This window comes from Schistosoma haematobium, chromosome 4 (genome assembly GCF_000699445.3).
Source record: "Schistosoma haematobium chromosome 4, whole genome shotgun sequence".
Classification (NCBI taxonomy): Eukaryota; Metazoa; Platyhelminthes; class Trematoda; order Strigeidida; family Schistosomatidae; genus Schistosoma; species Schistosoma haematobium.
Window position 1 is genome coordinate 13,007,653 of NC_067199.1, and position 144,179 is coordinate 13,151,831.

At 35.6% G+C, this 144,179-nt stretch overlaps 5 protein-coding genes across 10 annotated transcripts in view; 2 read left to right on the plus strand and 3 right to left on the minus strand.

Annotated features, from left to right (window-relative positions):
- Nucleotides 1–2,346, minus strand: part of CSRP1_1 (Cysteine and glycine-rich protein 1) — a 14,122-nt gene extending 11,776 nt beyond the window's left edge. The window contains exon 1 of the mRNA XM_051215706.1: nt 1,139–2,346. Within this exon, the coding sequence (XP_051066237.1) occupies nt 1,139–1,238 (100 nt within the window). The 5' untranslated portion in view covers nt 1,239–2,346. The remainder of the gene's footprint in view (nt 1–1,138) is intronic.
- Nucleotides 2,347–17,835: 15,489 nt separating this feature from the next.
- On the minus strand, nt 17,836–26,203 carry XPO6 (Exportin-6). Its single transcript, XM_051215707.1, has 3 exons — nt 26,086–26,203; nt 20,260–24,271; nt 17,836–19,384 (listed from the first exon to the last, which is right to left on the minus strand). Exon 2 carries the CDS (start codon nt 24,237–24,239, stop codon nt 20,280–20,282), a length of 3,960 nt encoding a protein of 1,319 aa, XP_051066238.1. The 5' UTR covers nt 24,240–24,271; nt 26,086–26,203; the 3' UTR covers nt 17,836–19,384; nt 20,260–20,279.
- A 12,908-nt stretch (nt 26,204–39,111) lies between these two features.
- MS3_00007434 (uncharacterized protein) lies at nt 39,112–54,781 on the plus strand. 4 transcript variants are annotated; one of them, XM_051215709.1, is made up of 11 exons: nt 39,112–39,483; nt 39,521–39,558; nt 39,604–40,101; nt 40,141–41,325; nt 41,365–41,411; nt 42,371–42,489; nt 42,524–42,591; nt 44,716–44,775; nt 44,825–45,187; nt 46,018–46,095; nt 46,137–46,435. In XM_051215709.1, exons 4-9 carry the CDS (start codon nt 41,246–41,248, stop codon nt 44,949–44,951), a joined length of 501 nt encoding a protein of 166 aa, XP_051066239.1. In that variant the 5' UTR covers nt 39,112–39,483; nt 39,521–39,558; nt 39,604–40,101; nt 40,141–41,245; the 3' UTR covers nt 44,952–45,187; nt 46,018–46,095; nt 46,137–46,435. The 4 variants fall into 4 exon arrangements, with proteins under 4 accessions (XP_051066239.1, XP_051066240.1, XP_051066241.1 ...); XM_051215708.1 differs by lacking the exons at nt 39,521–39,558; nt 39,604–40,101; nt 46,018–46,095 and adding exons at nt 48,948–49,056; nt 52,131–54,781 and having other exon boundaries at nt 39,112–39,432; nt 41,221–41,325; nt 46,153–46,435; XM_051215710.1 differs by lacking the exons at nt 39,521–39,558; nt 39,604–40,101; nt 46,018–46,095 and adding an exon at nt 47,344–47,613 and having other exon boundaries at nt 39,371–39,432; nt 41,221–41,325; nt 46,153–46,435.
- Nucleotides 54,782–54,847: 66 nt separating this feature from the next.
- DGCR8_1 (Microprocessor complex subunit dgcr8) lies at nt 54,848–81,300 on the minus strand. Of its 2 annotated transcripts, XM_051215712.1 has the most exons (13): nt 81,170–81,300; nt 77,596–77,731; nt 77,407–77,554; nt 70,403–70,635; nt 67,764–68,232; nt 65,832–66,076; nt 65,257–65,366; nt 63,171–63,246; nt 60,578–60,650; nt 58,787–58,987; nt 58,121–58,419; nt 56,464–56,703; nt 54,848–55,214 (listed from the first exon to the last, which is right to left on the minus strand). In XM_051215712.1, exons 2-13 carry the CDS (start codon nt 77,632–77,634, stop codon nt 55,053–55,055), a joined length of 2,295 nt encoding a protein of 764 aa, XP_051066243.1. In that variant the 5' UTR covers nt 77,635–77,731; nt 81,170–81,300; the 3' UTR covers nt 54,848–55,052. The 2 variants fall into 2 exon arrangements, with proteins under 2 accessions (XP_051066243.1, XP_051066244.1); XM_051215713.1 differs by having other exon boundaries at nt 54,848–58,419; nt 81,152–81,300.
- Nucleotides 81,301–95,337: 14,037 nt separating this feature from the next.
- ZDHHC2_2 (Palmitoyltransferase zdhhc2) lies at nt 95,338–121,187 on the plus strand. 2 transcript variants are annotated; one of them, XM_035730047.2, is made up of 10 exons: nt 95,338–95,382; nt 95,420–95,548; nt 95,587–95,613; nt 95,644–95,738; nt 98,371–98,570; nt 101,649–101,681; nt 104,433–104,553; nt 109,523–109,655; nt 112,824–112,953; nt 120,405–121,187. In XM_035730047.2, exons 2-10 carry the CDS (start codon nt 95,422–95,424, stop codon nt 120,535–120,537), a joined length of 999 nt encoding a protein of 332 aa, XP_035589214.1. In that variant the 5' UTR covers nt 95,338–95,382; nt 95,420–95,421; the 3' UTR covers nt 120,538–121,187. The 2 variants fall into 2 exon arrangements, with proteins under 2 accessions (XP_035589214.1, XP_051066245.1); XM_051215714.1 differs by having other exon boundaries at nt 95,354–95,382; nt 95,420–95,738.
- The last annotated feature ends 22,992 nt before the right edge of the window (nt 121,188–144,179 follow it).

Genomic DNA, 144,179 nt, shown 5'->3' on the forward strand with positions numbered 1-144,179 from the left:
TTTAGCTAATAGTATTAATTCAATACTTCAGAAAGATGATTTCGATGGGCGGAAAATTGATTCTAGTTTCATAGATTCATATTTGTTATCGAAAAGTTCATAATGATTAGATACTCAGCTATATCTCAAGTAGATTCATTCGAAATATAATAACACTACTCTGAAGACTACTATGATATATTTCTTTAAAACAAAGTTGTTATTTCTAATTAACTATCTTTTCATAAAACCCCAAAGTACCTTTACGTGAAAAGGTAAATGTATTAATGAGTACATCACATGACGTTGACCTTTAGTTACTGAAAAAGTCAGTTAGTTTAAATCAAAAGTGTTTAATTCTTTTCAACACAACTTGAAATTCTAAACTCTTTCTTAAATTGATCAATTTACTGTTTAGAATGATCAACTCTACAGAATAGTCAAAAATGTAGAATATTTGAGAGAACAATTGTTTTCAATAACTTCATCATCAGGCTCTACAGTTATAAGTCCATAATTATAAAAATTTACATAGGCCAAAATTAAGGCATGTATTAATGAATTTGACAATGTTATATGTTGAAAATGGTGGACATTTGCATCTGTTGCGATATATATATACTTCAAAATTATATTATTTGCAAATTAGGAAGGTCATTCAATAAAGGTCAGGATGATTTAAAGTGTTCAGTCACAATAAGTATTATAGCAAAAATGAAAATGCAAAAACTTGTGTGAATAAAATGCATAATAGGGGAATTTCACCTTGTCAATTGAGATAATAATAATAAGATTGTTGTGTGAATATAATATGTCATAAAGAGGGTGGTATCAAGGTAATTACGATAAACGAATTGGGAATGCCTTATTTTTGGCCTTTGTAAAATATCACAATCATTATGAACTAATAACTGTAAAGCCTGATGATTAAGTTATTGAAAACAATTGTTCGCTCAGTTATTCTTCATTTTTTGAATATTCTATGAGGATGTTTAAACTGTTGAAATCTACAGAATAGTTCAAAACTTTAAACAAAACAAAAAACTCAAAAACACTAGTTATCCTACTATTTAATAAGTTAGTAGTTTAACGAAATGATATAAATTATAAAGTATCAATATCTATTTGAATGTTATTAAAAAAAGAAAAAATAACTTACCACATTTTAAACACATACTATGCCATGCTTTACCACCGGCTATTTTTCTTTCTGCAGCATAAACAGCTTTTTGACATTTTGGACAAATTTCAGAAGGCATAATGAATCAATAAGAATCTATATTGAGTAATATATATAATTGTAAGATTTAATGGATAATTGTTATATTCAAATAGTAACAAACAGTTTATAATAATTAAAACAAAAGAAATGGATTAATTAACTTCAAATCACTATTCACAATGTTCTTGTAGTTTATATAGTTAGTTAATTAATAATAATGTGTAAATCTATTTTTCTCTATGGTAACAAAATTATATAATGATTATACTTTATGTATTCTATATAATTCTTATTATGATTTTTAAAATGTTTGTTAACAATTGTGCATATCTATTTCAATATATTGAAAAGAGGGAACATAGGTAAGGCATAGTGACTATATAGGGGGTATGGTGTGTGTTTGTGTATGGAGAGACTGAACAGTTAGATTTCTTTCTATTTTATTCTCTTTTTTTTACTTTTACAATATTTGGATAGTTTAAGAAATGTTTTTGATTGGTATACAATGAATCAATAATACAACAAAGATTCCATAAAGATTATTTTATCGTGTAATAAAGGTTTAATTTGGAAACATTTGTGTCCCATCTGTCTGTCTAACTAAATCAATAAAAATTGTGGAATTTTTTCCGTTAAAAATTGGAATTACATAAAGAAATTTTATGGTAAATTTGTCCAACATTTGGGGAAATTGCTACTAAAGTCTGAATGTTTTTGTATCTTTGTTAGATTTCCTTATTATCATTACGTGATTGTAGAGATTGTTGAGTTTAGATTGACACCATCACTGGATCAATACTGGACCATCATGGAAAATCTGGAGGCACTAGAAGACCGTTTCACCTCAGTATGAGATTCCTCGACAGTTGGCATCGACGATCCCGCACGTGGGACTCGAACCTATGACCTTTGGCTTCGCATGTGAACACTTAACCTCTAGACCACTGGGCCGGTTCAGTGATCAAGATTTCATTTTTCCAATGCATTTTGCATGGCTGTTGTATATAGTTTTGAGGTTCGAAATTATGCTGTAGTTACAAATAGAATGTTATTTAAACGAACAGGCACATTCTATTTGCTTTCAAACCGAATATGTTACATTAAGAATAAACATTTCAATACTATATGTCAAAAATAATAATATATATCAAATGGTGTTGTTATTGCATTTTCTTAGCTAATTACTAAAATGGATTTTAAGTTAAATGGATACGAGAATGAAAGAAAATGATAGATAGATTTTTTCAGAAAGAATTTAATAAGATTTTCATCTTTCTTGGCATTCCACCAAACAAGATCACAAGTACCCAAACAGTCTTGTTAGAATCATGCTAAATTTTTCTCTAATTAGCCTTAGGATAATTTCATCACGTATTATTAATTTGAAACAAGATAGTTTGTCGACGTAGGTGGTAAGTGGATATGTTCATCGTATATAAATAGAAGCTTTCTGTTCTGAACATTCCTCGTAATTTCACTCAGAACAATAAATCTAGGCTTAACATAGTTCATACTGTAATTCCTTAACTGATGTATGTTGAATTTAAAGGAACTGTACAGATTAGTTTTGTTACCTAACCTTAGTAAATTTCACTGATACTTCATTATGTTGGTCTAATCAAAAAATCTCGTTATTTTATATGGTAGCCAAATCTTAGATTTAATATTTTAAGAGAACAAGTTCTATTTGGCTGCTGTTTTAACGTAAAAATAAAAAAATAATATTTTTAATAAGTTTGTGACATATGCTACTTATGTCGATAAATATTAGTAGTACGCAGCACCAGTAGGAGTGGAATGTCTTGTATTAGAAGATTGGGAAGATCGGATTGAAGAGAGCAGAGATGTGACTCAACTTATGTTGGGCAATCTATACTCAGTTAGTCTGTTTATATTTGGTACTGATCCAACCAAAGAAAAGTGACTAGTGACCTAAGCCAAATGAACAATCTAATTACAACAATCGCCTGCGTCGATTATACTTTTCATCTATTAGTGTCCTTGAGAAATTTAATCTATCTGAATTTCAAAACATGTAACAAAGGAAGAATTATCTTATATATAAACTTTTCAATGTCTGTAAATAGAAATGAGTTATTAGGATTTCGCCACAAATAACTAACAGCTTACTTAAAACTAAATAAATAGAAGTGAATTATTCACGATTAAATCACCGAGCTCACATAACTTTGTCGAATTGCAGAGATGACTTAATTTATGCGAGGAAAAACAAAGAGGGAAAATTTGTCATCATTGAAAATATTCATTAGGTTTCATTAAACTAATATTTAGTAGCTCTTTTAGAAACACTAACGATCCCAACCCTGAGTAAAAGAGGAGTGTTAAGCACGGAGTCGGCAACACCGTCCGATAGAAAAAATTCTTGCTAAAATACGCCAACCAGACTGAACAAATCACACCATTTATACTCTGCCCCCGAGTTCAAAGAAGAATTATGACGCCTCAGGATGGAAGTCGAGATTCTTCACAAATCACAACGTCGATGCCAATTCTAACAACCAGAGCAACAACTTTAGTAGGCACATGGAATGTTCGGACAATGTGGGGGCCTGGGAGGACCAGTCAAATAGTAACGAAAGTGAAGAGACAAAACTTGGCAGTACTCGAAATCAATGAAACGCATTAGGCACAAGCTGGATGGCAAAGGCTAGATAAGGGAGGAATGCAGTTGTACTCCGGTAACGAAGAGGAAAATGCTCCACACACCCGGGGGAATCGCTCTAATGATGTACAAAGTAGCACGAAATGCACTTGTAGGATGGGAATCTCACGGATCTAGAATCATCAAAGCATCATTCAAAACAAGGAAGGAGCGGATCACAATGAATATTATCCAATGTTATGCACCCACCAAGGATAGCAATGACAACGATAAAGTTCAATTTTACGAGACACTGCAATCGTTCAGGGAGAAGTTCTCAGGAAAGGTCCTGACCATCCTGATGGAAGATGTAAACGCCAAAGTCGGAATGGATAACACTGGGTGTGAAGATATCACGAGAAGACATGGACTGACGGAGAGAAAAGAATGAAAATGTGGGGAGATCTTCAAATTTATATGCATTCAACAAAATGGTTATAGGTGACACAATATTCCCCGAAAAACGCATACACAAAGCTATGTGGGTCTCACCGGATCACATTACGGATAATCAGACCGATCATATTTGCATCAGTAAAATATTCACAAGGCCAATGTGTGACGTGAGAACCAGGAGACAAGCTGACAGAGCTTTAGATCATCACCTGTTGGTTGCCAAGATGAAAATGAAGCTAAAGAAGCATTAGACTACTGGACAAACAGCATTGCAATGTTTCAATACAGCCTCCCTTCGAGCTACTGACGAACTCAACGAATTCAATGTAACTCTCAACAAGAGTTTAAAGCTTTACAGGATCTACTCTCAGAAGTAGAAACTGCTATGGAGGACAATTGAAAGGGGAATAAACAAGCACTAATTTCAACGTGTCAGGAGGTTCTAGATCTCGAGAAGCATCATCATAGGGAACGGATCTCTATGGAAACCCTGGAGAAGATTCAAGAAAGGAAGAACATTGAGACAGTAATTAACAACAACCGAACAAGCGCAAAGAAAATCAAGGCACAGGCCGAATACACCGAATCAAACAATCAAGTCAAGTGGAGCATTAGAAACGACAATCAGAAATACGTGAAGTGCCAACAACGCCAGTGGAAAAAGCTGCAAGAGAAGGAATTATGAAACAACTATATGACACAACGAAGAAACTGGCAAGCAAATATAGTAAACCACAAAGACTGGTCAAGGACAAGGAAGGCAAGACAATCACCGAGATTCAAGAACAGAGGAACAGATGGATAGGATACTTTGAGGAACTCTTGAATAGATCAGCTCTACTGAATCCACCAGACATCGTAGCAGCGCCTACAGACTTTTCAATAGATGTCACCCCCACCAACGATCGAAGAAATCAGGATGACCATCAGATATATATATATATATATCCACTTAGTGTGGGATATTTCTCTCTATATATACATATTATGCTAGAAATTGGAAATACAGTGGTAGTGTGTTAAGTAGTTCTACTCACAAGCGTCAAATATCAACGAGCATTTTGATAAAGTTAAGAGTCACTTACTTGAACTCTTTAGCGCACTAAGGAAACTTTATTTCGTCTGACTACTAAACCTTAGGCAGAGTACTATAATATTTCTATCACGTAAAAATTGTTTTGTATGTACCCAACTGTTTAATTATAATTTTAATACAATGAAACCATTTGTATATACAATCTTATTTCTTACTTGTGTTATTACGATTGTAACTAAAAGAGTATGTATTATAAATAAAAATAATATATTTGTAATATTCCAATGAGTAGAAAATTGGATTTTCTGACGTTTCGTGACTTAGTGTAAGTCACTTCTTCAGAGGATAAATAATCCAATTTTCTACTCATTGGGATATTACAAATATATTATTTTTATTTATAACAGTCAACCCAATGCTCAATTTATTCGAAATGATCAAATCAAACCTTGGTAATGACACCTACAGAGTATGTATTAGTTAACCCTAGAAATTAATAGTTCATATATTACATGCAATAATGCTACTAATTTGAAATATCCTTATTACATTTACATAGATATGGGTCAAGTAGGGTGAGAGAGAAATAATAGTGCAATTACAATTCGATCAAATAAGTAAGACGTAATACCCTATTTGACCCATATTTATTCCGATCATGGATCTTAAATCTCACTTAACATATACGCAGATTCAAGTCAACATTCTATATGAGTCATATCAACATTAACAATCTTTGATTGAGATCATGAACTGATTGATGTTAGTCTGGACGGCCGTCTAGTGCTTCCAGCTTTTCAACGGTGGTCTAACATCAATTGGTTCATGATCTCAATCAAAAACTTAACAATCTCCACAACTCCTAAACTGATAATTAACAATTTTATTGTATTTTGTTTATCACAATCCTAAATTCACATGCTTTAAACGATTTACTTTGCCTTTAACCTGACCATTTTTCGGATTATTAATTTGGATATATGAATTGTAGAATCTGAAGAGAATTTATCGAAAAGGATGTTCTTCGTCCAAATACTAGTCTTTTAATATGATGGGGATCTTTAAACGATTATATAAAATTTATTATATAACTGTCATTGAATTATACTACTCCATATTGAGAAGAAAGTTCTTTCAATGATTTGAAAGTTATCAATATCTATCATAACATTAATCAGTATTGTTATCAATAAACCAACAATAAAAACGTTCAAATAAGTTCCTGTTTGGGTTTCGAATGAAGATAACTTACAAAATCTTCTCATTTAATCATGTGATAATAAACGTTAGCTATTTATAAAGATTAATTGTTCATCAGCTATAGTAAAAGTGTTAATGTCACATAGAATAAAATTTGTTTTTTTTTTGAAACTTAATATTTACTACTTTCATCTTTCACTTTCACCATGTGGTCAAGTTTGTTGTTATTTATTCTTAATCTTAATAAAACAGGAACTTCAAATTAAATAACACTTCAATTCATATTGTACAAAATTATTTTGTTTATACATGAAATGTACTTTCATTCTATGAACTTCCTTGTACAGTGTTTTTTGTTAAAAATTTATTTTCCATCATTATAGTACACAATTAATGGTGAAATGATAGTGCCTAATGGTGACCTTGAGGATGGTCAATTAGAAAAGTATTAGATAAATTTATATTTACTATAACATTTATTATTAATTGAACTATAAACAGTTACAGATAATTTTAAAGTTAACCCATATAGTATATGATGAATTTGAAAGCAGTGACCATAAGATAGTAGTTTGCGCTCTCCCTATCTATCTCTCTTATAACCCACCCATTCAAAAAACCTGTCAATATAGAGACTATAAGCATGCTGACTGGGACCTCCTGCATTCATTGATTAAACTTTCAGACTGGGACAACTTTTTTTCATGTAATAGTCTCATGGATGCTATCGACGAATTCTGTCTGATCATTAACTCTTGTTTAGATTCCAGTGTACCTCTTAAAACGTACAGGTTTAGTAAACCTTACGAATTATATATACCAGCTAAATATCGTAATAAACTAAAACGCCTAAAGAATCGTTATTTTAAGTCAAACGACTTCACAGCAGTTACACAAATAACAATAATTTTTAATCAAATTAAAGAGGAACATAGGTTAAAAGCCATTAATGAGGAGCTGTTAGCCCTTAATACTAACTCGAAAGTACAAAACTTAACTCTCCTTTTCAATAAACGCACTAAAGCAACTCGAAATGTTGATATACCGTGCATCCAGCATAATAGCACTTTTATATACGACTCTAAAACCATGGCCGACCTTTTCAGTAGTATATTCGCGAATGGTGTAGAAAACATAAGTGGCTATGCTTCAAGAGTTATGTGCGTGACTAGCAACTCAATAAAATCTATCTCCTTCACATGCATGAAAATTAATAAGGCTATAAATACACTTAAGCTTTCGAAAGGTCATGGAGTAGACGGGATTTCATCATTTCTCTACAAATATGGTGGTCCAGATATTCCACTTCTTCTTCTAAAGCTGTTTACTCTCTCTATGGAAACCGGTTCTTACCCTTACTGCTGGAAAACCGCGTACATCATACCTCGTTACAAATCTGGAGATAAGACTGACATGAACAATTACCGGCCAATAAATATTACTCCAGTTATTTCTAGGATTATGGAAAAAATTATAAGTGATGAACTTTCCAACTATTTACTTGCTGGAAAATTTATCAATGACACTCAACATGGATTTCTTAAAAATCGTTCTTGCATGACATGTCATTTTGACTTCTTTAATTTAGTCTATTCTCCACGTATCCAGGGATATCTAGTCTTAGTGCTATATCTGGACATTTCTAAAGCCTTTGACATGGTTAGCCACCAACTTCTTATAGGTAAGCTCGCATCTTATGGGGTTCAAAATCCTTTGCTTGCTTGGCTTGATTCCTTTCTCAGCAATCGACATCAAATAGTTAAAATTAACTCTTCATTGTCTAACGCTGTCCCTGTTAGAAGTGGTGTAATACAAGGTAGTGTCTTAGGTTCTTTGCTCCTTTTAGTGTTTATCAATGATATTTGTGAAAGTTTTTGTGTCGGTAAGCCCCTTCTATATGCAGATGATCTTAAAGTAGTATATTCATTTTCTCCACATGACCTGAAAAATATGCAAAATTGCATTAGCATGGAGCTTAACAAGGTAGCACAGTGGTGCTTAAAATGGCAACTGGAGCTTAATACGGCTAAATGTGGATGGATATGCTTCGGCAATACATCACTCAACCTAGACATTACCATAAATGGAGAAGTGTTACCTAGGTTACATACAGTAGTAGACTTAGGACTTAGATATTCCCAAGACCTGTCGTTTACAGAACATATATTAAAACAGACCTCTAAGTCTCAACGTCTAATAGGTTACATAACTCGAAATCTTTACAACACTGAGTCACGTATTCTAATGTACAAAGTTTGTGCTCGACCTCTTCTGGAATACTGCACGTTTATTCTTAGCAGTGCGCTCATAAAGGATAAATTAAGGCTGGAATCAGTACAGAGACGATTTACACTTCGTATTCTTGGAGCAGATTGTACCTTAACTTATAATTCTAGATGCAATAAACTTGGGCTAGACCCTTTATGGAGGAGGAGACTCAAACTAAATCTTATCTTTTTCTTCAAACTACTTCATAAACTATCGTTTACATCCGATCACGCGATTCAATATGCAGAAACCTCTCATTATTACATCCGTAATTCCTTGGCACTAGTGAAACAAACTCATTCTAAATCATCTCTTTATATGAATTACTTCACCTGTAAATTTTCTAGACTCTGGAATAACCTACCACAATCTATGCGCACGATAAAATCACTCCCATTATTTGTTCGCTGCATCGATGCATACTGCTCCTCTGAAAATGCATTGAATGGTTTAGCGCCTTTAAGTGTATCTCACTCCACAAGTGATATTTTAGGAACCTTACATGTTTAGCCATCTTTATTAGTGAATTCCCTTAGTAAAACCACCCACTTGCTGTCAATATGTTAACACCGCCCCTAGCAACTTTAACTAATTTGAATAGCATAACCAGTATATCACTATGTCACATGACACACGCATTTAGGTAGACCGGATTGATATATTTTGGTAATTACTTTTTTGTTGTTCCGCGCTCTCTGTTTTCGTTTTAATTTCTCTAGTTGTAGGGAATCATCATTATTTCGATCTGGCACACGAATTGACCTTAATTACACTGTTCATAAATCAACAGGCTGTCCATTTAAGAAATATTAAAAATTCCCGGCTGATGCATTGGATCGCTGTAATATATGTACTACTTAAACAACTACTGAACTAGTATACTTAAAACTTTCTTTTATCACATGTTTGTTCTCCACGTCTAATGTTATTATTTATATCAAATTGATCATGCCTGTAAACTGGCGTGAATTCTGTAATTATTATTTTTTTTTCAGAATATAAATTATTATTATTATTATATAAATACAACAAAACGATGTATTTCCATTGTAAAAACTCGTGGATTGGTTAAAGTTAAACATTAACACCGTTGGATGCCTGCTAATTGGTATAATGGGTTCGAATCTCTCCAGGCGGGGTCGTGGATACTCACTGCTGAGGAGTCCCATACTAGGACGAAATGGCCGTCCAGTGCTTCTAGGTTTTCCATGATGGTCTAGTTTCAATTGACTCATGATTTCAACCATTGAAATCACTAAAATTTCCACAAAACCCCTTCTGGTAAAAACTAAATTAACAAATTTGATGAAACAAACTGTTAACACAATTTGAATGTAATTTCAGTCTCTTAAATTGAATCATTTATGAATTTAAATGTCTATAATTGTCACTGACTAAAAATTCTTGATAACTGACAAATTTAATAAGGATCAACTATAGTTAAGTTATGAATTAAAATCTTGATCATTGCATTTACTTTATTGATAAATACCTGAACATAGATTATAATTTTATTTATTATATCTTTCGATAATACAATAAGAAGATGAAGTGCATCAGAATTATGTAATATAATTGTGTAATACATTTCGAACAATCTGTTCACAAATAATCTACTTGTTGAGATATCTTTTTTATATAAAACATTAAAAGGTCAACTAGACAGGTTAAAGGTAAGCCATAACAAAAGATAAATAAATAAATAAAGTACACGGATACATTATGATAAGCATTCTGAATAATAAATCAGTATTACCAGGGTAGGTTAAGGGTAAGAACAAAGTGTATATAACTATATTACATAATTCTGATAAACTTCGCCCTCGCAATACATTATTGAAATCTATCAAGGGGACTAATTGTTCTGAATTGTATTTATTATAGTTATATTTACAGTTAAAAGAAAAAAATACACAATTCATTAAAATCTTTATTCTCCGATTTAATGAATTCATAATATTGAAGTTCTGATTAATGATTACAAAATAACATTATTCTGCAATTAATTCTCAATATTAATTTTTTTCAGAAGGGGTTTTGTGGAGATTTTTTAGAAATTTCAGTAGTTGGAATCATGAATCAATTAAAGAAAGACCACCATGGAAAACCTGGAAGCATTGGACGGCCGTTTCGTCCTAGTATGGGATTCCTCAGCAGTGCGCATCCGCGATCCTACCCCTCACCGGATTCGAACCCAGGATCTATCAGTATTGCGCGCTGAGGAATCTCATACTAGGACGAAATGGCAGTCCAATGCTCCCAGGTTTTCTATGGTGGTCTAGCTTCAATTGACTCGCGATTTCAACTATTGAAATTATTTTTTTTGTTTACTTGATAATACTCAATGGAATAAATATTTGACGAATATTTAATTTCAATAGTTGAAGTCATGAGTCAATTGAAGCTAGACTACCATAGAAAACCTAGAAGCACTGGATGGCCGTTTCGTTGTAGTATGGGACTGCTCAGCAGTGTGCATTCATGATCCCGTTTAACTTCTATTGACTCATGATCTCAACTAATGAAATTACTGTAATCTCCACAAAACTCCCTTCTGATATGAATATTTAATTAAACTACCAAATTGTGAAATCATTCATGAAAGATCTGAAAACACAAATCATGTAACTGTTGAAAGTTAATCTAGAATTGAATAGGTGATCTATGACTCTTTATTCTTTTAGAAAGAATAATTTTGTTAACATGATACAAAAAATATGAGTCATTTTTGAATGTGACGATTTTACTCTACATCAAATCACTGGCTCAGAATTTAATTCTGATAAAGTTATATGTAAATAATTTTGGTGCAAATCATTCAAAAGTGTAGTATTAGACGTAAAACTAAGAATTGGAATCAGTGAAGAATTGTTCATTATTGATTAAGATATAGAATTTGAATAATAAAGCTGAAAAGACTATGATGGAATGCACTTAAATAAATTTTACTTTTACATTTCATTATCAAACATGGATATTCTGTTAGTTTTTAAAATTACAGTATAGAAAAGGTGAGTTAAAGTACATGATCCACGTACAGTGATGATAACTATAAATAGTTTATTTAGCACTCTGTACTAATTAAAATTTACACATAAAATAATCAGAATTTGTCGTTAGATCAATGACTTCACAATATGTTACAAGTTATTTTTCAATAAATAAACGCCATTTAAATGGCTGAGTGAGTTGAAATTTCATACAAGTTTGTACTTCACTGATAAATTCATGTAACCTTAAACTTTATTTCATCTTCATTCACCACTATTTTAGGGTTCCATTATATATTACTTTTATGACGATTGGTTTTCCACGTTTACACATATGGGACGTTAATTTACCTTAAACGAAATATCTACATTAGATTCCCTCCCACTGTCTATTCTACAGGACTTCAACACAACTCAGATCACGAACACGTGATTAGCCTGACTACAAAGTAAGTATATTTCTACACCAAAAACCCAGCAACAATGAACAATCAACAATAATAATTATAAGGATAGGGGAATATATAACTCATCTGGCAACTGTCAGATTATCTACATGTCCAACTAAGCAGACAATCAATCATTATCATTCTCGCCCACATATTAATTATTTTCTACTAATTTGCAGTAGATCTTATGATTTCAATCGCTCAAATAGCTTTCAAACTGTGATGAGTAATGGAGATTCTTTTTTATGGACCCAATTGAATAAATGTCTATTTGTCAAATTTGCCATATTCTTTTTATCTTTTACGCTTATGTTTCTATTTATTCTTTCTTCTCGATTTTTTTGTCTTCTTCCAGTCACTTGTTTATTTTAGTTAATTTGTTTGTTATTATAAAGGTACATAATCAGTCACTGCCCCCTACCACATTCAATGAAGATATGTGGAAATTTTTCTGATAACTTTGTTCTTATCCGTTTACTTAAAGACATTTCGATCCTACATTCATGTGATTAATGCTGGAATACATCAAGTTTTGGAGTTAGTAAATATGAAATCTAATTTCATCTGTTTATTAAAACCACGCTTTAACAGTAATCCTACCTCCGAAATTCTTATGTACAACTTGATGATTGAATTAGATTTTTACATAAAATCTATAAACAGTTTGTAGGCAATTGTAGTGAAATTCAGTAATTTATTTAATCAATCATTAGTATTCAAGTAATAGGGAATGTTCAAAGTAGATGTTACTATTTTGAAGATAATTGGGTAGGACTTATTTATTGGATAAGCAAAATCTTAAAATATCCGTTTACAGATGAACGATGCACAAAATATAGGTAAGATATGTATGATGTATGTATTGATAGCTTCACTACTATCCATACAGCTTTATTATTAGACAAGCTGGAAAACTGTACAAACCCTTAACTGTTTTTTTGGAAGGTTACAGATTACGTATACAGCCATCAAAATAAGACGGGTGTATTGAAAGAAACAACTTTAAAGGACAAGTGACTCCTCTCTATTCGGTCATTGACACTAAAGTACATTCATTATGACTTGTGGAGAATTTAGACCTAAAATTTCCCCTTTTCTTTCTAACTGGTCAAATGATACACAATAAGAACCCAAGAAGCAATTGTTGGGGTTGTTGTTATGCAATATTGATTTCCTCATCAATAAATCAGCTGTTTAAAACTTACTACCGAAGGAGCAATTTCCACCAGATTGACCAATCTATCCAAGGAAAGGGTTGAAATGTATTGGAATAAATATTTTTAGTTTTAAAATTTAACTACTGTAAGTAGTGTGAGTTTCCTGTATAATTTTTTGTAAAGAACTAATAGGCGTCGGTGAAGTATTTGAACACAACCTTCATGTTGAAATCCCTGGGAACCAATATTATTTAGTCTAACAAATACGTATAAGTTTAGAAAGAACATTTTGGTCCATTTTTGAATTATGTTCATGAATATGACGTATAGCTATTTGTTTTCAGTTTTACTTATTGAAAACCGTTCATTTTAATCGGATGTAAACACAGAAAAGTCCCCCTCTAACTAATGAAAACAAAAAGGGAGTTATATCTTGTTTGTAGCATATCATCACACTGTTCTACTGATAAACAATTCGAGGCCTATATATTAACATCAATGCAACCAATTTATCACTTACAGGTTTACTTGGGCGCTTTTAAGTCAAACGGTCATCTGAAACGTAAAGATGTAGTTATTGGACCAGGTTTAAGACCTGTAATTGAGAAACAAGTGATTTAGCCGACAATTACATAATTTTTACGTGATAAGCTGGATATTCCAGTTATTTTTTATTCACCTTTTTGGTCGAGTTTTCGTATATTCTTGAATATTATTCATTCGGGAATAATGAAACAGAATTCGTTTCATTATGAGTCCATTACTTACTTACGCCTGTTATTCGCCGTGAAGGAGCATAGGCCGCTCACCAGCATTCTCCATCCAACCCTATCCTGGGCAATCCTTTCTAGCTCCTTCCAGTTGTTATTCATCCTTTCCATATCTGCCTTTATTTCCCGACGTAATGTGTTCTTTGGTCTTCCTCTTCTCCGCTTCCCTTCAGGATTCCAAGTTAGAGCTTGTCTCGTGATGCAGTTTGACGATTTGCGTAATGTATGTCCTATCCATTTCCATCGTCTTTTCCTAATTTCTTCTTCAGCCGGAAGTTGGTTTGTTCTCTCCCACAGAAGGCTATTGCTGATGGTGTCCGGTCAATGGATGTTGAGTATCTTGTGTTGACAGCTATTTATAAATACTTGTACTTTCTTGATTGTGGTTGTTGTAGTTCTCCAAGTTTCAGCTCCATACAGTAGAACTGCCTTGACGTTCGTATTGAAGATTCTCGCTTTGATATTGGTTGGAAGTTGTTTTGAGTTCCATATGTTCTTCAATTGAAGGAATGCGGCCCTTGCTTTGCCAATCCTCACCTTTACGTCTGCATCTGAATCTCCTTGTCCATCGACGATGCTTCCTAGGTATGTGAAGGACTCTACGTCTTCCAGAGTTTCGCCATCAAGAGTGATTGGATTGCTGTTTTCCGCTTTGAATTTGAGGACCTTTGTTTTCCCTTTGTGTATGCTGAGGCCTACTGATGCAGAGACTGCTGCTACACTGGCTGTCTTCATCTGCATCTGTTTGTGTGTACGTGATAGGAGGGCTAGGTCATCTGCGAAGTCCAAATCGTCTAATTGATTCTGAGCTGTCTATTGTATTGTCCAGTTCTTCTTTAGCTTCAGTTTTAAATTGGCCACAACTAGGTGGTGATCTGAAGCTATGTCAGCTCCTCTCCTGGTTCTTACATCTTCCATTGTTCTTCGGAACTTTTTATTAATGCAAATATGATCTATCTGGTTCTCTTTAGTGTGGTCCGGTGAGATTCATGTAGCCTTGTGTATACGTTTGTGTGGAAATATTGTGCCTCCTATGACCGATTTGCTGAATGCACACAGATTTGCAAATCTTTCCCCATTTTCGTTTCTCTCTCCCAGTCAATCCATGTCGTCCCATGGTATCTTCATATCCGGTGTTGTCTATTCCAACTTTGGCGTTTAGATCTCCCATCAGAATGGTGAAGTCCTTTCTTGGGCACTTCTCTATGATTGACTGTAGCCGCTCGTAGAATTGATCTTTAATGTCGTCGTTGCTATCATTGGTGGGTGCATAACACTGGATAATATTCATTAAGATCCCCTCCTTCTTTGTTTTGAATGATGCTTTGATGATTCCGGATCCATGAGATTCCCATCCTACTAGTGCATTTCGTGCTACTCTGGACAGCATTAGAGCAACTCCCTGAGTGTGTGGAGCATTTCCCTCTTCATGACCGCAGTATAGTAGCATCTCTCCCGTATTAAGCCCTCGCTGCCCAGCTTGGGTCCAATGGGTTTCGCTGATTCCCAGTACTGCCAAGTTGTATCTCCTCATTTCCTTTGCTATTTGACTGGTCTTCCTGGTCTCCCACATTGATCGGACGTTCCATGTACCTATAAAAAGTTTTGCTCTGGTTGTTAGAAGGGTCATCGGTCTCGTGGATTCCGAAGGAACTCGGCTTTCACCATGAAGCGTCATAATTCTTCTAAATGAAGACCTTCTAACTCCCAGGGCAGAGTTTAAATGGTTTGAATTATTTTTTTCTGGTCAGCGTTCTTTTTTAGCGAGTTTGTTTTCTACAGAATGGGGTCGCTGACCCCATGCCCAACCCTTCTCCTTTACGCGGGCTCGGGACCGGCAGTAACTCTAGAAGAGCTACAGGAGGAGTTAGGTAGGTAGCAGCTGTGCAAAAATATCCCTGCCTAAAAAATTAGCTTAGACAACAACTTATGAGTATTTATTAAAAGTAAATTTGAAGGTTCAAGTTTCGACTGTTAACTTTTGATCCCCTAAACTATCAAAACTGTAACTTATTGTTTCACAAAAACTCTAAATCTAGATGGATTTTCCTTTATTTAGTGTTTATGTTATTAAATAACTTAAATCTCAACAAGAACTAATTATTTGGTGGTCACATGTTACTATTTGTAGAACTTCTTGAAAAGATGAAATTGTCTCATGGTTTATTTCCATTTTTGGTTGGTTCACGTGAAGAAATGGCTATCTAAAAACTAAAATCTGCGTAATGCAATTTACCTTCTTTTAGAAATACAGGAAATAAAAATCATATACATACATATATGACAGAATTAATTGTGAAAAAAAGGTTATGAAGGGGATTAACTAGGATTACTCAAACAAAGACTTTTTTTCAACACAAAACACCAAGATGTTTCTGTGACTGGATAATTACTAATATTTCATATGGTTAGTAAATCGTCATTATGAATTGCCGTATTCAGTAAATGATTCATGGGCATTATCAGGATTTACGACGAAACATTAGTGATTAGCTGAGTACTAATGTATTTAGCTGTAATATTGTTGGCTGGAATTTAAACGAGATCGTGTGATATTTTGAAGTTCAACATACTCCTCAAGTTTGTAACTGATTAACAGAATATAAAGCTGAATGAATTTATTCTTTTGTGATATTCTCAACTGTTCAACACAAAATATATTGTACTATTAATTCATATCACTTGACAGAACTCTGTTAACAATAATAATCAAGTCGCTACTTTGGCAGTCCATGGTATACTACTTTGCGTACAAAGTCTTTCATTACTGAAAAGTTAAAATCGAATTAAATTTTAGTTTCATATACACGATACCCTTTATTGTCTTGAAACGAAAATGAAACAAAGATATGAGCGGAATATAATGAGTTTATTTTATTTCGCTAGGTTTCTGTAGCTGCTCACAGCCTGTAATATAGTTTAAAACCCATCGAAGTAGATACAATCTATCAATCGAAAAAGGTCAATGAATAAAATTAAACCTACTAAGACAACCAATTATAAAAATGGGAAGTACAGCGAACTGATATAACATTTATGGGACAACTGAAAAGCTCACATCTGCATGAAGTGGGCACTGATGATGTAGTCAAGTACGATAATGAAAGTTTCTCAACTGAATCATCTAGTTCAAAAAATACAAAACCACAATGTTTCCGGTCTCTGTGCTGAAGTAGTGGCTCAGCGGTGCAAACAATTAAATTACAACTATTAGATTACTGAGTATGATTATAGTATTGTTTTAGTTTGTATGACAAAATGGATAACTATATTTGACTGATTTACTTGACTAATTATGTTATAATGAGGTTTCATGAATTTTAAATGTTTAATGACAGCCGAAAAATTCGATTTTAGAATTTCTCCTATATATCACAATGAGAGTGTTTTACAGACAATAGACTGTCTACAATACTGTCAACTCTTACATTTGCTTAGGCTGTGGCATTCTATTGGTAAGATTCAGATGTATCTTTTCTGTTGTTTTTCTTCTCAAATCTAATTTAAACAATTGTGAGGAAAGATAAGTTCTTACCTTTATAGCATATAGAAAGGAACAAACTGAGTACGGGAAAATTAGGATTACTCAACGCAAAATTAAGTGAACTACGTTTTAGTTACATTAAACAGATAGTTTTTAGAAAAATACACAGATAGTATGTAAGTGAACTTGCAATATATTTTTATTTTATTGTAGTTTTGAATACGGCGGTTGAACGATTCATTGATGAATTGTACACTTCGGATCGTTATTTATATTTAGACAGTTTAAGTATGTTTATCTATTATCTGATATTAAGTGGTTGAGAATAGTAAGGAGGAAATCCAACTATACTTAGATATCATGCTAGCTGATTTCTATCACAGTAAGCGATTCCTAAAATCTTAAGGGGATTAATGATGCCTATGAGATTCGAACCTGTATCATTTAAGGCAAGAGAAACATGACACTGGTTATTGTTCAATAGATCTATCAACTTATTTGTTATGTATGATGTGTCCCCCAAATGCCCTGATATGACCGAGGGTGGGAAGAGTCAACTCTCTCTCTCCAAATATTCTCACATGGTCAGTGACTGACTGACTTGTACAGCAACTGCCAGAGAAGTCCTACTCAATACCTCCTCAAAATCAAAAGGACGAAAAGCGAATGTCCGGCGCTTTAACCGGGTTGGTAGACACGGAGGGTCCACCTAGGGGAGTTGGAAAACCCTGACTCCAAACCAATGGTGCACATGGGTCCCAGCATCCGGAAGGAACAAATGGCGTATGAACCAACCGTTGACCACCAGATACCATGGGACCGCATCTCCTGACGTCGCTCCACTGCCTTGTGTATCAGACCTTTAGGTCGAAGACTCCGAGTGTGATCCCATGAGAAAACCACATGCTTCGTTCTGGACACTGAGTAGTATCACAGCCCACACAAAAATCAAGTGACTTGTATAGCGCATATGTATTCGGTGGCCTTTTGTACCAATATTTATGTGTTCAAATAAATAAATAATGTATGGTGAGAACTCATCTAATCACTCAGTCAATCGTATCAATATTACTACGTTCAATAAACTATCAAAGCAACAAAATGTACATGGAATGCTAGATAATCGTTAAACAATAACAACAATAGTGAAACTAAACAATGTTTCATGAAAAATTATTTTATATAATGAAAAAAAATAATCAAACAAACAAACAAATAATAAAATACAGAATTAAGGAGAAAGAATGTATAAACGCAATTATTGTTTCTGTTATGGTCTTCCTCACTGAGTACATAAGCAAACAACTTGACTAATTGTCTAACAATGTTACAAGACTCAGGTCACAAGAAAACACAAACAACCAAATTGGTCGATAATAATAATAATAATGGTAACAATAATGATAACAATAATAATTAAATAAAGATTAAATAGAAAGAAAAATATGATCAGAGTAAAACAAAATCAAAGGCAAAATTTTTTCGTTTTTGTCAAAAACAAAACGTGTAAATAACTAACAGTAGAAAAATACAATTAGAAGTGTGTGTGTGTGTGTGTGTGTGTAGGTGTATCGAGGAAATGCATTAAAATGTGAAGATTATAAACTGAACTTTTCAATAATAAAGAAATTAATAAGATAACTCATAAACACTGAACAATATTGTACTCACAGAACAAATAACAAGTGATTAGTGATCAACAGCACATGAATAATAGAGAAATTCGATAGTATACTCACTGACAGGGCTAAGTGAATGTAATTCTCCATGACTGAAGAATACCAGAGATTGTGTGTTACGAAGAAAAACACAAAACAGAGATGAGGATTAGATGGTATAGTAAAATAACTTATGACAATTTATAATAGTGATCTATTCCAATAAATAAATGGATTACAAATGTTTTGTAGATCGTAAATATTGTTTCACCAATTTTTAAATACCAATTAAAGTTAGTGACCATATGCAGCTTCATGAAGTAATGTAGATTAGCACAATCGGCATATATATAACCGACCATCCATTTCTATCTTGCGGTGTGTTCTGCCTACGCTGTGCTTTTGATGTACTGAAACTATTTACGCCGTCTGATGATTGTGACATATTCAAGGCCGCGTTCCGCTACACACTACTTAGAAGGAATCTTGTGAAGAGCGTCCACCACAATAGTAGTTACACTTTTCACAAGAGGTATTTGTACTACGTACTTGGCCAAACCTTAATAGGACGAATACAACTAGGAATCATGCGAAACAGAGGTAGTTCAGTCTTATCGAGTTATTCGCTTTGTGTTTATGTTAAAAAGCTGTGATTCAATGGTTTGTAACTCAAATCTCATCTTATAGGGTCATATATTTTAGTTATCTTCACCCAACTCACAAACGAAAAGTGGTTAGCATCATTTGGCTTTGTTAAAAAGAGATGGTTCATATGTTAGTGAACGGGCCTGTACTTCACTCCTAATAAGGATATATATATATATATATATATATATATATATATATATCGCTGAGGTAACTTTCTAATACCTGGTATACACGTACGACTTCAAAAAACAATAATGTCACAAGCAACTAAAAAAATGTGAGAGCTTTATCATACCAATAATCATACACAAACCAAATACTTCGAAATAATAAAACTTACTGGGATATACAATGGAAAATCTACGTATGAGAGTTTGCCAGTGAAACTGTTGTCATCGCCAAATTAATGGTACGATAATATCGTATATTGTAAACGAGTAATTCTATGCAATGATTAAATACTGTAATATCTTTAGTGTAGAATTCCCTTTGATTTGTATCATAGAAACAGGATAAAATTGAGTCACGTTGACTATTGTCTAAATTTCCTACGGTATTCAAATATGATGGAAGAAAATGTTGCACAAAGTGAAATAAACCATTAGATTGATGTTCGTTATTATTATTATTATTATTATTGATAGTACAATGATCATTAGAACTATTGTTATTTCTATTAGGATCGTTACTATTTTGAGGACAAGATAAGTGTGTAAACGAAACAGCAAAATAATATACACTTTCAGTTAGTGTATCTTTACATGAATTATGTTTATTATCAATTAATAGATTGAATATAGATGTAGTAAATACAGATAACCATGATTTATTAAAATCATATAAATCAAACAGTTTATGTGATGCATTCAAATGAACTAGTTTTTCAATAATAAATTTAACCAAGCTAGAATTTACTTGTTCTGGATGTAATACAACAGAAAAGATATACATAACTCGATGAAATATATCCGGATTATTTAAAGAATAACGTGACATAACTGATCTATTCATTACTGAAGATGAAATAGTTGGGCTAATATTTATGTCAGAATTATTACGAGTAAAAAAGAAAGAAAAATTATTTGATAAAATGGTAAATATTAATCCAAATAATTGTTGTATTAATTGACTATTATTTGCACAAGCATTCATTATTAATTGATGTATAATTTGTACATCATCAGTATAGACTGCATTTGGAATCGTTGACAAGATAGGCAGAAAAACACAAATACATAACTCAAATGTATCTTTTAAAATTGGTAAAAATATTTTCTGATGTGTTATCAATAGTAATATATCAATTATTGGACCAATGACATGAACTGAAAAAGAATTTGATATAGTCATTAATGATGAAGTTGTACATAATGAATGAATAATTTGACCAATTAATTGTGGTATTGATGATAAAGAATTACTAGAAATTGATAAAATACGAACAAATGTAGCTAAAAATATTAAATAAGCTGTACAAAGTTTTATTTTTAAATCTGAATTCATATTTGTTGAGTAAGAGTTATTTGTTAAAATTTTATTCAATAAACAATTGACTAGATTATCCATTAGACCTGAGTTTATAAGTATTGTATAAACAAGTTGACGAGTGGAATTCTTAGCATTTTCAAGAGATAATATAGAATGATTAAGTAGACTTAAATATGTAATATGTTGTTTTTGAGCAATTTCAAAATTGTTCTGATTTAAATTAGGCAAAAATAATTGTACAATTAATCGATTAAGCAATGAATCCCGTATGGTGATCCATTTGTTTTGTTTATCATTAGTATTATTATAGTTAGATAAATGAGATGTTGGTTCATTTTCAGAAGTTAAATAAAATAGAAATGAAGATACCAAGGAGTTCAATATATTATAATTGATGGATGTTTGACACTTTTGTTCACAGACAGAGTCAAATATACTGTTAAATATGGCAAAAATCCTAGAATTTACATTGAATATAATTGAGCTCGGTGGACGTATATCACGAAATGATGACGTAAATAAACAGTTGAAAAATTGAGTACAACTATATATAATTCTTGAAGATATTAGAGTGGAGGAGGAGGACAAGGTGGTATCTTTAAGTGGTTTGAAGAAAGATTGAAAGATATCCATAAGTTCTGAGTAGAAATGTTCACATTCAGTAGATGAGAGATAAATTTTATTATGTGACAAATTAATACAGTCTGTAATAAATCCAATAGAACCGGATACGATTAAAGCACGCCACACAAGAAATACCTGAACAATAACTTCAACAAAACTCAGTCGTATAAGACGCTCGTTAATATTGTGAAGAGCGGGAAAAATCACACTATTTAAACGTAAACAATACATAAGAGCACGTAGAATTTGTTGACCACATTCTTGATATTTTTCACAGCAAAACTTTTCAGACATAAAACCAATCACCTGTACAATTGAAGCAAAATCTCTTAAGATCCAATGGACACGATAGACTGGTTGACCCTTGGGGTAATTAAATACACCTGACAATAGACCAGTTGAATTCACCAGTGAAGTATATTCATTTAAAATGCATTGAAATCGTTGAAAAAGTAGTACAGTAAAATCGTGAGGTAATAAACACACTAAATGATGAAATGTTGATAAACTTTCACGAATAAATACTACATATTCACACGGTTCATTGTTTTGGCAATTATTTGTATGGAATTCCTCTGGGAAAACAATGGACAACAAACTATTCTCATTGTTAGCGGGATAAGACACACATAACATTTCATTTTCGAATATATCATAATCCAATGTATCTAAATAAGCCGAAGATTCACTATAAAAAAGCCTAGAAAATAAAGCATTCCCGAATTCACTGAGTATTCTATGTACATTTGAATTAGATAGTAAGCAATCAGATGACTGATACGTAGAAAACTGAAGAGATTCGAATACGCTAGACCAAATATTAATGCAAGATAAATATGTTTCGAAATTTGACGTGAAAAAGGTGAATTCACGAAACGCTTGTAAAAATGTGATTAAACCATCCATTGAAAATTTGCTATCTAAATTATTATTTGTATAAACAAATTTAAGACAACTTGGTAGTATACAACGAATAATCTCGACTAACTTCATCTCATAATCGTCGCATTTAGCCTGTTTTTGTCTATCCATTGCAAGAGCACTAGAAATATCATGATTATTATTGTTGAACTTGTTTCCACCATTCTGTGTGGAAATCTTGTTGAGTACAATACGACCACTAGCTAGGTTAAGATGACAAGTGATAAGCTGAAAGACAAAGCTAGATTGATGTGTCATCAAACTGTCTACGTTTCGTTTTTCAACCAACTCATGTAAACAAGTCAAAGCAGTCAAACCAATAAACCTGAGGAGATCACAGTCGTGAGATGATAATGCAAGAGCTACCTCTGCTTCAACACATGCTGATAAACATTGAGGAGATCCTATCAATGAGAAAAGAAATATCAATATCAAAATTTCTACCAAGAGATCAGGTTGACCAGGCCATAATTTTAACACTTCATGTAAGCACTCAAAACATTCAGTCAATGTGTAACATTTAGTCCCAGAATTTGTTAGACAATCACTGGCTAAAGACTCTAAAAAGATGAGAAGTGGTTGCCAAAGAGAATGCTGACTATTTTGATTCAACTGGGAATTTTGTCTCAATAAATAAGACTGCGATAGATTTATTAAGTTTCCGCACTCAACATCGCCACATAAATGTGAAATAAACGAACACAATAATCCACAGAATGTAGTAGTTTCTTTACGTAAAAAATTTTGAAGCTCATTCCTCTTTGAATAACTTATCATTTCTGGTGGATTTAAAAATGATTCATACATAGACTTGAGACAATACCAACCCATCAACGATGTCCTGAGATTGGTTGAATTGTTAGATGAATCAATGAAGATATGAGACTTGAGGAACTCCATATAATCAGTATACTGATCAGGCCAATCAAAGCAAGCAGTCAGTGATAGTAATTTTGAGGCCTTTTTTAATAGGAAGTTAGGTTGATCCATTACGTTTTCATGAAGATAATCTTTTAAAAATGAACGCATTTTTAACTTATCATCTTTTGAAAGAAGTAACCATTGACGAATAATAGTTGTCTCAATAACGCCTAGACAATAGAGAACAACATACTGGTTTCTCGACATGGATAAATAACATATTGCATGATACCAGGCATTAGGAGAACTTTCAAAATTTACTAATAAAATCTGTATTTCCTGACGTCGAGTTGGACTGGTTGAAGGACCATGGAATTCCGCCAACAATTTTGTTAAATCCTCAATCGAAGCTTCATTTGAGGCCATAAATTAGATCAGAAAATCGTGAATGGATGCCACTAAGGAAAATCCAACGAAAGATAGAAAATAAAGATACTAAACGCTTATTGTAAGGCAGGAGAATTCAATGAGCAAATCTAAACCCTGATGACTTAAGTAATTGGCTACCGAAGGGTGTACTAAAAATGATGAAACTTTATACAGTGAGGACAAAACTGTGTAAAGATGGACTCCATTACGTTAAATAAAAAGCTAGTAAGATTTTTCTTTCGTTTTTGAAAATTCTTTTGAGCAGTTTTCGGAGAGTGCAGTCATATATATGAAGTTAAGTACTTTTGCCGAAACCTGACAATATTTCGCGAGCTTCTACATACTACATTTGTCCTCTTGTCAATACTACGAAACATGTTTATAGATAAAATGAACTAAAAAACTATATGCAACTTTTTATTTGAACACATAAATATTGGTACAAAAGGCCACCGAATACATATGCGCTATACAAGTCACTTGATTTTTGTGTGGGCTGTGATACTACTCAGTGTCCAGAACGAAGCATGTGGTTTTCTCATGGGATCACACTCGGAGTCTTCGACCTAAAGGTCTGATACACAAGGCAGTGGAGCGACGTCAGGAGATGCGGTCCCATGGTATCTGGCGGTCAACGGTTGGTTCATACGCCATTTGTTCCTTCCGGATGCTGGGACCCATGTGCACCATTGGTTTGGAGTCAGGGTTTTCCAACTCCCCTAGGTGGACCCTCCGTGTCTACCAACCCGGTTAAAGCGCCGGACATTCGCTTTTCGTCCTTTTGATTTTGAGGAGGTATTGAGTAGGACTTCTCTGGCAGTTGCTGTACAAGTCAGTCAGTCACTGACCATGTGAGAATATTTGGAGAGAGAGAGTTGACTCTTCCCACCCTCGGCCGTACCAGGGCATTCGGAGCTGTAAGCTAAATATATATCCTGTCAAGAAATTTACTGTTTTCTTGCTTAAAACATGATGAGTACAAGGGACACTAAACTATCACCTTAAATGTTTAGAAAACTAGGTAACCCTAGTATGATTACTCACTGAAAATACTGGGGACAATTTCCTGGCTTTGTATGTTGAGGGTTTCAATCCTTAACAGTTCGGGAATTCCTTAAAATGTAAACGAGGTCAATATTTTTACAATTCTAGTGTAGAGCGTATTTATTGCCGCAGAGCTTACACTAAGTTTTCTAGATTGTCCCACACAATACTATGATGGCCGTGGAATAGAGCGTCTTTTTTCTAGCTGTTTCCCAGTCTCTCTATTTGTTCTAAGTTTTGATAAACTAAATTCAGTGACTTCGAACTCCAATAAGCGCGCAGCTGTATGGTAAAAACTTTATTGTTTTCTAAATTATAAGGGTAGTTAATTCTTTAAGCAAATAACCAGGAATGAAGTCTCGGTCTCCAACATGTCTTTCGTTCGGAATACATACCATACTATTACTTATAGGTGCGTTTACCTGAATCTAACTGGAAAACGTGGGAAATCACTGGCATTTCTCTACAAGACTGTTAAGCCAAGTGGAAAGGATTCGGACAATATCCTAAGATTCTTAAAATACTTTGACCTTCATTGATTGAGATACACCATATATATATATATATATATATATATATATATATATATATATATATAATAGGCATTGTCTTTTGTACGGTATATGCATCTTATATTCTTGTTTAATAACACAAATCTTCTCCAAATGCATGTGTAACCAATCTTAAAAATAAGACTGTGTAAGACTCCATAAGTAAAAGCAGTAATTCAATTCTAGTGAGATCCAATGGAAAGCTAGCTCAGCAGTAGCTGATCCCAAACCGACCTTGAACCACTCACCAAAATCAGAAGTACCGCACTAAACATAAGATGCTCCTTACGCAGTAGTACAGTAGGGTAGATGACCAACGCTCTTAAGTAGGGACTTGTCCAAGATTTTTATGTAATATTGTCTGATCCGAAAATTGTAAATTGTAATCTTTTCAGATAGAGTTTCGGGCTGAACACTAGTAATAGGGGTTTGACAGTATAATTGGGCTCATTATGAAACATAGATCGATGCACCCAATAGGGACCAGACAAAGTAGCCTCTATACTGGGTTATATTTCTGTTAGCGGTGCATTGAATGTTTCCAACTTAATTGTTTTGAATCTTCCTGTATAAGGCGCTCATGCCTCCAAATCACTTTGTCTTTCTATAGCTGAAAGCGTATCAGCGAACAATTTACCGACACAATTAATACTGTAAGCCTTCCACATTGAAAGTGACCTCACTAGTTTTACCAGACGCACCCTAGCTGGAGGCGTTCAGTCGCGTACTCACACCAGATCATGAGTAGGTGCACTGTGCTATGTACACCATGCGACTCCTAGCAAGACTGAAGCAAACGCTTCTTGACATACCGGTAACCTTCCAGATATGTCGCCGAACTCATTCAGTCACTTATATATTTTATCCTCATAATGACGGAACAGACACTCAATCTGTTCAAGAAAAGTCTGTTACACCCCCGCCTTTCAATTTATGGCATTCAGAGCCGATGATATCGAAGCTTGGTTCCGCTGACCAGAAACTTTCACGGGCACGGCGTTATAGACCCACGCAAACAATTCCCCTCAGTAGTGATTGGACTGTTTCGCGACATTAACGGGCAAGTTGCACCTAATATGCTTACTAGTGATGTTTTCAAATCTTAAAATACTTCGAAAATGGCTATGCTTGAACGGGAAGATCGAACCGATCGCCAAAAGTCAGACCAGCTCTTCTACAAAATAAAATTGCAACGTGGCTTAGCAACGAAAATGTTGCTAAGTGTGCTGGAGGTCATTGGTCAACGGCCTTTCGATAAAGGCCTTTTACACAACACTTCTTATCTAAGATCCCCCAACAGGTTCAATTGGTTCTCGGTTCATTCCAAAATAACGCTTTAGGCAAACTCGTTAAATCTGCCGATTCGATTCTGAAGATCTCCAAGACCTCCAATACCGAGGCTTGTTCTGCAGAAGGAAAGCTTCATATGGCCTGAAATTACATCACAGATCTCTGTCATACTCTCACTCGTTATCTTGATATTCATCATAATCGCAGACGCACCAAAACATCACAAAGAAGCCCGTCACTGAGAATATCTATCTTCAGACTACGAGACAGATAACCCCGATTTGCATTGCATCACAAATAGTATAGAAGTCTCAGGACATCCTACAATTTTTCAAACCCTAAACGTTTTGCCGCAACGAAAGTTTCGGGAAACTTGCTCGCCGGCATGCTTTAGTGGCAGCGGGACAACATAGCCGTCTATTATATAACACTAATACGATAACGAACGTTCGCCATCTAATAGACACCGGCACAAATTTAGACGTTTTCTCCATGAATAATATTGACCGTCTACAATAACCGGTCTCCAACTTACTGGTACCGAATAAAAAACCGATCACTGCTCATGAGGAGAAAGATGTTCATCCTAACACAGGTTTACGGAAACCCATTCACTGGACTTTCGTTGTTACAGAAGATTTTGTGGCAAACATTAGTGTGGCTTCCACACATTTCCATAATCTGCTTATCGACACAGGTAAACCGAAATTAGGAGACGTAAATACTTGATTGCCTGCTTGTAGAACTGGATTTTCAGGTCATAGGTTATGCCTAGTCACTTTTAAGCCAATAGCCGATCCATTCCTCTAACAGGAACTCAACAGGTACCCTGAACTTAACAAAACACCAACTAGCTCTTGAAAAGCTAGGCTTGGCCGAAAATGAATTTGAACGTGTGATAGAACTGAGAATTATCCGACAATCAAATATTTCAAGGGGATGTTTTTTTGCACGTAGCCTCTAAGAAGGACAGTGACGATCGGCGTGCAGCTAGTGACTATCGGCAACTAAATACAAAAACTACGCCTGATCATTATCCTTTGTTACACATTCAAGACCTCACAGCTACTACTAAGCGGTACAATTTTTTATTGAAAATCGATCTAATAAACGTGTATAACCAAATTCTTTTGACTGAAAACCACACTTCTAAAACGGCTATCACCACTCCATTCGGTTTACAAATTCTTGATATGCTTTCTGGTTTGAGAAAGGCTGCACAAAGTTTTCAAAGATTCATCGATGACGCGTTCTAAGGTCTCAATTTTATGCACCCATAAGTTGATGAATGCTTGATTGGAAAGTCAAACAGAGAATTCTAGCTGGAGTAACCGAATATTGTATTCTAATGACTCGAAAGCATGGAACTGCTGTAAGTGTATATAAAGTCCAACCGGTGCCGTCCACCTCGGACACTGTAAAATGTGATCGATAGACGAACTCAATGATAATAAAGTGGAACACCCACCACCACATTAACTCCTTTTGACCTTGTGCGACTGTATCTCTTTATCAACCAATCGCAGTTTGGTGTTCATTGTAAAGCAATATTTGCTTTGTTGACACATTTTTCCTATTCTCTGGCTACTGTTCGGTATGTTATTTGTCTCTGTTTTTCCCTGTGTTAATAGACCGTACTGTTTGTTTGTACACTAACGATGTTAATTTATGTTTTAGAAACAGATAAAGTTTATCTAGTCAAATAGCTTGCTTGTTCTGACTTTGGCCAAACCAAGACTCTGTATTCGACGGTCTAGGGAATAGCTCAGAATTAAACCTGTAGGAAATCGCTTCCTACAGGCACACTATCGATTTTAAGGTGTTCGCTTTCTACAAAACAATGTTTTAGCAAACCCGGTCTGTCGAGATTCGACCACAGTCAAGCCGTTACGCAAGTTTGACGTGCTGATAAGTTTTTATCGATGGTTCACACTAGAGTTTGTGTCCCCCACCAGACCCACAACAGACAACTCTGGATGACACCACAAAAATGCACCCCCACACGATACTTATCTGAAAGGCAACTATGCTCGCACTCTATGGCATCAGGGCAACCAATAGTAACGCGTTAAACACATCCAACTCGACAGTCGTAGGTGTTCCTTAATAGTGGGTAAACAACATCTGGCAACCTTTAGCATTCTTTACGGGATGGATGCAAGATGCTGAATCAAGGCATAACACTTTCAGCAAGGAACTCCAAGCCGCATTTTGTGCTTTGCGGCACTTTTAACACTGTGAAAGGCCAACAATGCACCCCATTTACCGACAGTTAGCTTCATACTTTCACTCTAAGCTTGTTTTCAGACAACTATTTTCTTCAAGAATCTCGACAACTGGACTACATTTCGAAGTTTACTTCTGAAATGCAGTACATTTCTGGAGTAAACAATGTAGTTGCAGACGCTCGCTCTCGCTTAACTTCTTTGAACATTTTACATGGAATCGGCCTACCTAAACTCGCCCCGCTTCAAAAAGAATACACTGATATTCAACACGAGTTATCTTTCCCAACCCTGGAACAATGTATTAAACAGAGAGGACAGGTAGTGAAACTTTGCAATATGGCACACTCATTGGTAGGGACCCTTTAAATTTGCCGAAACCCTATCGATGCAACATCCCCAATACATTGCACAAACTATCTCATTCAGGTGTCCGTGCAACCATCAGTCTCGTATCTTGCCTGTTATGAATAAAGAAGTGGGGGAGTGGGCGCGATTTTGTGTAAGGTGCCGGAAATCTAAGGTGATTAAACACACAAATCGTCCCCCGGGCTCAAGCAAAACTCCCGAAGCTCTTCCACAGGAGGCTGTTGCTGATGGTATCCGACCAAAAGACATTGGGTATCTTGCGTAGGCAACTGTTTATAAATATTTGTACTTTTTGATTATGGTTGTGCTAGTTCTCCAAGTTTCAGCTCCTTACAGTAGAACTGTCTTGACGTTCGTATTGAAGATTGTTACTTTGATATTGGTTGACAGTTGTTTTGAGTCCCTTATATTCTTCAATTGTGGGAATGCAGCTGTTGCACATAGTGACAAAGAAGATTGCATAATATCCTCTTATCCACACTGTCAAACGCCTTCTTATAGTCAATGAATTTGATGTATAGTGACGAATTCCACTCAGCTGATTGTTCAACGATGATCCGTAGTATCGCGATGTTCCCTGTGCACGACCGATCACTACGGAATCCGTTCTGCTGAGCGTCTACTGCGTCTTTCATCCGGTTCAGCAGCACTCTGTTGAAAACTTTTTCTGGTGCTGACAGTAGTGTGATTTCTCTGTAGTTCTCACATTCTCTCAGATCTCCTTACTTTGGAATCTTGATGAGGTGTCCTTCTTTCGAGTGTGTTGGTGGCACTTGTTCTTCCACCCGAATTTTCCTGAATAAAACATGAAGCATACTTGCAGTTTCTTCTATGCCTGACTTCAGAGCTTCAACTGGTTTATTGTCAGGTCCCTTTGTTTTCCCACTCTTGATTTACCTGATAACCATCCTGATTTCTTGCGTCGTTGGTGGGGGTGACATCTGTTGAAAGGTCTTTAGGTGCTGCTCCGATGTCTGGTGGATTCAGTGGATCTAATCTATTCAGGAGTTCCTCAAGATATCCCATCCGTCTGTTCCTCTGCTCCTGAATCTCGGTGATTGTCTTGCCTTTCTTGTCCTTGACCAGTCCTTGTGGTTTACTATATTTGCTTGTCAGTTTCTTCGTTGCGTCATATAGCTTCCTTCTCTTGCAGCTTTTTCCACTGGCGTTGTTGGCACTTCCACGTATTTCTGATTGTCCTTTCTAATGCTCCACTTGACTTGATTGTTTGATTCGGTGTATTCGGCTTGTGCCTAGATTTCTTTTGCTCTTGTTCGGTTGTTGCTAATTACTGTCTCAATGTTCTTCCTTTCTTGAATCTTCTCCAGGGTTTCCATAGAGATCTGTTCCCTATGATGATGCTTCTTGTGACCTAGAACCTTCTGACACGTTGAAATTAGTGCTTCTTTAATCCTCTTTCAATTATCCTCCATAGCAGTTTCTTCTGAGAATTGATCCTATAAAGCTTTAAACTCTTGTTGAGAGTTATCTTGAATTCGTTGAGTTCGTCAGTAGCTCGAAGGGAGGCTGTATTGAAACATTGCAATGTTGTTTGTCCAGTAGTCTAATGCTTCTTTAGCTTCATTTTCATCTTGGCAACCAACAGGTGATGATCTAAAGCTCTGTCAGCTTGTCTCCTGGTTCTCACGTCACACATTGGCCTTGTGAATATTTTACTGATGCAAATATGATCGGTCTGATTATCCGTAATGTGATCCGGTGAGACCCACATAGCTTTGTGTATGCGTTTTTCGGGGAATATTGTGTCACCTATAACCATTTTGTTGAATGCATATAAATTTGAAGATCTCCCCACATTTTCATTCTTTTCTCTCCGTCAGTCCATGTCTTCTCGTGATATCTTCACACCCAGTGTTATCCATTCCGACTTTGGCGTTTACATCTTCCATCAGGATGGTCAGGACCTTTCCTGAGAACTTCTCCCTGAACGATTGCAGTGTCTCGTAAAATTGAACTTTATCGTTGTCATTGCTATCCTTGGTGGGTGCATAACATTGGATAATATTCATTGTGATCCGCTCCTTCCTTGTTTTGAATGATGCTTTGATGATTCTAGATCCGTGAGATTCCCATCCTACAAGTGCATTTCGTGCTACTTTGTACATCATTAGAGCGATTCCCCCGGGTGTGTGGAGCATTTTCCTCTTCGTGACCGGAGTACAACTGCATTCCTCCCTTATCTAGCCTTTGCCATCCAGCTTGTGCCTAATGCGTTTCATTGATTTCGAGTACTGCCAAGTTTTGTCTCTTCACTTTTGTTACTATTTGACTGGTCCTCCCAGGCCCCCACATTGTCCGAACATTCCATGTGCCTACTAAAGTTGTTGCTCTGGTTGTTAGAATTGGCATCGACGTTGTGACGTGTGAAGAATTTCAACTTTCATCCTGAGGCGTCATAATTCTTCTTTGAACTCGGGGGCAGAGTATAAATGGTGTGATTTGTTCAGTCTGGTTGGCGTATTTTAGCAAGAATTTTTTCTATCGGACGGTGTTGCCGACTCCGTGCTTAACACTCCTCTTTTACTCAGGGTTGAGATCGTTAGTGTTTCTAGAAGAGGTACTAAATATTAGTTTAATGAAACCTAATGAATATTTTCAGCGTATACAGATCTCCCCATACATACACTGGATAGCGTGACCATTAAAGAACTCGATGTCTTTGACCTGCTAAATAAGCTTGACATAGGTAAATCTTCGGGGCCCGATGAATTACATCCTAGGCTACTGAAGGAATTATCTAACTTCGTTGCAAGCCCTTTATTATTATTTATTATTATTATTAATGGCTTTATTCAATATTATCTTTTTGGTACAATACAGAATTCTCAGCTGGGTCGTTTACCGAAAGACTGGAAAAACGCCATAGTAAGTCCTGTCTTCAAAACAGATACAAAACACGAACCTGAGAACTACCACCCCTTTAGCCTAACTAGTGTGGTCGTTAAAATCTTAGAAAAGATTATTCGGAAGGAGCTGTTTAAGTATCTCGATAAAAACCGGATCCTCTCGGAGAAGCAGCACGGCTTCAGAATAGGTTATTCTTGTCTCACTAACTTATTAGTGGCTCGTGAAGGCTGCTGCGCTTTTAAGGACCAAAAGCTACCTGTAGACGTCGCCTTCATTGATTTCAGTAAAGCTTTTGACAAAGTTCCGCACAACCGGCTGTAATATAAGTTAAGAAAAGTCGGGATTGGAGGCAATTTATTGATGTGGATAAAAGACTTCTTAGTTGGGCGTCAACAAAGAGTAAGGGTGAACTCAAAGTTATCTAGCTGGGAAACTGTGCTTAGTGGAGTGCCCTAGGATACAGTTTTGGGGCCAGTGCTATTCCTCTTGTATGTAAATGACCTTCCTTGTCTCCTATCATCATCGGTCTTGCTATATGCTGACGATGTCAAGATATAGAGAACGATACGATGTAAGAGTGATAGCTTAGAACTTCAAAATGACCTGAAGAAGTTATCTGAATGATCTCAAACATGGCGGTTGCCGATAAATACTCCAAGTGTGTTGTGATGCATATCGGTCATCAAGGCACAGATACATACACGATGAATAACACTGAGCTACCTGTCGTCCAGACATATAATGACTTAGGGGTTATCGTTAGTCAAGACTTAAAGACGACTGCACACTGCCGTGCAATAGCCGCCAAAGGTTTTAGAACCTTATGGTCAATACGTAGAGCTTTTAGTCATGTAGACGCTAAAACGTTTTTGACTTTGTATACAGTGTTCGTTCGTCCTAAACTTGAGTACTGCATACAAGCGGCTAGCCCCTGCTTAAAAAAAGACAGTGAGCTTATGGAAAAGGTTCAGAGAACGGCAACTAAGCTGGTTCTCGGAATAGCGAAGCTTCCGTATGAATCTCGACTGGCCAAGCTGAACCTTTTCCCGTTGTCATATCGCAGAACTAGAGGCGACTTGATTACAGTTGTAGCGGTAAATAAATCCCCAAAATAAATAGCCCTGTAAGTTTTCGACATTGGATGCTGACCATATATTTTAGTGGACTCATCTAGCTGAAGGCACTCGGTCATGCATCCGCACCAGATCACGTGTGGTAACGCCGTGCTCAACATCAACCGCAATCGCTAGCCAGATTAGATCAGAGAATTCCGATATATTGGTCATCGCCAAATATACTCTTTCGATCTCCTCGACTCTGTCTTTTGATTTCTCTTGGTGGAAACGAAATATGTTAGAAGATGTTACTGGTAGAAGCGTTGTCAAACACTGAATACCTGTGACATCATCATTGGTGAGACCGACGTGATCTGGTACACCTAATTGCAACTGTGAGTCTGTTCCTTTTTGGGATTTTCATATATCATTGCCTTATTTTTTATTTTTTTTTAAAACATTGTGATTTTTTTCGTGTTTTTTCTTGGATATATATATATTTTCCCCTCGTTCATTATCGTACTTCATACTTCATCATGACTGAACAGACACCTAAAGTACTCAAGCTTAAGACTTTGTCCCCACCTTCGTTTCAACTGATGCCTTTCTGGCCCGACAACATCGAAGCCTGGTTTTGCTGCGCAGAAGCCGACTTCTCCGAGCACGGCGTGATCGATACACGTGCACAATTCCTCGCAGTAGTCAAGGCACTACCGCGCGAATTCAACAGGTACGTAACACCTAGTATGTTTACTAGTGATGTTTCCGATCCTTACGAAATCTTAAAACGCTCGATTCTTAAACGAGGAGATCTAACCGATCGACAAAGGTTAGATCAACCCTTCAATAACATCGACCTGCAACACGGTTCTGCGACAGACATGTTGCAACGGATGAGAGAGGTTATAGGCCCAAGAACTTTCGACGAAGGTCTATTCAAACAACTCTTCTTGTCAAAACTTCCCCAACAGGTGCAAGCAGTTCTGGTCTCGTTTCAGAACAACGCCTTAGACGAGCTGGCTGCATCTGCCGACCGTATTCTAGAAATTACGAAACCTACTACCGAGGTATTTTCAGTCAAAGAAAAGCCTCACACGACTCAGAATGATATAACCGACTTATGTCACACACACACGCGTTATCTTAGTCTTCGTACCGACCGTAAGAGATCGCTCACACCACGTAGAAGCATTTCACGTAAGCGATCTGTCTCTAGACCACGAGAGACAGATAACCCCGACTGGTGTTGGTATCATAACCAGTATGGAAAGTTTTCCAGAAACTGCAGAAAACCCTGCAATTTTCCCAACACGAAACCGACTGATTCGAAAAACAACTCGGGTAACTACCAAGCCGGCACGCGTTAACGGCAACCGTAGCCGGCGAACAAAGCCGTCTGTTATTCGTCACAGATGTGACAACGAGAGTTCGCTACCTCGTCGACACTGGCGCAGAAGTTAGCGTTCTCCCAGCAAATCCTAACGACCGACTACACGAATCGACCCTAAACTTACAGGCGGCAAACGGAGAACCGATCGCCACGTATGGCAAAACGTACGTTTACCTTAACGTGGGTTTACGCAAACCCATACACTGGATCTTCGTTGTTGCTGATGTTTCTATGCCAATCATTGGTATGGATCTTCTACAACACCATAATCTGATCATCGACACGCGCAAACGGAGGCTAGTAGACGGAAACACTAATTTATCCGTTTGCGTAACTTCTTTTACTGGTTGCAAATTATCCCCAGTCACAGTTAAACATATGATAGACCCACTCTATCAACCACTACTCGATAAGTACCCTGGGATACAACAAACTCAACCGAAACTACCGTGTGTAACCAGCAATGTTACACATCACATCACGACTACAGGACCACCTGTATTTTCTAAAGCACGACGACTAGCTCCCGAAAAGCTAAGGTTAGCGAAAAACGAATTCGATCACATGATAGACTTAGGGATCATACGACCGTCAAGCAGCGCATATGCATCTCCGTTGCACATGGTCTCTAAAAAGGACAGCAACGATTGGCGTCCAACTGGTGACTATCGGCGATTGAATGCAAAAACCATTCCCGATCGTTACTCGTTGCCTCACATTCACGATTTGACAGCTACCTTGAAAGATACAACTGTCTTTTCGAAAATCAACTTGGTTAAAGCGTATAACCAAATCCCTATGGCTACTGACGACATACCGAAAACAGCTATCATAACTCCTTTCGGACTCTATGAATTTTTGCGAATGCCTTTCGGTCTAAGGAATGCTGCTCAAACATTCCAAAGATTCATAGACGACGTTTTTCAAGGTCTCAACTTCGTACACGCGTATGTTGATGACTGTCTAATCGCAAGTCCGGACAGAGAAACACATCTCAAGCATCTGGATCTTGTTTTCGAACGATTACAAAAACATGGCATTACTGTAAACGTTCAGAAATGCCAATTCGGAACCGACTCGTCAGACTTTCTGGGACACACTATCGATGCTCAAGGCATTCGACCTCTTAGGACCAAAGTGGCGGCCATTCTGGATCACCCAGAACCGACCACCGTCAAGCGATTACGCACGTTTAACGGCCTCGTAAGTTTCTATAGACGTTTCATACCCAAATGTGCACTACTGATGAAACCTCTGACCGACCAACTTCGTGGAAATGCGAAATCCATTAATTTGGACGACACCGCACGAAAAGCATTCTCCACAGTTAAGGAACTGATCGCTAAAGCGACAATGCTCGGACATCAGGACACCGAAGCACCCATTAGTATCGCAGTAGACGCATCGGACTCGGCAATCGGAGGCGTCTTACAACAATGGGTTAACAACTCTTGGCAACCCTTGTCATTTTTCTCTAGAAGGTTGCTAGACACCGAATCGAGGTACAGCACATTCGGTAGGGAACTCCTAGCTATGTATTGTGCTGTACGGCATTTCCAACACTATATCGAAGGCCGTGAATTCACTCTTTTCACCGACCATAAACCGCTCACTTTCTCGTTAAGCTTTCCTTCTGACAAGTACTCCCCCGTGAGTCTCGACAACTGGACTACGTTTCGCAGTTTACTTCAGACATTCAACACATCTCTGGAGCAAACAATGTAGTTGCAGACGCTTTATCTCGCATAACTTCCTTGAACAGTTTCCAAGGAATCGACCTTCTTAAACTCGCCGAGCTTCAAAAAGAAGACAGTGATCTTCAGCACGAGTTATCGTCCACAACACTTAAACTACGCATCAAACAGATGGGAACAGGTAAGGAAATTCTACTTTGTGACACATCTACAGGTAGGAATCGCCCAATCGTGCCGAAACATTATCGACGCAATGTCTTCAATACATTGCACAAACTTTCGCATCCAGGCGTCCGTGCAACCATCAAGCTTATAGCAGAACGGTTTTGCTGGCCTGGAATGAATAAAGACGTGAGGGAGTGGGCACGCTCCTGTGTAAGCTGCCAAAAATCTAAGGTTATCAGACACAATAAATGTCCTTTAGGCTCATTTAAAACTCCCGATGCTCGTTTCGACCATGTCCATCTGGATTTGGTAGGACCTTTACCAGATTCAAATGGATACTCTTATCTCTTAACCTGCGTAGACCGTTTCACTCGATGGCCAGAAGCAGTACCTATTAAGGACATCGCTGCTGAAACAGTGGCCCGCACCTTCGTTGAACGATGGGTAGCAAACTTCGGCTGCCCTTCAACCATCACCACAGACCGCGGACTTCAGTTTGAATCTGAACTTTTCCGTCGTCTGACCACACTTTTAGGAATCACTCGCTTCCGAACGACCGCCTACCATCCACAAGCAAACGGGTTGGTAGAACGTTTTCACCGACAACTAAAAGCTTCACTATCAGCTGCAAACGTTTCACAGTGGACCGACGCTCTTCCACTCGTCTTACTAGGTATCCGCAATGCAGTGAAAGCTGACATTGGATACACTGCGGCTCAACTGGTTTATGGAACGACACTTCGACTTCCAGGAGAATTCGTGGATCCTTCGTCCTCTTCAATGAACATGGATCTAACCTCCTACACGAACAGGCTTACAAACGCAATGCGTTCAGTTAAACCTGCTTTCACTCGACCTCAATCAACTGATGTTTTCGTTCAACCTGACTTACGATATAGTACACACGTTTTCATTCGTCGAGACTCGCATCGACGACCTTTCGAATCAGCATTCGAAGGACCTTTCAAAGTTCTTCAACGCGAACCGAAGTACTATATAGTCGATAAGAACGGAACAAACGATAGCATCAGCATAGATCGCTTAAAAGCAGCGTATTTAGAAGGAAATCCTATCCACGTCGATTTTCCTTCGGTACAATCGAACGATACGACTCCACTCATAATTCCTCAACCGACAACCAACACTAGCGATGATACTTCGAATGTATCTGAAAATATACCTAAAACGACGCGTTCTGGAAGAAGAGTAAGATTTCCAGAACATTTAAACGACTACTGCACGTAAGGAACTACTCGAGATTTTTATATTATCTCGATCTTTCTTTTAACGATATATAATTTTTTAAAAAAAGACGATTTTAATATGCTTATATATTTTTATTTTTATTTAAAAAAACAAAACAAAAAAACATTTTTTAACGCTATTACGTGTGCTTGAGTATATTTTCCAATTTTTCGCCGATATTGTGTTTTTACGCACATACGAGTGTATTTCGACATGCACTTACACTTTCTTTTTTCTTTTCCAGGACGGCTGGAAAAGAACGATGCAGTTTACGAAGAGTCGAAATTTTCGTTGTAACTATGTTGTACCTCGGTCCTATATAGTAAGGAAAGACGACCAGACGCTGCTACACTTGATAAGCTATCAGAAGAGTGTTTACCAACGACAAACTCGTTGGGTTGAAACTTCTGGCTGGCCACATCTTAGGGTCGTCACTGCCCTACTAGGGGGGGAGTGATCTGTAGCGGTAAATAAATCCCCAAAATAAATAGCTCTGTAAGTTTTCGACATTGGATGCTGACCATATATTTTAGTGGACTCATCTAGCTGAAGGCACTCGGTCATGCATCCGCACCAGATCACGTGTGGTAACGCCGTGCTCAACATCAACCGCAATCGCTAGCCAGATTAGATCAGAGAATTCCGATATATTGGTCATCGCCAAATATACTCTTTCGATCTCCTCGACTCTGTCTTTTGATTTCTCTTGGTGGAAACGAAATATGTTAGAAGATGTTACTGGTAGAAGCGTTGTCAAACACTGAATACCTGTGACATCATCACAGTCTACAAATTGCTTAGTGATAAATTTGCATCTGATATGCCCTCATTTTTCTTGTCTTCCAAAACAGAGAATTTACGAGGACACTCCAAAAAAGTTCATAAGTCGAGAACAAATTACTTGTCAGGTGACTATCGACTTTCCCATTGAATCATCAACGAGTGGAATTCACTACCTCAGCACGTGGTTGAGGATCCATCTGTCGACGCTTTCAAAAGAAAGTCGGATCAACTCAGAGACCACCATTGCCAGGACTAACATAGGCCATCGAGCCTCCTGTCCTTCCAAAACTGAAACTGATAACAAATTTTCCTTTTTTGTTTTTCCTAGCATAGATTAAATCATCTCTGCAATGCCTGATATGTGGTTTTCACGCATATGAATATTTTTTTAAATATAAAAGTGGATTTAAAAAAACGGTCAGTTCACTATATTTTTTTGGATTATAGGTAACATTTACAAGTATGTCGCTACTGTTGTGTGACCTAGATGGCTGGAACCTGAAATGAATTTGTGAGTACTTTCAGGAATATCAGTTGTAGTGTAGGATAGCTGGTTTTGAAGGTATATATACATCGGTTTTCATACTGACATTCAACAGTACAACGGACACAAATTATCAGCCTTTTGGATAGAGTGGTAGTAAAGTTATTGATGCTATACTTGTGAAATTCTCGATTTTAGAAAACCTGGTCACCAGAATTCTGGTGATTAATCTCCTGACTTCGGGAAAAATTGTTCGTTTTGGGTAGATTTCGGTGGAAATCTCCAGAATCATTCTTAAGAGGGGCTCTTCTCTGTGATATCCTCGAAATTTTAGACAACTTTGGGGTGTCCCATCTAAGTTCTGTGATTAAACCTTAATCTTTTCTCTCATTTGGACGACGTTCTGCACATTTTTAGTTCTCTCTAATACTTTCCTAAACTTCGGCGAAACCCATCCACGTTCTTCGGAGAAACCTTTGGACTACCAATTATCCAGAAAAGTCTGCTAACTTAATAAAATACACTCACAATTAACTACGCATATATTCATTTTTTATAGAGGACCTTGCAAAATGAACGCAATTTGAAGTATCCTCATCTTGCCAGTATGTGTGATAACGAACGTGGTAGATAAGCATAACCTCAATTACAAGAATGTTGGGTTATAAACGTTATCGTTTATAGAAGCTTAGAAAGGTAAAAAATAAACTGTACTCAAAAGATATTTAGCTACAGGGGAAAGTTCCCAATCAAAATATTGAAAACTGGAAAGTTGACTGGGACGCATACAGCTTCCATTTCAGCAACCTCTAGTTCTTCAAAGGTGAACGAGTAGTCCTTCATTGTACGCTTTATAGCCCTAACAATAAGTGGGTTGCGTACGTTTATCGATTTACCTCTCCGGCTTCTCTGTTTCACACGGCAGCGTGTCATCGTGTGCATTTGCACTTTTGTAACTGATTACTTCAGTGGATGGTACTTTCACTCCCTTGGCAATATGGTAGTCATCCGAAAGCAATGATTTTAAAATGACAACTTACCACAATGATACAATACTGTGCATTTTCTCAAGGAAAAGTGGTTATCGCAATCAATACAATCAAGAATATCGGTCACAGTAACATCATGTTGAGAAAAATTTGTTCAATAGCTATTTTCTCGAAATTAGATGCAGACTACTTGGTTGGGGTCCGCGTGACTATCGTAACCAATGGTTGGAGACTCTTGGTGACATGGCTCAGAATCGTTCACAATGGCGTCGGTGTATACACTCCCTGTCTCCCCTTAAACTAAGAGATTAAAATCGCTTCATATCTTTCTTTCTACGAACCAATTCTTTCTTCTTGTACTATATTTCTATATGCAATCTTTCTCTTATATATTACCACCTTTGACCTAACCACTGCTATGAATCCGGTGTTCATCTTGTTGTGCTGATGCGGTATGGCAACCTGGACCGATGCACATATGTGCCTGGTCCTACGTTGTAGCTGACTGACTGACTCTCGAAATGACTAAAACTTGCTTTCTTTCCTTGTCGTTAACGAGGATGTAATGTACAGATTGATCAATCAGTCAGCTACAACGTAGGACCGGGCACATATATACATTCTGTGGTAAACAAAATGTCAGTATTATAAGTTAAATACTCCTATCATATATTATATTGATTTATAAAGTCTATTAATTTCTAAAGATTCAATACTAATCAAACCAAATTAGCTGAAAACTCATTAAATATGTTGTTTCTTTGAATATAGTTTATTTGTAATATGTTTTTTACTACTGAGATATCTTTTCTGAACTTGTGTATAGCCAGGAACTTAAGAAGAGGCGTTGTATGGGAAAACGGAACTTAATATTTACTCAAAAGATTTGTCAACTTACGAAAGATACACCCCTGTCTCATTATCATAATCGGTAACTGGTTTAAAATATCCAACTTGTTCCAATCTATAGATTGTTGTATGAGTTCTCCAGAATTAAAGAATGTGAAGTACTCAAAAGTTAGTTGCAAATTTTCTGCCTGATACTGAGTATACTTGTTAGCTATTTATTTGTTCTCATAGCTTATAAAGAAGATTTTTCAAATATCGCAGTGGAACTGGTCATAAAACTTGTAAAGTATTGTCCTTTAGATGTTTAAGCATCGTGTTATCGTAGTAAATGTAGGATGTCACTCATTCCTGATTACATCTTAGGAAATGATAGCTTTCGTTTTTGTCTTATTGATCATATATACGTCGTCTTTTGCAATAGACAATTTGTAAATGTCCCTTCAGTTACAACCAAGCAGTTACCAGCTTAGGTGATTATCAGCTTAGAATCAATATTTTTAGCTACATTTCAGCATTTCAGTCAGTCAGCTACAACGTAGGGCCAGGCACATATATACATCGGTCCAGGTTGCCATACTTCATTAGCACAGCAAGATGAACACCGGATTCATAGGAGTGGTTAAGTCAAAGGTGGTAATATATAGGAGAAAGATTGCATTTATTCATACTCATATCTTCTCATTTACATGGACACGGAGTGTCGTCCGCCCAGGGGAGTTAAAAAAACCTGATTCTAGACCAGTGGTGTATATGGGCTCCAGGGTCCTGAAGGAACAAATGGCCGCCGGATACAATGGGACTGCATCTCTTGACGTTGCCCCACTGCCTTGCGTATCAGACCTTTAGGCCGAAGACTCCGAGTGTGACTCCCTAAGAAAACCACCTGCTTCGGTCTGGACACCCGGACAGTATCACAGCCCACACACAAATCAATTGACTTGTGTGGCGCATATGTATTTGGTGCTACTTTGTACCAATATTCATTTGTTCAAATAAATAAGTAGAGACCTTACCTATTGTATGAAGCAACCTAAAATACTGTACTGTATTTACCCACAACTACATGTATACAATTGCTTAATACTTTCATGGATCACTTAATGAGTCATCTTTTTTGTGCTATGTAGAACCTCCATGTTGCCGTACAGTATGCTTGAGTTGCTTCCATGCGCACAGCACTACTGAAAAAGCTATTCGAATTAAAAAGAGAGTTGCTCGTCGTCGCTCATCACTTCAAATTGATCAAGTAACAAGAAAACAAAATAATACTTAACTGTTAGGTATTTATCTGCAAACTGTGTGGTGCGAAAGAAGTGTCTCGTGGATTTGTACCTAAAGAATACAAGTGGTAGGTAATGTGAAATTTATTGATGTGGTTTACCAATGATATTTTAACTGGTTTTTTTGGGAGGGGGCGGTTACTGAAGCTACTTGCGATCTACAGATAAACCTATTAAGTACCACATTTTTTAAGTAGTGATGATTCTCCAGAGATAACTTTGTTTTTTTCAGGTCCCCTCACCTACAATATAATAATCCTACTTGTACTTTGTAGTAACTGTAAAACTTCATTAGTCAGACGCATTTTTTCACAACTCTGTGATTTATGTAGTGTCGTTCCAGTCAGTTCAATAAACTGAAAACCTGACATAATTACATGATATTTCCAGTTATGATTTACTCCTTTTTTAAGGCATGATAACAGAGGTGTAAGCAAGATAATTGACCAAAATATGAATCTGATTCGGGTGCAGGGAATGCAAATTAATTTTTAAACCATATGATTGAGATTCCAGCTATACTATTTTCACAGGATATTGGATGTTCTCTGCACTTTAAAATATATTAGTTGACTGTAGATTACTGAACAGTATGCACATCTAATGTTAAGGAGATAAACATATCTTTTGTGTAAGAGGTACTGGGGGTGCTCCTTTTTTTGTACGTGCCCTATGGTTATGTTAGTTACGAACACGTCATTATTGCTGTTACTCTTCAAATAAATGGAACGGTAGATGCTTTTAACCAAATCGCTTTCTTACAGTTAAACTTGAGGTTCAGGTGAAATAAATTGTGAAAAAGTATTTGACGTTTAGTAGAATGATAAACTCAAGTCGTATAAAAATAAAGAGAATTCAAGTCGTATATTTGCGCTTATTCATTCGAGAAGGGGAAGAAAAGGTACTAGGTAGCATACCGGTCTTCGGCTGTTGTGAACATCCTCCTATCACATGAAGGTAGGTGGTAAGCAAATGTTTCCTGGCCAAAACTTCAAGTGTGTGGTTTTGCCGGTGTTTTAATGGAAAAAGTGGTTTATAGTTATTCACGAAACAGATCTATTTTAAATTGCATATTTCCACATATATATAAGATTTAAAATTCCAAGTTCCTTGCCAGATTTCCATAACAAACTATCATCATAATAGTATCAGTAATAATTTGTAAAATTCAAATCATAACAAAGGTGTAGCGTAAAACCTCAGATCGTCCAGTGGATGCTTATAACCAAAGAGAAGGAAAATAAGCAAATAAACATTATTTTCTGTTGTAAATTAAATGGTTTGAAAAATGTATCTTTAAAATTAGAGATACCAGGAAAACCAAGTGAACAAACCTCGATAGAAAGTTTAAAATGATAAATAAGTGTACATAATGATACAACAAGTCGTATAATTCGTACTCGATATACTTAATGTATACATTGAAGTTAGAAAACCCGGAATTTTCACTGGTTCAAGTATTCTGTAACCGTACATTGAGATATCAAAATAAACCCAATGGGATAACCTCAAGATTGCTATCTTTATAGTTAGCGTGATATTAAACTGACTTAAATGTTTTTACAGAGTCTTACATCTGTATAAGATTATCTTCGTCATGAACTGATACACTTAAATTAATAGTTTTCACCCACCGCAAGACCTGAAATCGATCAAGTTTGGGGCTGTGGACATATTTATGAGAAACCCCGAACTAGTGTGAAGCTGTTGTTCAATTTACTCTGGTTTTTAATGGCTCTAAAGTTGCTATCAATTCATGATCATATCTTTCCTCAAACCCTATCATATTCTTTCGGTATCATAAACCCACCTAATTTAGCGATCCATCGAAAACCAGAAAACACTGGACAGCCGCTCTGTCATAGTATGGTATTCCTCAGCACTGCACTTCTACAACCTCACCAGGGATCAAACCCAAAAACCCTGGTCTCGCGGCAGAAACCCAACTTCCAGACTATTGAACCGGGATTGAATGGTGTATATATCTAAAGTCCACCAATCCGTGATATCTTGCAACCGCCTTCCATTGCTTTTAATGAATGTTTAACTTGGGTCGGTTTGTGATATTAATAATCTCCACAAACCAACCATGTATATTAACCTAGCTTATGCATTGACTATACTCCAGTATCCTTTGTTTCATTTTACATTCAATTTCTAAAATAATTTCTCATTCCTATTTAAAACCTTAGCCCAATGAAGAAAAGTACTTCACAAGAAACATCTGTCACAGAAACAAAGAAAAAAACAAAGTTGGTTTTTTTCCTATTTCTACTAATTAATCAATATTATTTTTAATAGGAAAAAGAAAAAGTCTAAAATGAATATTTTCAAGACAGAAACCGCTCATACGACGACAATGCCTATCAAAACTAAGCCAGTGTCATCTGTTAATACATTTACAACATTTATGTCATCTTTATGCTAATTTATGTATGTACAGAATCTTTTTACGAAAGTACAACTTTCCATATACAGTTCCAGTTGATTTTACTCTTTTTTAAAGATATCAGTGGATTTTAACTATTAATTTAGTTCGTATTTTTTGTTGCTTCAGTAATTTTTATGACTAGTAAAAGTGAAATTAGACAAAGAATGCGAAGAATTCTGAGACAAATATTACCATCGGTACACATGAAGAAATCAGAATACCTCTTAAAGCAGGTAAGATGATTTGAAAGTATATTACACATACCTACGTCTTTTGATTAACTCTTTACTCTAGCATATAATGAATTACACATAGAATGTCTGAGTTTTCGTAGTGGTTGAAACAAGCCATGTAAATGAACAATGGAATGACTTCCTAACTGCACCATTAGTTCACTTCTACTTAGTAAAGGAGAAATTGGTGAAGACTTGATTGTATTAAATTGTTTCGTCTTGAATAATTTCTTCAATAAGTCTGTAACAGTATATTTTTCTATATTATATAACTGTGTCGGTCTAGATAACGACTGGTTTTCGCATGAAAGTCATGTAATTTTTGCCTACAATGACTCCAACTTTTCTAATCACAGTAGGTACAGGTGTCCATCCCATTACTGCTCTAATTGTCATTTATATTTCCTGTGACCGAGTACATAGTACTTGCCCACCTGCCTGATATGTACAGTAAATTAACTAGTCTGTTGTAAAACGACGGATATAATCCTTCTTAGTATAAAATAACCGTTAGGACCCGTTTATCATCAAACACTACAGGCAATTATCATTACAGCAGGTGTACAACAATATGGTCAGGCTTTTATTTTGACAAGCAAGACTGTTTGTGTTTACAATGCTTCTTCCATGCAAATCCTATTATACTGGGAATATCATAGTTCGAGAATGTTTTGCAGTTTTCTTCAGCCCTAATATTAGAGTTCAGCTGCCAACCAAACCATAACTCTCCCAATTTAAGGCTTAACAAAATCCACAATATCAATTATTAAAAGCTTACCATTACTAATCGATGACCATTTTTTGAATTGATTTTCATAATTAATGATTAGCTGACGATAGCTTCTCAGTGTTTTCGGTGAGAAAGTTCATCCAGAATCATAATGCAATCACTCTGGATTCCATTTTTTGTACGTAATTGTATCTTATAAAAGCTAAACTACATTTTTAGCCTAATATTTTTCTAGTTTCTAAGTAGTCCTGAATATTGTGCTTCGCGAAGACTAGCTGTTTATATTAGCCTCCCTGAAGAACCCAACACAATACCAGTAATTGAAAAAGCACTTCTTGATGGAAAGAGTATATTTGTCCCACAAATTATGTTTTCTGCGTCAGACGATTTTCCTCCTATGTGTATGCGTCATGTTAAATCACTGAAAGAGATTGAATCCTGGAGGTCTAATAAATGGGGGATTAAAGAACCTGAACCAGTTTCATATGTGGAACAGCTGGACGAAATTACAAGTCAGGGTAAATACTGTATCTAATTGTATATTGCTAAGGTTAATAAAAAACTTTACTTGAATTATCAGTTATGTTGATCGATAGAAGCTACAAAGAAACAGACTTCTTAAACCAAGAGTTTCTTCATTTTGATGAATGGAATTAATGGATTATTAGTTTTCTTTTAAGCTTGTATAAATGGATGGACACCAACCAAAGCAGCAGTGGTTCTAAACCGTAGAATAGCAGCAAATTTGGCTTATATACAGGTTTACATACATGACGGTGATAAAACTCCTAACCAGAAAACGAAGCAACATTTCGGTTACGAGATAAGATGTACAAATATTCATAGTGATTAATAAATCTGACCAGTATTTAGAAGTCTTGTCTAAGTTTCAGACATTTTGCAAATGGTAAGAAACAGACTCTACTGGCTGACTTCCGAAGGCCGAACAGTCAGTCAGCTACAACGTAGGACCGGGCACATATATGCATCGGTTCAAGTTGCCATACCTCATTAACACAACAAGATGGACACCGGATTCATAAAAGTAGTTAATTCAGAGGTGGTAGTATATAAAAGAAAGATTGCAATAAGGACATAGTACAGGAAGAAAGAATTAGTTCGTAGAAAGGAAGATATGAAGCACTTTCAATCTCACGGTTTAAGGGAAGACAGAGTGTAAACACCTACGACATTGTGATCGATTTTGAGCCATGTCACAAAGAGTCTCCAACCATTGGTTACGATAGTCACGCGGACCCCAACCAAGTATCCCTTAACAGAAATGTGATTTTGCACATTAGTTTATTCTGAAATAAGTCTTTTCAGTGGGATTTTATCGAGGGAAGCTTCTTGGTGTTATATTCGTTGGTCACTGTTTATACCCGTCTAGAGCATGTCGTTCATATTGTAACTGCCTCTTTTACAGGTGGATTGGATTTATTTGTTGTACCTGGTTTGGCCTTCACACGAAGTGGACATCGTCTTGGTCGAGGTGGCGGATATTACGACCGATACATACAATGGTACACTGGGCAGTGCCATTTAGGGACTTTCCAAAGAGCTAAATTAGTCGCCTTTGCATTTGAGGAACAAACAATAGACCATATACCTTCAGAAACTCATGATTTAATTATTGACCAGCTGTTTGTAGCATAGTTATGTACGTATGTATTCAGAGAAATATATTGCAGAAAAGACTACACCTATGGTCTTTTGGCCCTTATCACTGAAGTTCAGAGTTTATGATAAGATGTCAAAACAAATTGTTGATAGGGTCCTAGTACAATAAAAGATATTCACTTATCACTAGTCAGTATTCCTTGGTATAACAGACGTTTACCTGTGGAAAGCATTTAGCTATTCCAAACCCAAGGTCGCATGCCACAATGGGGTAACGGTACCGCGATACTGGACACAGATAAACATATTTAAGCTATAATTTAAGTAACTGGAAGCCTTTCCATAGAACTTGTTAACTAAGAAATGCTGGCAAACAACTAAGAATCAAGTCATATGAGTTAATGTTGCCGAAAATATATGCACGCAATGAGTGAGTATACTCGGAAAAGTAACAAACAGTGATGAGGGACACTTCTGCGCAGCGTTCACGGTATGCTCGAGCAGATAAAATATTTAATGCATGCTAGTCGTCTAACGATCACAACGATGTTATTGGATTTAGGTGGTATGTCTTTCAGAGTGGGGAGGCGCAGTAAATCAACGTTTTTGGCGCAGTCAAATAACCAGCCTCAGGACCTGATGCGACGTCCTCAGTATACACAGCGTGTCCCCGTATTTCGTTGGTTTTCTTAACTAGGTAATTTAACAGCCCCTAATTGACAGAAGATACCTCCTTCCCCCGAATGCCCTGGTTCGGCCGAGAGTATGGAGAACCCACTCTCCTTCTCGAAATGCTCTCACATGGCCACGCGTATATAGCCTATGCCAGGGAAGTCCTACTCACTGCCTTCTCGCACCGTGTTTTTTATGAAGTTGAGAGGACGAAAAGCGAATGTCCGGCGCTTTAACCGGGTTGTTGTACATGGAGAACTCGCCTAGGGGAGTTAAAAAAAACCTGATTTCAGACCAATGGTGCACATGGGCCCCGGTATCTTGTTGGAACAAATGGCGCATGAACCAATCGTTGGCCGCCGGATCCCATGGGACCGCATCTCCTGACGTTGCTCCACCGCCCTGTGTATCAGAACTTTGGGCCGAAGACTCTGAGTGTGACCCCCTGCTTCCGTCTTGACACCCGGGCAGCATCAAAGTGCTCACACAAATTAGATGGGATTTGTGTGGCGCATATTTGGCGCCTCCTTTTACCAATATCTGTGTTCAAATAAAATGATAGAAGAGTGAATCTTCCTTTCGGTGGCTGTCTAGCCTACTCATATGGTAACATTGAATATCTATGAGAACTAAACCAACCTACCTATGTTGGCAGAATGCCACGAAACCCCCAAAATGTTTGAGTTTCCCCCAATATATCCACAGAACCTTATAACACTGTATTTTTTTTCAAAATAGGGAAACTGGTGACATGGACAGCATTGGCCAGTGGTCAGCAGAGAGAACATGACCTGCCGATACCGACCAGTGGTGCTAATCAACCATATTGTAGGAGATCAGTTGACAGGTGAGCGAATAAATAGAGCTGGTGTGGTTTGTTATAGGATTTCTGCAATTAAGACTATGCAGATCAGAAGCCAATAGCATATGAGACTATACAATACAGGCAGAATGAGTCTCATTTGTAACTGATTTACCGCACATTAGCTTGTCATACGAACGCTCCAGCGATAAGAATATTATATAACAGTCTTTTTGGTAATCTTTAACTCACAAGCTAGATGTAGGACTTAAGAAAATGACAGGAAGTATTCCCATAACTACTAAAAACAACGAGTCAGTGCTCGGTGACTTTGTTCAAAAATCATCAAACGCCTAACTTGGGATGCTGAAGACGCATTAAAAATTTGTGGTCCGCATCGATGAGCGAAGAAAAAAGCTCTTAAGATCATGCATCTGATTCAGGACACAGAGAGATTTACAACCTCATCAACCGATTTACCACCATCCCCTAATACCCTGCGTCTAACCTCACTATTACTTACCTGGTGATCGCAGCAGATGTGAGCAATATTCATAAGGCATCTATGGTCAAATACTAGTAACTTACGAGTATCTTCTCTTAATAGCCACGTTTCGCAGCCGTAAAGTATATAAGGACAAGCTGCTGCTCAGTGTACTCGTCCTTTGTTAAAAGACGGATATCTCGCCCTCGCCATAGGTGGCGTTAGCTGGCAAAAGCCAAACGAGCTTTCTGAATCAATGCTGAGATTTCGTCAGACATCAATCTATTATGGCTGACCAGACTTCCAAAATAAGTCAAGTTGTCGACGCATTTAACTACTTCACTCCCTATCCCTAGTTCCGGTATTGACGCAGGTCAGTCCCGAAGCAACAACTTGCATTTAGAGGAGAAGAAACGCATGCCAAACATCCTGGTATTGTTGCTCAGCGGCCTGCGTTAGTCCTGGAAATGATGGTCTCTTAGTTGATCCAACTTTCTTTTGAAAGAGTCGACGAATGGAGCATCAACTATGTGCTGAGGTAATGAATTCCATTCGTTGATGATTTGATGGAAAAGTCGATAGTCAGTTGACAAGTAATCTGCTTTGGGCTTGTGAACATTTTTGGAGTCTTCGTAAATGTATTACTTATAAGACTGACCCCAGATAAGAAATAGAATATATATCGGATACAAGAATTGGCTGATAAGCAAGATGATGTTGATAAGAATGACGCAATACAGACTTGCTTTTTCCACTAACTTAGTAACCAAACATATGCTTGAATATTCCCGAGGTTAACCTCATGGTAGACGGGAGAAGGACAGTAACTTGGAAGCATTATTTTATTTGTAAGTACATTTTAAGGATTGTAGAGCTATTTGTCCGTGAAAACCAAACCCACTATAAGTATTAGTAGACTTATAAAACACTAGGTTATATTACCTATGAAAATAGCTGTGACCGATAGTGCGAAGCTGACCAGTTCTTTACGGAAGTGTTGAACCGCCATTCTTTCCATTTCAACGGCTGATACTCTACTATACTCTGGAGGAAACTGAAACATCTGGAGGTTGATGAGGACCGCACAGCGCAAATTTTTAACCTAACGCCAAATAAGTCTGAAATTTTCAAGGTCATGACTACCTATTTTTATGGCGAGGATATTCTGATTTCTGGACTGAACAACTTTCCACTCTTTTATATGATTTTTAGACTTATTCTTTTGACAAGTGTTTAAAATTCATTAAATAAGTGCTTGACGGACAAATGTACAATTACTCGGAATTCATGGATTTAAGTTATACCGCTATAAAATCCCTAAAAATGCTGGACGGCCGTTTCATCATTATATGAGACTCTTTAGCAGGACAGATTCATGGCTTTGCATACAGGACTGGAAGTCAGGCTCTTTGATTGCGTACAAACAATGTAGATTAATACGAGCCATCCCATACCAAGACGAACGGTCGTTTAGTCTCCGGGTTGTCAATGTTGGTCTAGCTTGTGTCGGCTCATGATCTCAACAATCTGCACGACCTTTTACTGGTAATTATAATCTGCTCATTAGTGACTAACTTCGAGAGGCAATTCTAGCGTAAAACCGTGATCAGTGGAAGCAGTTATAAATTGAGGGAAATAGATGATAGTCGCGACGTACATTGGATTGTTTGATGTCTGACATTAACATTATTGGATCACGGCTCTTTGACCTGAAGGTTAAGCGTTCACTCACGAGGCCATAGGTCATGGATTGGAGCCCTATTTACGGGATCGTGGATGCGCACTGGTAATGAGTTCTACGCCAGAACGAAGCTGACATTCAGTGCCTCCAGGTTCTTGATGATTGGTTAACCCAGATTGGTTCATGGTCTCAATGGGATTCAATAATATGTGCAACTTCACACCAGAAAAAAATTGTCGTCCCACCTTTTATTTCGCACTAACTCCTGCTTAATTGTTGGCGTGTACTTGTAAACACATAAATTTTCATGAATATGTATATGTTTACCTGAATATTTGCGTCATATCATAGTACTGTCGTCTTTGTCCAAGAGATTTATCACAAGTATGTGTAATATCTGTAGCCTAAGCTTGATATTTGTTGATGCCAGTCTTCTACCTTTTGTCTACTTCATAGCCTTGCTTGAGGAAGGGCCGGTCTTAATGTACAACCAATTGAGCACAAGTTTGAATGATGACGTATTTACTACTGATCTGGCGAAATATTTTTAAAGGGATTGTCCTTGGTCGCATTGATAATAACTGACAGCACAGGTTTTGTTAGTAATTCAGATAGTTGTGGTGGGTAAACCTTGAATTGGCCATCATTAAATAAACAGTTTTTAATCTGTGCTGAGAATTCGTTCGTAACAGTCTGCTATCTCTCCGCTTAAATATACTGAGTATCCGTAATTTATGATACAGTCGAACTGTCATCGTTTTACGCGTCGTGATTCGTTAGGCGCGTTCTGAAAATGATCCAAAAGAGAAAAGTCTGCTGAACATCACCCTTTAAAACTGCTCATTTATATCAGCCGAACCATTTCGGCAACTGGAGGCTTGGTTAGTAACGCTAGGCATTTTCCTGTCGATGTAAATAAACAGTCCTTATATTTGCATTTTGTTGTGTTTACAGATATTACGTCATATTTAGAGTCTAATATGATCTTTAAAGAAGCGGATATAACGACAGCTATCCAATGGAATATTACTTAAGAACAAATGCAGTGTTTGCATTAAAAAAGTACAATACCACTCAATGTCATGTAGCAGATTCAACCTGGACCTGATATTTCATCCATGCACACCAAAAAGATCTGTGTCATAATACTGTCTTTTGAAAAAACAATCTTTTACAACATGCTGACATACAAAAAAACCATTTTGAGAGTAACCGGATTTCGTATTTACAATAACGCGCTTACTTTTGGTGACGTTGCAGTTCATAGTATAGACGCCGGTGACGGTTATATTTCTGTGATTTGTATCCATCACATTCAACCACGTTGTTCAACACAGATGTTTGTTGAAGTGTTTGAGCTAAATTCCTCCTCTCTGCGGAAGACAATCTTTTACTTCGCCGATTGCAAACTATAAGGCTAGCAAAACACCTTGGCTGTGAACCATCTCAGAAGACACTGTCGTATGCAAAATGTCACATAAAGCCACTCATATCATTTGCTGAAAACCAAAGTACATGATCCTAATTAGTTACATGTAAGTTAACATTCTTACACTTTAATGCCGGGGTCGAAAACTTGGGGCTTTTTATCAGCGACAAATACCCATTTAAAAAGGATGAACATATATTCCCAACGCTCACTATGGTTTGCTTTACTCCATAGATGAATACAAGGAGTACTCGTTATCTGCACTTTTGACGTTTATGCTTTTCGAACTCTTCTCAACTGTATAGTAAATTGACAGAGAAATTTCTGTTGATAAAAAATTCTGAGTTTGACGTGAACCGTATTCAAACTACAAGATGCACTTTTACTGTTGGTCGTAAGAACAAAACATCAAAACACCACGGAAAAATTCTATCCGACCACAAAATATAGAACCATAAACTCATTGGAGATGATGTATCAACAAACTTTTCTCACAATATCCAGAACTTTCAAAACGCCATATAACAGAAAGGGAAGAGGGCCTAAAACAAGCGAACTTTGTTGTATTATTCAAACACAAACTGCCGGTCACTAAATCAACCAATCGAGGTCGTATCAACAAAGAAGAGGTAACGTTAGCAAGAGGTTGATTTATTTTATGGCCTACCTCTCATTTCAATCTCAATAAATAAACGGATTTCTGTGCGTCGGAAGGTCAACAATAAAACGTCTGCTTTTAGTCTGTCGGGGTAGGAGTTCAGAATGAGAGGTTAAAGTATTAAGAACTAATTGTTTTTTCAGTGACCCTACAGTATCATGTACTGCAAATTGCCAAGTCGGACAGTTTTTAGGATTATGAAGATAAATTTTCAGTCGCCGTAATTTTTTGTGATGGATACGTCCTTGTGATTTGACATTACTTGTTTTTCAACCTCAATAAACATCTATACGATTTGCCGTTTGTGAAGAACGCACTTCGGTCTTCACAGATCATAATAAAGTTGAACATGGCGATCCTTTTCTCCAACTAGTTTTTAATTCTGTCTACATTAGTATATCTATATATATGGCATGTTCTAAATTTGTTTCCATATTATAAAATATCCATGTACGTCACAATACAACTCAGTTGCATATCTCCCTATAGTAATCCCTGTAAAGTAATTTTAAGTTTGATATTGTCCGTAAAATCGCATGCTTAACGTAACTTGGAGCTACCTTAAAAATGAATTACTATTCTCGTTTGTTCGATCTCTATTGGTTACCTTAAGGAACAAATCGAACCTGAGAGGATTAACCACCCTGAAATTGCATGGAATCATACCATCTCGTCGAGCCAATTGAGATCAAGGCATAACATACTCGAAACCCATCTCTGATGTTCACATATTGAGTGAATTAGGTAGCTCCAAAAATGCCCTGATATGGCTGAGTGTGTGGGAGAGCTCTTTTTATCGCTCGAAATGCACTCACATGGCCACGCGTATACGGGCACTGGTCTTTCGTGGAGGGGCTGTAGTGGCATTGGACCATAACCAGATAATCTTCAAAGCTGAACACAGAACTACTCGGAAAATAGATATTCAATATTTAACGCGGAGAAATACCTAACGATGGAAAAGGCAGAAACAATGACTTGAATGAATAGAGGTTGATCGAATGGCATGGCGCGGCCACGCAGGCGTGGCCCCTGCTATCTTATATCTTTTACTCGTACCAAATATATTGTCCTATCTCTAGCCTTAGCTTGTTCTACATCATGTATTGGTAATTGTTATGATGCAATGAGTTTGTGTAGACGATGATGTAACTTCCACGTAAGATCTTATAGATTAGGCAGTTATATCATGACAAATCTACAATTCTAGGATTAGGCCTATTATTCGAGCAGTACTAGTATCATAGTATACCATAGTTCTACAGGGTTACTGGTGGATACGGAGGATTAATCTCGGAGAGTTTGAAAACCTCGATTCCAAACCAATGGTGCACATGATCTACATGATCCTGAGGGAAGAAATGGCGTATACATTTATTTTTGGTCACCGGCTACCATGTGACTGCATTTTCTGACGTTGCTCCACTACCTTGTAGATCAGACGACTAGGGGAGTGACCTCCTAAGGAAAACATCTGCTTCGGTTTGAGCGTCCGGGCAGTATACCAGACCTCACACAAACCGAATGACGAAGTGCTAAGTAACAGCAGGTCAAATATATATCTTGCATTAAAATAATAGTTACTAAAAGGGAGAAATCTAAACAACCAACTACCTTACTGTCAGAATTTCCACCTGAACGCCAATGAAGTTAAAATGTTCAATCGGTCAAATATTATGACTTATATTCGGTACAGTGACAAAGTAAATACAGAAAAATCAGTGAACAGTACGGGAAGAAAAATGGAAATGTTTTATTATTGGAAATGAAAATCACACTACAAAATTGACTAATCCGATGTTGGGGGTAGTATGGGCGGGGAGGAAGAAGATGCAATCGGTGCAGAACTGTACAAGTCACCCTCAGAGTCGGGATGGAAAGCGACCACAGGAAGGTTGTAGGGTGAAACAAAAAACTTCCCTTTCGGATTCGAATTTCCGCCAGACTTTTCCTAAATCCAAAACAAAGTGTCAAGGAATTTAAGGAGATCCGAATAATTAAATTGGACTGGTCACAAAATTGACATTAAAAAACGCTAAAGATTAAATATTACTAGGGAAACAGACAACGATGCTACGCTAACAGGAAGTATTCATGGAAAGACACAAAACTAATTATTTATTCATAAGACATACGTAATATGTGTTCACATGTTCAGATGTGATAGAACTATAATAAAAAATCCTAGGGAATATCGTCAACTTTGGAATTGATCATGGAAACGAAAGTTAATGTGGAAGCGCAGAACCACTGCTATAAATAACAGTTATATAAGTTAGTTAGCTATAAATAACAGTTTAGATAATTTATCGAATTCGCCAAGGATATGGAGCATGACTGGTTGCTTGGTAGCATACATCAGTAAGGATACTTGTAAACACATCGTAATGTCATCATCAAAATACTCAAATCGTGATTAAATAGTCTGTGATTTTCTACTGGTTGCTTTATAAATAAAAAATCATACCAGAAGTACATGAAATCTAATGTTGCGATCACATGAAATATATTTATAATGAAGCAATAACTCAATGGTTAAAGCGCTCAGATTCGAACAGTTGAGCCTCGCTGTCTGTTGAAGCATGGGGTTAAAAGCCTCATTCATATATTTCAAACAGTAGACGTTTTTTATACATCTGATACATTTTGGTAGTTATCACAGAATGTTATATGTGGAGTTCTTTGTTAAAAATAAACATGCATCAATAAAGTAATATTTGATTACGAAACTTTATCAAACTATTTTAGGGAGAGGGGTCATATGTAAGATGTAGGCATATAAAAGGAAGTACATTTACATGAAATAAACAACTGATTTTCCTTAAATAAATCCATTCAATCGGGATTGGTTATGGCTGAAAAATTCTATATAACGAAATAAACAATAGTAATCTAGATCTTAAGCAGCACATATAGACTATTATTCCATATTTTCCAGATAATTAACACTGTAAGTTAGATAAGAATGTGATATTAAAATAGAGATTAGGGTGTTCTATCAAAAAAGACCTCAACAGATAAACGGATAGACATAAAGTCATAAAAATGATCGTATTATGCAAGCTGGAAAACTCCAGGTGAAAACCACTTCAACAACTTAACAGTTTAAATAGTAAGGTTTGGAGTTCAAGATAAATGAAATGAAATTATTTTAACTCCACATATTACAGCAAAATCTTTTATTGAAAACAGTTATTTACCCACTGATCAGCTAATTCACTCATTTTCGCTTTTAATAAACGAATTAAACTAGCTTTTACAGCAGACTTCTGTTGAATTTGTGCATCTTGGATTGTTTCCAACTCATTTCGCTTGTCTGGTTTACTACCCGGACCATAAATACGTAAAAGACCACTCCAGGTACTAACTTCAGGATGTAGACGGGCTAAAAGATGTTGAGCAGATAAATGACGACCTTCTCTTTTGTTTTTACATCTAACCTATGAACATTGAGATGGTTAGTTTCAATCATAATTATTCAGTGACTAATAATAGTGAATTTACTAAGGAGGTTTCAAAATAATGAAAGAAATAATTATAAAAAGTCGTTACATTAATAAGAGTAAGGTATTTCTCTACTTTTGTAAACCAAGAGTAACGAACATTGTAGAACGAAGTGAATTCATTTTATTCCGTATGCTCTATTTCTTTCACATACGCGCTAATTTAATTCAATGAAAATAATTTTTACAAATGTAATGTAACAGGCATGTATAATCAATTGTATGATGGAAAGCCTATTTGAAAGACAGAAAAGGTTGATCCAGTGTCAAGTTTATGAGTTTAGTAAACCAATATGTTATCACACAATCAACCTCTTTATATTTATTACAGACCACATGAGGGTTCCAGGATGCCCCCCAAACGCCCTGGTACGGCCGAGAGTGTGAAGAGTCCACTATCCCTCTCGAAATGCTCTCACATGGCCACGCGTACATAGCCTCTGCCAGGGAAGTCCTACTCACTGCCTTCTCGCGCCACGGGTGTTGTTTATGAAATTGAGAGTACGAAAAACGAATGTCCGGCGCTTTAACTGGGTTGGTGGACACAAAGGGTCCACTTGGGGGACAAGGAAAAATCCCGATTCCAAACCAATGGTGCACATAGGCTCCAGTAGCCTGTGAGAACAAATGGTGTATGAACCAATCGTTGGTCACCGACTACCATGGGACTACATTTCCTGGCGTTGCTCCACTGCCTCGTGGATCAGACCTTCAGGTTGAAGGCTTCGAGTGTGGCCCCCTAAAAAAACTACCTGCTTCGGTCTAGACACCCGGGCAGTATCACAGCCCTCACACAAATTAAATGGGATTTGTGTGGCGCATATGTATTTGGTGCTTCCTTGTACCAATATCTTTGTGTTAAAATAAATAAATAATCCAATACAGGTGTTTTAACTAAGGAAGAATACCATTTAGAAATAATTAAATGACTAAATGATACCAAACGCTTTCTTATACACAAACAGAACAAAGATAAAACTCTAAGAACCAATAAGAATTGTAGTCAGGCTATAAACGAGAAAAATATAAACGAATCAACTTGTGAATGTTTAAAGTCAAAAATGTCCTACTTGTTGACATTGTATGGTTTACATAGGACTCATAAAACTGGACAACAGATTGTTATACCAAACGTTTTCAAATAGTGTAGTGTACAACATTCGAAGAGTTTAACAAGTGTGATACATTGATAAACATTGTTATCTTATTATAAACACTCTAAATTTTTTCCCAATAATGGCTTTCACATTCAGAGAGTAGATGTAATCCCATTTCATTTGTATTGGTCTTTTCAAAGTTATAAGTAAATTACATATAGTGCTATCATTATAATTATAGGAATAGTTAAGCCTACCTTAACAGTATGTTCTCTCATCTGTAAAGTGAAAAAGTGTTTACTGCGTCCTTGAGATATCATATTTGACTTCAAATCAGACTCAGGAACACAACTTCGACTTAAACATTCAACAAGTAGATTATATGGAGTAGGTAATGCCATACGCACAGATAATTCATATAAACGTGGATCAGTCACCGAAATGGAATCGAACAACTGCATATCACGATCAGAGGCTACCACTGGACCTGTTTGATGTGAATTGTTACATACAATCTTTTGAAAATCCGGAATTAAAACTTCAAGCGCCTTACGAGCTTCATAAAATAAAATAAAGCAAACATCAGATATTATTTTAAGTGAATGTATAATTGTGAAGAGTGAGAACATAAAAAGTTATCAAATAAGACATTAATATTCTGATTATAATTAATAATTACAAACTATATTTTAGCGAGCCAGACGAAAGGTTTTGGAATAATTATTAAGTATATATAAAATCACTATTGAACTTATTCATAACTCTGATTATCCTTTATCCTCTACTGAATTCAATTTATTCTACCAAGAATGTTTGAGACATGTAACATTTTCAACGTATAAAGTAACAGGGTTACATAATTCGACTAGCTTTAATACAAGAATAAATAAATAACCATTTTCAACAGTCAAGAAAAGACATACCCGCTTCTAATCTTGCACACTTTTTACTTTGCCCTGTACCGGTTCCATAAGGATTACCATTAATAAATACTGTCATTTGATAGGGATTTTTATCATTTTCAAGAACTGTTGTCTGATATGTCGGCGGACGACGTATAACATTTTGGCAATACTCATGAAGAATGCAAACATATGATTTACCAGTCATATTGATCATACCCTCTAGAAAAATATACCAAGTGGTAAATGTACAAAAAAATAAGTTAGATGAATCAGGGATCTGATCAAATATACAGTTTGATTCTTCTCCTTATCACATAATATGCACATGATACAGATTTATGTACGTTAGAGAATTATTGAAAATCATACAACATAACAGAGCAATCTTGTCTAAGTTTAGGGCTTCTCAGCAACATGTACTCAATACGCCACACAGGAGCGGACATAAAAACACACGAATAGAATACAGCACGTTATAAATAGGCCACCCTAGTTAAAATCCAATATTCCCTAGTTTTTAGCATCAATCGACATTCAGTGTTGTTGATGTAAATCTGTCTTATCGCAGACAGCGTTTGACTTCAAAGTGACAACTTCAAATTATCGAGTTTTGCAAATCCCTCTTGAAGCAAGTCAGTGATGAATACCTGATAGTTATTCGAATTGGGTTTCGGTGGAAAGTCATTTAAAATGAAAATATGGCGAAGACTGACAAAGAGTCCATAACTTGTAAGACATAACTGTCTAGATTTCCTTAGTATTTAGTGGTTATAGAGATGATCTCAATCTGCAGTGCAGAGTCAAACCAAAAAGACCTTCATAAACAACGAAGTGAATATTATACGTTTGATACATTAAAAAATGTTTCAAAAGCATCTCAAAATTGTCGTAAAAACAAGAGAACAGTACGAAGATTCGATCAAATAAACTTTCTCAGCTTTTGACGTTATTACGATAATGATTTAAACAACAAACACTTTATTGTTTACATCATCAGCTTGAAAAATATGTGCCAAATCTATAAAACTATGATAGTTAAGGATCTACAAAAATGTCGATGTTAACTCTGGGAATCGAGCACAATACCGTCCACTTCAAACCATTACAAATTAAATTAAAATTCGTGTCTGTTGAACAATTGACTACTTGGACTCAGTAGCTAAGTGGACAGTATGTTGGCACTTGAAGCAAAAGGTGGTAGGTTCGAGTCCCGCAGTGAACATCAACTCTGAGGTTTAGATGCACCCAGCTGGCGAGTCCAAAATAGGATAAAACGCGCATCATAGATTCTACTACTAGATACATTTCATCTGCCTCATAAAAAATAGAGCACAAAGGATACAATGTTTTGTAGATCACTAACGTAGATTATCTATGTTGAATGATTGGAGGTCTAGTCGAGTTAGACGGGAACGGTATGACGAACCAGCTAACTTCGAAGTCATATCTCGCAGTCAGCATCTAACGTGGATTAACTCTTCGACGTATGAAAGTACCATGGTTGCTTTGAAGATCATATAACACAAAAGACCTTATTATGAAAATGTATTAGTAAGAATGAGTGCAGAGAAGAAAACTACAAACCGGAAGTTGATATTCATCATTTTATTTGTACCTCTATCATAGTACGGTATTTTGCATCGCTTAGAGTGCTGGTTTCAGTACTTTGCATTTAGCTTTAATTAAATATCAACTGGATTTGCTCACGTTTGAAATCCTTCGAGTGTGATTACTTGACCTACATAAAGACAGACATAGTTAACATGAACAATGAATCCTATGACAATTCTAATATAAAATAAAACCTACCTTTAGGCTGCTTTCGCGAAACGTTTCCATCAGTCGATGGTATTTGATATCGAATAACTTTTGCCTGTTCTGACTTAAATTACAGACACAAAAATAAAGAGATATTAATCTGGGATTTTTAGACACAAAAATAAGAAAACTGTAAGAGAAAATACTTTCAAAAAACAGATTAGTTGATTTGATTCACTAAAACATGCATAATCAGCTAATGTATATGTAACATGAAGAAGGTGAAAAACATAAGCTAGGAAGAATGATTTATGAATCGAAAACTAGACACTTTTGACTGTATCTTAAGTACTACATATCAATACAAACCACTCAGGCTTGAGGTATAGTACACTACACATCACAATTCTTGACTAACGATGGACATAAAACAGATTTTACGGAGTATATATGGTATAAAAACGTACAAAACATCCTTTTCTGTTTACATATATACATATGATGTGATTATGCGTGTACTTCAGAAAACATACATGAAATAGTCAATCTGCTAAACTGATGTCAAGTTTCCTTTCGTAAGTAATAAAACTGTCTTCATCAACATCATTTAACATGGGACGTATTTACAATAATGAAGACGTGGAGTAACACTACCAAGTGAATGATCATGATTGTGTCTATGAAATTTCATATTCAACAATTGTGCAGCACAACCAACATTAACGGACATTAAAGTAATCTTTCTTATGTTGAAACTTGAATTATTAAGTTTTAGGATTCTTGACTAATTTGCGAGAGTCAAGCAAACCACATTGTCTAACAAAACTTACTTATTGCGAATTTCCATCCTTTGCAATATTAGCTAATCATTGTAAATTAATTCCTTAGTCAGATAACAAATGCTTTAATGATCGTCAGTAAAATTATTAGCGTTATCTGTATATTTCTGTAGTCATTAGAAAACCGAAGAAGTTATCGTTATAAGATGATTTAATGTTCAGGGTTCGAACTCTGCCCTACTATATTTGGTATGGGCAGCTGCGTATTATCACTAGCCGTCACATTTTTAGTGTCGCTCAAAACCAACGACATGAACATGAAGAAGTGACTTACACTAAGTCACGAAACGTCAGAAAATCTAATTTTCTACTTATTGGGATATTACAAATATATTATTTATGCACCTGGTAAGTGACATAATAAAATTTATTCAACCCAAACTGTTGTTGTTTACGTATAGCGATTCTATGAAATCAGCCGTGTTCAAAGACAGTGTAAAACATCATCACCACAGTTGTAATGTAAAACTTTCTGAATTGATGTGCTGTGCATTCGACCATTTAAATAATGGACACTGTGAGTTTACAAATAACAGTTTTGACAAAATGGAAGAATAAAAATACTTTCTATTTCTGCGATATACTACTGTAATGCGATAAATGGACTGGGAACCGAGATTTTGTTATCACTAGATCGAATACTAAAACGATATGCTATACACACATTGGATCCAGTTATACTAAATACACGACTCACGATCAGTAAGAGGGAGACACAATACACCCTAGATAATACTTAATTTAACGCAGTTACAAGCAGTCGACCTTAATGAGATCAGAGTGGAAATCAATAACAGGAAAAGAATTCATATATTTAATAGTCGGTAAGTTGAATGTCTGGTTTTTCACACTAAGTGGACAGTCATGTTTACTTTCACTACCACACATCAAGTTTATCCTGATATGTATTCAGAAATGTGATGGTACAGATATTTTTTTGTTACATCACTTTCAACAGCTTAGATACACAGTGTTTTCAATTATGTAAAAAAAACTTATTACCGAGACTGTATACACACTTGATTTTCACATTTGAACGATGGTTACCAAATGATTTCAGGTCATCATATTATCATAGGGTAAAGCTACATCATCCACGATGGAATCTCTAGCTTCAGCTAACCGATTGACGTCTTAGTCATAAACTTTCTTTAAAATTGCCTTAAGAACACTACAAATTGCATACAAAATTAAGAAATAATGTTTAACTCATAAGATCTTGCCAAGTTTCTGTAGATGATATATATAGGGACAAAGATTTCGACAAATATAATTCTACCTAAAACAAACACTTAAGGGCGGTTACTTTTATTCAACACAAAACTGGACAGTATATTCTTGTTTGACAAATCTATGGTAGATTCATATCTCACTAACAAAAATAAGTAGAACTTATTATAAGTGCTTATCAAATTAGGTTACAACAGTGTAAATTTTAACATAATAAGAGCATTAAGTAACTATATTAATTGTTTGCAGAATAGAGTCCTGGCTATTACATTATCTGATCGGGCTCAAATCGGAATACACTAAATGGTCCTTTTTCAATCAATTAATCAGCGAACTGAAATGTTAGACATTGTTGTTCAAGTTTACTGGAATATACAGTATTAATTTTCAGTTCTTGTTTTGATTTCAGAAGAGTCGAGTGAAGTAAAAGTATCCAATGGATGTTAGACAGTAAAACATAACAATCAATGAAAGTGAGAATACTATTCGTTATCACATTTATTCACATACAGCTCAGAAATGAAAACAAAAAAAGTTAATGCTACGGAGGAATAGGATTAGTTTTTCGTACTTACCATCATCAGTAATGGTTTCTGTATGTCTTCTGATTCTTTAGTAGTAAGATCTGTTGTACAATGATATTCACGATTTCTTTGTTGTTTTTTTAAATAGAAAAAAAAAAACAAATTTCGTATTAGCATGAAATAAATATTGATTTAAAGAAGATATGTGTAAAAACTAGCTAACTAACTACTACTATTACGATAAATAGGAAATTCGATTCCAACCACTAAATAAAAGAGTATTGTTTGTGCGACACAACTTTACAATTATATATAATATAACACAGTGACAGGATATACAAGTTAGTATGCTAAATTATGAGTAAAATATACTACAGAAGAGTTGGGAACCATCTAAAAGTGGTATGAGATGAAGTGTAGAGAACAATTTTAATCACAGCTCCACAGAGACTAAGTTAGAAAATTTAGCGCATACTTTAAATACTAGATTTTAGTTAAAAATTATTTTCATAAATATAATGCAGAGAAATTTGGAAATAAAAAACAGTAAAACTGTTTAACTTGTATGGAAGAACAAATTTCTACAGTAAATCACTTCAAATTCGAATAAGGTTAAACTACTTTCAAACAGTAGAAAGCTGAAGAAATTTGATATAGTAATAATTGAGTATAACTCGAAGTAATAGCCGATTGTCTACCTTTAAACATGGGACATAGTCTCTGAAGGTGAACGTTTAAATATTTAAGCATGTGCCCCAATAAACTTGAGTTTCAAGATATATATGTTTGAAGGACCTGTAAACAAAATTAGACTAGTATAAATGGCCTTGACGATGTGAGAGGGTTGTCGTAAAGTTCAGGGGTAAAACACTTGAGGCCAGTTGCGAAGCAACTTCATTGTGAATAAGTTTTATTGCTTTGACCGTATATTTATCAAATCTTATTGAATACACTATAAATCTGTGAGATAATATGAAGTAAACTATCTTAAGTGTCAAACTTTTATGACCTTTTCCTTCATCGTAGAAAGCTAATATCATAGAAAATAGTGATGATTTACTGGAAACACCTTAATGCAGCCAAATAGTTATTTAACTTCTTATTTGAACCTTGATTTTGACAATTTTGCTTTTCCTGATCTCCAACAAGCCTGTTTAGGATAGTGAAACATGAAGGAATAAGTGTGCTAATCAATATAGATCACTGCATCGTTATGGTAAGCAAGCTCAAACACTGGGAAGAAGTAGCAAATATGATTGGAACTGGTGAGGAACATCAATATCGACAGTCAAATAGGTATAAACGGTAAAACCTGAATAATCGTAATGCTACATCACGAATTGGTTGAGCTTATAAATATGAATGATTGGGTTCAAATTTATCTGCATAATCTGAAGGTAATGTTTTAGAACTCTAGTGGGATCGTGGTTGCAAAAGTGGAGAGCTTTAGACTAATCTAAAATATCTGTATAGTACTCCCTGATTTCCAATATGTTTTCAGATAAATTTCGTGATTTAAACTATCTCATGGTTCAGGGAAACTTTGAATAAAAAAAATTGAAGCTTAACGAAAAAATAAAAGTTTTGTTTGAAAACTTGAAGTTCTGAAGAAGTATTTTATCATTTACTTTATTAACAGTTTCTAAGTTATTCATAGAAAGTTGTTCCTTATTTTAATCAAAGCTTGTATCAATACTTATCCCTCATTAATACTATCAATAACCTTAATTGTTTGGTTACATTTTATTCCATTCACGCAGCAGCTATTGCTTGTCCTCGAAGAAGATATTATTTTTGCAACGGTTGGTGTGGATTCGCGTGCACGGTATAAAAAAATTTAGGAGTATTGTCGATATAAGATTGTTTATGGATAATTTATGAAGTTTTTTATTGTTGTTGGAAAAGTAAATTCGGTTCGCATAAGAATTCATTTTGTTATAAAGTATTTGTGTCGATGTTAGGGGAATTATAGTGTTCTAATTCTATTAAAAATTATCATCCACATCAATTGTTTCAAGTGCACATATAACGACTTTTTTGTACAGATTAAAACAATGTAGTAAAAAAAACAGTCAAAAATAAAATTGGATTAACATAATTAAACCAAAAACTACAATTTAAACAATCATTTGAATACCTTTTAATTACTGTATCTTCTACTCTGATTTCAAAAAGACGTCCACAATATTCACGAATATCATCTGGTGTCAACAGAGATTCTTTTTCTTTGTCTTTAATAGAAAACACCTTGAAAAATACGATTAAATGCAGCGTCAAAATGATCTTAATCAGAAGGGAATTAACTTTGTGATCATCTTAAATGTTAAATGTAGTTCTGTTACATTTTTTAAAAGCTTACACGTATTTATATATTTTAGTTATGGTATTTATGAGCAACTAGTTAACTGTACGATTACTCAGCTCTCACCTTGTTGGTTTTTTGTAAACTAGCACCCTTCTTGGTGAACGTAATGATTTTTCGTTCTGCTATTTGAATTGGTCACTTTTAACATTATCTCTGTTAAAGTTAAGATACTCTTTCGAGTCCACCAGTCTTGAGCAAGTTTTCCAGTAAGTCTAACAATACCTAAAATTTCAAGCCGGTTTTTTTCCTAAATCAGTAAGGTGTTAAAATATATTTCGAACAAAACTAGAGATAGAAGAAAAATACTTAGCAGACAATAATCACCTTCATATTTCTTCACATCTAACCTGAGTTTTAACAGCAACAATTTCTTGAGTTCCAGTAGGTACCTCATTTTGTTTATTGGTAGATACGTTGGATATACGATCAGACTCTGACAGTTGAACATTTGGTGATGTTGTTAAACAAGATCTTTTGGTTAGAAGATTACCACGTCTAAATTTACGATATCTATTTCCAAAATGAGTTGATCTGTTATATAGAACGTTATTACAAGTATTTGACACTTCTTCAGCTGCTTTAGGTAACGAATCTACAGTAAATATAATAGAAACAATGATAAGAATTGCAAAAAAAAACGAACGATTTAAAAGCCAACTTGAGAATATTGTAGACGTTAAGCTACAAAAAATTAATATCATCAATAGTACCATATGAATTGGTTGAACTTCCTATGACGCTTTGATTACATAATCAAATGCCATCAGATGTAAACCAGAAAGGTACTTTTTTCATCATTACAATTCATTTTCGCAAGCGAGGAATAAACTTAATTTAAAATATGATAAGTCTATCACATAGTAGTATGAACAATATCATTAAGGACAATAGTAATTAGAGTCATATTGTTAGTGGGATATAGATTGGATTAAAGCATGTTCCGCGCAGGATTGTGTTGGAGTACGCTGACTGGTCACTTCTTAGACAATCAGAGCTAGAGGACAATTGGAGAAGACTCTAGAATCTCCTCATGTAAGATTGTAGTCATGTTCACGTCCTTCTTATTGCGAATTTTACTTTCAGTCAATCTTATTTATTTGGAACATAATCATGTTTCCGTCCAACTGTTTTCCGAATCGAGGACTAGTTAAGTGAAGTAGTGTCTGAATAAATATTAAGCAGTAAGACTAGCTGAGTCGTCATAAGAGAGACCATAATACATGTTGGGTAAATCTATTCTTTTCAGACTGACATACGCTGGAGAGCTACAAAAAACCAAAGAACTGAACGAAGTTAGAAATGTGGACCTTCCAACTCCAAATCATAGGTCTAAAAGGATCTTGTACTTTATATGGGATATGGATGTTCAGAAATCCACGTCGCAAAATGCATTTATTGAACACTGCTGAGGGATCTCAACCTCTATTACAAATCGACCAATAAATAGAACCTGCTTTTCAGTAGCTCATCATAAGTTGTACGTCGGATAAACCATGGCAAACCTCATGCTGTCTCAAAACAACGAGAAAAAAGTGAAGATGAATGGAAACTCGAACGAATAAATGAGTCGTTCATTGCCGAAGGTCACTATCGACAACATATTCCTATTAATCTCACAACCTATAAATATAATAAGTTATAAGCATTACTATCCCACTTTCGGAAATAAGACTTCCCGTACAGTTTTAGGTCTATTCACCTGTATAGTTAAATAGGTTGAAAGTAGGAGCGTGCATTAGTGGCTGAATTGAAACGCGAAACAATAATATAGCGACAGTCAGTGGTGAAAACTATAATCAAATCAAACAAATCTCCATAACCAACCTATATAATGATTTTTACGTAATAAACTGATCTCTACCTGGCCTTAAGAAACCGAAGTCATGAGATGATTAGGTTAAGTGAGGAATGAGTTAAGCTATTTTAGGTAGTGTTATTTTCTCAATCCTACTGTTCATTCCAGGATGAGAAACAATCACCAGACTATTTTATAAATACTCTTTAAGGGATGGTTCAATGACCAAAGGGTTTAACACACCCACTACATGGTAGGTCCAAACCCCCCTCAACGACTTTAGTTTCGGCAACCGGAAAGTATCTTCGGCTTTAACTTTTGGAATGTGGCTTGTAGTCAAGTACACCAACTCATATTTGGTGAGTATTAAATCTTCGATTTCCTTTCAAAATCACAAATTGGTTAGTCTTAAAATTTATGGGTATTTTTAAATATTTAATTAGGAAAATTCCAATAAATAAAAAAATAACGAAAAAATGCTTACTTTGTAAAGATGATGTTTCATTGGATGAACAGTTGATTGAATCTTCGCCAACACCATCACTAACATCGTTATTATTATTCAAACGTGGTTTTTTAGCTCGACTATCATCTTCAAATGAATTCTCTTTTTCATCATCACCAGAAGATAATTCACCTTCTTCTTTATCGGAATTTTTACTTTTCACTACATCAACAATATCGTGATTGGTATTATTGTTATCTTCAGGTAATGAAAACGAGTTATTTCTACTAGGACTGAATGATACTGAAGCACCACCATTAATTGATAGCTCATCCTCATGCTTGTTATTTATCACTGACACTTCATCTTCTAACGATTCATTAGATAGGTCTAATTTTTGGACTGTTTGTACATCTTCAGATGGGATGTTTGTTGGTGATATTTCAAACGGACAACATACTGTTTTATTATTTAACTCATTCACTGGACTAGTGAATTCTGGAGGGATCTTTATATATATCATAATTAATGAATTAATTATATGAAAAAAGACGACAAAAGAATAAAAACGACAATGAAAAGAAAAGATCACTGTTTGGCTGACTGGATAAAACTGAATAGAGTTAATGGTGATACTTTTTGGTATTATAACTATTACGTATACGTAGTATGGTCAAAAGTACCATATTTACACGCACACATAAATATCCCATCATTAATTTACTTTCACTGCTCACAATTGACTAATTTGATCATAGATATGACAAGTTTAATTTGGGAAATGATTTAATATGGAATTAACTAAATGAATATGAATGTTGCGACATACTCAGTTACTACTTGGCTGAACAGTATAGATAGCAAAATTCGTACTCTACTCCCAAACATTTTCATTTCAATGGTCAAGGAGAAAGTTTTTTCGAAAAATAGAAAACTATTGTTAATTTCGTTTTTTTACTATAACACTCAACAAACTGGAGAAGAAAGTAGACAAAAGAATGCCATGCATTCTGAGACAAAAACTCCAGCAAAATTACCAAAAGAAAGCAAAGGCTCTCCATCCGAATATGAGGTACTTGCAGTCTGAAACGGTTATGTATTATTGTGCTATTGATTTCTGATTATCCAGTGGAATTTGACTGGATAACATTACCAAGTCTACAGTTTCCGTACAAAAAATATTACGACTTTTGTACACAAAACCTCTATGTTGATGAAATACGTTTCGATACCTAATTTTAATTCTGTAACTAATGAATCTATTCTAGATAATACAAAAACCACCACAAATACAGTCCGTTATACATACAAAAAACCTTCGTAAAAAACCTAGAGTGAACTATAAAAATCCAGACCTGTATTTAACCTGTAGTAGATGTGGTGTTCGTATGAAGCGACAACTGCTTTGTACATAAATGAGCACCTTGTTCTAATTCTATTACACTACCACTTGTGTTCATGGTCTTCTTCCTATTTTTGTGAACTGGTCCGTTCGTAGCTAGTGGAGTACTTTCTAGACAGACCCAAGAGTTTGTATATTCCCCACTAAATTTAATACTATTATTATTATGTTTACGTTTGGTAGTAATACTAAAAGGTGACATCAGTCCAAGAATTCATAGACTGTTGGTCTGCGCCATATTGGTAGATTCAGACTACCATATTGGGGTCCACTTGGTAACGGAGACCAGTGGTTGGAGATTGAGACCGACATGGCTCAAAATTGTTCACAATGGTGCAAATGACTTTACTTTTTGTCTTCCTCGAGATCTAAGGTCCTATTGTTGCTTCACAAATACTTTTTCATTCCATCTTCGAAAATTATATTTTCAGTGTTTAATTTTTATCACTGATATTTCTGCTAAAATCATTTAAAACTATTTGTTATTCACCTTGTTAATTTTATCTGACGTCCAACGTTCTTCGTTGATATAAGTGAGCGATTAAGAAGGTAGGATAGGCGGCAATCATCGTAGAAACATAGTCAAAATATCAAAATGAGTCTGGTACATGGTAAAAAAAATAAGTATAAAATAGTACGCTAAGTGTTTAAATCAAGACCAGGGCTGCATAATTTCAATGGACTTGATTTTAAGTACCCACGAGGGTGCAATTGACAGCTTGGTATTATTATTATGTACCTGGTAACTAGTGAATTTCTTTAAGTAAAAAGTCCTTAACAACTATGTGAAAACTTCGATTTCAAGTTGACACACTGAATGGGAATTCACGAAATGCAACCATACATAACCATCTATTTTTAATGTGACTACAGACTATGAACTACGGAAACATTATAATGAAAGTTACAAACGTATTTGTTTAGCAAACGATAGTAATCTTGATACTGTGGACAAATATCTGTATAGATACAATCGCAAAATAATTCTCCGTTCAAAGATGAAAGGGGATGTAACTAAGAGAGAAGTAAAATAAATGCGCAGTGTGATGGCAAATGCCATACCGAAAGGAAATCCATAAATTATGAAGTTAAAATGAACTGTCAGTTTTGAATGGATAGTTGTGCGGAAAGCTATGAATATTTGTTAAACGAATTTTAACAAATTAGATTATATGATAAAAGTCATTGGAAAAGATTAAGTTCGTACAATTTTTTAATCCAGGATAACATGCATGATAAATCACCAAGGCACATCAATACAGTGCTGAAAATTTACCGTATGAGATTCAGTTGGATAAAAACATTTTCCACTAGCTTTACGATAAGCCAAACATGGAATAGCCGATACAGGAATACGATGGTGACGTACACTACTCGGTCCAATAGAATATGGTCTTGAAAGTGTCACCACTCGGCTTGATCTGTGTAAATATACATTAAGTCCAGAAATATGACGTAGTTGGAGCCAACCCTCAGGTAGTAGACCAAAATCAACTGTTTCAACCATATCTGTTGTTAAGAAGTAATAATGTTGTTTAGGAAAAAACATATTGTGAAATTACACTACACGTTTTAATATAAATGAGGTTACTTAGGTTTCAACTGTGTATTCAAATGTCAAGGATACAGAATGAAAATTTCTCAAAAAGAAAAGTGCTACTTCCTTTTTAGAAAAAGCGACATTTTGTATTAAATACAGAATAAAGTCAGTGATTTTATTCTCTTCATGACATTTTCAGTGATTTTTATTACATCGATATCAGTAAAGGGTCGGGAAGAATAAGGTAGAATGTATCTTATAGTAGATTACCTCAGAAACACACACGCATAACCCACTTCGAGACCGAACAAAGAAAATTGTGAAGCTGTGCAACGAGAAAATCTCTAGAATATTTATTTTGATGTGTGACTGATGTACTTAGCTATAGTTGATGACAGAATAAGAGTTTCGGTAAAGGAAACCTACGTTTTTTTTAAAATATGATCGGTGTAAACTAGGAATCGGTGATCCATTAGCTTATGTCGATTTACGAAGAAAACCATACTAAGATAGTCACCAAATGTGTTGATTACAACGACGTAAATTATCTTAATTTCTTGGATTTCATATTACTAGACTGGATACCTTATATACTCTCGAGTCACTCAAAACTTTAAATGTCACCATTACATATATAAACAATGAGTTTTGTTAAATATAATTACTTGTCAAACCAAATTTGAATGAATATATGGAATATTTCATTTGTACCCTTTTTCCCTGGTTTGATGGTTATAAAGAATTTTATTCAGATTCCGTGATAATTTTGCTTTTCTTCACAAAAACGTGGGACAAACTTCATCTTTCCGAAATCGTTATTACAACATTTACATTCAGTAAGGAACAGATATCTACTCAAACTCTGTAAACTTATTTGTATTCGGATGAGAAAATGTTTGAAATACGTTTCCCCATCTCCGAGTTCGGAACATTACTTTAGGGTTGGTGTGCATGAATGTTTATTCTAACTTACTGGGGCGTAGACAAGTAATAACATCTCAATTTGTATACTTATTTTTTGATATCCTCTTTACATATAGACTATGTACTATGGAAACTGTCAGTTAAGAAAATAGATGTTTAAAGTGGCACAGGCAATTATGTCTTATTTATAAGGAATAAAACTTCTGCAAATATATTAAATTTAAAAATGATCGTATGCAAAAACCGTCTTACGAAAGTAAGAATAAATACAATTTTTCATCCATTTTAGAACGGTGAGTTATTAATGCAAAACAAACCTTTGTAGTAGCCATTTACCAGTGGTCGAACAGAATTACCGTCCCACACTAACAAGCTGTAGTTAACATCCTTAAGTGAAGAACAACGCGTAGTTACTTAGCTACCATAACAATATTCTAACTATTATGTCATAACCGTTTAATAATGGTTGTTTGCGAACCCCAATTCTGAATAATTACGGTGATATGAATTCGGACCCATTCATTCAAGAGATGTAAGTATATTACACATAGAAATGTAGTAACAATAGTTTCATGATGAAAATTATAACCACTACCAAAAAGGCAATCTGCAGCATCAAACGATTAAAACGCTTGGCTTTACGACCCAGATAGGGTTGAGTTATCTCTGTCAAGCCACAACCTGATATGGATGCGCTTTGGCACAAGGTACCATACCATGTTATCATGGCGACATGAAAATGACAAGATGAATAAATAAAATCAAAATAATGCGGTGTCAATGACGATGAAAAAGACTAATCATTGAGAATATGGTTCAACAAGATTTACCAAACAATACTTGAATACGAAATCGAAAGATGAAAAGTGATTGCATTTGTGCTCCCAAATGTCCTGGTACGGCCGAGAGTGGAGGGAGCCAGCTCTCCCTCTCAAAATGCTCTCACATGGCCACGCGTATATAGCCTCTGCCAGGGAAGTCCTACTCACTGCCTTCTCGCACCACGGGTGTTGTTTATGAAATTGAGAGGACGAAAAACGAATGTCCGGCGCTTTAACTGGGTTGGTGGACACAGAGGGTTCACCTGGGGGAGTTGGAAAATCCTGATTCCAAACCACTGGTGCACATGGGCCCCAGTACCCTGTGTGAACAAATGGTGTATGAACCAATCGCTGGTCACCGGCTACCATGGGACTGCAGTCAGTCAGCTCCAACGTAGGACCAGGCACATATATGCATCTGTCCAGGTTGCCATACCGCATTAGCACAAAAAGATGAACACCAATTTCATACAAGCAGTTAATTCAGTGGTGGTAATATATAAAAGAAAGATTGCATGTAAGGACATAGTACAGGAAGAAAGAATTAGTTAGTAGAAAGATATAAAGCAATTTCAATCTCACGGTTTAAGGGAAGACAAAGAGTGTATACACCGACGCCATTGTGACCGATTCTGAGGCATGTCACACATAGTCTTCAACCATTAATCACGATAGTCACGCGGACCACAACCAAGTAGTCTGCATCTACCAACAAGGTCCAGACTAGAAGTTAGTGTCTTCAAGCACTGATGCAACGTTTTGGTTTGACCGCCCCTAACTTTCTTCCAACCATCTCCAACACTGGTTAGCATTGCACGTCGTGATAATCAGTGTTCAGGTATATGTAACATGTGGCCCAACGATCTCAGTCGATGAAGATTCACAACCTCATTAACTGATTTACCATCATTCCCTAATACCCTGTGTCTAACCTCACTATTACCTACCCAGTGATCCCAGCAGATGCGACCAGTATTTCTAAGACATCTGCGATTAAATACTAGTAGCTTACCAGTATCTTCTACTCAATGGTCACGTTTCGCAACCGTAAAGTAGAACAGAACGAGCTGCTGTGCAGTATACTCGTCCCTTAATAGATGGACGGATATGTCGCCCTCGCCACAGGTGATGTAAGCTGGCAAGAGCCAAACGAGCTTTGGGAATCAATGCTGAGATTCCGGCAGACACCAACCCATTTGGGCTGATCAGACTTCCAAGATAAGTGAAGTTGTCAACGCGTTCGACTACTTCACTCCCTATCCTTAGTTCAGGTGTTGATGCAGACCGGTCCTGAAGCAACAACTTGCATTTAGAGTGAGGGAAGCGCATGCCAAACATTCTGGCATTGTTACTTAGTGCTACCAGAAGACTCTGCATTTTATCAGCGTCTTCACTAAACAGGACCTCCTGGAAGGAGATCAATGCTCGAAAATTCGGTCAATAAGAGCGTTATTTCCGTCAGTAGGTCTATGATAAAGTTGAACGAAAATGGAGAAAGTGGACAGCCTTGACGGACGCCACTTGAGGTCGCAAAACCAGATGACAGTTCGTCATAGGCTCTCACTCGGCTAGTAGAGTTCGAGTAAAGAGCCTTTACAAGGTTTATGTACTTCTGACAGACACTGCCACAGAATTTCGCGGTCTACCGAGTCAAATGCTGCTTTCAAGTCAAGAATGATCACCATTGTCGGACGCCAATAAGTATACCTGTGTTCTAGAACCTAACGAATGGTGAATATGTGGTCGATGAAGCCAAAATTAAGTCTGAAGCCAGCCTGATTTTCTCGTGTTTGCAGTTCACGAGTCTTAGTTAGGCATCTGATAATTATCGAGGCTAGTACTTTAGATACCATATTAGTCAAACTAATCCCTCTATGGTTGTCACAGGATGATTTTGGCCCTCTCTTATATATTGGGACGATAAGTGATTGTGACCAGTTAGATGGGATTACGTCCAAGTCCCAGATCTTAGCTAAAATATTAGTCAACCTAATCGCTAAAATTGGACCACCATCCTTAAAGACCTCTGGAGCCAATCCATCTGCCCTTCCTCGTTTCAGATTAACTATAGCCTTTTGAACTTCTGCTAGAGTTTGGGGAACTACTTTGATGTTCCATTCACTTTGTCTGGGAACGGAGGGTAGTTGCAGAGTAGCTGAAGGCCAGCTGAACTGTTCTCTGAAATGTTCCGCCCATCGTTCTAAACGTCTGGACTGAGAGCAGACGAGGGTGTCGTCTTTTTCCGAAATAGTCTGACTTACACTTGACTTATTAATTCCAGTTTCTTTTATTAGTCTGTAGAGCTGTCTTGTGTTCCCTATAGCCGCCGCCTTTTCCATCTCTTTTGCTTTCGTTGCCCACCACTGCTCACAGTCGTTCCTTAGACTTTTGCTTAACCTAGATCTGATTTGTCGCTCTTCATCGTGTTCAGAGCCTGATGGGATGATTTTACGAGAATCTATCAGTGCAATAGACCTTGAGGAAATCCATTGGTTCTTTGTAACCCTGTGGTTTAAATCACTGATAGATGTCACTGCTGTTTCCACAGCTGTTCGTATATCTTTCCAAGCAACATCTGGGTCAACCTCGTTTTTAGAACTACTTAATTGTGACCTCAGTTGTTCCTGGAACCTACTTTTGGTTTTCTCGCTACTCAATTCAGTTCTAATGGGTCTTTTTAATGTGGCTTTTTGCGTCCAGTGAGGCGCAAGCAGATGCGTGCCCGTATTAGGGCATGGTCGGAGTCCAAGCAGGTACTCCAGAATGAGCGACAATCTTCTACCGACCCTCTCCAACGATGACTGATGGCAATATGGTCTATTTGAGTCCATCGTTGGTTTGGTGCAGGGGGTCGCCATGTTCGTAGATGTCTCTCCTTATGCTTCAAATTAGTGTTTTCTAAAAAATAAACGGTTGTCTGAACACAGTTGCAGTAGACGATCACCATTATCTGTTTGTTGTGTCGGAATACTAAAATACCCACCTAAATGCCTTTGTTCGGTTTAAACTACCTATCTGGGCATTAAAGTCACCTGCTACGAGTACTATGTCTGAACGTTTAGCTTTCTGAAGAATTTCAGATAGCTTTATGTAAAATTTATCTTTCACTTCATCTGAGCTGCAGCCGGTGGGAGCGTAGGCAGAAACGACAAAAAGGCAACGACGTGTGTCCCTATCCTTCCGAGTTCTTACGGAGCCGTTTAGCCGAACAGCACATAGATGACGGTTAACAGGAATCCATTCTAACAGTGCTTGTTCTGCTCTCATGCTTAGTGCTATGCCCACACCTGGCAGTCCACGAGAACTAGCCATCGGGTCACCAGATACACGGAGGGTGTATCTCGTCGGCTCTCCGTTTTGCCGAGGTGAGGTCAAGTGAATGACCACACTGGTATCCTGTATGTGTGTTTCGGAGACACAACATACATCAATGGTAAGAGATTCTAGGATTTTAGCCAAGGAAGTCTGATGACCGACTTGACATAGAGGCGTAGGTTGGAGGCTCCAATGTATAGTTTGAAGCGAGATTTCAGTAGACCTGGGACAGCGTTTTGCGTACTGAAATCGTTGGCTATGGTCACACTTGAGGAGGAAGCTAAAATAGGAAGTTTAGCGTTGAAAGTCGATGTAGGAGGAATAGTAGGAATTGAAGAGGGAGGTTGATTGTGAATAGTGGTCTTGAGTGTTGTTAGAGGTATGAGGGCGGTTGTCACTTCCCGGTTGCCCACACCGTGTAAGGGTTCTTCTGGAGGTGCCTGAAAAGGAAATTGGATTAGAGGTGGTCTTAGTGACCTGAAAGCGTGACCGCAGTGCCCAAGGGACGACTGCTTGACATCGGTCACACACGACCTTTTATGAGTAATTTTTGTGTTAGCTCCGTTCTTGCTGAGACCTTACCGCCGGAGACGGATATCCGTGGGATAAGGCGAGATGTGCATTTTTAAGGTTGATCTTATCTAACCCCACCCCTTCTTGTGAGAAGGCAGCATCGCTGTCATGCTGGTTGTCTGAAGGAAACACCTTACTGCTGTCACACCTCTGTACATTCAGAAGTACGACTTCACCTTCGGACCTTGGGTTTGTTGCTTTAAGTCTTACCGCTCTTCAACTGACCTGTCTGACATGGTAGGACCTTGAGGAACGGTTGTTCCAGCCATTATAGCTCGGTTGCTTCATCACGATAGGCAAGCCTGACCACCACGTCAAGGTAGCAACAACGGTCGGAACCATGGGACTGCATCTCCTTACGATGCTCCACTGCCTTGTGGATCAGACTTTTAGGTCGAAGGCTCCGGGTGTGGCCCCCTAAGAGAACCATATGCTTCGGTTTGGGCACACGGGCAGTATCACAGCCCATACACAAGTCAAATGAGATTTGTGTGGCGTATATGTATTCGGTTAACCTCTGTACCAATATTTATGTGTTCAAATAAATAAATAATGTGTGGTGAGAACTCATCTAATCACTCAGTCAATCGTATTAATATTACTATGTTCAAAAAACTATCAAAACAACATAATGTACAAATCGTATGCATATGGAATGCTAGATAATCTTGAAACAATAACAACAATAGTGAAACTAGACAAAGTTTCATGAAAAATTATTCAGGTTGTTAGAAGAGAGGAACCAGGTTAATAGTTGTTTCGGAATGTGTGTAAAACAACAAGCTGAATTGTTTGCATATCCTTTACAACACTAATCGGACGAAATTATAGTCAGCCTGAACATGCAAAATATCTTGAAAACACTGATGATTACAAGACCGGAATGCTGTTTTATTTTACTGGAGAAATAATGAGACCAGGAATTAAAATTACATTCTGTGGAAACTGCTAAGTTACGTGAACTCAGCTAGTATTTCATTGAAAATCGCAAATGATAACTTCTTGAACGAAGTGTATTCGGGAAACCTTAAAAGCATTGTAACATATGTTGCCCCAAACATTTTACATAAAAATGTACATATAAATGTAAATAACAAGTATACTAACCATTTATCACAAAACGCTTTTCTTTTATAACGGAGCGCTTTCGCTTGAACTCCATACAATCATATACATTTATATTTGAATTTACATTTGGAATGTTTCCACTAGAATCTTCTGTAACTATAGTTCCCAAAGAGTTTGTACCATCTTTCTTTATTTTAAAATCTTTAGATGATAAAAACGATGTATTACCTCATCACCCAATGAACCATCGCACAATTGCACATCCATAATATTATTTAACAGTTAATTATAGTAGTGTTATTCACTAAGTAGTTAATAATATAAGTGTTGTCGTATTACAAAATGTACTTCACTGAAGTTCTTTCTGAAATGGAAAAAACGTAACAGTCTGAAGCTGACTTCGAAAACCCACACATTCATATGACTTCTTCTCGAAACTTTTCTGCTTTTTAGTGATTTACACTATGTAGAAGCACATGTCTAGATACATGGACATGAATTTACGAAATACTAAAAAGATAAGTACATCTAAACTTAAATTCAGTTTTTTATGTGAAAGTCACTCAAAATTTACGTTATCTTGGAGAAGTGGATCATACTTACATAACTATTATTCAAGTGTATTTCAAAAAAATAGAACAAAGGAAAAGTTAGACATGAGTTAACAAACACATGAGATTACCTGGTTATTAGTACTTTAAAAGTATGCAATTAATAACGTTGAAGACCACAATATATCAGATGCGATAAATTCAGGATTATTTTTTTACGCACACTATCAATATGTGGTCTAAATCTGCTAACCGAAGCGTATTATCAAATCATTTGAGGTTGCATGCTACCGAGGTAATGAGATTCGGTAGGCTGGTCGGTGATGAGCTTTGACCTGAATGGGTCTTAAAATTAATGCTAGGGAGTAGTGAGAAACAAGACTATTATAAGAAATCCACAGATTGTTTGGAATTGGAATATCTGTAACTAGCTGGATTCGCCAATTGAAGATCAGATGAAATAAACTCTTTATCCAAGTCAAAGATTCAACAGGAGAGTAGGTACAAAAACTTTAGAATTCGGGTTTAATTTGTAGAGGTTTTGACATATCCTGTTATTGGTATACTTGACTGAATTTTGATTAGTCCTAGTTGGCATATGTGTATCTTATGCGAATTGCCTCGATACTTTTTTTAAAAGTTCTATAGAAGGGATAGATGTTGGCTATCAGCGGAATACATGACGTGCATTTCGTCACACCCGGGACTCGTCAGCTGGTGCAACTGCATCCCAGAGTTGATGTTCAGCCCTAAATTCGGACCCAGTGTCTTTCGCTTCAAGTGCCAGTAGATAATGAGTTGGCATTTGAAGCGGAAGGTATCGAATTCAAATCCCATGGTGAATATCGACTTTGGGATGCAAGTATTCAGCGAACGAGTCCCAGATAGGAGGGAATGAACGTCCTGGATCCCACTGTTAGTCTACCTCTTCCATAAAACTTAGAATTCAGGGCTTTTATTTGGTGAGGTTTTGGAGACCAATGTTTCAGAAATCCCTTAAGCACCCTGAGCTTATACTAAATAAGCATTTGCAACCTTAGAACTAACTAGTTAGCGCTATGCTTTTTGGTGGAAGAATTGGGAGTCAATACAGTTACTATCATAAAAACATGGTTCGTAAGACATCTGGAAAGTACTACTCATAGAGTACATGCATACACTCTTACTCGTGTAAATTTATACATTGGAGTCATACAGCAGTGAAAAATGTGAATAGACAGTCGTTTAATCATTTGAAAGTAGGGTTTGATGACCAGTAATGTACCGTAGCTCAAGTTGTCTTGGAATAACTTTATAAGCAGAGATAGTGGTGGCTAGAAGTCAAATCCAGTAATAGACTGATTAGTTGCAGTCCTAAACATCAATGAGAAGACTCAAACAACCAACACAAAAATGGGGATGACTGTTTTCTTTCGGTATTCATCGTGATAGTTTTATTTCTTGTACTGATGTGGCTTGACAACTAGAGCCGATAGACATTTAAGCCATGATCTAGGTTGTTTTTTACTGCTTTTGTTCTCAGTTGCATCTGTACTTGGAGCAATACTGACGGTCATTCTGTCTTGACGAATCCAAACGGACCCTATATCAACAGAAGCCCTTCACTACCCTTGTTAACAGACAACCTACAACTGCGGAGTTACAAGTACTGGTGATGATAGATTAAAGCTCTTATTTGATGCAAGTGAAATAGACGTTGCAAAAGTTAGCCCCTAGGAATAAAATTTGGGGTTGATAGCCACTAATACACCGATCGTATACCACTTTCATACGTTTTGATATAAAAAGCTTAGATGTAATCATAAGTCGTGAAAACGACTGAATACTGCAATGTAATAGCTGCTAAGACGCTTTGTAGGTTACGGCCACTTCAGAGAAAGTGGTTAAGCAAAGACTTTGTATGCCATCTACAAAAGAGCTTATTCAAAATGCTATATCTAAGCGTTAAATACGCAATTAATTAAAGATGCAGATACTTTCGGACATGTACAAAGAGGTACTAGTTTGATAGTACGACATTACAATATCTCTTATGAAGCGAAGGTTATTTGCTTGGCTCTATTTCTATCGTGAGATGATCTCATACCGGGATCCCGTATTTTAAATAATAAATTACTTGGGTCTAGTCTTTTTGCTTACTCTAAGAGCAACCATTTTGGAGGCCATCACAAAATGGTTTTCAAATTACGATCGAATAAACTTGAGTTATAATTTCGTCCTTATAGAGTGACCAACGGATGGAAACCCCTACTCGAAAGTGATATTGGACTTATCAGTGAGCGATTCCAAAGAGAAAACTGGATCTTTAAGGAAACATAAACCACAAGTATTACTGAAGACAAACCAGCATATCTTAATTACTAAATATTGAGTAATTGTGGTGTTTGTATGAACTAATGATTCCTTTGTACTTGATGTTTGCCTGATTTCGAATTCCAAATACCATACGAGCATTAGTGTTCATCTAGGGAGAAAATAAAATACGAAACCCGCAAAAATGATACATATTTAGGTTGCCAAGACCTACTAAGCTGTGGAAAAGCTAAGAAAAGTAGGAATTTTCTTCATGGTAACTACAATGTCGTTTATGGTCTGTCATCTTACCTAACTTGTATTTCTAGTAAAAACTGAGCGGACATAGCGTTGGCTGTGACATGAAAATCGAGCTAACATATCTTGATTAGCGGTCGAAGGCATATGTGTTAATGTGCAGAATTACTTTGGTAAAGGATTTAACAACAATCAAAATATTAGTTCTCGTTGGTACACTGTATCCAGAAGCCTTTTAGCTTATTTTTGTGGCCAATTGCAACATACTTGTGTACGAGTTCATTGGATCTTTGATGTAAATACAAACTATTCATATTATGTATTTCCCCTCCTCTGTCCTAATTTCTTGATATCGGCCCATATGGGCCGAAATTCTACGATCAAAGTGGATGATGGTGCTTTTTTTCCTTATTTCACAAACTATAGTTTTGTAACGTTAGCAGATCTGGAAACACCTAGAAATGCTCATAAATTATAGTCATCCACTGTAGCTACATGTTTTAGGACTTAATTAAGTATGCCCATAACACCAAATATTTGGTGTTATAGATTCCATGGAATCTATGAATAAGCTTTAGAATAACTTCGTTATTGAAGGAAAGTCTTGCTCGTTTTCCTTCAAATGGATATGACCCCAAAGTGAAATAAAGGTATAAATGATAAAGAAACACCACCATACCAACCTCTATGCTTCGACTTACCGACTCCTTTGGTTATGAGTGTCGTCCTTGGGCTATTCTCAAAAAGACCAATCAGAACTGTCCTATTTAGCTATTGGCTGCTTTAGATAAAATATTTTGAGTGATGCACGAAGGTTAACCATCTGCAAGTCTATGTCCAATTTCAGTGAGTTTTGGTGACTGGATTTTGTCGTTCATTAATCTATGTAGGGTGTCATGGATTAAGTGTCTCACTTGATGATTTTGTTTCGTTGTTTCTACGATGTCATTGTAGTTATCGCTGTTTTAGTTTCTGTTCGAGTTTCAAAAGGACATGAGTCTGAGTAGCATGTGTAAGTCCTGGAAATGGTAATCTCTCAGTGAATCCAACCTTCAGAATTGAGTAATGGAGCTTCAACCGCATGCTAATGTTACAAATTTCATTCGTTGATGGTTCGATAGGAAATTCGGCAATCAGCCGATTAGTAATTTGTTCAAGGTTTGTGAACATTTTGGTGTTCTCGTAAATTCTTTGTTTTAGAAGAAGAAAAAATGATGGCAAATTAGATTCAAACTTCTCGATATTGAGACCTAGTCTCTTCAGAACCCAATCGCCTAAATCTCTCCCACATTCTTCTCTTACGGACAAGAGTGACAACCTCATTACTTAACCACGGTGAGGAGTTTCGCGGACTTCTTGGTGTAGTCCAAGGGATGTACGGTGCAGTGACTTTTATGTATAGTTTTTTGACTACTTTCCAAGCCGTTTCAATTAGGGATTCAGGTTCCATTGTTCAATCTACTGGGGGAAAAGTGTATATAATATCTTCAATATTTACTTTCCAGACGTTTGGTTTGGCTTGGGGTGACACATCCTCGTTATTGACAACTAAAACAAAATGAGAGACTAGAAATGCATCGTCACTTATATCTAGGGTCGATGTATAATGAAGGTTTGTTACGTCATCCTTATAATGGTTGAATATGAGATTTAGTGGAAATGATTCGAAGTCTGGGACTCACCTCGTTGCTCATTTCGTATGTTGTGCTAGGGCATATGATAACCGCGTCAACTAGTTTCTGTTTCAAGGAATTTTCTGAAAACTCAGTCCTTCGATTTTTTCAGTCTACCGTAGTTTCATTAAAGTCTCCTAACATTACAAGTCGACCACTTGATGACCAAGTGTTGAAACCATATAGCAAGACCTCAATCGCCTCACATTTTCGATTGAGGTGCACTAAATCAATCAACAACCCTTGTCGTTTGGATTCCAAGCTACAACTAACTAACACGTCTCACTTTCATGGGATGTGTTGTCAACGACGGCAAACAGGGGAGCATTTTTAATGAATAGAGCTATTCTTCCTTTACGTTTCAGGAATCTATTGACTCTTACTAATGTGACACTTTCGAAATCAAGTTTCCCTTGGTCTGCAGACTGTGTCAGCCAAGCTTCTGTGACAACGGTTACATCCGGCTTGAAAGAGTCTCTGTAAACCTAGCTCCGATCGCTTATGTTAGCAAGCTCCGTGCATTTGTATGATAGATCCGAATACCACCTAAAAGTTCATGCTGTATCCAAAGTGGCTACGGAATCATTTTCTGTCGAAGCCTTACCACCTGAGAACTCGTAATTCTAAGGTCCTGATCAGCATCTAACCTTAGTTTAATTTCTTTTTCAACTTCTCATCTGTTTATAGTGTCCTCAAGCGGCAAGTCTTGACGGACAAAACCCATGACCCCTTAGGTTAATGTTCATTTCTTGTTCTTAATTTGTGCTCATCCATCAGCTTTCGTTGGAGTAGCAATCACAGTCACATTACTCACACTATGCGCCCCTGGATGATCATCGATGATTAGATGGTAAGTTTTCCTTTCCTGCTGGAAACAGAAGTGGCGTTGCTAATAGGCTTTCTGGACGTTTCCTGTCTGCTTCCATTTGGAGTGCGGAGACAGAAGAAAATCCTTTGCCCGAGCCATTATTCCTAACAGATCTCTCTGAACTTGGTCCTTCGTTCTTTGCCTTTTTTAAGTCAATTGACTCATGTAAATGGCTCATCATCGCATCACCGTGAATGGTGGGAATTTTTTTAGAATGTTTTGATGCTTGATGTTTGTTACATAACTCCACGGAAAATGTCATTTCACTTCATTTTGCAACTGCTGATGGTAGAGAATAGCATAGTTCATCAGAAAATTTAGCATATCACCTAAAATCGATCCTATTTCTGACCAGCATGCAATCGCTTGCACATGACTAGACCATCAGACGTTTTATAATACAACATCAAACGAGCATTTAATCGCGGTTTCAGTGAACAACTGCATACTCAACTTTGTGATCGCCTGATCGCTCGTATAAGTAATCTGAAACTGGAAAGGCATCTTGTTAGCATTTCTTTCCGCAACTGTTTAACAATACAATACGTTAAGTTTACTTATGATGTCAACGGTGACCCTCGACATGTCGTTACGAGTCACGATGATGTTTAATGTCGATGAATCTAACATTCTATAAGAATATAAGATTTCTTCTAAAACGAGTGGTTTCAATTCACTGAGGAGGATGAATAATTTTAAAGTCTTTCAATTTGTTTTGTGGTGCCTAATCCTGACTTTCATGTAGTAAACTGCACCTTCGTAGTTCATGTAGTTGTCATAATGCACGTTGCCTTAAATGTTTGAAGGTTGGACGTATACAAGAAGTTCGTAGTATTCTCAAGTCATTTACTACCTAAACACTGAGTGATTTTGGATCGAGACCAGCTGATTTGGACGGAAGTATAAATTTGTTATCGCTAAAAATGTCTTTAGCAGTACTACACACCTAATCGAGAAATTAATTGCAAACAGGCAAGTATCACTCTTTTTTATTGATACTGCTGTCATATGGTCAATTAGTTACGAGAGAAACTTGGTGTTTTATTGTACTGATGTCCATTTAAAACCTACAAGTAGTGCAGTTAATATTCTTTTGAAGAAAGGGGAGGTTAGTTGTATCAACCTTTCCTAGTGTATTGGATTCTCTTGGTTTGTAAATGCAACGTGTGAGACAGCTTAAGGGGAATAAAAAGTAGGTTGAAATAAGATTATATGAGAAAGACCTATATAAAACGATGAGGAGGTGGGCATTAGGCGTACGAATAAAAGTTTTTTTCTGTGTGAAGTATGAAAATCCAATCAGTACACTTAGAAGTGAAGGGAGTATGGTGTCGGTTACTATGTTAAGCCCGTATAACTTATTCTAGCTTCTGAACAAGCCAATTTATCCGTTATTCTTGAGTCACGTTTTCACCTTGTTAATTATTTACTTATCAGCATTGAGTGGTTTTATATGAGCGTATGTGTGTACTTCTTATCCTATTCATCACGCCTTGAACTTATTTTTGTATGACTATAAATATTGATTCACACTTAACAGATTTCTTTTTCTCCTTTTATCGTTAATATACCTATATTCCTGCCTAGAGGCATAGGTGATCCATTGCTACCAGATATGGAAGCCTGTTAAGCGAAAGCCTCTTCTATTCCATCCACAACCATTTGGACAGTTTGAACCATTTTAATTAAATCGCATTGACTCACACTCCATCTCCACTGCACGTCATTTTGCTTCGTACTCTTCTCACCGCTTCATTCCTCTGACTGTCCGTCCAAACCAGTAAGTGTACAAAATATACGTATTCAGAAATTTATTCTCGTAGTTGACTTATTCAATTCCGTTATTCACTAACGTGACTTAAGTCGATAATTATATACGAGGATAGACATGTATATTTTGAAAACAATCATTCATACGGTCTAACTGGAGACAGATATCAAGCCGTTAATGAGAAGCCTGTCTTCCGTGAGCATGGATGGACTCTATGTGATTTAAGAGAGGCTGTGAAGGATGGGTTAAACTTGTAAGAAAATGTAATGATCCCAGTTAAGTGATCCAGTTGGTCTACTTCTATTGTGACACCATTAAATGCAGATGGAAAAATATCTATAATTTGTAGTAACTACCACTCGGCACTAAATACTCCGCTATTTCAACAGAGTTTTACTACCGCAAAAACCAAAAACATACTATATAAATAGAGAAGGTCAGTGTATTTTAATAAGATAGTCCTGAAGTATGCGCATCTACAAATTCCAGTAGATGTAACTTCTGGTCAGCCAACTATTATTAGTATATTATTCTGGCTGTTCGAATGCGAATTCATATCATTCAGATCAAATATTTCGCTTGCACAACCGCAGGAGTTTATAAGTTAGATTACAGGTCTTGTGTTGAACCGTATCAAGATTGCATCATAGATCTTTCTGAAAATATAGAGTTACATGATGAACGCCTCCTAAAGTTATTCAGGTGGTTTTGGTTACTGCTTCTAGCACGCACTGCATGAACTTTCTCAAGTTACTTTCAAATCAGTTCATATGCATAAGACATGAACAGTTGTTCAGCTCACTCATCACATATTGTAGATAGGATTATGAAGAGATGTTTTTCGGCCGGATCGTTTACAGCACACTACATAAAAACTGAGCTAATCAAGAGACTTAACCACAGCAGAAGTTATTGCTAGTCCTAAAAGTCTTTCAGAGATTGTCACTCAAGTGTAAATAGATGATAAAATTAGGTCAGGTCACTACATTCTCCATATTGTCGGTAATTTTGATGACGCCACTGGAAGTTAAGTGCCGAATCTGACAGGTGCTGCGAATCATGAACCTGGCTTAAATAAACTTCGAAGCTTACGGGAAACAAACCACTCTGTGTTGTAGACTAAGAAGGGGTGTCTAGACTATCACTCATTTTACTTTAGAGACAAGAACTCGAGGGTGAGCATCCTTGTGGACACAAATGCGAAGCTTAGTATTATTCGCAGGAACAATATACAACTAGTTATACAAACACAGTTGCTTTTCATGCTGCCAATAGAATGAACTAAGGATTTCAGCACTAAGTTCAGGGCTTACCAGACAGTTTCCCTGGATATTCACTCTTGCAGAATTTATTAGGCAATATTGGGAATGCACATCTTACAGGTATGAATTTACAACCGACATAAAAAAGCCGCTTGGTACTCAGAGCGACTTAAAGTAACGAAATAGGGGGACTAGTTCCAGACATTTCTCTCACTTTGGTGCAGAATTCGTCGGTAGCAGCGGTAATTTATGAGTAATTGGTCGCAGAAGTTTCAAACTTAGACAAAGTCAATTCTTATCATTCCGAAATTATTCTACAATTAACCCATACTAACAAAACTGAAGGTGTTCCTATGTCTGCAATATGTGGCAGATAAGCACTTGATACATTTAAAATCTCTAAAGACGACTATCATTGAGTGCTATAGTTGAGGATTATTCCCACCTCAGATAACCAATGCATAAGCACCGAAAAATGAAGTTCACTACCAATGATGACGAAATTACCATAATTCAAGAACAATTTGTTCATGTGCAGTTGTTGTGGAAGAAAGGTCTTGGGTCTCATCGCAAGTGGAATTTTAGTAATATTCATACAATACTAAATGTAAATTTTTAAGGATATTAAGTTGATGTCGAAAGTATTTATTAGCGTTCGTCGTCTTGAAACAAACTAAGAGTAATGAGTGTTATGATTTTATGAAAAATAATTCAAGGTAAATCATCACTGTATATTATACAATCGGTATTTCGTGTGTGAATATGAAGGAGATCGACACATCTATTTGATTTGTGGTAGTAAAAAAAAGCATGTTTCAAGTAAGTGTTGATAGACACGATTAGGTAGAGAGCAGTAAGTCAAGAACTGGTCGTATTGTTCTAACGAAGCAACAACGATATCTTAATGAAACTATAAGTCCAGGCCTATAGAGATGAAATAACTTCCGTGAAAATTTGAGCGAACGATCGAGAAGTCCGATATTTTATTTAGCAGTGTGGTTCAAGGTGTTTTGCTTCAGAAGATTTCTTCATAATCTGTACGAATATTAGGAGTACCATCTGCAGAGGGAGGGAGATACTATTTCTATATGGTATCTAGACATTTCACGAAGATATGAATGGGGTACAATAAATCCTAGGAAACTTCCTCTTTCCTGACAGTGGTGGACACAGAATGCAAACAATGAAAGACAGACCTCCGTGGTACACAGTACAAATATATTCAATCCACACAACCATACTCATTTTAGAGTCCGAGCATGTCTGTCAAATGCATTAATCCAACGCTATCGGTTAACTTATGCTCAAACGTGTAGCTCTTTCGAATATCGTGTGAATCCCAATAAAATGCTTTAGTTTGGATGTATATCCATTTAATAACCTGTCATTTATATTCCATCATTATAGTGATCTATAAACATTGGAGACACGTGACAACTAGGATTCATTTCAGTTCAGTGCAGATCAGACAAAACCAAGTGTAACTCATGAATTAATTCATTCTTACACATTTTCCAGATATCATTTTTTCAGTGTCGATATAAATTCACTCCTCATATGAAGACGTCTAATTCTGACACTGATGCACTGTTACTATTATTTTAGTCCAGTTGCATCCATACAATCTAAATAAACATTGATAATTTAATTTTAGTAATAATATAATATATTTCTGCAAAAGCAGGCACACACCATTTTTACAGGCATGATCTAAAAATTACAACATTTATTGTTTCCTAGTATGCATGGTAAATAAATATTGTCAATAAAAGTGAACATCAGTTCATTCCTTCAACTATACTGAGTAATCTTCAAAATATTCTCCAAAGTGGCATCACGCTAATTAATCGATTTACTTATAAATAGATACAGCGATGTTCGTTGTTGAAGTTTTACTTTTTGATCCTACTCTTTTACGTTAGAAGGATATTGGTATTGAGAAAAGAGATCAGAAAATGTACTTGGACAAAACGTACATCCTACTATACTCGCCTGAGATTGAACTAAGATTACGGGAAATATAGTAATGCAATCTTAGATCACTTATATTTTTCACCATGATGGACCACCTATAGGGTTCAACATTAAAGTACATCCAAAAGGACATATCCTTTGGGCAGAACATTAAAGAACTTGTATAAAAGTCCGAATAAACTTTTAGTAATTAGAGTTATTGATTCATGAAATTTTCTTCTAAGAGCTGTAGTAATATCATGTATTGGTTGAAACGTTCGAAAGATGCCCTGTATATGTTTACACACCATATTTGTTAGGTAGAAATACTTTATTATCTGTTGCTTGACAACACACGCGAAAAAATTGGCAGTGGTATTTTTCCTCGTTGAGGAAATCTTTTCGTATTGATTGTATCCAAAGGTGTGAAGGTATTTTTGTTTTTATTTAACTCGAATTTTTCAGTTACAGTAACATTTGAATTTCAGCTTTTTGTTTTCAGCGCTTATCACCTAAAGAACCCTAGAAAACACTTATTTTGTGGGTCGGTTTTCTGTTTGTTTATTGTACTTGTGCTTTCAGAGATTTTTTGATGTTCTCTCTGGGTGATTACTTAACAATTTTAATGGCGCAAGTAAAATATCGTCGTGGTAGATCCACATCCCTTTCTTCTATTCAGGATAGAATGCAATGTGACAACAAGTGGTATCACAACGTGTGCACTGGAATCACATTGACTGCAGGTAAAAAGTGCTACAAACCACCATAACGTTGGTTGCACAAAGCATAACGTCCCACAAATCTATATTGATTCTAGAAGATTTTGAGCTGCTGAATATAGCTATTAAGCTGCCTCCAGATAAACATTCAGTAGCAGATGAGTCGTTTTCAGTTTTCAGGGAAGCTGAAGGTATCATCAGGAATCAAGGTTTAGATTTTAATGAGACCATCAAGGTGGACTTCAATAGCGAAACGAGTAACAGGCACACAGATGCAGGCATGGTTACAAAAAAACAGAAGAATTACGTTGAGGAGAAGCTAATTATCGACAGCATTGAAATATATGAATCTGTGGTTTTAGTTCTGGACTCACACATAGTAACGCTAAACGGACTGCAGAGTAGATGATGTGATCAAGAGACATAATGAGGTCGACGACTAGCTTATAGCTATAGCCAGGATAGAAAAGCAAAGAAACAGAGAGGGACATTCGTGTCTGACGCCAAATTGGACTGCAGGGATGGGATTTCAGGAAACTAATTCACAGTCTGTTGAGACGGACCTCGCTGATAAGTCAGTTATTTTTCAAATGCTGAGATAATTTTCCGAAAACGAACCAACGGCTAGATTTAAACAAGACCCAGGCCACACTAAGTCTTGAATAAGCAAGCTACTTTCAGAAAGAGTAGTAGGAGTTGACATCTATAAGGTTTATGGAATAGGACAAAAAGTGGATTTTCAAAGTACTCAGAAAAGCCGCTTCTTAAAGGTTACCTTTGCTTCAGCTGAAGAACGAAACCTAATATTTGACGTTCATTAGGGCGATAGAAGAAGTGTTGGAACGTCTGCATAAACATTGGCGTGACAAGTACGACAGGACTTTACAGGTCTGTAAGAAATAAGCGTCCCCTTACAATCCAATTAGCTTGGCGAAAATGTGAAATGCGTTTGGCCCAGTCTGTATACAAGAAGCCTAAAAGACTATTCTCGCACATAAATTACGGAACAAAGATAAAGCATTGGATTTACAACCTAATTACGAAAGGGAGTGAATCTCAGATGATGGAGGATGATCGGAACAAGGCACAGGCTATGAAAAACTATTTCGAGACATTTTTCACTCAGGAGCCTCTTCTAAATGAAGAACTAGGCCAAAATACAGAGCCAATACGTCGTCTGCTCATTGTGGACTTAGTTTGAGAGGATGTACTCAAGGATCTTAACACTTTTATATGGAAAAGTCAACAGGACCAGGTGAACTACACTCTTAAATCTTAAGACTAATCACTGGCTGTTATATTCAATATGTCACTTGATCAAGGTGAGTTACCTACAAACTGGAAGGATGCAACTGTCACTCCAATACATAAAAGAGAATCAAGACAAATTCCATCAAACTACAGACCTGTCATCCTCACAAGTGTCATAGTTAAAATACTGGGAAGAATGATCGAAGAGACCATATCGACATTCGTGAAAACCCACAATTTGTTAAACAATGAAATGCATGGTTTCAGAAGAGGTTTAGCTTTCACAATAACTCATCTGCAACAAGAGAGAAATGAATAGAAGTTCTAGATAATGGAAGATCAGTTGATGTTGTCTACATAGACATTTGATAAGGTGCCAAAACGTAGACTGCTCTTGAAGCTAGAAATTCCAGGCATTGCCAGACATCTCCTGAAATCGCTTAATGATTTGCTGGTAGGTCTTAGACAGAAAGTAAGAATAAATTCGATGTGGTCCACCCGGAAACCAGTACTTAGTGGAGTACAGAGAGGTTCTGCCCTAGATCCACTACGTACTGTATGTAAATAAACTACCAATTATAGTGCAGTCTCCAATATTAATATACCCTGGTGACGTAAAACACTGGCAAGCGACGGCAGAAGACACAGATGCTTGTGCACTTTGAGCAGACCTAAATATTCTGATTAGCTGGTCTAAATAAAGTGGCTGGTACCTATCAGCGCGAACAATGTGCCAACATGCACATTGGGGATACAAAGTTAAATAGGTACAGCATAGGGGAAATGCCAGTACTCGTAATTCGGTCCCACAATGATCTTAGCGTGACAGTGAGTCATGATCTTAAAGCCACGGCTCCCTACTGAGAGGTTGCAGCCAAGAGGTTTATAACCCCATCGGCTTTAAGACGGACATTCACCGAGTTTGATACTACTATATTCACTACAGTTTACGCAACCCTGGTGAGAACCAAGCTTGAAAATTGCGTTCAGGCTGCAAGCCCCTGTTTGAAAGATGACTGGGATATCCTGGAGAACGTACAGAGGGCAGCTACCCTTGGATTTCCGGAACTCCCGAGTTTACCATACAAAGAGATGTTGGAAAAGCTAGACCTCTGCTAAAAATGACAGCAGATTAGAGGACAGCGAATTATCGATCGGACCAAAGACGCGCAAACACGTAAGAACTACCTAGGGTTCAGATTGGTCCCGCTTCCCTGTCTAGCCCAGCCAGTTGAGTCCAGAACACAAGTCTAAGCCTCTAAGGTATGAATCATTATACTTCAGGCATACTCTGTTTGTATATCAACCAAACAAACCACATCGTACCATAAAATAGAAAACAACATTTGTACAATATTTAACAAGCGAAATAAATATTGACCAATAGGGAATGTCCATTTAAAGTCCAAGGACACCATTAGACTTAACATGATAATTATTGGTATATTTTTCCGAATATCCTAACAACCTCTTTACTTTGTCCTAGCGCAAAATTAAGGTGTGATCTGATTCCGATGTATTGAATACTAAGAAATGGTGTTGGATCCCATATATCCTCTTTTTCTTCCCACTAGATCGGGACATCTCGGAGGACATAACAGGCGAGTAGGAGAGTCAAGAACGAACAAAATACCCATGGTATACAGGCTGTGGTGGACCAGACAAATATGAACGCGAAAAAGTGTTAACCAAGTTATAAAGAGTAAATAATATTGTTAATAGTTATTAATACAACATAAAAATATGGAATTTACTTAAATTCACCAAGTGTGGCGTGTTCTGCTTGGGTCTTGTATTGTAAATCCACAATTATAAATATTCGATGATTTCGTATAGGTTGTTGGACTCTCCAATAATGTAATCCACTGTTATGTGCGATATGTCTCAGCTCACAGTCTATAAGTGTGGATGACATTCGATTTAGGATGCAATTAGCTCAATAACGAGTGGGAGGAGAACAAGGAGTGTGTGTGTAGCAGTGTATTTGAGAACAACCACAAGTATGTCACGCTATGTAGTTACACAACGGAGTGAGTTCAAGGTCATTTACTACAACAACAGTTACAGTCATTTAATGTTGAATATACATAGATTGAAAGATTGGCAAAATAAATACAAATAATATTAAAAACTATTTACAAAATAAGCTTGTTAGACCTATCTCCACATAGCTCCCCCAGAGTGTCCGGAGGTAACACTGGTTATAATAACAAAACAAATGTATCGATGTGATATATACGTATATACAAAAATAGTATTTACGGTTATAACCAACGAAAATTGTGGCGATGGATATGACATATAGGTTAGTAAGATGCAGTGTGTTATCGTTTGAGAATAGCAGCAGTATAGCATAGCGTAACGAACACAAAAGAAATAAAAACACTGTCATTTGATGTCTTGTTTGGTTAACAATGATAATAATGTGCAAAACTGCTAATGACCCACAAAAAAAGAACTGTTTATTTTTGTGTACAATAAATGAATAATTAAATGGAGTTTACTCGTTTATTATTGTAACAAAAAAATGTGACAAAACGAATAATTGTGGAAAACTGTGATTATGTACACTGTGAAAAGAAAAATTTTGTTTGGGTGGAATTGATAGTGTAGGACCTCGATAATTGTTTGCTTTGATTGCTTTTGCTTTTTATGCTGCAAAATGTACATAACGCTTGAGTTTTTTTATAAGTCTCCCAGAACGTGTTAAAAAAGAGGGTGTAGTGCTAAGTTTTTCGTCCTCTTCTTGCTTCGTAGCAATTGATGGGGGTGGTTGTTTGTTCGCAGTATTGTCTTCTTTGTCTTGAGGGACTTCGTAGAAAGCTGGTTTTATTCGGTCTATAGAAATTGTCTCCTTGTTCCCGTTTTTGTTGATAATGAATTATTTGTGGGTGCGTTTTATTACTTTATAAGGACCTTCATATGGTGGTGTCAGGTGCTTTTTTGCAGCGTCTACTCGAACAAAAACAAATTTGCGCGTTTCCAGATGTTTGTCGAGTTGGACTCGGTTGTTATGTTCTTGTGTAGACATTGCTTTGATATTCTGCATCGTTTGCAGTAAGCGGCTCACAAAACGAGAAGGATCCACAGATGTTGTTGGTTCACTATTGACCAGCTGTCCTGGTAACGTTATGGTCGTGCCGTAAACAAGTTCGGCGGCCGTGCATACGATGTCTTCCTTTATAGATGAACGAATCCCAAGGAGTACGAGCTGTAAAGCATCGCTCCACTTAGAAGAGTCCGCTTGTGCCATCAGTGAGTTTTTTAGCTGGCGATGGAATCTTTCGACCATGCCATAATCTGCCGGATGATAAGCTGTTGTTTCGATGTGGTTTACGCCCAGAAGTCTTGTAAACTCCTGAAATAAGATAGACTGGAACTGGGGATTACGATCTGTAGTGACTATCGAAGGTACTCCATAGTTCGTTATCCAGCGGTCAAGGAAAACGAATGCTACTGTTTCAGCAGAAGTGTCGGCAATAGAGCATGCTATGGCCCATCTTGTGAATCTATCCACTGCGGTGAGGATGTGCGTGAATGAATTTGATGGTGGCAGTGGACCAACTATGTCTAGATGGATCTGCCGGAAAGGTTTCTCTGGCAGAGGGGACCTCCCGACAGGACTGATGGGTGTTTTTGAATCTTGCTGCGTTGACATTGTAAGCAGCTTCGAGTCCATCGTTTTATATCTGAATTAATCTTAGGCCACACGAAAAGTTCAGTTATTAATTTAGTGGTGGCTCTGATACCTGGATGTGAAATGTCGTGCAGTTGTCGGAATACATGACGTCGACAGGCTTGCGGGACAAAGAGGCGATTGCTGCCCGTTGAAACGTCGCAAATAATAGATGCGTTAGAAAAAGGAATAGGCACGTGTTTGAGTATCAAGTTAAACTTTTCTTTGCAGCTTTTTATATCTGCGTCTTCTGTTTGCAATCTTGCAATTGTTTCCAGATCAATGTCTTGCTTACGTACCAGAGTATTAACATCCATTCGTGATAATGTGTCCGCTACGACATTAGTGTGTCCTTTGACGTATTGGATATCTGTTGTAAATTGGGAGATGTAATCTAACTGTCGTGCTTCGCGCGGTGAATGTCGGTCGTATGAAGTATTGAACGAGTAACGCAAAGGTTTTTGGTGAAGGTTCTCCCTTGTAGTAAGAAGGTGAAGTGTTTAACGGCTAAATACATGGCTAGTAACTCCCGGCCGACGGTGCTATAGCGTCCCTGATATGGTGACTGTCTTTTGGAGAAAAACGCTATAGTAGTCACGTTGTTTATTTGTTGTTGCAGTGCTGCCCCGGCTTTGTGTAATGCATCCGTGCACAGAATCAAGTGGGTTGTGGGGTCAGTATTTAGATGTTATCATCGATGATATCGTCGGTTTCGCTTTACCAAAGGCCTCTCTTACCTCGGAGGTTAATGTGAAGGTATTCTCCTTTTTCGTCTGAGCTGTAGCATTATCGGTCTTCAGTAGGTCTGTCAAAGATTGTAAGATGGTCGCGCAGTTGGGGAGAAAACGCCGGTAGAAGTTGCACATCCTCAGGAACCGACGTAATGCTTTTATCGACCTAGGCTCAGGAAAATTTACTATGGCTTCGACTTTTTCTGAAAGTGGTTTAATACCTTGCGAGTCGATGTAATGCCCAAGAAACTCCAAGGCTGAAACTTCGAATATGCATTTCGACGGATTAATGACAACACCATGTTTTTCAAAGCGATCAAAAAGAATCTCTACATGTTGAACGTGTTCTTCTAATGATGCACTTGCAATTAAAACGTCGTCTATGTAAGCAAACACGAGATCCAGACCTCTTGTAACGTTGTCCATGAAGAGTTAAAATGTCTGAGCAGCAATTTTCAGTCCGAATGTCATCCTTAGAAACTCAAACAAACCAAAAAGGGTGATTATGGCCGTTTTTCAACGTCTTCCGGTGCCATTGGGATTTAGTGGTATGCTCAAACCAGGTAAAAGTCCGAAAAGATGCGTTTACCGTGTAGACTTAATGAAAAATCGTGTATGTGCGGGATTGGATACTTATCGGGGGTGGTCTTCACACCGAGTTCTTGGAACCTGTTACCCGAAGCGGAGTTGTCCGCACCTTTAATTTACTCATTCACGAGAGGAATAATTTCCCATAGAAGCTTACTAGAAAGGGGTTAACAGAGGCTTTAGGCCTTCTGTCCTTACTATACAAACCTAACTCCCAAGTTTTGGATCTTCAGACGAAGTATAAGAGGAATTGCACCTCTTGGTAACTAGATCTTATCACCTAGTACTCAGAAGCCAACTTCTAGCGACGAACAGGTTGCTGATTTTTTTCAGTAAAGTTTGAGATTTGATATTAATTTTCTGAACTCAATAGGTCACTTGTTTTCGGGTGCTATTTGAAATGTATGACCTTGGGTGCTAATGTAAGGGGCTGTGATTTCTAATTACCTATCGGTCTAGAGATGGCATGTTGTAACAATAAAGGCGCTATTAATAAGTGCCAAAAGATTTGTGGATGGGTTCCTGTAGTGTTTATACTTTTAGTTCTCGGGTGGTCGTATTATGCTTATGTGTATTCACTTTGTATAGGTAACTCGTCTAAGCTATATTTCACTACTTTAATTTAGTACAGGTTGATTATGTGGCAGAAAAAGGTAATTTAATACTCTGAGTTCTACTTTTAGTGTTTTTTCTGATATTTTTCCACTTGTTCCTGATATTGTTTTGTTGGTCATACATGAAGGCTATCCTAGTACCTCCTATTCAGCCTCCGAAACAGGTCAGTGTCTGGTACAGTCATTTTGTGTTTTTTCGACCAAGGTTTGATTTGATGTACTTTCTGACTAAACTGATTTATGTGCTGATATACCGGTAGGGCTACGTGTGTTCCCACCATTGTATGCGTAGAAATTAGTGTTTGCCGAATAAATACTACTTTAGTAGATTTTACTAACGCATTAGTCTTTTTTAACAACTTAACTTAATCTTATCTTGAGTTGCAACTGTAAATCTTGCTTTAATAATGTCGTTCATCTGATTAGATTGAATGTAGCTCGTATTAAGGTTATCAGTGAATATTTTATTTACATTTAATAGTCAAAAAACTAAGAAAAAGGACTTCAATCTCAGACTCCGAGTTTTGATCGGTTCTGTAAGTGCGTCAATGAGTTTTCGTCCTGGCTTTTTGTTACGAAACACGGTTATAGTCCACTTGCCTAGTGAATTCAGCAGTATTTGTAAAGTTCTATACAAATATCTCACACATTAAAGCAATTTCCCCAAGTTCAACTTTCTTCGCGATTATCGCTAGAACCTCAATGAAATAGTCTATACCTGCCCACTCGGCTCATCCAGTTGTCAGGGGTTTTATGGATTGGTTGTTTTGGCTTGGGCACTTCTTTCTCCTACACCACTCGTATTCCATTAAGTTTTGTACCTCTAGGTGGGTGGTGGGTAGGCTTATGCAATATGATTCGAAGCGCTTGACATGTGATCAAGTTGTTTGTATACCTGGTAGTAGAGTACCAATACTTGTCACGAAATGATGCCTAAGTTTTTTCAATTTCTTAGTTGTCAAAGCCATTTTTCAAAGCTCACATTTCATGATGCCTAAATCGGTCATTCGACACTTTATAACGTTGAAATAAGTGTGTACACTATGCAATGAGTTAATTAAGTCCTTCTGATAGTCTGAAATCGGAATGTTTTTTACGTCTTACATAAAACCAAGGGTGTAAGGGTTCAAAGATTCTCGAAAGAATTGTCAGAAGGTAAACATTAAGTGTTCCGTTAAGTCCTATTTCTTGATACAATTTTAATTACTGAGTTGAGTCACACAATGCTTTCATCAGTTTTATATAGTGTTAATTGTGAGGATTCAAAAAGCTGTATACATACTTTTTGTGTATTTCAACACAGAAATATTCTGCTTTACTTGAGTTTAAGACGCAGGTATGGTGTGTGCTTTGCGCTTCCGAAGTGCAAAGTACTTCTACAAGACTGGCAGGATTCTAAACCTGTACTCACCCTGGATGGTGAGCAGATAGAAGTAGTTGAGAAGTTCGTGTATCTGGGTAGCTGCATAAGTGCTGGTGGGAGTGTGAGTGATAAGATCAATGCACGTATAGTGGAAACCAGAGCGACTTATGCCAATCTGGGGCATCTTTGGCGCCTTCGGGATGTTAGTCTGGCTGTAAAAGGTCGGATCTACAACGCATCGGTAAGAGCGGTTCTCCTCTATACTTGTGAAACCTGGACTCTGAGTTGGGGATGTTAAACAACTCTCTGTGCTTGATCATCGTTGTCTCCGAAGGATTGCTGACATCCAGTGGCAACACCATGTCAGTAATGCAGAGGTTTGGCATCGTGTGCTCGGGTGCAGAGACGATAATTCAATTGGTGTCACCATCTTGAAACACCGACTTCGGTGGCTTGGACATGTTCTACGAATGTCGTCCCAGAGAATTCCACGTCGTGCATTATTTGCCGACTCTGGGACTGGTTAGAAAAATCGGAGTGGTGGTCAGTGTATGGCATAGTGTCGTGGTATGAAAGAAAGCTGCAAAGGTCTGGCTTGTGTTGGTCATTCACGACTTCCTGGCTGGGGTCTGAGAGATGGTGCGACACAGTGGCTAGAGACGTTATCACATATGGCTCAGAATAGAAGCCAGTGGCGATCCTGCTGTAACCCTCTTTTGCTTTCATAAAAAAAGAAAGGAGTGGTTGTGTCTTCCTTAACTGAAAGATTTCTTCTGATTGTACCTTTCCGTTTTCCCCATTATTATTGTTATTATTATTATCAAACTACCTTACACTAATCTATTCGTTATTGTTTTTTTAACGCTCCTCACCTTTTTCCTTCTCCTCTTCAAATTCCCATTGTTTTGTGTGGCGCATATATATTTGGTGCCCTCTTGTACCAAGATATATGTGTTCAAATAAATAAATAAAACGCAGGTAATTTGTTAGTGAGCATATTGGGTTGATAGCTTCTCCTGTACAAGGACTAATAATACTTCCAGACTCACCACCTATTTGGGTAGATTGCATTAAAACTCATGACATAGTCTCCTAACGTCCAATGTCTATAGTACTGGACTACGACAGTTTTGTTGATTGGTGACGATTTTTTCTCATTTCTATACAATGGCTCATATTTTTAGTTATGAAATACGAAAGTTGCTTGGTAATGGTAACGTGTGGTGTTTGTTTAAGGGATTCATAAGCAGTGGATGGATTAACTGAGAATTTGGTTCGTGAATGTCATCTAGATAAAGCTTACACACATTAACCTTAAAAGAATTTCATTAGATGAGTTTCTTTGGTGTTATCCTTTCTGTCCCTTTATTCGACAGTTAGAAGCTCCATTTTTCGTTAAACTTTTGTCCACTTGTTTTATTTGTTTATCATAGTTCCACCTAACAAGTAGTGAATGGGATTCATTGAATGCTGCTACTGGGAAAGAATCTGAACAAAATGCAATATTAGAAGCCATAATAGCAGAACGAAACCTGCCAGTCTATCTTTCCGGTTCAGATGGGAAGATCCGTGTGTGCAACGTATGTGCCATAATAAAACCCGATCGTTCACATCACTGTTCTACCTGTGGAGTGTGAGTTTGGTATTTCATAACGTCTATATTCTATAGATTATGAGACATCTATCTTAAATGTGCTATGCTCAAATCAAGTTAACACAACACCGTTGATCTAGTTTCTTTTAATTTATCAGTCAGTCAGCTACGAAGTAGGACCCGACACACGTATATATCGGTCCAAGTTGCCACACCTCGTTAGCACAAGATGAACACCGAATTCATAGTAGTCACATTAATGGTGGTAATGTATAAAAGAATGGATTGTGTATAAGGATATAGTACAGGAAGAACGAATTAGGTAGTAGAAAGAAAGATATAAAGCAATTTCAATCTCATGGTTTAAGGGAAGACAAAAAGTGTATACACTGACGCCATTGTGATCAATTCTGAGACATGTGACACAGAGTCTCCAACCATTAGACACGTTAGTCACGCGGACCCCAACCAAGTAGTCTGCATCTACCAACATGGCTCAAACCAGAAGTTAGTGATATTCCCTAATACCCTGCGTCTAACCTCACTATTACCTACCCAGTGATCCCAGCAGATGCGACCAGTATTTCTAAGACATCTGCGATTAAATACTAGTAGCTTACCAGTATCTTCTACTCAATGGTCACGTTTCGCAACCGTAAAGTAGAACAGAACGAGCTGCTGTGCAGTATACTCGTCCCTTAATAGATGGACGGATATGTCGCCCTCGCCACAGGTGATGTAAGCTGGCAAGAGCCAAACGAGCTTTGGGAATCAATGCTGAGATTCCGTCAGACATTAACCCATTTGGACTGATCAGACTTCCAAGATAAGTGAAGTTGTCAACGCGTTCGACTACTTCACTCCCTATCCTTAGTTCAGGTGTTGATGCAGACCGGTCCTGAAGCAACAACTTGCATTTAGAGTGAGGGAAGCGCATGCCAAACATTCTGGCATTGTTACTTAGTGCTACCAGAAGACTCTGCATTTTATCAGCGTCTTCACTAAACAGGACTATGTCATTTGCGTATTCTAAGTCGATAAGTGGACCTCCTGGAAGGAGATCAATGCCCGAAAATTCAGTCGAAGAGAAGTTTGTTTCCAACAGTAGGTTTATAATGAAATTAAACAGAAACGGAGATAGTGGACAACCTTTTAGTGGCTGTGCTTCGTAACCATTATCATATAATCCTTATCGGTGTTTGAAATCAGAAGGCAAAGAAAAGTAGCGACCACAGCTTTTTATTATTTATTTATTTATTTGAACACATAAATATTGGTACAAGAGGGCACCAAATATATATGCACCACACCATATTTGTGTGTATGTGGGCTGTGATACTGCCCGGGTGCCCAGACCGAAGCAGGTGGTTTTCTTATGAGGCTACACCCTGAGCCCTTGACCTAAAGGTCTGATCCACAAGGCAATGAAGCATCGTAAGGAGATGCAATCCCATGGTAGCCGGTGACCAACGACTGGTTCATACGCCATTTTTTCCTTCAGGATACTGGAGCCCATGTGCACCGTTGGTTCGGGATCCGGTTAAAGCGCCGGACATTCGCTTTTCGTACTCTCATTTTCACAGACAACACCCCCGCCACGAGAAGGCAGTGAGTAGGAATTCCCTGGCAGAGGCTGTATACGCGTGGCCGTGTGAGAGCATTTCGAGAGGGAGGGAGAGCCCACCCCACTCTCGGCCATACCAGGGCAGATAACTCAGACCATAAAGCAGAGAGGCAAATGAATGAGTCAGCGAACCGAGAGTGTGTATAGGATTAAATGTACATGTATATATATATAGGGAAATGAATGGATCATAGAATCAGTTAAGCAGTTAATAATAAAGCTAGCAGAATGAATATATGCGTAGGCGGTAAGCAATGTTCAAGCATACATACCACATACAAGCACAACAGTAATAAAGGTACGACGATATAGATAAGTTGTTATGGTACGGATGACTCTGTCTGTTAAATAAATTAACAAAGGGGATCAACGGAATTAAATGTGAATAAACTCAGTTGCGCGTGATTTGCTATAGTCTTGGCGTACACCACTTGAGGTTGAGAAATCGGATGACAGTTCTTCATGAGCTATGACTTGACTGGTAGTGTTCGAGTAAAGAGCATTTACAAAGTTTATATACTTCCGAGGTTCACAACTTAATGACAGACACTGCCACAGAACCTCTCGGTCTACAGAGTACAATACTGCTTTTAGGTCGGTAAAAACTATCATAGTCGGGTGCCGATAAGCACGTCTGTGTTCTAGAACCTGACGAAGGATGAATATGTAGTCGATGCAACCACGACCATGTCTGAAACCAACCTGATTTTCTCGTATTTGAAGTTCAGGAGCCCTTATTAAGAGTCCGACAATTATTGAGCCCAGTATTTTAGATACTATATTAGTCAAATTAATCCCTCTATAGTTATCACAGGATGATTTTGATCCTTTCATATATATTGGGACAATCTAAGATTGTGGCCAATCAGGTGTTAGTACGTTCAGTTCCCAGATTTTAGCTGAAATGTTAGTCAACCTAATCGCTAACACTGGATCACCGTACTTAAAGACCTCTAGAGATTAATCCATCTGGACCAGCTGCTCTTCCTGGTTTCAGATTAGCTATAATTTTTTGAACTTCAATTTATGCATAATTATTGTTAAGTTTTCGTACATGGAAGATTGATATATATATATATATATATATATATATATATATATCACAGTTTGGAAACCACTTCCACTTAACTAGATGGGTAGGGCTCACACGTAAGGCAGGATGCGCAAACGTGTGTTCAGTATTTGAGTTATATTATAAGTAAAAGGATATATTTGCAATTAGGTGGTTTTCGCATTTTTGGGAGTTACCATGAAAGAGTCATAATGAAATATATGAATAATGCAAAATGAATTGACTGGACACAGTTGTACCTGACAGTTTAGGTAATTTTAAATTTATGTGAAATAGTATCCTTAATCATCTATACTGAATAAACGAAATCCTGAATAAGTTAGGTTACTTTTTGAAACTATCCTCTTACTATTGAAAAGTAAATCCAGATTTCTGTCAGTGATTTTCAATTTGTAAGTGTCCTCCGTTTTCCCTGTTTTAGATGCTTATTAAAAATGGATCATCATTGTCCATGGTAAGTAACTTCTGTAGTAATGATTTTCGTGTCTTCGAAGCGCTTTCAATGGTTATCCTAGACATTACGTCTCAAGGCAATGTAAATTTTTTAAGTTATCATAGATTGTAGGTAAATTCTACTTGAAATTCTTTAATCAGGTTTATACTTACATGAAAATTCGTCAAAATTTGAACTAACGAATTGACAGAAATCGGGTAATAAATATACACAAGAAATCAGATGTAAAAACTATGTTTGGAATAATCTCAGTGATTATATTGAAGTTAATTTTGACGTTTCGCCCGGCAAACTGGTCCGGGCTCCTTCAGAAAAATGTTTGAAATCTGAATATCAAAAATTTATCTTTACAACAAGTCTATGTGAACGCTTGTCCAAATTTTGATTTTGTGAAAAGTAAGAATATGAGACATTCAAAATATGACATATATATGCATGATATGTACTACTGTTATCAAAATTCAGTGACTGAATGGAGCCTCTGGCTACGGCTAAAGATAAATAAAGCATCATTTTGTTTATCATAGAATTAAAAATACATATGAATAAATAAAGTTTGTGTTGATTGATTATTACCAGCCAACTGTCAGATAATAAGCTGTAATGCTAAATTAAAAGTAGTTGGAGAGGAATGCAAACAAAATAATCGACTAAATAATTAAATATTCGTTGTTATTAGGATATTTTAACGGATAGTATAGATGGGATCATGTTTTGATTTGTTGGTCAACAGTTGCCGTTGTGTAGCACTGACATGTGTTTAGGATTATCCGATATTCAGAGTTATTTTAAGACTGAATGCCTCAGAGTTGTAGTTTTCAATCGTGGTGTGTATTCAAGCATTATGATTAACTATATTGTCAAAACTGTCCACTTTTTACATTGTATTTTTTATTGACACTTATGTAAAAAAGCTAAGAATAAATTTTACCAGTTTTTAATTATTTTCAGCTTATTGATTCAGTGTTTAGTGTCAGGTGGCTATGAAATACTACATGCACTCGGGAGGTGAAACTAGTATTGTTGTTTGAAAGTAATCTTTTGAAGAACGGCTGAGATCTGTTAGCATTGTCGAATGAACAATATTGCTTAGCCAAATATAGGGCCAAGTAGGCAAATCATCGAACAGAGTAATTAACTTCCGTCATTGAGAATAGTAGCTAATTCGCTCATATATCTCCATTTATCACAAGGGGTAATCATGTTAGTGATTAGGCTCAATAAGGTCATATCAGGTTAATGAAAAAACAACAGTTATAGTTTTTCTGGATATATGTTAACTGTAGAATGCGAAATAGGGCCTCCAAGATTAGGCAAATTGGTGATAAATTTGTTATTTATACTTGTTGATACAGTTATATCTGTTTTTGTGTTCCACATACTTCATTAGTTTGTTTTCACTAACTTTTCATATCCATACTGTATTATGTCTTATCTTGAAGCGTAGAGACACGAACCACGTTTCCTCTGTTACATTTGAAGTTCCGTACACGAAAACATGTGGATTAGCTTATTAAATAATGCGTATATATTCTTCAATCTTAAAAAATCTTTTTTTGTTTACTGTGGTGCTAGTCCTAGAATTCCCTTGGTTAGAAGTTGTCCCGATTTTTCACAGATCGATAGTGTTTGAGATAATTATATTCTAAGTATATGCGTATAATAATAAAGGGTGATTTACTTATTTATTCATACGTATTTTAGGATAGGTCAATGAATCCATATTGTATTTCACTTCGATTCCTTGAATTCTTGACATCTACATCACCTAGAAACGGTTGCCAGTAGTTATCTGTATATCATATTATCAACCGATTGATTGTAACCAGTAGGATATAAGCGATTACTTATCAACTAAAAATTCAAAAAAGTTCCTTAATATTTAAGCATGCATGATTACGCTTGCTGGGGTTAGATGACGAGACTACTGGGAGATTGTGATTAGTGAAGTTATTTTTTTTAAAGTTGATTTTCTGGTTATTTTACCTAATAAATTTAGCTTTAATAACTTGTGGTAGTATAATAATATGGTTTTCGTTTATGCATTGCTTTTTGTCAACACAATTGAAAAGAAATTTCTTCGCTCAATTCGTTCCTTCTTTATTTAACAATTTGACTAGTTATCTTAGTGCAATTACAAAATTAATAGATATCATTGTAAATGATCTTACTATTGAAGCTTACTGAACATTCGACATTTTTTGTATTGGTTTAAGCGTTAATTGGAAAAAAATCATTCAGTGACAAATAAGTTGAGCATCGAATTCCTTGCACCACAATTGTGACACTTAATTCATCATAACGAATGACTGGTAGTGTAAATGGGAGTTTCTTGATCGGCTGTCCGTGTTGATTAAGAGCTGTGACGAAGATCTTTCCCATTATTTTATCCTCTGTTTAGAGTGTATCAAGTTTGCAAAATAGAATTTTCTTTATGATAAAAAATCATGATCGTTTAGTATACTGGAAGATACAGTTACCTGTTACCTAAATAATAAGGATTTTATTAGTTTTCCCTGGCTATACCATTTTAACGGAAATGGCTCAGAATATAAGCCAATAGCAATCATGGTGGACATGCTTTACCTACTTAGGTCTAGGCCGTCAGGTAGTATCACCAGCTCCAACACAAACAAGTGTCTAAATCTCTACTCATCCATTGGTTTACATGGTTAATGTCCAGTTATTGTCCTTTCTTTACATATATATGTTTCTTTGTTTTATGCCTCTTCTGTTTTCCTTTTACTCCAGGACGAATAATTGTATTGGATTTCATAATCACAAATTCTTTATTGTCTTTCTATCATGGGGTGTGGTGTACTGTTTTTTTATTATTTGTACTTCTGCGTCGTATTTTGCAGAATTTTGGAGAGTAAGTTATTGAAATTAGCTTCATTTTCACTCTGTATGATTTGCTTTTGGGTCATTTATATCAGTTTTGTCCTTTCATCATTTGGATAATGTAATAAGAAGATTATCAAATTTATGTGATATATTAACACAATACGTTTCGAACAATTCAATCACACATTTACCTGTTAGGAACATTTGTTTATGAAAAACTAAAGGATCAACTCGATAAACAGAAGGTAAGAGTAAACAAGGATAAGAAAGGAAATAAAGCGAAGTGAAACTCGCCACTCTGGGTAACAAAACAATATTACCAGAGCTGGTTTATGGTGACAACAAGCAGTTTTTGAACACAAAAACGGGGTATGAATATTCGTGTTCTCAAGGTTTTAATAAACCTTAGTATACACACTTGAACACTCTTGTACAGAGCCACAAAAGTTGAGGTAAGATCAATCTTCTGACCTGTTTCAACTATGCATTTAGCAATAGCGGACGATGGATGTTCATCATCTACTCTTACTGGGCCATTTGGTTTTGTCCGTTTTTGTAAACATTTCGGTACATAAATAAGGAGAGAATCAAGCGGAAAAATTTCTTTTCAATTAGTTTTTCATCATAGTTCTACATTAATATATATGTCATTTATAATAATGAAATAGTACTCATCGAGTAGATACGTTACATAATAATTCTATAGTGACATACCGATTATAAACCAAGATTGAGTAATTGGAAGAAAGAGGATTATAATCGCCAAAGTAATTATACAAGAATCAAAAGACGAATGTTGAGAATAAGTAAAATACAAAAAGTGGAAGAAATACGAAAATAGTTTAACAAAGTTCTACTATAAACTCCCCTATACCGACGGCCAAGGTAGCGAGAGTGGTTGTATAAACTTCTTCGGATGCAAAGGTTTGGTTTGTGAACATATATTCCAATGGCTTCAGCAATGTGCAAAAGACAAACTCGTAAACCATGGGTCAAATTTGATGGAATATGGTGGATAACCTTAAAAGCTTTATGTAACTAAACTTGATGACCTGTGTCCACCAAGTGAGTAAGAATAGAACTTACCCGCCCTTTGTTCAACCAAGATGGTTGGTATTCTGTTATGCGATGATGGACTTGCCGAGTTGTACGCCTCATACAACTGGCTCCATAGGAGTAGTTGAATTGGTAAATACATCTAGATTTGGCGAATTCAGGCAATCTGTATTAAGCGTTCTTATTGTAGGGCGGTTGTAGAAGACGGCACTCAGTTTGGCTGCATTAAATGTTTTCTGTAGCGCCCTTCTTAACCTTTATATCACACTTTTTTCGTAGAGTCATTTAGGAATTGTAATTTTAAAAACATTACTTTTTTCGGAATGGTAGGTAACCTTGTTCTTGTTTTCATCTCCTTCATGTGTTTGTCGATGAATTTCGTTGGGTATCCACTCCTACTAAGCAAGTTACGAATATTATCCAATTCATCTATAATGATATCATCCGAGCGAATCATTCTAGCACAATAAGTCATGATCTTTATCAAGTTTCTTTTGTATCTGATTGGTACAGCACTATAGAAATGAGTATATTGTCCAACTGTAGGCTTTCTATGTATCCCTCTTTTTAATGTTCCATCTACTCTTCTGGTTAGTTGAACATCTAGAAACGATATGCTCTTATTCTGTTTTTCCTCTATTGTAAAAGTAATTGATGAATGAATGTTATTAAATATGTTCCCCTTAAACTATGAGCCACGTGTTGCGTATAAGGTTTGAATAATTTTTTCTGGTTAGCGTTTTTTTAGCGAGTTAGTTTTCTATGGGATGGGGTCGCTAACCCTATGCCCAACCCTCCTCCTTTATCCGGGCTTGGGACCGGCAGTAGCCCTCGGAGGGACTTCAGACCAAATCGCAGCTCTACGGATCATTGTGGAACAATCAATCGAATGGAATTCATCACTCTACATCAACTTCATTGACTACGAAAAAGCATTTGATAGCGTGGACAGAACAACACTATGGAAGCTTCTTCGATACTACGGCGTACCTCAGAAGATAGTCAATATCATACGGAATTCCTATGATGGATTAAACTGCGAAATTGTGCATGGAGGACAATTGACAGACTCGTTCGAGGTGTCAGGCAAGGTTGCTTACTCTCACCCTTTCTCTTTCTCCTGGTGATCGACTGGATCATGAAGACTTCAACATCCGAAGGGAAACGCGGGATACAGTGGATAGCTAGGATGCAGCTGGATGATCTAGACTTCGCAGACGATCTGGCCCTTCTATCCCAAACGCAACAACAAATGCAGGAGAAGAAGACCAGTGTAGCAGTAGCCTCAGCAGCAGTAGGTATGAACATACACACAAAGGGAAAGCACAATTCTCCGATACAACACAGCATGCACCAATCCAATCACAATTGACGGAGATGATTTGAAAGATGTAAAATCCTTTACATATCTGTGCAGTATCATTGATGAACACGGTAGATCCGATGCAGATGTGAAAGCGCGGATCGGTAAAGCAAGAGCAGCATATTTACGATTGGAAAACATCTGGAACTCAAAGCAACTGTCAACCAACACCAAGGTCAGGATTTTCAATACAAATGCCAAGACAGTTCTACTGTATGGGTCAGAAACCTAGAGAACTACGAAAGCCATCATCCAGAAGATACAAGTGTTTATTAACAGCTATCTACGCAAAAAACTTCGGATCAGTTGGCTAGACACTATCAGCAACAAAACAAATCAGATCCCAGCGGAGGAAGAAATCAGGAAGAAGTGCTGGTAGTGGATAGGACACACATTGAGGAAAGTACCCAACTGCGTCACAAGACAAGCCCTCACATGGAATCCTGAAGGCCAAAGGGAAAGAGGAAGACCAAAGAACACATTACGCCGGGAAATGGAGATAGACATGAGAAAAATGAACAAGAGGTGGCCAAACCAAAACGTGGCATCAGTGCTTAAAGTCTCTAACTTCTAGTCTGGGCCATGTTGGTAGATGCAGTCTACTTGGTTGGGGTCCGCGTGATTATCGTGACTAATGGTTGGAGACTCTGTGTGACATGGATCGGAATCGGTCACAATGTCGTAGGTGTATACACTCTTTGTCTTCCCTTGAACTAAGAGATTGAAATTGCTTTATATCTTTCTTTCTATTAACTAATTCTCTCTTCCTGTACTATGTCCTTACATGCAATCTTTCTTTTATATATTACGACCACTGGATTAACTGCTTGTATGAAATTGGTGTTCATCTTTTTGTGCTAATGAGGTATGACAAGTTGGACCGATGAATATATGTACCTGATCCCTATGTTGTAGCTGACTGACTGATTAAATATGTTAAGTAAATTCTCCTTTTCCTGTTCTTTTTCTAATACTATGAAAGTATCATCTATTTACCAACAATAAGATGTTAAATGGCTAATTGTGTCTTTAATTGGTCCATTTCCTAGTTTTGCAAGAAAATTGTCTGCCAACAGAGGGCCCAATGGTGACCACACGGCTACCCCACTTAATTGCCTATAGTATTCATTGTTAAATCGGAAGTGGACATTCATCGTGCATCTAAGAATTAACTGTTTTATTGCGGATGCAGGAATTACGGTTTTTATGCCCCTCTCTGTTAATTCATTGCAAATAAAACCCACTGTTTCGAGTAGGGGAATATTAGTAAATAAGGACGGTACATCTAATGATATCATGAAGTTATTCTTGACCAATAGATTTTTTATATTATCAACAAATTCAAAAGAATCCTTGACACTATGCTTAACAATTTCTTTGCACGAACCATTTCGCTATAGTGTGATAGACGGAGTTATTCATATCTAAAACCGGTGGAAGAGGCAAGTCACTTTCATGTGTTTTTGGTAGGCCATATAGCCTTGGTGTAATCGTCTCTGTAGGTTTTATCATTCCTCATACCCTGTTCGACCCAAAGGTTATTTCCAAATTCCAGTAACTGTGGAATAGAAAAGAATGTGACAATGATTTATACACTAAACGAAAGGCTTATGCTTTATAGAATATAAGAGAGATCGAAACTGAATGTTAGTATTTTACAGATTTTGAATTAAGTGAAACAGTTTCTTGAAAAAAATAGCTTCCATTGTTCTTCATTTCTTCTTTGTTCCTCTCATATCAGAATACCTTATACCAATAAAGAATTCATTTGAGTTGGCAGTTATCTCCATTATTTTGATAGTAATTTTGGTCTCAATAAACGTGTAAGGAGATTCTTCGTTTAGACCTATTAGACATCTCTATTGTTCATGTAAACAGAGAGTTGGGAATCATTTTTCTTTTTTAAATGAACTTCTACCTCTTATATAGTAGTTAATGCACTTGATTTCCAACTGTTGAGGTAGTAGGTTTAAACTCCCTACCACCTACTTCAGCTTCAGCAACCAAGTCGCATCAGTAGGTGCTCATTATGAACAGTATAACTGAAAGTCAGTTATATGAACATGTATTTGTTACGTGAGTTTATTATTATATTTCTAATAAATTGAATATTCTCATTTAGACATAAATTACACGAAAAAAATAGTTCATTTTAATTATCTTTCCATTATAAATCTATACTTACAAATAGGTTTCAGAATTAACTATAAAATTAGTGTCAGTTAACTCTTTCATCAAAATGATAGTGATGACCATGTATTTATTGTTTATCTTCTAAATTTTGAATTTTTTTGTTATTATCACTGTTACTACATAATTTTTCATTCATTCTTTCATTTCAAACTATATTTTCTATCTTTAGTTCACACAAATTAGATTCCTTTACTTCTCATCTTGTTAATTTCTTCTTACTTTGATATATTTTACAGTGTAGCAACTTAAACAGATATTTGTCTGTACCAAGTCTCACATTGAGAAGATTGTTTGTGTTATAGCTATCTGTTCATATAATTACTTCCATAAATTTTAATTAGTAGTAAGTTAATTTGTTGATGTGTTGATTATTTTTTGTTTTCAGTGTCCAAATAATATATCAGTTGATCGATTTCAAGTGTTATTCCTTTTTATTGTGGCTGCTATGTTTGGTCTTTGTCAACTTGGCTTAGCTTCATATCATATGTATTTAGTTGGAATAAATCTATCAACTTTAGGTAAGTAGTTTATTCGTGCAAACTATACAATACAATTAAGTGTTATATTTTTGTTTGTTCAGAATAAAATTCCTTAAGATTTTAATTCTCATTCAAAACAATGAAGTTATTCCGTTTAGTTAAGAAATTTCGGATAATTTAACCAAGAAAAAGGTACTTACTGAGAACTTGATCAAGTTGTTCAATTAGGTTATTGATTAAAGTAGAACTTGAGAGCTAAAATTAGCATGACAAGTTAGTTGTTTAGCTTTAATTTGAAAACATATGATTTGACCAATTTAATGTAACTCAACTACAGAGTATAAATTTGTCTACTTATTTTTAAGCCATACTATATGTATGAAAGTTATGATGATATTAACCAACTATCCGAACTAAATTAGTTGAGACCGGATTCGAACTTTCGCACTTGATTGTTTAATAATCGAGTGCTTTGACCTCTAAGCTACAGTTATACTCCCTGAATATATTGTGATTGATTTGTTTTGAAATCATGTCACATTTCCTCATCCATATACTTTCAATCTTCTAATCACGTAAAGTATTTGAATATATTATGTAGAATTGTCTTTACAATAAAAATCCCAGTGTGGAAACCTATTCATATAATTATGATTTACTGAAAAACAGTAGACTGTTCAGTTTTTTAAATAGAATATACCATACTTTTGCTCAGTTTTCTTAATTTTTGTTCTTAATTTGATAGCTGAGTCTTTTTCTGTTTAACTAGATTATTCTGTTGGTATTAGTGCATGTTAAGTTTAATCCTGTTATAAGTGATGATGTCAAGTTTATTCTAATCACCATCGTTGATGCACTGTAATCATGACATGGTGTCGTACAACTAAAATAGAGTGTCAAGCACTGGGTAAACTCTACCATGAAGAGTATATCATATATATATAATTTTTGTGTTAGATTACCTTAGAAAATTTTTGAAATTTTAATCTTCAATTTCTTTCATCTTGCACAGAACTAATTCATTATTGATTCATAGTTCATTTTTATGTTTAGTTATGTTAATCCATTCTTCGTATATGAATATAACTATTACTGTATATTAGAGTCGAATCTGGTGAAGATTTAATTGATAACAAGATTGTTCGTTTATATAAGTTGTTTTCATCCACAATATGGGACATTTAGGTATTTTAAATCCATTTTTACTGTATTGTGTTAAGTGTATGAGGAATACTTCAAGATATATATCGTCAGTCAAAAACTAGGGGTGTAACTCAAAGAAGTTCTGTGTTTATTCTGCAGGATTATTTTACGCCTGAAAATGAGCTCTTCTCAAGCATTACATTGATACGTTAGATTATCGTCATATTAAATGTATCGTTAGTTGGACTGTCTGTGTGGTGTATAGTTACTGTTATTTTTTGTGCTATTGTTTGAAGTGAAATATGATCCTATAATTCGACAATCCTAAACGGATCACTTGTCTTCTTGTTTATTCAATTAAATATTGTATGACAGCCATGGTAATAGGTTAGGAAAAAGAATACGAATCTTTAAATCTCATTTTGAACTGTGAAGAAACAAAATACAAATGTATATGGAGTTGGTTAATACTCGAAACTAATACTTAACATCTACTGAGTGGATAGCGCGATTGCGTTTGAAGCGAATGGTACTGGGTTCGAGTCCCAGAGTGAACATCAACTCTGAGATGCAGGTTCATCCAGCTGACGACTCCCAAGTAGGACGAAACGCGCGTCCTGGATTCCACTGCTAGCAACTATCCATCATTGCTTACAAATAGCTTGTGAATTAAGGTAATATCGAGGCATACGTACAGTATGCACATATGCTAATAACAGACTGATCAATTACAGTCTTAAACCTCAATGGGAAGATACAAGCCAATATCTTCATTGATGTTTAATCTTTCCCATTGAAACCAAATATTTGTAAACATAATGTGACAACCAATGTAAAATGTATAAGACGTCAATAAGCTTTTCTTTTACACAAGAAAGAAAAGGAATCGAACGACCTCGATAAAGATAAATCAAACTAATATGTGTTCAGTATAGATTGTTAGTTTATTGAATGGTTTAATGATTTCCTCTAAATGAACATAGATATACAGCTGTTATTTTACATGTAATACTCAATCAAGAAATTAAGTTTTTATTCTATGAGCTCAAAGATGATACCAAGAAAAAACAAGACAAAAGTATTGAATTATTTATTTCTTTTCTGTTGAGTCGGCTTTTGGAGAACTTCAACGGAGCCTCCAGAGGCCCAAAAGGAGCCGAAGAGTCCTAGCCAATCAGAGCATGGTGGAGCATTCTAGAATTCCAACGTGGCGTGCTACTATTGGTCATTAGCATAATATGTCGCTAACGGATTGGCCGAAATATGATGTTGATTTAACAAACGTTAACATCTATAAGTACCCATGTTTTCTGTACAAAAACGAGCCTTGGAGTAAAGTGTCCCTCTCATACTTTTGCGTCTTCTTTCTGGTGTTCAAGTCACTGTATAGTTCTAGCGTGCGGGTTATCAGAATAGCTTAGGAACGAATATAGCGTCCAATCGACAAGACTTAACATTTTCATTAAGATGATTTTAACCAAGATGATTTACAAATTTGTGACTAGAAATGACTTCATAAACAATAAGAAAATATTTTTTCAGAAAAATAAAACTATTAACATTCATATCTAGTGTTTAATTTCAAGGACAAGGATACAAACTTATTTGAATAGTTTATGTTAATTGATTTTGTTTGTTTGATTGTGTGTATTATGAGTGTCAGCTCAATGAACTTTTAATTATTTATAAGGCAAGATAAATAAACTCAGAAGATTTTCATACAATTTCATTTACAGATTAACTGATATGAATATGAAAAGTAATGATAATTAATTTTCATTAGTAAACTCATTACCCTTTATTGATTTATTCAAATCAGTGGGTATATAGATTATAAGTATATGAAATGATTAAATGAATTCACAATTCATTCTACAAAGATTGTTGTTCTTGTCTTTTACGCTTCTATTTAGTATCTCTAAATATCTGAATAGCATTTTTTTGTTTATTTGTGAATATTCAGTTGAAGTAGATGGTTCTTAAACTGCATGTTGTTTTTGCTTTTATTTAACATAGTTGATCATTGATTCTGTAACACTCTATATTTTTCTTACTATCCAATAGAAACTTTTCACTATCCAAGATTACGTGGCGGTCAACCTGATAAGACTCTATTCAATTTGGGGATAAAAGAAAATTTCCGTGAAACTTTTGGATCTTGTTTTCAATTAGCTATACTACCAGTATTCACTACGTGAGTTGGTGTTCTTGTTAGATTATTCATAGTTCTTTACCATAGTCTTATTATGTTTATCAAGAATACTGTCGTCTTATTTATTTGATCTGAAACTGGATTTTTGTTAGGAATGAAAAAAATTGTAACTTTTTATTCGTTATGCATTATTTTTCATGGGTTATGTTCAGTCTAAGAACTATTTCAACTATTCGTTCTCAATATTGTTTTATATATTTAAACTGTTTCTCTGCAATCAGGGAAAGTAATTAAATTTAATGTGCTGGACTCCGACCCAGTAATCTCGAGGTTAAGCACCTGCCGTGAGGCCTGAATGTCTTAGGTTCGGTCTTGGGTGTTATCATGGATGCTCACTTCCTATGAGCCCCACATTAAGACGAAGCAGCTTTCCAATGCTTCCTGGTTTTTGACAGTTGTTTAAATAACGTGACGCTAGTCACTACCCAGTGATTAATCGACTGTGAATGCATCTCCGTCCTGCAAGAGGTTAATCACGGCCTTAATAGCTTAATGGTAACGTCTCTGAATGTCAAGCTGGGTGACATGGGGTCGAGTACACTGGTGAGCAAGATTACAGGTTCACCTTACTGACGAGTGACAACCGGGCTGAAACCTAGGTCTAATGTTTTCTGTCAACTACTTCATGTATGTTGAATTCTATCGATCAACAGTAAAAAAACTTGACATACATACTGAGTGATTAACCAATTGTAAAGGCCTCATTAGAAGTTTAACAGATTTTTGAAACGATTTATTTTCATTTGGTTATTAAGTCGATATCCTAGTTATCATTGACTGTCAAGATTGCTGATTACCACGACGTGCAATGCTGACTAGTGTTGGTAATGGTTGGAATAAAGTTAGAGGCGGCCAAACCAAAACGTGGCATCAGTGCTTAAAGTCTCTAACTTCTAGTCTGGGCCATGTTGGTAGATGCAGTCTACTTGGTTGGGGTCCGCGTGATTATCGTGACTAATGGTTAGAGACTCTGTGACATGGATCGGAATCGGTCACAATGTCGTAGGTGTATACACTCTTTGTCTTCCCTTGAACTAAGAGATTGAAATTGCTTTATATCTTTCTTTCTATTAACTAATTCTCTCTTCCTGTACTATGTCCTTACATGCAATCTTTCTTTTATATATTACGACCACTGGATTAACTGCTTGTATGAAATTGGTGTTCATCTTTTTGTGCTAATGAGGTATGACAAGTTGGACCGACGAACATATGTGCCCGATCCCTATGTTGTGGCCGACTGACTGGCAACATTTCCTCATCAATAAACTGAATGCTGATGAAAGTTATAATGAACTATTTGCATTCATACACACGAGTGATCTATTATTTGATGCGTACTTCTACTTAATTGTTCTTTCTTTTTTTTCTATTCATTCTGTGTTTTTTTTTCCTAGCAAACGATTTATTTATTTACTGATCTATTCATGTACTACTTATTATAGAATTAAGATAAATATAATGAAATTAAATCGGTTAATATCTTGTACTTAGTCGATACATTTGAATATTCGACAAATTTTCTAAAGAATTCATTAACCGATTGTAAATAAAACGTTGTATGCATTTTCTTTTAAATAACCAAGTTATAGTATCATTTGCCTTTGTATTGAGTATTCCTTGCTGAGAATTTTATTACAATTCAATCTTTACTAGTAATTATACATTTTTATTCATTATTTAATTTCAACTAACTGTACACACTTTATTGTATAGCTAATGTCAATGATGAAAGTGGTGAATTGACAATTCGAAACGATAAAGTTTAAATTAATCGTTGTATATATGGTACATTTTTAGAAGATTCATGTAAATTATTAAATAGTTTTAATTAGCAACTGATTAGTTTAACAGTTTTGAAAGCGAAATGTTCTCATTCATTTATTCAGTAGTGGTGTAGGGAATGAAGACTTGGTATGATCAACCAATTTATTTGTTCATGCGAAATTACACAATGTCATGGTAAAATATGAAAACCATACATTAAATACATTGTTTGCATTTAGATGGTGGTTGGAGGTAGTCAACAGGAAACCCTGGACCCGGGTTTCGTGCTACTTGGCACTCGTCAGCAAGGTGTACCTGTAATCTTGAGGGAACTGATGCTCCCTGGCGGATTCGATCTGAATAGCTCTAGATATCCACTTCGTTAAATACATTAAGAAATTGTTAACATTTAGTTTCATTACGTATAAAAGAATGTTTCCCAAAATGATTAAGTAGGTGTTAAGTATTCTGCTTCAAAACATATAATCTACTCAAATTACTCAACTTGAAACCGATGAATATCTGATTTAATAACAGCATCGTGTTACATATTGTAAAGAACGTCATATACAAAGACCCTGCAATGTTATTACTAAGACTAAACATTTTCGATTGTCCACCTTGTGTAATTCTAAAGAATTAAAAGTAAGCAGCCAGATAACTCAAAAATACAACATTCTCGCACTTTGAAATGTAAATATACTTTAATTTTGTCTTCACACCGATAGTGTGGTGTATGCTTTTTATGTCTGTCGACATAAATAGTATGCAACACCAATTTGAATAGCATTCGATCTGCACTAATAAGGACTAGACAAGCATGACATTGATCACCACCCAGTGATCAATCAATTGTGACATTGTTTGCATATCTTCCTTCAGTTGTCGTTTACATACTTCATGATTCTTCCAATTCTTTTGCTATTCTTGTTGTTCTCTGTTGTCCTTCCTGTTCTTCTCGATTCAAGCTTCTGTTGGCAGGTATTCCACTTCCGATCGGTAATACATACTACTTATATCTGTCAACATAAGTAGCATACACCACAGTGGTAGTAGTAGTAATAGTAGTAGTAGAATAATTTTATCATAATTAACTTGTCAGTATTTTGAAACAACAGTGAGAATAACGTGTAGAAAGTAAATCTAACCTTGTTTGTAACAAATTTAACATGAAGTTATGATTTATTTGCTTAGATATAGAATAATCAAGCTGTTTTAAATAAGAGTGATTGGCATGTATTCATTTGTAATCAGTTGGATAGTAAATATGAATATGTTGACAGTAAATGAAAATCTCTTCAAACTCATCTTGATGACAATGATCTAAGCTTTAAATTCGTTTGGGACTATTTGTTTCGGGTTTATTTATGTACTTTTAATTCGGCGCTTTTTAATAAATTTGAACCAATAAAAAGAAACAGCTATTCTAAATCAATCATGTAATCATTAGTCATTGAAGTATGGTGCTTACTATGGCTGACTTTTCGCTGTTTGTTGTATTATTAACATACACACTCAGAAAGTTAACTCCTTGGTCGACAGTGTATTTGATATCGATATTAAGTTTTCTTTTAGTATGACTACATGTGACAGTTGAGAACTAGTAAACATGTATAATGTTAATCCATAAGTCAAATGTAAGTTTGAAAAATAGTTTAATCTAATGAATCTATTGTTGTATTTTTACATCGATGATGGAATACAGTTGGTTGATAACTGACAAACTAGAGATTTAACAAAAGATACCTTCGAATGTTCCGTAAACTAAAGAGTTTATTAAACAGTTAGAATTTTAAATTTTAACAAGTCAAACATATATTCATATCAGCAACTTTCCGAAAAATTATCTCATTCATGCTTACAATCTCATCGGTGTCGTGAGATCGAAAAATCCGAACTATAATAGTAATTTAGTTTCTTTATAAATAGCAAAATTCAACTTGGTTTAGACGACAGTATGTACTGTCGTATGTAGGCATCACTGAACCAACATCATTTATCAACGTAACAATCAATTAATTAATTAATCAATTATGTAATCCGGTATATTAGAACAGAGCAAACTTTCCACGGATCCTATTGTTAACTTTTGCACGATTTCTTAGGGAATCCAATTTTTATGTTGAGTCGTCTCCATGTTATGTGCCAAAAAGCATATAACTTAATTTGAGAATGCCTGTTACTCAGATTTACTAATATTTCTAAAAAGGTTCCTATTTTTAGCTCAACTTGTGGTTGGCTTGACTTTTTAATAGTTTCACTTACAGAGTAATCATTTCTACACAGTAATCAAGTGTAAATAGTGGTCACGTAATAAAAAGGTTTATGAAAGTAGTAAGTAGGTCAAATTAGTCACTAACTCATCGATAGAAAATTAGAATTTGATCATTATTTATATTTTATAATTTATTAATCTTGCACGTGGTCAGGTTGTTATACATATATATAGTTACACTTAATGAAAACAAGTATATTAATACCAGCTCTGTTATTAAACAGTATAAATGCTTTCCATTAACAATACGAAAGATTATGGTGTCCTTGAAAAACGGATGAAAATTAGCATTTCAGGAGATTAAAATGTAATGATAAACAATCAAACAATTAAAAGTGTTAACAACATCAAGTTAAATTTTACGTTGAAAAAATAAGTGGTTATTTACTTGTGGAGGAATTATAATAGCTCACTACTATCTAAAGTTTTTGATGATGATATTATCTAAAATGTCAATAAATGTTTCACAATTAAACTAACAATCCGCTTAATGAACTGTTATCTCCCGATAAGCATAATGAATGGTAACTTTTGGGATCCATTTATGGACCAATACTAAACGTATATTTTTATCATATAATTGTTAAATAACTAAACTATGCATATTCATATCCTTCTTATCGTAAGCTTTATTTTGACCTATGAACTGTTATTATGCGTTTCACCATTCTTGAATTATGCTCTGTCTATTAATCACTATCTCCCTCATTCACAACCACTTTTCGTCAAATCTTGTACAAATGTCATTTTCTATTTTATGGTACTTTGTGGTCTGTTTGATTGGTATATAAACTCAGTATGTTTGAAATAAATGATTCATATTGCAGAGGCTGAGATTGGTGTTCTGGACTTAACTGTCTGGGCTAGGCGGAAATCAGGACTCTAGACTGCTCGTACAGGTTTATGCGTCATTGATCCGATCGATAAGTCACTGCTGTCTAATTGGCGATATCGTTACGTATACATTAGCAGGGCACTCAGGCCACAAGTTATAACACGAACTCAATTTTAACAAAATGAATAGTATGTAAAAACATTAGAATACGATTTCCAGTAAACTATGAAGTATGTACTGGATATAACAATTTAATTTTCGATCTGTTAGGTGATGAATGATAAGCATTTTTATTCCGTTGATGAGAATTTGTAATTCAACCCTGTTTAGAAGTCCATTAGAAAACAAATGCTTGGTTATTGTACATTGTAGTATATTTCAAATTGCAACCAGAATTAATCTGAATAAGCAATTCGATACACATTATAAACCACTTATTGAGGGATGGATAATAGATAAGAACTTGGTTATAATTGTGTAGGCAAATTCATTTGATTTGAAAAATTCTCACTGTCATGCTCTTATATTTGTACTGAGTTTATTCGAGAGGCTCTTATATTCACTGAGTGTATCTTACCCTATATTTTCGATTATTTTTCCATTCATTTAGTTAATGTTGAATATTGGAGTGTAATTCTCATTAAAAGTTTCATTTCAACACTTAACTTGGATTGTATTTGTATTTTTGTCCTAGTTGGTTGGGTTGCCTTACACTTAGCATGTCCATAACAGACAGTTGCCAATAACTCCTGTCTAAATCCCATATTTTGTCATTTTTATATCACTTTAAGAGATTAGTATGTCTTAATTTTATTGTCAATTAAAATTATTTATCAGAATGGGTTTTGTGTAGATTTTTAGAAATTTCACTGGTTGAAATCATGGAAACCATGGAAAACCTGGTGGTCTAGCTTCAATTGACTCATGATTTCAACCAGTAAATTTTTTTACTCGATTCTTATGTGTATGTACGTGTATAAATAAGCTCGTTCACTAGGAATTTTAAGGTTTTGAATAATTCACCTGAAATAAATGAACTCAGTTTTATCCATTTGGTTGGTAAACGAATATGTCGATGGTCACGTAGTGTAACCATGGATACAGTATTTAATTTAACTGTATTACAATATTTAGCGTCTAAATTGATCAATTTTTCGTCGACCAATCAGATGGTCATAGCCAACTTTTGTTAACATACTTCTTAGGTAGATAAAATTATCTTTTAGTTAGTTTCTAACCGCTAAAATGTTTTTACTGTTAAGTAACGTATAATGTAGACTTAACTTACTTCGTAAGCGACAATGATAGGGATATTACTTATATCTTTCTGTTGACAAATATACGTGAAGTTTCGTACACTACTGACTCACTAATTTTGTTCCCAAACTCATCTTTTTCAATAGTTGTATCACATGCTTTTTTGTGCTCATTCTTATGTTCGACTTCAGTATAGTGCCATGTATTTATATGTATTCCTACCAGAGGTTTATGAACGAAAACCATTGAGAATAAAATCTTTACTCTTTGAGATAGCCACATAAGTAAAGTTACTCATTTACTATGTATAATTTTATGTAACTCGGCTTTGAGCCACATTGTTCATGTGAGGGCTAATAGTACTGCCGTACTTCTAGGTTCGAACATACCAGATAATACACTTTTACATAATGAATCTAGTCACATTGCTTCCAACTGTGGATTTTTTTTAGTCTGTTGTACTTTGTAGTTATGAGAGATTGACATTGGCTTCAAGCTGTACGACTTTTGCTAAGCTTATGTGGAATGACTGTATTTGTAACAACACTTCAGTTATTGAATTGTAAAAAAAATGGAAAGTTGACTTTTTTCAAGAGAGTTCTTACTGTTTTCATATGTTTGTACAAGTTGTTTGTGTAATAGTTAATTCGTGGGCGATCTTAGATCGAAATAACATTTAAAAATGAAGTAGATCATGTGAAGGAACAGTTACGTCATAGTTTATCAATCTGCAACGAAATTTTGACGCATTAAATTACGAAATTATTGTCTAAGACTCGACAGAATTTTTTGTTTAATCCTAGCAAAATCATATATATATATATATATATATATATATATATATATATATATATATTACTTACGCCTGTTACTCTCAATGGAGGATAGGCCGCTGACCAGCATTCTCCGACCCACTCTGTCCTGGGCCTTCTTTTCTAGTTCCATCCAATTCTTGTTCATTTTTCTCATCTCTATCTCCATTTCCCAGCGTAATTTGTTCTTTGGTCTTCCTCTTTCCCTTTGGCCTTCAGGATTCCATGTGAGGGCTTGTCTTGTGACGCAATTGGGTGCTTTCCTCAATGTGTGTCCTATTCACTTCCAGCGCTTCTTCCTCCGCTGAGATCTGATTTGTTCTCTCACATAGTAGGTTGTTACTGATAGTGTCTGGCCGACGACTCCGAAATATTTCGCGTAGGCAACTGTTAATAAACACTTGTGTCTTCTGGATGATGGCTTTCGTAATATATATAATATGATAAATATTTATTTAAAACCATTTCTTCTTATTTCACTCTTTAGTCTTGGAGATGGTGTAAATTGGCGTTATCGAATGGATCATTATTTACAAAATAATAATTTAGAAGTTGGTAATACAAATCCATCTATGCTGTTGACATCAAAAATACCACAAAACAATAATCGGGAAGAGTAAATAAACAAAGTAATTTTTTAATATAATACTGCTGAAAAAAGTGTAACTTTGTTATACCTAGTTGTTTTTTTTTGTGTGTCTTTATTTTTCTTTTTACCTATAAACTCTCACTGTGAATTAGATTGTATTAATAACTAAGGTCTGTTGCATTATTTTAACTTCTTGGAAATAATTGTTCTGTCTTTTTTTTTAAAAAAATCTCATACTCTATTTTATTCATTATCATTCTACATCAAAATCATTGTCAATGTTATCTAACCAATCAATTATTTTATTCATTGCACATATTTTCTGTATCTTCTTGTTTTGAATTAATTTCTTCATTAATCTGCTGATGTCACGTCTAGTACAGATGGATTATTGTTGGCTTCAGCTTTGTTTTTCTTTTTGTACACATTCATATTTTTATGAGAATAAACATTTATTTAACAACTGATAAAAGATCCTATGTGCCTAAATTATTATTATTATAAACTATTTTGGCTCATATAAATTAATTTACTATTCCGTAAGAAGTAATTAAATATATATAATACTATATCTCTATTTGGCTTTCTTACAAGGATTGTTTATGTTAGTTGGGTTTTTTTGTTTAGATTTCTTACTTTCGATCATTAGCTTACTGGACTCTTATCATTTTTTATCTCTTTTAAAAGTGTTAGCTTACAGTGTAAATACTTTTACAAATTCGCCGTATTATACTGTTCAAACTTACCTATGAGCCACGCTCTAAATGTAAAGATTGGTGGTACTACCCGGTTACCTAAACTGAAGGAGGTGAACTGCCGTTTGAACCTAGGACTTATTAGTTGAACATCAAACGCTTTAATCATTAAGCCACTTCTCCACCGCCATCTAAACGTTGGTGATCGATTAAGTGCGTTTAATCGTATTTGAGATGATTTATCTGAGTGTTACTGCACTTTTGTCCTGATAAGTATATATTTTTAATAAATGCTTCTAGATCAGGGAACATGTGTATGTGTATGTTTGCGAATAGCACTGAATTCAGTACAAAACTTCATATGGCGAGCATTGGATTAATCGATTGTAGCGCGACTGATGTATGATATATCGTTACAGTTTACGAAAGACTAATTGTATGGACTTACTCAATAAGTTATGTCTGTTATAAATGCTTAATTATGTGATAATATAAATCTGTTTACACAGTAAACTATTGATTAATCGGTGATACTGCTCGGTTGGTTTAAAGTCAAGTTAGTTGATATTTTAGATCAATATGTAATTTCTTCAATGCCACATTCAATGACTTTAACTACGGAGTACAAGTCAATACTGAAATCTTTACAAAAGAATCATAAGGTTGTATTAAGACCAAATAAATGTTCGGATGTCGTCATAGTGAGTCGAAATGACTACGTGCAGAATATGCTTCAGATTGATATATCTAAGAAAGATTTTACTGTGGCGACTGAAGTCAAAATGAACAAACATTTTAAAGAAATTTTAAGAAAAGTTTATTGATGTTCCAGTTTAAAGCTAAAGGAGAATGTGTGCCTTTCATGTATGTTCTTTCTGAAGTCCACAAATTAAATATCTCTTTACGACCGGTTATTTCAATATTAAATTCACCGTATCATAAACTGGCTCGATGGTTAGCGAAATTATTAGAACGTATTTGCAGAAAAATGGCAAATCATACTTTATAAGGCACATTATAATCTCAACAAATTGATCATGTGGACAAATCAGATAAATTTGTGATATCATTTGATGTTTGTTCATTATTTACAAATTTTCCAAGAGACGAAAATTTAATATACCAGCATTCCGAATTACTTCCTTTGCTCCAAAATAAGAAAATTACTACTACTGTGCACGAAAGGGGTTCAATTCAAATTCAACAATCAGTTATGTAGATAAATTGGTGAGTTGGCCATAGAATCATCACTAGGCCCTATTTTGGCTGACATCTTTATGGTTAGTCTTGAAGAAACGAAACTTAAATAAGGAATCGAAGATGTAGAATTCTACAAAAGGTTTGTTGGTGATGTATTTCTTGTTTGTAATTGTATGAGTTATCCCTTACAGTTGCTCTACCAGTTTGATCAACCACATATTAACATCAAATTCGGGATGAAATATGAACATAATAATCAATTCAACTAGTTAGACCGGAAAAAAAAACAATGGAAGAACCGAGATCATATTCGGAAAAGAAAATAGTAGTTGTCGTGCTAGTTCCAAACTTTGTTTATTCAAAACCCTATTTAATAGAGCTAGAAAGTTGTGTTTAACCGAGAAAATACAGGACAAAACAGCATACATTGAAGAGTGTATTATAAAAAAACGGATATCCAAAGAAATTTATTATGAAATACGGAAAAGCAAAACAACTATTAACAGAAAACCTGTCTTCATCCATCTTACACTCAAAAGTAAAGATATTTCAAGCAGGATTGATATAAGAATTAAGGCAACTCAATAGAGAAGCTTCCCTTCAGCCCAACTATTTTCGGTGTATTACACCAGACGTTCTTTAAATCAATCAAAAGTGGGTCAATACTTTCTGAGGTCACCGCTGAATGTATTTACGAATTCACATATTCTTGTGGAATCAAGCATATAGGAAGGACTGAAATAAGTCGACCTATAAACATTTAGTAAATAGTTCACTCAAAATGCATATCTCAAAAGCTTTTAAACTAATTAACAGGCAACGTATAATAATTTTATTCAACTTAGCAGCGGTCATTTACATCAAGCGCTCTCGGTCTGACCTTTGTACATTGAATGTGTGGCGAATCTCTCATTACCACTGTAAGATAGTGACATTATTTTAACGCTTGTCGGTTACATTATCTCTATATTACGTCTTATAACGTATAGTAAAAATTCCTGTTGACGTTCACCCTCGACTTTAATTTTATACCAAATAGAGGCCTTGATTATCACTCATTTGTTTACAATTTGTTTTTGTTTATTATCTCGTTATTATCATTTACAAAACACCACCTGTAGCCCTTCTAAGATTATTGCCGGTCCCAGGCCTGGATAAAGAAGGGTGGTCGGGTATGGGGTCCGCAACTCCATCCCGTGGAAAACAGCCTTTCTAAAAAAACACTAATCCGAATAAACAAATTAAACGATTTAAACTCTGCTATTCGAGTTGGAGGGTCTTCTTTCATAAGAATTATGATGCCTCATAGTGAAAGCCAAGACTCTTAGAAAATCGCGAGACCAATGCCCCTTCTGCCAGTTAGATCAACAATTAATATAGGTACATGGAATATTCCGACAATTTGGGAGACTGAGAGGACCATTCAAATAGCTGCGGAACTGAGGAGATACAACTTGATGGTGCTCGGAATCAGTGAAACCTACTGGACCCAATCTGGACAGGAAAAATAAGGTTTGGCGAAGATGCTGTTGTATTCTGGTCATGAAGATAAGGATGCTTTGCACACACAAGGAGTCGAACTGATGCCTGTCAAAGAAGCAGGAAAAACATTTATAGGATGGGGATCTGGAGGACCCAGGATCATCAAAACGTCTTTCAAAACAAAAAAGGAGGGAATCAATGAATGTCATCCAATGTTAAGCAACCACTAATGATCGTAATGACGACAGTAAAGATCATTTTTATGAGAGGCTGGAACAAATCATGACGAAATGTTCAGGAAAGGGCCTGATCACCCCGATGGGAGACTTAAATGCCAAAGTCGGAATGGACAACACATTATATGAAGATATCATCGGACAACATAGACTGACTAGGAGAAAGGAATAAGAATGATGACAGATTCACAAAATTATATGCATTCAACTAAATAGTTTTATGTGGCATAAATAAAGCTACATGAGCCTCACCGAATCACACTACAGAGAATCAGGCCGATCATATTTAATCACTAAAAAGTTCAGAAGGTCAGTGGAAGACTTTGAAACAAAGATAGGAGCTGATATAACTTCAAATCACCACTTGGTAGTCGCTGGGATGAAAGTGAGGTTAAAGAAGTACTAGACAACTGAAGAGATAGCATTGCAAAGGTTTAATAAAGCCTTCATTCACGATACTGAAAAACTGAACGAAATTAAAATAGCTCTCAACAACAGGATCCAAGCCTTACAAGATCTACTCAAAGACGAAGAAGCTACTATAGAGGACAACTGGCTAGGGATCAATAAAGCACTAAATTCAATGTGTCAGGGGGTCCTGGGTCTCAAGAAGCACCTCTATAAGAAATGGATCGTTCCCCTTTTTGTATAATTTTATGTTCAACATATAAATATTGGTCAGTCTTAACTATTATGTTAAATACATTTTTTCTTCTTGTTTCTTAAGTTATTTTGAACTAAACTTCATTATGGTTTGTAATCAAAAAAGTTTTTTCAATAATGTTAATAATGTGAATTTAATCTGCTTGCAGTTGATGACAAGCCTAGAAATATGATTAATTCATATTATTCTGTGAATCTTATTTTTGCTTTATTTTAACTTATCAATGGGTCAGGATATATATAAATTAATCGTAGAAAACGTGGTGCATTCAAGTATTATTTTGATTTATTTTTGGAGCCAAACAAATCAATATCACTAATCTTTATGTTCTCAATACTTATCGTCACATTCACGGTCGCAGTAAATAGTACCAGCCAATTAAGTATTTTGTAGGCATAGCAAAGCTTTCTTACCGGTTTAACAGTCAATGCTCATTTGAAATGGTACATATGTGTTATACTTATTATCCCATACTGTGATTCCTTCAATGCAAAAGGTTTAACTCATTTCATCAAGAACAATAGAAAGAAGATTCTGTAGCCCAAATAGTTGAGAATTCTATGAATGTGTTGAAAATCACATAAATCAAATTAGAAAAAGCAGTACTTCTCGATTAATCAGATATTTCAAATAAAAATAGACTAGTAGGACGTGTATAGCTTGTTTACTAAGAAGATAAATCATGAAGAATATATGTTTTGCCTATTACGCATCTTTATTTTTTATGGTAGGAGTATACGATAGCATAGGTACGGTCTTAAGACAACCGTATTGAATTTCAGCCTGTTGTTAACCAAACAGAAAATAACTATTGCTGATGAATAGTTCACAGAAAAAAGCAATAATATCACTAAATGTAAACATACTTTACATAAATAAATAATCTGTTGAAGCTTTCTACAGGTCATTATGTCTGTTAATGGAAACAACAACGACATATAATTCCTTACACAAGGATATAGGTTGTCCGTCTTCTCAAACTCTCATACGAAGGAGTCCTGACGTTGTTCTTGGTTAGTGTCTGAATTGAAGGTCTAAGGTTAGATTTGCGTGAAAATTAAGGGTTTAGGTGATAGGACTGACTCATGTTATACACTATCTACATGAAGAGAATTGAGTATTTAATACAAATCACACGATCATCTTCATTCTGTAATGGCGAACAATAATTTTTCATTATCATTTTAATGATTTAACCTCTATACGAAGGTTCTTGTACTACCTATTTAATAATGTTATAAAGTAAGATTCGTTCTCATTTTTCAACCTAATTCTTAAACCCACAAGTCTCATACGGTCCTCTTAGTACTATCCTTTTGCCTTTTTCTTACGAACATTTATTTTTTACTATAAGCTAAAGAAGGCAAATGGATTTACTTCACTTCTTATTCAAAATAATCAATTTCGGCATTTTACTTTGAAGAAAAAAAACAGAATATGTCTTTGTATATTAACTATGATATTGTAGTTTCATGAGTCGTATGACAATTTAATTATATATTATCTAAATTGATATCAATACATTAAGTAAATGTTTAATGTTAAGTAAACTTAGTTCATATTAATACAGAATACTTTTATAAATACTATTGATAAATACAATCTAATAACTGTGACGACGGACCACGAGTGAACTCGAGGAAGCTGTGGGAGGCTCAGAAGGAGCCGAAGATATTCCATCCAATCACCTCCCCTTCTTACTTTGATTCAGGTTCATTTTCTGGGTTAGCGTCTCTATTATGCGAATCTGGAGCTGTTCGAAACGTTTTTCTTGACGTTCCAGCAAGGCTTCAAATTGTTCAGAGGTAAATGACATCTTGGTACGATACGATGGAACGAAAAGTCAATTTTCGATTGATTTACTCATTATGAGCTTTGTTCAAGATTACTTCCGTTTTGATTCGATGTAATGATTACTCAATGTAGTATTTGTTTTTCTTTTCTCGTATGATATTTTATTCTGTATAATATACGATATTCTTGTATTCCATTGACGTGAACTATCCTCAGTATGTGATTTGTTATAACTCTAAGTAGTTTTCATATATGTGACTACATCCTAATTATCAATCAAAATGGGTGTACAATCAATATACAAATGAGTGTATTTTCTACTAGAATCGTCGTCGTGTTTTTGGGTTAATAAATCGTCACTTATACCAGTCTTTGTGTTCTTACTTTCGCGTCGTGGGAATTGCAGAGGTCCCTCGTTCCGAGTATAAGTGATAAGCGTTTCCGACATAACAATTAGCGACGACCAGATACAAAAAGTAGCATTAAAAGAGCCAAGACAATAAGCATTCAAACGACAAGTTATAACAATAACATATTTATTAAAGTGTAAATCAAATTATCAATATGATCCATTAGTAATTATTTTTGATCATTTCCATAATATCAATGTTAAAAATTTGTTTCAACTTAAAAATCATTACAATTATTGTATATAGTTAATCTGTGTATAAAATAACAAAGATATTGTTCAGTGATAGTTAACAAAATGCTATGATTGTTAATTTAGTTAATATCCCAATTTGAAGACCAGTTATCAAGTGTATATTCTAAGAGTTTGTCGACTGTTTATCATTTTAATAATTTGATCACAATTTAAGGAATTAATATTTTATCTGACCAATGACCACAAAACCTCTTCTGATACTAATCGACATATACTCATTAGTGACTGACTTCAAGAGGTATATCCTGGGGTTCTAGTGAGAAGTAGTGACCAATGGAGTTCAACTGGGTCAATTGTGAGTCAGTAACTCACTGATGACAATGGTGGATGTGTTGCTCAATTTCATGGATAAGTTGAAGTTAGACATTAACACCGTTGGATGCCGGCCGGCTAAATGGTCTAGTGGTTAGGCGCTCGGGTGCGAGACTGATAGGTCCTGGGTTAGAATCTTACGAGGCGGGGTCGTGGATGCTCACTGCTGAGGAATCCCACAATAGGACGAAACGGCCGTCCAGTGCTTCCAGCTTTTCCACGGTGGTCTAGCATCAATTGACTCATGATCTCAACTACTGAAAAAAGTCGTTGCTTATTTGAAGGTTAGTTTTTTTAATCCTTAGAACTATTGGAAACCGATGAACTGTAAATGTGTTTTTTTTTAATACTAGCATACCTATTGCAGAAGTGATTTAAAATCGAATGAAACAATACCAAAAGGTTCTCATCAACTGAAGTGATTTATGGCATGTAATATGTATACGTAACCACTGTATAACTTGACATTGTGTTTGATGGTGTAGGAGGAGTTTAGAAGAAATCTATCAGGAGTGAAACCTTGAATAACTCGATATTTTGTAAGTTTAATGTGCACAATCTATTCCAGTGCAGGGTACCTCATAGCCCAGTGATATTTATTCGAATTGAATTAAGTGGTTAAACCCCACTGACAGAAAGTTGTGGACTTGAGTTTCCTGCTGGTTTACATTCGTTAGCTACGTACATCTGCACTATCGAATGGATTGATAACTCTCCTGTGGGTTTGGAACTCTATGTGACGTATTGACAATAGTTGGGTGCCAGGAAACTTGGGCAAAAGGCATCCTGGAGATCCTCTCCAACTACCAAGTATCAAAAGTTAATGACCAGAAAGTTGAGTCAACTAGACTGGTGCCCACACTTCAACTTAATCCATAGAACTTGGTCAGCACGCACTACTAGATACATAAATAATGTCAAGGAACCAATAAATTCTCCTGTAAGCATTTATCTATTAAAGTGTCGTTTAGTATTCATCAATCGAAAACAGTTTCATTTTATTATTTACATCAGATTTATCATAACAGTTTCTAACATTCTGATTTCTCTACTTAACTCTTTACATAGTTATATTAATTTCACTAAACATTATGAGTACAGTGATTTACCGTTACTCAATTTTGAACTTTCTTGAATTTGTATATTTTGTTCGTAAGTTTTCGGACTGAACAAATTTCTTTCTCATCGTACATTGTTATGACGATTCCTGGTTGTGTTGTTTTACGTCTGATCAAGACCTTCATCCATTTCAAAGGCTAAATTAAATTATTTTTCTGAAGAAATAAGCTTTTACAAATACACAAACTGTTATGAGAGACTCATACTGTCTCATACATTTCAGATTGGTTAAAGCAGTATAAGAGTTAATGTTAGTAAAAATAAATAGATGTAGTCATCATGTGTATGTTACATTTCTGTATACAAATCCACATATTTAATATGAGAGTAATTAGTAAAAATGAAAGAAGCTAGTCAATCAAGTGTTTCATATATTACTGTCAATACATAATTATCATACTAACCGCTGTTATTCTAATCCATGACTGACATTGATAATAGTAATCATGTGTTTATAGACTTTATTTTGTGAATAAACATGTTTTTTCATAGCGTAAAGCCTGGTTTGATTTATTTTTGTGTAAAGTTTAAGGTCTCTCTACACAATATTTTTTGGTCGATGTCTAATTATTGGTTTACTGTGAAACTATAGACATGTTAGTTGAGGTTGTGCTTTTCTCGGAAAGCATAAACGAAACTAACCTAACACTGTCATCTTTGATTTCACTTGACTATATTATGAACTAAATGTTTTGCTTCTACAAATCATTTCAAAGGGCATTAAGTAATACTGAGTGTAGAAGATAGTGAAGTAGGACTGGGACAATATAGTCAAGTCATTGAAGCCTATATTTTAAAATGAGTTCATTCATTGTTCAATAAATAGCTTTCAGAAAGCTTAACGGTTATCGCATCAATTTCTCAGATAACCACTGTTGGAATATCTCAGTAGTGGCATTTTTTTACTGTTTCACTGGATAATATGAGTACAAATCCCAGTCTGCCAGTCAGTTCGTTATAGGCAATGTAGAACTTGGCACATATGTGCACCAGTTCAGGTTATCTATCACAACATATCAACACATCGAGATGAAGTCATTAAGATGAATATCAATAGTACTAGTGACAAAAGTATCAGTAGTAGAAGTTATAGTAGAACAGATTAAATATAAACTACATGATTCCAGAAAGATAAATTACTGATTGTCGGTCGTATGGTTTTTTCAGTTCCAACTCAGAAATTTAAAGGTAAATCTATTTGTTGTAAAATCTGAATGTAGGATCGTTTATACTCACCACATAAAAATCTCAAACTGAAACAAAACATTTGTTCAGTATCCCATGGTTCATGACTTACTGTAAGTTGAATTTATCTACCCGAAACTTCCTAATTCAATCTGTGACAAATATTATCTGCAAATTATGCCCATTTCTAATAGGTCTATTCATCAATACTATAATCATATATTCACTAGTAACTTATTCGGACATATGGCCTAGAAGTACTAGGGATAAAAAGTGACCTCTGGAGTTTAGACATATCAGTGGTGATTCATTTGTAATCAGAAATATTAGACGACGTCATGATATATCACAAGTTGATTGAAGATAGAGGTATTTTCCACTGGATAGTAACCTGACAGTTTAATGGTTAAACGTTCTCCGGTATAGCTGAGGATCTTAGGTTCGACAGTACACGCTACCGGGAAGATTTATACTAGGATGAAACAGCTGTCAACTGATATCACTCTATATTGTTTACCATCTACTAATGTTTTAACTAAGAGCTCTTTAAAACAATTTTTTGTGGGAGGATAATATATGTATGTTTCAGCGCAATTCCTTCCATTTGTCGCACTGATAAAATATGACAATCGAAATGATTTTAGTGGGCTCATTATAGCAGTATCTGAATATGTATATAAATGTTCAGTGTATGGGTGTGTGCATAATCCAAAGCGAAACCAGAAGAGATTAGAAACTCAGTGCCGTTGTCTTTCTTTTTCAGAATAATTCATGATATCATAAGTGTTCATTCAAATAAATCTATATACTATCTCTTTAGTTTTATATTTGAGTAACTTCACATCTAAATTTAGTAATATTTATATTTTAACAACAACTATACATATACATATTCAAATATTTGTGTTTATGTTTGAACGCCATGAAAATTGTTTATTAAGCAAACAACATAAATATTTTTCTAATGTTTATTCTCACTATTTCACTTATAATTTCCCATCAATTTTCATCACAAATCAGAAATTCTAGAAAATGATCTCATTAGAAAGTTCCTGTCACAAGGAATATTTTATTGAGGGTAGTTTATGTATGAATTTGGAGTCAATTTTCATCATGTAGTGACTTTAACATGAAGTATCAATGAAAACTAGATAATACTTGACTTACAGTGTAAAAGTAGTTTGATGGGTAGACTAATTACTGGCTATAATTGGTTTGCACATTTATTTTCACTGGTTTTCTTCCTTAACTTGAAATTCTTAATTAATTTTCAACTAAGATTATGAACTGATCAATATTAAACTGCCATTGAAAACCTGGGAGCACTGGACTGTCATTTCGTTCTAGTATGAAAATGAAGGTCTGAGGTCCGAGTCCCGCGTGCGAGATCTCAGATGTGCACTACTGACAAGTCCCATAGTAGGACGAAACGGCCTTCCAATACTTTCGGGTTTTCAGTGGTGGTCAAACATTGATCGATTCATGATCTGAATTAAAACTTAACAATATCAACGGTGCTATACTGATAATTGTTAACTGTTTTGTTTTACTAACTGATGGATTGAACGTTTTTCTTTCTTTCTGTTAATAACTGAATAATATACGTAAAAAGTTTGTTTCTTCTTAATGTATATGTTGATAATATAATCAAAGTAAACAATGAAGCCTTCACGGTTTAATTAGCCATCTCAGAGAACATCATATCTCTGAAACATGTTTCTTAAGCTACAAAGTTTTTTAATCATCTTGAAATTATGAAATTATAATGTATACTAAGAAGCATTTATAAGGTTGACTCATTTCAAGTATAAAACGTGATTGTATACATTGTGTATGCTTTTAGTTTTTTTTATTTACTTATGTTGTAAAACAATTTAAGAGGTCATTATTGTATGTAGTTAAGTATTAACAGGTAGTAGATTTCAAATTTTTAAATGAGTGACAACATGTACTTCAGTAATCTGGATCTTACTTATTCTAAAGTATTTACTAATACCAATTCTATTATTCTTAATGCTTTACAAAGTTCTATTGTTTATGGACAATTATCCATTTTGTTTAATCATTTGATTTTTGTTCACTAAACTATGAGCTTTTCTCACTTCTGATTGAATCATTTTGAGCAACTAGATAGTATATTACTTACCATTTTAGTAAATGTTTACTTCAAAATTAGTCGCGCAAACTGTCCACAATGAATGAGTTACATAATGTAATATTACATTAAAGTGGAAAATCTAACAAAACTCTAGATTATGTCTTAGTAGTGAATTTTACTTAGGTATTACTGGATTTCATTTAGCGTATTATTTATAAAGCCTAACATTCTTTTGTATTATTTAGTGTGATATTCGTTCCCTATGACATGTAACATTAGTTCTGCATTAACTCAGTGTAAAATCCATCCTTACACTAGCACTATATTCAGTTTTGTATGATATTCATCGGACAATCATCAAATGGCAGTAAAACTATGCATAAATCAGTCCAGATAATAAAATCATTATCTGTCATCAACTATTTTGTTGTGTAAATCTGAGTGTTGTTCTGTTTGAAACATTCTGTTTTTCCGCCTAAAACAATTGTATACATGGATAATTTCGAATGTGTTGTTCCCATCTAATGAATTCAAGTCATTGCTAGCATCACATGAGAGGCAGTTTTTTTGGTACCTATTTGAAGTTAACTGAAGCGTTAAGTATTAAATTCCTCAACTATCAGTGAGCGGTTATTTAAATGAAGTTGACAAGGAGCTGAGAAAGTTATCTGGTTTTCTATTTGATCCTAAAACTAGAATCATGTTCCATGCCTGTTACAACGAATGTAAAGATTTATCTAGAATTGAATTCAGTGACCTAGATAGTGCTGAAAGATGTGTTTACAACAGAAAGTTGAGATCAGGTAAATATGCTAAGTATAGGAATATAGTTTGATTAAAAATATCTAAAAATATCGATTTTAATAAGACAGTTCTTATCTTAAAAATGATTTTTGGTGATTTATTTTCACTATTTAGCAACCGCTATAGTACTCTAAAAGTCTCCAGAGAATCGAATGATGATTCTCACACGTATGTGTGTAAGCTAGAAAAACCATCTCAACGCTTCATTTTGGATTTATTACTTTAATATCAATTGTTTTTTTCTCTCGTCTTGTATCTCTCAATTCTCATGATCCAATGAAATAGATCATCAACTCATCATTTTGTTTACTCAAATTTTTTTCCTTAAATGCTTTCCTACCTAGTCAATACATTTTTCATTGAAAACAAATGAATTCAATGCATGGAACAAATTCTTTCAAGTTCAGTTAAAAATATTAATACAAATGAAGAGATTACGAAAACTGTAGCATATTTAGCCACAGAGTCCTCAAATATAGTTTGATATATGATAAAGATCAGTGATTTATTCGTTCTAACTGTTCCCATAAAACTTAAAAATGTTCAAACAAGTACCCTTAATAGTAAAGAAAATTCTTTTTCTATAATATTCCAATGAGTAGAAAAAATCAAATTTTGTTTGTTGTTTCATGACTCAGTGTAAGTCACTTCTTTAGAGAATAAATAATTTAAGTATTTTTAATGATTCTATTCAAATATCTAATAAATTTTCACCTTATCCTTGCTTTTGTGAAAAAGTTATCTTTATAGATGTACTGTGGTGTGTGCTACTTATATTGACATAAGTAGTATATGATGTTAGTCGTGAACAGAAGGTCTGGCAGCAGAGAGACAAGAGGATCGAACAGTAAAGAATGGAAACAAATTTAATTTGTATGAAAATGCAAGAACAATGAAGTCTGAGTGATTTTGGGACAATTGGTGGACATTTTGCAAATTAAGCATTTACTTTATGATTGTTAGATTTTATTAACAAGTCGTGTAATTTTGTGTTAAATACATTCGATTGTCCCCACCCGTGTTTTGTTCACTACAGTATAAGTATACATTTTGATACATTGAGATCTGAATATAAAAATATTAAGCTATAAATAGTAGTATGAAGGATAATGTATTTTAGTAGTCAATTTTTCATTAAGTAGTATATGAAAATATTTTTTTGGATTTAAAGATAGTTTTCCTTAATAAGGTGTTATCAACTAATGAACTGCACAAAATCTCAAAGCATGCGATAGTTGTTTTATATTGAAATATTCAAAGTTTTGTTGAGTCAAAATTGAACATTCTATATTTTCTTGTATCAATTAACGCATTCATTATCATTGGCAATATTTTCATCACTTCGAACAAACATAGTTAAACTCTTCACCCAGTAACGTCTTAGTTGTTTATTGATGAAAAATGTTGACAGGAATTATCGATTTTCATTTACTTTAAAAGTCTAATTGATTGTTTTATGAAGAATATCTTGATGTTTAAGGGAAAATGTTCATGAAGTTAAAGTAAGCCGGTAAATATAAATATGAAGATGATAAGATGTAATAAGTATAGATAATGAATGAAAAAGACTCACATTTAAAGACTCCTGATTCAATTACTCTATTTGTAAACTTTCAGATAGCACTTATCATAACTCATTTGAACTCATATAACAAAGATGATATGACGTTGTAAAGTTTCGATAAATAAAAACGTGAAATCAATAATCGTTTATTTGACATACAGCAGCATAAGAGTAAGTAAAAAGGTTTATGTACTTAGAAGTTTAGAAAGAAACTACCATTTCAAATTTATATTTACACACGATAATGAGATTAGGAGATTTCATGTGTACCAGATATCAGTTGAAGTGTATAGTTTGTACAATATAGTATGTTAATGGATGTATTGGGTATTTTTAAGGTACGAGAAAGCCCTTTTCAATCTCCATTGTTTAACATCAATGGTTTAGTTATATCATATTTGTATAACCCTTAGATTTGAATTTATTTTAAGTGATTGTTCACTTAGCTATTTCCTCCAACCTAACATATTTTTATTTAGTTTCTATAGCTAATCTGAAAATAATTTAATAAGCATTAGTAGTAAGCTTTAGTAATTGGTAATGCACTTAATCTGTCAATATATTAACTAAAGAAATACAGTTCTGTCCAATATATAGTCTATTGCACAGTAATTACAAACTTGTTTGATAAATATTACCATGTGCTGACTAGTGACTAGCTTAGTAAAAGAATTCTCGGAGTTCTAGTGAGAGGTCGTGATCAGTGAAGCTAATCCGTGTCGGGTAGAAACAGGTATGGTCGCGCAATTTCGTGGATTGGTTGAGGTTAGACATTAACATCGTTGAATGCCGGCCAAGTGGCCTAGTGAGTTAAATGTTTGCGAGTGGGACTGAAGGCCTTAGGTTCGAATCCTGCAAGGAGGATCGTGGGTGCGCGCGGTTGAGGAGTCCCACAATAGGTCGACACGGCCGTCCAGTGCTCCCAGGTTTTCAATGGTGATCTAACATCGATCGGTTCGTGATCTCAATCAATAAAATGTTTTTCACTTTGATTACAGTTATTTCAAACAATCTAAAAAATATTTGATTATTATGAACGGTAAATAATAATCTGTATTCCATGTATGTATTTAACAATCGAAATAAATAAAATCTAATATATCCCTATCTCTAATTTTTTCAGAGATTCATTTCAGATAATGAAAGTGTATTATAAATCATAGGAGAAATGTTTTCTGCTCTACAACAAAAATGTTTCATTTCTCAATAAATAGTTAATACTTTCCTTTAGAGCTATTTCTCATATTTAACTCCGCCTGTAGCTCTTCTAGAGTTACTGCCGGTCCCAAGCCCGGGTAAAGGAGGAGGGTTGGGCATGGGGTTAGAGACCCCATCCCGCAGAAAACTAACTCGCTAAAAAAACGCTAACCAATATTTCTCATACTTAACTGAAGAAGAAAATTTCTATACTCTAAAGCTACAAATTAACTGCACTGACTTTTGTAACATACATGAACCATAGTTTAAGTGTGAGAAATGAAAAAAATAATACTTTTCACAAGTCAATAACCATGTAATCTAATCAAGTGATTTAAGCGGTTTCAAAATCATGTGAAGTTGTTAACAAAAATGAATTCGAAAGCGACTTTTCAGCTTTATCAGTTTACTTGATGATATTCTTATTTTGATCTTTCTTTCGTTAGTAATCAGTAATGACTGTTTCCTATGTCTATGCCTAACAAAATAATTTATGAAAGTTATACTGAGTGTAATTAAATTATAGTATCTTCTATGATGCCGAAATGCTGTTGACCTGATAATTTTCTTCATGAATGATTTAATATGTAATACAATTCTAGTGAAATTTTGTTCTCTAAGTTAGATGGTTTAGTCGTGGAGCTTTCATCGTTCTTCTAGACGATATCTTCTGTACAAACTTCAAGTAGAAATGAAGTATTCGAATTTCTCAACATATGATTCATAGCTCGTCTTGTAGATCTTGATCTTCATTAGTTATTGTTGACCTCTAACCTGTAAATGTTTACCTATCATTTGTGTAGAAAAGACATAAATTTCTAACCGAACGCAAAAGTAGTATGTATTTATTCTGAAAGATGCATTAATGACAGAGATTATTATAATAGTTAGTGTGCTTTTTTGCCTTAATATATATGTCAGCCTGACTGTATTCACCGAGTATTACGATGCAACAATAGGTAAATGATTGAATAAAGACTAATATAACTCAAAAGAAGAAACCAGGTAAAGAGTGTAGATTAAAATTTGTTTTACACCATAAATAAATCAAAAGTGAAGTGTAAATATACTAAGTTTTATGTTTTTATTTGAACTAGTCAATAGTCAAACTTGTATAAATTGACTGAATAATATTGGACTTTAAATGATCAGTAGCACAATGTATAAACACAATTTAACAATACACTATGATTAAACTGTTAGAATCAATTTATTGAGTTATATAATCAATCCTTCTTAACAGTTGACAAGTACATTATAATTACACTTTTGTTTGTAACGAAATATGACATAAAGAAATCCAAAACATTCAAATTTTATTTTTTTAATTTTTTTTTTTGAGGATTCGTCTTTTACAAGTAGCTGTTGGCATAACTAAATTAAGACAATGAACATGTAAGTTCTTTTAAAATATTGAAATGTTTTTTTAATGTCCAAAAATCAAGTTAAAAACAACAGATGACTTGGTACTATTATATGTGATGTAAATAATTACGAAAGTAAATGTTTAATATCATACATAGTGGAATCAGATGTGTCTTAATTAGTTCTATAGAGATTTAATAATTTCAGTGATTAAGATCATGAGTCAATTGAAGCTAGACCATCATGGAAAACCTGGAAGTACTGGACGGCCGTTTCGTCCTATCATAGGATTCCTCAGTAGTGCGCACCCACGACCTCGCCCCCTGCGAGATTCGAACCCACGACCTACTGGTTTCGCGCTGTATTTATTATTATTAGACAGACGGTGGCGTTTACTCTTTTGTAACTGAAAAAAATTATGCTTCATACAAAACATTTTCATTTACGTACTATTCGTGATCTAATCACTATTATTATCCTAATTACACTTACATATTAGAGTATAAAACACATGGCGATAAATTAAAGTAGGAAACGGTTTAAATAATTATGTTTTTAATAGTTGAATTAATGACTCAATTGAAGCTAGACCACCATGGAAAACCTGGAAGCACGATCTTTGATCGTCGATGTACACTGCTGAGAAGTCCCGTACTAGGATGAGACGGTTGTTCAGTGCTTCTAGGTTTTTCAGCTGGTTTAACTTCAAATGACTCATGGATTCAACTATTAAATTACTAAAATTTCCACAAAATCCTCTTTTGATAATAATTTTGTTTTTCTTGGGCTGCACAAGAGATTTACGTTTTTTAAACCAGATCCAAACAAAATGCATCACGTTGTCGGATCGCGTCGCAAAACTGATTACTCGTTATTGAAGACAGCTTAATATGATTAACGAATAAAAATAATCGATCCCCATATGGAGGTATTTACTCATCAAATTAATTAGTGATGACTGGATTTTGTTAGGGTTTGACTTAAAAATCGGTAGTACAGGGGGAGTTGCTTCAACTTTACACACACTATTGTTTTTTGACCAGTAAATCATTTGGACACAAAAGTTCCGGTCAACTATTTTAAACTACAGAAAACTAAGAGAATTACATAATAAATAAAAATATCCAATTTATTATCGTCAAACGAGTCATGTAAATCTGCCATTGGCTACCATGAAAGTAATTGTTAATTTTAAAGACTAATTTAATAATTTTTGCATACAGTAAAACATATTACTAACTTATTGATTATCAAAGTTGATGTGGACAGAGAAACAATGAATCCATGAAAACAACAGAAACTATTTTTGAGGACGTTATTTCACTTAATTCAAAGTTTGTAAAATACTAACATATAGTTCAGTCCCTAGATTATTCTATAAACCATGGGCTTAAGTTTGATTTATGATTTACTGCCATACCATTTTCTATTCCAAAGCTATTGTTATGTAAGTATAACTTTTTGTACTCTGTTTTTCTATCCTAATGCCTGGTTTAGGCAAAATTGTATTTTTCTAGTTCTTTATGCGTTGTGGTCATGTTAGTCATCCATTTATTCATTTATCTTTTTGCACTAACCAGAATCGGATTTGGGAATTGAGACTAAACCGAGTATCATTCCAGTTGACTCGTCTTCTCTCGCCCTCTCTTTTGTCAACCAATCAGGTGATTTTCGTTTCTCTGCTCAAGGTCGTTAGTGTCGCTCCGGACTTATGCATTTCTAGACTCAAGGTTGAACCAGTTAGCCTGTTATGTCAAGGCCTTAATCTATGTAGAGACAAATTATCTCGTGTGTGTTATTGGCTAGACAAATCAAGGATGTAACGAATTTATTCAACTCTTAGAAGGTATAAGCTTCAATTACTTATCTTAAGGTATCGTTGTCTAAATATATATGGAAAAGTATTCTGAGATTATGATGAGTTCGTCATATGATTACTTAGATTTTGCGGTTGACATTAATTGACCGGCCAATATGATTCCCTACCACCCATTTTTTAAAAATTGTGGGGTGTGAATGAAATTACTACAATCTCCACAAAAACCCACCTGATATTAATTTAGGTATCGTTGATTGGTGGACTTGTTTTGCAAGTGTGTGCTCAAGTGATAATGAACAAACATTTTGTTACCTTTAATAATTTTGTAATTAGTCGTAAACTGTTCATCTTTGTAATCTGATTAGTTGAAATCGAAATCGCATCTAGAGCTGTGATTGGATGTCAGAATTTTCGTTTTTTACATTTGAAATTTAATGATAATGAATAATTTTTTTGTGTAATCTTAGTCTTGAAAAAATTTTAGACTTTTGAAGAAAAAGACACTAACTTAATTGCATTACCGTGCAATCCTACTGTTAGTGAATGTGTATTGGGATAAATTTTTGTTTTCCGATCAAGTATACCTTGAATTGAAGTCGTTAGTTATCTTGACACGAATTATTATATGTATCTCAGTAAAAGAAAGTTTTTGGGAAAAAGCAACTGAAAACCGGTTCGAATATTTGATAATAGTGATTACTGAATGAGGTCGGTAGTCAAATATTTAATACCAAATTAATAAACAAATTATCACCAAAGTGTGTGCATAGGTTTTTTTGGAACACATGGGGTGTTAATGGGGAAAAGAAATCAACATATCAATAAATCATTATGATAACTTACTGGTTGCAATATTTATAATTCAGGTGAAGCAATCATAGACCATCATTTAATGAACTGACTTTGACAGTATATGAAAGTAGTTATAAATTTTCCGAAATAGACACTTAATATTTAGTAAACGATTATTTTGTAAATGGTCATTCATAATGAGAATTAGACAACGTTAGATTTAAATGTGGTTAATTTGGAAATCCATTGAAACGGTTCATTATTTTCACTTGTAAATTATTTGTAGTTCTCTATTTTAAAATTAATTTTTTGGTCGTAATAAGAACTAGTGTGTTTAACCAGTCATGTGTGAAAATTGTTAACCGCCTTAATATGAAACCTGAATTATCTAGACATTATGAATGTAACCATTTTTGACAAGCATTTGAAATATCAGTTTCATGAAGTGTAAATGAACAAGCCTACGTCGTCTGACTGACTCAACAAATATCTATCGACTTTAAACGTATAAATATGAATAAGGTCAACTGTATCAATGAACATTTACAATGTTATTATTATTTATTTTCCTTATTATTATTATTATCTCAATTGACAAGATTCAATTCTCCTACTGTGCATTTCATTGACACAAAATTTTTTGTATTTTCAATTTCCCTATAATGCTTAGTCACTTATTGTGAGTGAACACTTTACTGCATATCATCCCGACCTTTAATGAATGACCTTTCTAATTTGCAAATATTACAATTTGTAAGTATATATATGTCGTAACAGATGTAAACGTTCACCATTGTTAACACATTACATTGTCAAATTCATTAATGCCATGACATATTTTTGGCCTTTATAAAATATGGAAATTATGGACTAATAACTGTATAGTGTGATGATGAAGTTTATGAAAACGATTGTTCGTTAAATTGTTTTTTATTTTTGAATATTTTATGAGAATTTTTATTACTGCTACAATGTGATTGTAGCAGTAATTAATAGTTATATAGCTGTGCAAATGAATACGGTGATATAATCAGTAGTTATGAATTACAATGAAGGCTTAGTTGACGATCAGACGTACTTCTTACGTATGCATAGTTCTGGTTTCAGGAACTTTTAATATAAAACAAGAATATCAAAATTCTTGTTTTTTGTATTCATGAAACGGCTAACAATCTTATTTCTTTTTACACTTACTATATGACCTTTTATCACATGAATCATTTCAACGATGATGGTTTCAACTTGTTTTCTAATGTCATTATTTTATTCATAAGGAAGATAATTTTCTTCATTGTGTTTACTTCTCTATGAGCTTGAATCACATTCATCTTAGTAATAATATTCACTAATAAATGTTATCATAAACTTATTCACCTAACGAGCAAATTAGAATTTTCACTATATTGAAATAGTCCTATGAAAATGTACTATTATTAGATAGTTTACAAAAGTGTTACTAAAACATGAACAGTAATCACATTATTTTAAATATAAAATTACTAGATTAGTCTTCATTAGATGACAAAATCTTGTCTAAGTTTTCCTAACCTTTATATCTAATAAACGTTAGAAACAAGTTTACGAATACATGAGCGATAATCGCTTTTCCATTATTAATCTCTAAGGGATATCTAAATTCATTAGATATTAATAAGTGCTTAATCACTTGACCTTTGCCATGGAAAAAAAATAGAGAAAAAATAATGGTAATCAAATTGTGGGTGGCCCTGAAAAGGGCCTTTACTCGTTCTCGCGGTCGGACGTCGTAACTATTAGTTTGTAATGGCACCACAGATAGGACAGTGCACGGCTCGTACGTTCGGTGATGGGTCATAAGCACAGAACCTATGAAACGTTGCTTCACAAGGACAGGAAACCCAACCCACTGCCTCACTAGTTTCACATGGCGGCTGTGCAAGATTACAGATGTCGCACAAACGGTTCTCTTCATCTTCTTCTTCATTTTGGAGGTCCCGTTCCGTTAACACTTTGTACCGCAAATTACAGACATCTTGATCAGTCAGACGTTTCCCATAAGATTGGTAAACAAAATTCTTTATGTGGAATGCAGCGGTACCGGAAATCAGCAGCGGTCTCACAGTTTCAAACTCCCCATCCGTTAACCTGCGCATCCATGAATTACCCTGGTACCTCAGGGAATTGCACTCGTGATTGTGATGTACATTCCCACGTACAACAGTCCAATAGCCGTCTATAATCTTACAAAACATAAATGCTGGACATTGGGTGTTCATAGAAGCCCTTCATTAAAAAAAATTATAAAACAATTTACCAAATTACCTCCTCCGTCTAATACGTTGTGACGAACCGCTAGATCTTATACGCCCATTTCGCCAACACACAAATTTAATGTAGGATTTTTGATCTCTGCCAATATGCGAATCTCTCACTACATAATGACTGTAAGTCGATCTTTCAAAATTTGTGATAGTGGTCTTTAACGCTTCAACCGATGGAAACGCAACCAGAAACAAGGTAGTCAAAAAGACTTCCTCCATTTCCGTTACGTGAGAAACACCAGCGCTCGTACTCGGCACGTTACTCTGCTCCATAATGACGATTGAGATTGTGCTTCGTCGACAAGTACTGATAATTTATAACAATTTTCAAGACATAACTAACCAATTAAATCTAATTTTTGGAACTAGCCATTTCATTGGACGAAACACGGGATGAAAAATATTGTAATTTGGGGTTGGAAAATTTTTTTTAAAAAAAAAATGGCCGGTCGGACAATATTATTCATATATATATATATTCAAAAACGATTTGTTCTTACCCTTAATCCACCCTGGTAATACTGAATAATTATCCAGACTGGTTTTCACATTGTTTTGGTAAACTTTATTGTTATTATCTTTGTTTGTGCTTACCTTTTAGTTTTATCAGAAGGGATTTGTGGAGATTTTAGAAATTTCACTGATTGAAAGCAATTGAAGTTAGACCACTATGGAAAACCTGGAAGCACTGGACGGCCGTTTCGTCCTAGTATGGGACTCCTCAGCAGTGCGCATCTACGATCCCGCACCCCGCGATATTCGATCCCAGGACCTATCAGTCTCGCGCGCGAGCGCTTAACCAACTAGACCACTGAACCGTTACTAGTGGAGTTCAACTAGGTCTGTTGTGAGATATCAGCTCACTGAAGACAATGGTATACGGTGGCGCAACTTCGTGGATTAGTTGAAGTTAGACATTAATACCTTTTAATTTGTCTAGTTGACCTTTTAGTTTTTATATAAAATGTCTTAACGAGTATATTATATGTGGTCAGATTGTTCGAAATGTACTTCGTAAATACATCACATAATTCTGGTAACCTTCAACTTCTCATCACATTATCCAAATATATCAAAGGAACTATTTGTTTTAAACAGTTATCATTAGTCTATTAATTAGAAGTTTACTACTGAGTGGCTGGAGATTGAATAACAGTAATATAGCTTGATTAAAATGTACGAAAGTACATGTTTTGGCTGATCAGAAGTTAGATTAAAGCTGAATTGTCCTACTGTTAACAATCTTGAGATATTGTGTTCTCGACGTTATTCAGCTTCGTTTTGATCAAAATTTCAGAATTTCTAAAAATCAACCAAACAACTTCATCTATACATTAACAAAAACCTAGTCAATGAATTTATTAATTGAACCATGTAAATGACAATTCTTTGCAAATAAATGCTTATAACAATAATTCACAGCTTGTACTATTGACCTGCTCCCTCTGTTGGATACCTTAATGATAAAAGGTATCTACATTGAATTACTAAGAGGCCTGTTATCATTATTCATATCGTTAACAGTCTCCTAAAAGACTATTCCATTTTTTTCAAACATTACTGATCACATACAAGAAAGAATGTCATAATTTTAAAAAGAAATGTCAATGTAATATCATTACCATAGAATTAGTAAATTAATGTTGGTTAATGCTTTAGGAGGAATTAAACTAGTTAACTCCTAACATCCTACAAAATTTTTCTAGTATCAACATCATATCATATTGTTAATTAAAAACTAGCAACATAATTGGTTAATTTAAGGCATTGTATATTAATTTTAATGGTTGAGATCATGAGTCGATTGAAGCTAGACCACCGTGGAAAACTTGGAAGCACTAGACTCAGCAGTGCGCATTCACGACCACGCCTCGCAGGATTCGAACCCAGGATCTATCATTATCGCGTGTGAGCGCCTAACCATTAGACCATTGTATCGGCCAACATCCAACGGTGTTAATGTCTAAATTCAACCACTCCATGAAATTGAGCGACACATCCACCATTGTCATCAGTGAGTTACTGTCTCACATCAAGTCCGGTTGAACTTCACTACTTCTCACTAGAACCCCAGGATATACCTCTTGAAGTCAGTCACTAATGAGTATCTGTTGATTAGTATCAAAAGGGGTTTTGTGGATTAGTTTATTAGTCAAAAATAGGTCCTGGGATCGAATCTCGCGGGGTGCGCGATCGTGGGTGCGCACTGCTGAGGAGTCCCATGCTAGAACGAAACGGCCGTCCAGTGCTTCCACGTTTTCCATAGTGGTCTAACTTCAATTGACTCATGATTTCAATCTGTGAAATTTCTAATAAAATCTCCACAAACGCCTTCTGATCTTGAGTACTTTATTAGCCTATATGTTTTTGTTCTTGTAAAGTT

Bases quoted from the DNA above. Each gene is read 5' to 3' on its own strand.
- XPO6 (XM_051215707.1), bottom strand. From the start codon at position 24,239: ATGGCCTCAAATGAAGCTTCGATTGAGGATTTAACAAAATTGTTGGCG.
- MS3_00007434 (XM_051215710.1), top strand. From the start codon at position 45,089: ATGACTAGTAAAAGTGAAATTAGACAAAGAATGCGAAGAATTCTGAGA. The intron at 45,188-46,152 runs GTAAGATGATTT...ATATTTTTCTAG, and splicing joins CAGAATACCTCTTAAAGCAG to TTTCTAAGTAGTCCTGAATA. The intron at 46,436-47,343 runs GTAAATACTGTA...CCTCTTTTACAG, and splicing joins GGACGAAATTACAAGTCAGG to GTGGATTGGATTTATTTGTT.
- DGCR8_1 (XM_051215712.1), bottom strand. From the start codon at position 77,634: ATGGATGTGCAATTGTGCGATGGTTCATTGGGTGATGAG. The intron at 68,233-70,402 runs GTAAATTTTCAG...ATATATATAAAG, and splicing joins ATCCAACTGAATCTCATACG to ATCCCTCCAGAATTCACTAG. The intron at 58,420-58,786 runs GTATGTCTTTTC...TATTTTATGAAG, and splicing joins GTGTGCAAGATTAGAAGCGG to CTCGTAAGGCGCTTGAAGTT.
- ZDHHC2_2 (XM_035730047.2), top strand. From the start codon at position 95,422: ATGGCATGTTGTAACAATAAAGGCGCTATTAATAAGTGCCAAAAGATT. The intron at 95,739-98,370 runs GTCAGTGTCTGG...TGTTTATCATAG, and splicing joins CTATTCAGCCTCCGAAACAG to TTCCACCTAACAAGTAGTGA. The intron at 112,954-120,404 runs GTGAGTTGGTGT...TTCACTCTTTAG, and splicing joins ATACTACCAGTATTCACTAC to TCTTGGAGATGGTGTAAATT.